The following is a 128,139-nucleotide window of genomic DNA, read 5'->3' as shown; positions in this document are numbered from 1 at the left end:
AGGTGAAGTGTGTTTCTTGTAGGTAACATATAATTGAGTCTTGTTTTTTCATCCATTCACCCACTCTATGTCTTTTGATTGGAGAGTTTAGTCCATTTACATTTAATGTTATTATTGATAAGTAAGAACTTAACTCCTGCCATTTTGTTTTTTGTTTTCCAGTTATTTTGTGCTCTTCTCTTCCTTCTTACCTTTCTTCCTGTCTTCCTTTTAGTGAAGGTGATTTCCTCTGATGGTATCTTTTAATTTTTTGCTTTTTATTTTTTATTTTTTGTATCTGTTGTATGTTTTTTGTTGTTCTTGTTGTGTTTTTTTTGTTGTTGTTGCTGTTGTTGAGATGGAGTCTCACTCTATCACCCAGGCTGGAGTGCAGTGGCACGATCTTGGCTGACTGCAACCTCTGCCTCCCGGGTTCAAGCAAGTCTCTTGCCTCAGCCTCCTGAATAACTGGGATTACAGGTGTGCACCACCTGGCTAATTTTTGTATTTTTAGTAGAGACGGGCTTTCATCATGTTGGTCAGGCTGGTCTCAAACTCCTGACCTTGTGATCCACCTGCCCTGGCCTCCCAAATTGCTGGGATTACAGGCATGAGCCACCACGCCTGGCCTGTTTTGTTTTTGATTTGAGGTTGCCATGAGGCTTGCAAATGATATCTTATAACCCATTATTTTAAACTGATGACAACTTAACAGTGATTGCATAAGCAAACTAACAAACAAGTAAAGATAAAACTAATGAAAACTCCAACTTTAGCTTTATCCCTCTGCTTTTTAACTTTTTGTTGTTTGCATTTATATCTTACTAGACTATACATGTCTTGTAAAGTTGTAGTTGTTATTTTTGATAGGTTTCTCAACCTTTGAGAAAATATTCATCTTCTAAACAGATTTTGTTTGGTAACTGAACTTCTCTGTGAGATATTCTGTTAACTATCTTTGCACAGCCTGGTGGGGAGAGGCCAGCTGCCCTATTTTCAGAGAGGCAGCTGCCCTGTTTCACTGAAAAGTAACCCTTCGCACACAATGAAATAGAGATGCTCCTGATTCCTCTGGGGCATTGTGGACACCCAGGGCAGTTGCCTTTTCGCTACATCCCAAGCTCCTGTACTCACTGCTCATGGCCTGCTGTGTGTGTATGTGGTGGGGGTCAAGTGATTTTCCAATTAATTCTTAAACCATATGCTTTGCAGTTTTCAAGCATTTATCAATTTCTCATCAAGTCAAAGGCCCCTTAATTTTTATTATGCATATATACTTTTAAAATACATGTTTTAATTATTCATATGGTTGTTATGTGGGAGTAGTGTTTACTAGTTCTACCTCCTACCATTTTAAAACCACAGCTTTTTTTTTAAGGAAACATTTATTGAGCCAACTATGTGTCAAACACAGATAGGCATGGGGATTAGAATAGTGCCCCAAAAGGTCCTTTACTTTTTTTCATAAAGCTTTTTTCCTGCATCTGTAGTGCAGAATTCAGCTTGGCAGGCCAAAAAAAGAAACCATTGAGTTTAGAGAACACTCAGTAATCAGTTCAAAAGGCCAGATGAATTATATCAAGCCAAGTAAGGTGTCAAAAAAACAGACAAGAGATATAGGCAAGAAAAATTTCTCTGGTCCTCCAGTGTCTTCATAATCCTCTCTGTATAGAATGACCATATGTCCCTATTTGCCTTAGACAGTTCTGGTTTATGTCTATTGTCTTGGTGTAAGTATTAATGACACCTTTTCACTCTAAAAAGTTATCTAGTTTAAACTGTAAATTATGCGATTACTCTGTTGAGACACTATGTAAAGAAAATTCAATGAATGAATATCTCTGGTCGGTGATAATACTTGGAGCACTTCAGAACATAGAGAACAGAAATAGCAAGTCATCATTTATTTATTTATTCATTCATTCATTCATTCATTCATTCATTCATTCAATAAAGGTTTGCTGAAGCTCTACCATGTGCCAGGCTCTGTGCAAAACTTTGAATGTACAGTGATGAGCAGCCCAGACACACTCATGGACATTTCCCTGAGAAAAGATTAGCAAACTAACAAGTCTATTTCTAATGTAAACCAGAGACAAACTGTATAATCTCTCAACATTTTTTCCTAGTTCAAGGACTTGATAAAACATTGTAAACTCTCTGCCTACTCAATCATACACTGTCAGGTAGGTATTAAGTTAGCATATCAAAACCACACCATCGTTTGAAAGAGATGTTAAATACTTGTCTACCAAACAAGAACAAAGCAGGACGCTGTGCAGGTAATAATGGATTTGAAGTCACTAGATGGCCTGTTTGGATAATTAAGCTAACAAAGCAAAGCACTGAAAAAATTATCAAAGTTGATGATTAGCATGGTTTGGAATTCAAAGGATAACTTCACTACCCTCATCTTCACTTAGGCACTGAGATAATGTATATAATGGATCGGTCACATGCAATTTTCTAGTCATTATGCACAAAACTGCTTCATCAAATTCCCCATTCAGCATGCACATTGCCAAAAAAATCAAAAGCCAAAAGCAAGTTGCAACCTGCAGCCCCTATTATTCTTTTACTTTTTAAAATATGCAATTCTTTCGAAGAGTTTGAATACCAAGTGTTCTTTTTGTTATTTAGACAAAACTTTGCAAGGAATTTTCCTCATTTTCTAGAGCTCAGTATTCCTAGAAAGTTAAATCCCAGGGGAACTTCGAAAATGTCAGGAGCTTCTTAAGTGGTGTGAAACCCACTTACACCTTATTTGTTATAACCTTTGATATGGAAATAGCAGAGTGGATATATAAAGAAAAAAATCCAGTAACAATAGGAATACATCGTTTGTGATATTGTCCATAGTCAATTCCTGGTCAGATGATACTGCTGAAGATTCAAAAGACTGGGGTTCCATCCCACATGGGCAATTTTTTTTCCTCTATGGATAATGACCTTCACCTTGGTCCCAGATTTTGCATAGATATGACTATAAAAAGGGAAGAACAGGTGAATGTAGAAGAATCAAGGCAAATCTGTCTGCATTACTAGAAAAATAATTCAAAATCAATGGTTGCCAAGGACTATCCAAGTAAATGTAAATGTCTTGATAATATCTGTCAAGATATTAAAGCATGTGTTTTCTAGTGTTTGCACACATATTATAAATCTTAAGCTTCTTTCTTTCTGCCTGTAAACTCACTCTGCTTCTCCTATCATCTGTCTTAGTTAATGGCATCCTGAGCTACCTTAAGTCATCTAATCAGAAAACTAGAATCAACAACCACACTTCCTTTGCCTTCCATATCCAGTCATTTTCAAATCTTCCCATTCTAATCCCTACAGGTCCCAAAATCTATCTTTCCCTTTCCTGTTGTCCTGCCACTGCCTTACCTGGCACCTTCATGTCTTTTTCAGGACACTGTGACAGTTTTTCTTAGATCTCCTGGCTTCACTTTCTGCCTCTTCTGCTACAGGGATATTACTAAGACTGTACACTGATTATGCTTCTCTCTTTGCTCAGAAATCTTCAGTGGTAGTCCTAGCATAATAAGCAATAATCCAGACCCAAACTCACACCTAGTCTCTGGGCCTGCCCACACCCAGGGCATGCTGAAGCATTTGTGCCTCGGACACATTAATTTCCTTGAAGTTTCCATGACTTTGTACACTTTTTCAAAAATCCAGAAAACCTTTCTGCCACTTCCCTACCTAGCAAACTTTTATGCATCCTTCATAGCCCTGCTCAGCCAACCCTCTTCTATGAATCCATCACTGAGTTTCTACGACAGAGTTAAAAACTTGTTTTTCTGCACCCGTAACCTTTGTAATTAATTAATTCCATTAGGGCATACATTACACACTGTCATTATTATTTATGTCTTTCAGAAGACTGTGGAAATCATATTATTCTTTACTATGCCAGCTTCTTGCAGTGTTTGGCAAATGATGTGCTCCTTAAATATTCACTGAATCAATTATTTAGCATTTTTTGGCTAAATAATACAATTGATAAAAGTTAATAAAATTCTTGTCTATAAACTTTTGCAGTGATATTTCTCTTCTGTTCATTCCTACATGCTGGAATATATGTATATGTGTGCAGATGATTTGTGTTAAGGTGTCCCACTGCTTCATGGCATTGAATCAAAGAAAAATCGGAACACTCTGAGGACCAGGTTCTCTAGCAACAGCACTAGAGCGCTAGAGCAGAGAAGAGTCCCTCACCAGGGCCTGCCCTGAACCAGTGCAAGGACAGGTTGTGCTAGCAGGGGCAGCACTATTCCCAGTGGCCTGCACATGTTTGATTAACTTATACAGAGGGAATCTCAGCAGTGGCCTGTCTAGTCATGTCTGGAAACGATGCCTCCGGAAAGAGCTGCCCCCTGCTGAAAGAGATGTCAAGAAGCCAGAAATTTCCTGGAGAGGACTATGAATCTCCAAAGGAGATTCCATGACCTACATGTGGTAGGCTACCCTGGCTGTCCCCATCCTACCCACACCCCTGGCCAGCACCACCAGCATCCTTGTGACCCAAGTCCATCCTGTGTAGCCACTGGCTAGAGTCTGGTCTCGTGGACTTTCAAGGGTTCTTTGCCCCACTCCTGAGTTTACACCACTCTTGGCTAATCTGTAAGTCCCAGCAAACAGAGTTGGAGAAACTGCTTTCTCTTGGTTTGACTTTGAATGCTTTCAAAGTAGTTAGAGATATATTTCCCAAACAAATTGCCTCTTGGCAAATAGCATAGTATCATGCCATAGTTCTCAAAGTTCACTGAGCTCCAACTACTTTCTTCAAGTGAAAGTTGAAGCATACATCCAAAATACAAAACAAAAAGGGCAGCAACACCTGTAGTTAAAGTGGGAGTAGGTTCCCAGAGCCCCACTTGCTCAGCCTCCCTCTGTGTGGGTCCCAGGATCCATAAGTAGTCCTCAGAAAACACTGCTGGCCAGGATGTGATTAAATCCCACCCCAACTCTAGAACCACCCCCAGACCCCTCTCCGCCCCACCCCTCATTTGCTCTTGGCCCTGGCAATCTGCACCCTCTCGAGCTGTCTCCTGTATCGTTCTCACCACAATCACAGCCACACTCCAGCACCTCTTGTTCTCTACCTCTCCTTGACTCCAGGTTCCTGCCCCATTTCTCTGTTCCCCTCCATAGAAAACTCTACATACTGCCTTGACTTTCTTACTTCCTGTTGTTTCTCAAATATACTGGACTCTGTCTACTTCCTTCTCTTTCTATTGCTGCCATTAGGATCTAAGTCCATATTGTTTCTTGCTCCCGACAACTGCAGTGACCACTTATTTAGTCCTTCTGTCTCCACTCTTGCTGCCTAATACCCATTCTCCACAGAGCAGCTAGACAAGTATCTTTAAAGAGTAAATTACATCATAACACCGGATGATTAAAATATTTCAGATGCTGGCCGGGCGTGGTGGCTCACGCCTGTAATCCCAGCACTTTTGGAGGCCAAGGCGGGCGGATCACGAGGTCAGGAGATCAAGACCATCCTGGCCAACACAGTGAAACCCCGTCTCTACTAAAAATACAAAAAAATTAGCCAGGCGTGGTGGCATGAGCCTGTAGTCTCACCTACTCGGGAGGCTGAGGCAGGAGAATCGCTTGAACCCGGGAGGTGGAGGTTGCAGTGAGCCAAGGTTTTGCCACTGCACTCCAGCCTGGGCAACAGAACGAGACTCTGTCTCAAAAAAAAAAAAAAAAAAAAAAAAAAATCAGGTGCATCTCAATGCATTTAGGATAGAATCCAAACTCCTTCCCACAATGTGTAAAGCCCAGCAGGATCTGCCTTCTTTCTATTTCTCCAACTTCAATTCAGGTCATTCTGCACCCACCCCTCAGGCCTCAGCTCCAGCCATTCCCTGAGCCTGCTGTACTCTTACCTGGTCTTTTTCTATTTTTTTTTGTTCAATACTTGCCAAAATTGGTCTCTTCAATATTTTTTGTTCTCACTTAAATGTTATTGCCTCAGAGAATCTGTCCCTGGCCCTTGACGTAAGGGTTCACTTTGTCCTTATTCTTCTTTTTCTCATTCATTCTGTTTATTTCTTCTTGGTACCTACCATAGCCTGTAATTATCTTGCTTCTGCACTTCTGAACTTAAATGTCTATCTCTCCCATTGGGATTCAATTGGCACAAGAGTTGGACATATCTCTCCTGTTCACCCACATGGTCCAGCACCTGGCTCAGACCCTGGCACAGCATCTAACACATAGGTTAAATGTTTAGTTTTTATAACTGCAAAAACAAAGTCCATTTAGGATCATGAAAATAGTTTAAAATTCAGATGTGGTAATGGATGCACAGCTCTGCAAATATACTAAAACCATTGAATCGTACCATTTAAATGGGTGAATTGTATGGTGTGTGAATTAGGTTTGGAGTCTTAGTTTCCATATTTGCAAAACTGAATAACAATACCTGAGAGAGAGAAAAGAATTAATTGCAACTTTCATAAGTTTCTGTTCACCTGACGGTAAACACTTGAGACATCCCTCAGCTGTTACAATTCTCATTTAGGAACCCCTGGAAATCACCTTGACCCTCAAATATCAGAACAGATACCACGCTGACTTTGCTCAGTGGTGATAGGTTGCTGCTGCCCTACTGAAATAGAACTTACAAGGAAAAAGAAAGAGAGAGGGAGAGACAGAATGAAAAGAAGGAAAGGAAAAAGAAAAAAGAAAGGTACACACCAGATCACAGAGTTACAGCAAATCACTAGAACCATACCACTGTTTGCAAAGTTGCAAAGATAAATTTATCTACTTCTTTTGGTATTTCTTTCCTTCAAATTTGTGTTTGTTTGCTTCTTGTACTAGGTTGGTGTCTTAGTCAGTTCAGGCTGCTATAATAGAATACCATACACTGGGTGGCTTAGGCAACAAACATTTATTTCTCACAGTTCTGGAGACAGGGAAGTCCAAGATCAAGGTGCTAGCAGATTTGGTGTCTACTGGGGGCCCACTTCCTGGTTTCTAGAGGGCCACCTTCTTGTTTTATTCTCAGAGAGTAGAGAGGGAGTGAGAGAGCTGTCTGGGGCCTATTTTATAAAGGCACTAACCCCATTCATGAGGGCTCATCTCATGACCTAATCACCTCCCAAAGGCCCCATCTCCTAATAGCACCACATTGGGATTAGGATTTCAACATGTGAATTTTGGGGGAACATAAACATCCAGTTCACAACACTTGAATTCTTCCAGAAGTGAAGCCTGAGGCAAGAATTTGAGTGCACAATGTTTATTTGGGAGGTGCTCTCAGAGAGCATGGGCCGGGCAGTGGGCAAGTGAGACTGGGAAGGAAGAGATAGCAGTGGAGCAAGAGGGGACTACTGCGGGGCTGAGGGGCTCAATCCTACAGGGGTAGAACATACCCTAGCAACATCCCAGAGAGACACAGTTGCCCGCCAGCTTCCCTGCTGTCATTGTGTGAGAGCTGCTCCCCCAGGGCTTACTCCCCAGCACCTTCAGCTTGCCCTGCATGGGCCAAGTGGGCTCCTGTGGCTGAGGCTTGGTCCTTGCAGGAAGACCCCATGGAATGGTGGTCAGGCACCAGTGGGGTCTTCTACATGCCAGACGCAGACTTCAGACACACTCCAGCCCCCAGGCACCATTCAGGAGCAGCCCATGGGAGGATAGGTGTGGGTGGGTGGGCCTTGCTGAGTTTCCTCAACTTCAGACCTTCTTACTCCTCTTCACAAATCCCTTCTGAAAGCTGAGGCAAGATAGAATCCCACCGACCTCCTTATCCAGAGGGTGTTCTTAGTAGCCAAGACAAACTCTGGATTCCATGGTGAAAGTTGCCACTCAGTACAGAGCGTGTGTGGAAATCTGAGAACTCTGGCCTAATCAACTACAAGACACATCCTTTTCTCCTTCAGTCTTTGCTACAACCCCAGTTTAATTCTAAGTTTCCTTACTCTATGAAACCCACACCTCTCAGCATCTTTTATTTCTGACCCATGCATGTGACACTAAGCTACAGGTGTCTCAGGAACATTGTAAAAACTGTAATAACTTTTAAAAAACATCAGAAAAGGCAAGTGACTTACTATAGCACATAAACATGTACCTAACTTTCAGAGATTCTCTTTTTGCACTTGCTTCTTTAAAATCTAAAGTTAAAGCTATGTTAGTCACAGCCGTTAAAATGACCCAGTGATATATTATTGCCCTGAAGAGTCCCCTCATAAAATTAATGTTGCAGTCTTGCCTCTCTGCACACTCGGAATTTCACGTTTGCTTTGTTCCATTTTGATCTTTGTAAGTTATTTTAAAGATTACATGTACCTGTCCTTTGCTGTATTAAGTGTCCTTAGAATGATTTTGGTCAAAGGTAATAAAATTCTACTCTGCTGCAGCTTACTTGTCTTACCTCTTTTATCCATCTCAAATTTCCCGTCCCACTCTACAGAAGGTGCCACAGTGGCAATCCATGCCCGATAGCATGATCTTTACTAATATGGGAAGTGCCCTTGAACCTCAGCAGAAGCCCACATGGGAGTGGAAGGGCAGCACTCCAACACCTCTGAACCCACACCTCAGGGTAGGGGGAGCTGGCCCCACCTTCCCTGGCAATGACAGTGACCTCACAGCTGGTCCCCAGCCCAGGTGGGCAGGGTGCCTTCCACTTTTTAGTTTTATATAGTCTTTGTTAATTCGTTAGCCCTGCTTATCTCACCAATGCAAACGTACAGAGTGGGAACTCTTTCATGTCACAAACACATGAGGCCATCACATGACTGTATCCCCAATCCTCCTGCTGGGCCTTTGTTCATGCCTGGTTCTGCCTGGAATGCCCTACTCTGCTTGCTTTACCCAATATTAAGTTTTCTTTATTCATTTAACAAGGGTTAACTGATATTTGTTATAGGGTAGGCATGTTGCTAGGCCCTAAAGACACAGTGGTATGTGAAATGGACATGTGACCTCTACAGAGCTTAAGTCTAGTGAGAGGAGGGAAACAATGAAAGTGTAAGGTATACACAAGTAAATAAATGTGTAATTACAAACTGAGAAGATTCTTATAAATTATTTTAATGGTGTTATTGGGAAGGTATATCTGTGAAGGAGTAACAGGGGAGTGTGGGGATATAGCCCGGAACAGAGTAGCAGGTTACCTAAGCATGCAGGGCCACAGCTAGCATGGGACCGAATTCTGCAGTTACCATTCTACATGTGTGTGTGAGATCTTGAGTAAGTTGCTTGACCTCTCTAATCCTTAATTTTCTCATCTGTAAAGTGAAGATAATACCATCTACCTCTAAAAGTGTTGGGAAGATCAGACTAATTTTTATAAAACACCTGGTACAAAGAATGTGCTCAGTAAATATTAGCTACTAATTATCACTATTATTAAGCTGAGATTTGAAGACCACATAGAGGGCAACCATGCTAAGAGTTTGGGGAAAAAGCATTCCAAGAAGACGGAACAGTATGTTCAAAGGCAATATAGCCCAGTTTGTTGTATTATCTATCCAAAGACCAGTGTTACTGGAATTGCCTGAGTTAGGGAAAGTCTGCTATGGGATGGGGTGGGAGGTAGCTTTATGGTGGCTGTGTAATTTCTCCAACAATGCTTAGCTGCATTAGTGCCAGCCTAGAGAAGGCAAATGTTGGATACATACAGAATTGGATTTTCCTCTAGAGAATGTGAAAGAGGAAGAGAGGAAAGGATGTTGAAAATGTTTGTAACAGAATGCTTCTGATGAAAGACCATAAAATCTGAGCCAGATAGGAGAGAATAAAAGATAACAGTACCTAATTAACAGAGATAAAATAGGAGAATGACTTGACGGTATCAACTAGAAAGGAAAATTGTTTCAAAGGCACACTTGAGTAAAGTGAGCTAGAAACAAGGGAAGTTAAGGTAGGAAAGTAAGGTCTCTAGATTTGTTGTTTAGGATATAGTCTAATATCCGGGCGTGACAAAATCCAGGAAGTGACTCTGGGATCATATGGCTGAAGGGGGGTAGTGGTCAAGGTAATAGGTGTGGAGGTCAAAGAACAAAGGGGTCAGAACATTGAATGAATTATCCATATGCAGCCCTGCTACCAGCCAATATGGAGACTTTATGCAAATTAGAAAATGGCACCCCCTTCCTCAAAATGTTTTATCATCATCTGCCAGAATCTGTCAAAATCTCTATGCAAATCATTGATGGCGACACAGATGGAGCAGCCTCCTGGACATACATGGCTGTAAGCAGCAGCCCTATTTATGTGTGTCTTGAATCCAGCAAGAATCATAGGTGGTCATGGTGAAAAGGAAGATGTTCCAGGAACCCCGTTTGGCAGTGACAGAAGGGGAATAATCAGAGGCTGTTGGCCGTCAGCAACAAGAAGTGGGAGAGGGTAGAAAGTTCAATGGCAAGAACCTCAGGGGAACAGAGCTTTTACAGGATAGAGAAGGAGTAGCGGTGTAGAAACAAGAAGAGGGTGCAAGGAGAGGACAACACCCTCATCTCCTCAAACTCAGGTATTTGAGATTTGTGAAACAAGCAGGCTCTGCACAGAAAGGCTGTGGCAGATGGTAGGGTCCCTCAATTTCCTAAGATTTAGCTCAAATGTTTTCTCCTCTGTGAAATATTTCCTGATTTTCCCAGCTGGAAATAATTTTTTTCTTCCCTGAAATCTCTAGCAACTAATTTGTGCCTCTTTTATCTCCAGATCTTGTTCTATTTTAACTATGTCATTTCAGTAGGTTCTTACCTACTCTAGCAGAAGGTGTGGTCTTTGGGAGTGGGTCTCTGTCTGATGCATCTTTGTTCTACTATAATACTGTTTCTTCATTTATTTAGTCATGGTAGAGGCATAATAAATGTTGAATGAATGAATGAATATTACTATTTCATTTTGCTCCCAAATCTTAGTAGAATTAATTATGTTTTTGAACTAGCTTTATCTATATTGCACCTAGAATCAATGTAAACGGAATTTGCAGTTTTGCAATCTGGGTACAAGGTACCATATGAATTGTGTTTAATGGTAATGTCTGTCTTTTTCTTTCTTTACTACAACAGACTTTTCCCTTTTGTAGTTTTTGAGTAGCAGCAAGAATTTCAAGTATTAATGATAACTATATTTGATATAATTATCTTTTATAGCTTGTATTGTTATTAAACAACAAAAATCCCATTTTGTTATTTAAAATGATGATTATAAACAACAATCAATTGTGAACTGACAGTTTGTCTTCAGTTCATACAATATTTTTGTTTTGTGAATTTAGAGATCTCATGTGTGACTGTTTCTTCAGTGAATTCAGCTATATATTTTATATTCATAATAATATGCTTCTTCCCAGTATAACAATTGAAAAAATGAGATTCCTCACTCTTTTGAAGACCATAGAATACATAAATAAGTATTTTTGGATTCCTGCGATAGAGGTTATTAATTGCTTTATGTCTAATATTGGTAAATGAATTCCTTATTTGATTATGGTAGAGTGTATTTTTATCCTGGAAGAGCAAATGAAAGACAATTTAAAAATTTCTCCTTTGGTTTCTTAAGACATATACTCTCATTTCTAAAAGCTTTTAAAACTCCTCTCGTCTTATCAACAAATGATGCTAGAATAACCGGACATCCACAAGCAATAAATAAATAAATCTAGACTAAGACTTTATACCCTTTACAAAAATTAACTCAAAAGGAATCGTAGACCCTAATGTAAAAGATAAAACTATAATATGAACCTCCTAGAATATAACATGGGAGAAAACCTAGATAATAACCTGAGTTTGAAGATGACATTTTAGATACAACACCAAAGGCATGATGTGTGAAAGAAATCATTGATAAGCTGGACTTCGTTAAAATTAAAAACTTCTGCTCTGTGAAAAACACTGTCAAGAGAATGAGAAGACAAGCTACAGACTGAGAGAAAAAAAAATTGCAAAAGAGAAAGCTGATAAAAGACTGTAATCCAAAATATTCAAAGAACTCTTAAAACTCAACAATAAGAAAATAAACAACCAGATTAAAATGTGGGCAAAAGACTGAATAGACACCTCACTGAAGAAGATATACAGATGACAAATAAGCATATGGAGAGATACTCAACATCATATATCATTAAGGAATTGCTAATTAAAACAACAATGAGATGCCACTACATACCTATTAAAGTGGCCAAAATCCAGAACACTGACAACACCAATTGCCAGTGAGAATGTGGAGCAGCAGGAACTCCCATTCATTGCTGGCAGGAATGAGAAATGGTAGTCTCTTTGAAAGAGAGTTTGGCAGTTTCTTACAAAACTAAGCATACTCTTACCACAGGATCTAGCAATTGTGCTTTTTGATATCACCCAAATGAGTTTAAAACATGTCCACAAAAAATCTGCACATAAATTTTTATAGCAGTTATATTTATAATTGCCAATATTTGGAAGCAACCAATATGTTCTCTTGAGCAAGTGAGTGGATAAACTATGGTACATCCAGTCAATGGAATATTATTCTGCACTGAAGAGAAATGAGCTGTCCAGCTGTGAAAAAGACATGAAGAAAACTTAAATGCATGTTACTAGTAAAAGAAGCCAATCTGTAAAGCCTGCATACTATATGATTCCAATTATCTGACATTCCAGAAAAGGCAGAAACTTTGGAGTCGGTAAAAGAATCAGTGGCTGCCAGGGGTTAGTGAGGAGGGAGATATGACTAGGCAGAGCACAGAGGACTTTTCAGGGCAGTGAAACTATTCTGTGTGATACTATAATGGTGGATCCATCTCATTACAGATTAGTCCAAACCCACACTATGTATAACACCAAGAGCAAACCCTAATGTAAATTACGAACTTTGTGTGATTATAATATGTCAATGTGGGTTCATTGATTGTCACCAATGTACTACTCTGGTACAGGATGTTGATAGTTGGGGAGGCTGCACATATGTAGGCGTAGAGAATAGAAGAAAAATGTCTCTACCTTCAATTTTGTTGTGAACCAGAAACTGTTCTTTAAAAAAAGTAATATTAAAATGACAGTAACAACAAAATGCTCCTAGCCTTCCACATAAAGAGTATTTTCCTAGCATGGTATGCCTGGCCCTTTTGGACCTGACCTTCAGGTATCTCTTATTTTATCTCCCACCACATCCCTCAATAACATCGTTTGTCCATCCATCTATCTATGAAATATTCATTTATATTCTTTATGTGCCAGATATTGCAAGATGCTAAGGCAAAACAGTTAAGAGACAGACACTATTATAATATTAAAAAAAATAAGTTGTAAACATTGATTTTTTTATTTTAAGATTTTGAATTCTTTGAGGATAGAAATTTTATCTTGCTTACCAAAAAGATAAGTACTCAGATAAAGCTTGTGGTTCAATATATAACTATATACATACATAAATAAAATTTTTCTTCATGACATTTTGAAATTTTGAGTTCAGTTTGCATATTTATATTTCCCTTTGAAAATTTTCCTCAAGTGGGCATTTATTGAAGTGTACATGCACCACTAAATTATTATCCTTACTGTTCAGTAGATCTGAGTTATAAGCCAGGAGGAAAGAGCATGCTCTATGTCACAGCAGAGCTGGCTGTTGCAGCCCAGTTCGTCTCCCTTTGGAATAGCGATAAAGTGTGTATTTTCTCTAACTGCTAGAGTTAACAGAGAAGTCTTGGAAGAGGAAATGGAGCTTCAGAAACAGAGCTTAGTTTTGATTTGTTTACCAATTAAAAGAACTAAGATATCTGAGTCAGTTCTATTTGAGATCATAATTGGCCTTTTTAAAAAACTTAAATAAGGATGGGTAAGGAAAGATATTAAAACAATCGTTAAGAAAAATCTTCAAAATATTTGTTAAACATTTAATTATAAAATTTAATTATAAAAATTTGAAACCCTTACTAGAGTTGAGAAAGTAAAATAGTGAATCTTCATGGACAAGCGCCCAGCTCTAATGATCATCAACTCATAGCCAAATTTGTTTCATCTATAGTCTTACCCACATCTCCTCTTTCTGTTAACCACTTAGATTGTTTCGAAGCAAACTCTATCTGTAAATATTTCAGTACAAAACTTTAAAATAACTCTTTTTTGGCCGGGCACGGTGGCTCATGCCTGTAATCCCAGCATTTTGGGAGGCCGAGGTGGGCGGATCACGAAGTCAGGAGTCCAATACCAGCCTGGCCAACATGGTAAAACCCCGTCTCTACTAAAAATACAAAAATTAGCCAGGCATGGTGGGGGGCGCCTGTAATCTCAGCTACTCAGGAGGCTGAGGCAGGAGAATTGCTTCAACCCGGGAGGTGGAGATTGCAGTGAGCCGAGATCGCACCACTGTACTCCAGCCTGGGCAACAGAGCAAGACTCCGTTTTGGGAAAAAATAAAATAAAATAAAATAAAATAAAATAACTCTTTTTAAAAATGTAACTACAACATTATTATTACACCTACCCAAATTAATGATAATTGCTTGCTATCATCAAATATCCTGTTGGTGTTGAAATTTCTCCTTTTACCCATCATTTCTAAATGACTTAAATGTTTGAATCAGTATCAAATCAAGTTCATGTATTGCAATTGGTTGGTGTGTCTCAAATCCCATTTATTTCATAGGGGTATCTCCCTTTGTCTGTTCCCCTTGCAATTCATTTGCTGAAAATACCTTGGTTTGTGGTTTGTTTGTCTTGTAAAGTTTCTAGACTGTGCTGGTTCCATGCCAGTGGAATAGTTTAACATATTCCTCTATCCTATGTATCTCCTATAATTTGGTAGCTGGCTGCAGAGGCTGATTGGATCAGGTTCAATTTTTGGCAGGAAGATTTTATGAACAGTGGTGTGTACTTCCATCAGGAGGCACATAATATATGATTGTCTCTCTTTTTGTGATGCTAGTAGCTCACGGTAATCATTCCCTAGATCCATTATTTCATTCAAGATTCCAAAGTGGTAACATTCTAAGTATATTATTCCTTCTATAACCATTCGTTAAAATTCTGTAAAAAGAAGGTTCCCCTCTTCAAACATTTGGTTATCCTGTGGTACAGTTCATTTTGGAAAACCAGAATGCTTGATTCTGTCCCTTTATTTAACAGTATCAAAATGATGAATTGATTCCCTGGCATCCTCTAAAGTTGACGAATGAGTATTTTTTTTCTAATGAGCTTTTGCCCCCCAACGTCATTATGAACTTAAGAACTTAAGTGTATTCGATATGCTTCAATTTGAGCATCACATATATTTCATAATCCACTGATTTCATCTTTGGGTGGGTGGATGCCTCCCCAAGTTGGCTCCTGAGTTTTTTTGACATGACTTCAATTGGCTTTAATAGCTTCCCAGCTTTCACATATGATATGCAAGGCTCGTCTTGCCCTTGACCTGAAATCGGCCATTTCTCCAACAAGCCCTATTTTGTTCTAGTGGGAAATGGTTGCTTAGAGACCACTATCTGGCTGGTAGAGGAGTTTATTGGTATTGGATTGGTCACTTTCTAGGCTTTTTAAGTAGATAGAGCTAGTATATAAAATACATTTGTTTAAAAAATGTAAACAAATATGATGGTAAATGCCCTTCACCTATTTTTACTTAAAATATTTAATTTATAGGACACAAATACTGTTGGAGTGACATTATTAAAGACTTCTGAACTTCAAACTATAATAGTAGGAGATCACACTTGAGAAGAGTTCCACCTGGGAAATTGTTCTTCTGATATGAAGTCCCTTCTTTAAACAAAATGCTCCATTAAAATTTTACAAATGAATCTGTGAAGTGTAGGACTGTCCACAATATGAAATTATTTCAAAATCATCTTTAATATTAAAACAAGTATAAAATTATATTTTCTTTAAAAAAAGTAAAATATAGAAAATGCATATAGCATAAAATGATTTTGGCTAAGTATAATGCCACAGAAAATAAATATACTTAAAACACTCTTGAATACTTAATTCAATATCCTTTGTAAGAAATATAAAATTCAGGGAGTATGTTAAGGTTTTTGTTCTAAAAGTTTTAACACGTGAAAAAATATATGTATATAAAATTCTAGTATGAATTTTCCTCTTAAAAAATTTGAATACTCATTTTGAAAAACAGTATTTCCAGAAAGGAAAAAGCTTTCTTTGCTATATTATACACCGTATCCTTAGCCTAACTAGTTTTGCTTCTAGAATAATAGGTGAATTAATTTATAATCTTATCAAATGTCCTGGTTATATCAGATTTCTATCAAGGAAAATATTTTTAGATGTTCTTGTTCATGTCTTTAAGATTCCGTTACATCATGTACATTAGGATTTCTGGGTCCATAATTTTTCAGCATTTTCATTTGCACTAAATGGATGAGAGCAGAGAAGAGCAGAAATAGCTTTACCCCAGAGTCAATTTCCCATACATTCTAATTCAGGAATGTGGAGGAGAGGCAAATTATGACGTCCCTATTTTTGTCACAGTCTCTTGCTCCCCACCATTACCTTCTCGCCTCTGAAAGCTTTTTATCATATCATTAAAAAGACTGCCAGCAATGTGTGCCTATATTCTGGCATTAAACTTATAACTACTGAGAACATGCACATACTTCCCCTCCAGCTAGATGATGAATAAATCCTTAAATGACATAAAAGGAGCCCAGTCACCAAGTTCAGTGCCAACCATTTCCATTTCTAAGTGCCTCTGATGCTACCTGCCTCCTGAGAATGCTGCTCAGCACTGCAATGGAACTAACCTTACACAAAGAGCAGCTGCCAGATGCCTGGACTGCAAGCCGCCTGCAAACCCAACCTGACATGGACAGCGAATGCCACACTGATAATGACACCTTGCTCCGGTGTGGTACCCAGGTTTTGTCACTCCACATTAAGTAGCATGGGGACAGACAGAGAAAGGGCCCAAACATATACATAATACGGAAAATGAATCTTGTGAGTAAAGATGAAAGTCATGTGGGTAATACAGTCTGGTAGGAAAAGGCAGGTTTTTGTTGATGCTACATATGGGCTGGGGCCTGAAGGTGGGAGGAACAGGAGGGAAGATATCCTATGAAAAATAGATTGAAAGTCTAGTCCTTTGAGTTCTGCACTTTAATTTCTTCTCAGAAGACTTTCCTTCATTCCACTTAACCCATTAGTTTAACACAGATTCACTTCAATGCACAATTAAATTTCGCTATAGTGTGAAGGAGTTTAGAGATAAATGACATATAGTTGAGGGAGAAAACATTACAACTATAAGCTTAGGTTAATCAATTCTCTTGGCATGTCTAAAACAATAAATTCTTTCAAGTGGCCCCTGTTGACACTTCTCTTTCAGATGACAAGAACTCCATAAATGGGAAGTTTCATTTCTAATTCAGTGACTTTTTGTTAGTTTCTTTGGCGAAGGGAGAAGGGGAAAAGAGGATAGAGTTATTGACCCCTTTGAGAATCTGATGCTTGCTAAAGATCTGATCTTCTCCCCACAGAGGCAGAGACACAGAGACACATGCATTTTTACACACAATTTCAGAGGCGCATGGACCTCTCCTGTTTTACTTCATTTCTGCTTTCCAGTCCAAGGACAATTTCTTGCCTTTGAGCCCCTTTCTGCTCTGAAAGAATAAAGTCCAGATTGAACCCAGCAACAGAATGATTTATTTTGGCTTCCAAAAAAAAAAAATCATAATCTTTTCAGACCTGTCCTCACCCACCCCAACAGTGGCTGTGGCCTCTGAGTCTACCCAGGACTTTCTCTCTAACCTGACCTTCTGTATTAGGCTGTCCTAGCACTGCCAAAAAGAAATACCTGAGGCTGGATAATTTATAAGAAATGAGGTTTCCTTGGCTCACAGTTCTGCAGGCTAAACAGGAAACACATCACTGGCATCTGCTTCTGGGGGCTTAGGAAGCTTAAAATCATGGCAGAAGGTGAAGTGGGAGCAGGCACATCACATGGCAAAGGCAGGAGCAAGAGAGAGAGTGGGGCAGTGGGGAGCCGCACACTTTTAAATGACCAAGTCTTACAAGAACTCACTATCTGGAGGCCAGCACCAAGGAAATGGTGCTAAACCATTCATAAGAAATCCACTCCCTTGATCCAAACACCTCCCACCAGGTCCCACCTGCAACACTGGGAATTGCATTTCAGCATGAGACTTGAGTGGGGACAAATATCCAAACTATTAATATATCACCTTCTAAAACGCTTTCCTGTGCTTGCTTCCTCACTTGCCATCTCTGGAATACCAGGCTCTTCTCTTAACTGCCTCAATGCTACAAGAAGTGTCCCTGGCACTTAGAAGTTCAGTTCAACCCTCCTTCCCCTTTACAATTGCTCCTGTGGGGAGCCACAGTAATGACAGGATAATGACAATTCCACAGTCTTTCCTAGCAAGCTTTAAACCACTCAAGGCCGCTCCATTTACATTTTAACAGGAGAATCATTAGTCCCTTGATGGAGAGAGTTTAGCTCTTCAATTCACTGCAGCTTTTTTTAAGCAGTGGGGAACATTTTATCACAAACTCAGATAAAGAAGATAAAGTGTGACTTAATAGCTCCCTTCATGCATATATTTCATTAGAGACTACTCTGTTTTCATAGCTACCAAGAATCACATTATTTTCATAACTTGAAAATAAGTTCAATCAGCATATTTCTTATCCAACCATTTACTTTTTCCCACAAAAGTGACAGGATGTGAGAGTTAAGATTCTGCATATTAAAGTCCAAAGCACTCTTGGTTTTTTCTTATTTTTATTGATAAATAATATAGAAAGCTGATTAAAATTACATTGCATAAATATACCTTTATACATGACATGCATAGAATACTTAATTACACATTTAACTATAAATATAAAAATCTTATTTTTCCAGAGGAGAAGTAACTTTGAACAATTCTAATTATTGATGATCTCATTTTAGGCTATATGTACCTTATTACCAAGCACATTTTGTGGTTATTTCCCTTTTTTGTGCTACTTTTTTTCTTTGTATGTCCCTTAAAGAATTATTAAGGATAATGATTACTGAAATGTGTGTCATGTTAAAAAAAAATTATTCTCACACTTTTGTTAAGAACAGTAAGGCAGACTTTACTCAGGATTCCTTCAATGGGGTTTTGCAGTAGAGGAGAGAAATTGGGCTTGTTCCAAATACAGCCAGGAAAAGTGGGAATTTACAGCCAATGAGCAGAGTTGGGGGGTTCCACGGATGGAACCTCACTAAAAGGGTAGTTATATTAATCTGTTTTCACACTGCTGTGAAGAACTGCCTGGGACTGGGTAATTTACAAAGCAAAAAGGTTTAATTGGCTCACAGTTCCACATGGAAGCCTCAGAAAACATAATCATGGTGGGGGGGAAAGCAGGCACATCTTATATGGTGGCAAGAGAGAGAGGACATGAAGGAGGAACTGCCAAACGCTTATAAAACCACTGGATCTTGTGAGAACTCACTATCAGGAGAACAGCATGGGGGTACCATCCCCATGATCAAATCACCTCCCTCCAAGCCCCTCCCTCGACACATGGGAATTATGGGGATTACAATCTGAGATGAGATTTGGGTGGGGACACAGGGCCAAACCATATCAGTAGGGTAATTCTTCACTAAACTGACATAACAAGATTCTTCTGAAGGCAGGCCAGGGTGATTAGATGTCACCTGGGACATGGTGGGGGATGGGTACAGGTAATTTGATTAGATATGGAGGGTGGAAGACTCTGTGTAAATCGACTTGACAGGATTCTTGCCCAAACTGGACTCTACCGCAAGGATGGAGACAGAAGCCCAAGGTGGGTCTAGTCAAGCAGAGGGCTCAGAGGAGCCTTATTAAAATTTTGTCAAGGAGAAAATCTTTGTTAGTCAATACAAGATATGCCTTTTAATGTAGAACTATTCAAGAATTCCCTATGCTTTCTTCATTTGAATAAACAAATTTAAAAAGAGATTTTTGACAAGATATTTCCTCAGTAATTTCCTCCAAATTTCTGGGAAACTAAACAGTTAGCTGCACTATTTCTCTTACCATGATAAAGCATAGAAATGAAAGGAAATGAAGAGTGGAGACAGAGATAGTATTGCCAACTGGCTGACAGATCTTTGAGAATATGATTCTGATGGGGCTGAGGATATGCTATCCCCAAATATGGCACCTTGGTGTTTGAGAAAACTGCAGAAGCAGGAACGTCTCTCTCTGACCTTCTCCCACCCTTCTCCCCTGAAGCAGGCTATTAGTTCTAGAAATGGAGTTTCTGACCTTCACCTGAATAGGCCATAAGACCTTCATGTGAGCTCTGAAGACCCAGAGAACAAACAAGCTTTGCTAAGCTCCTCCTGGTTTACCATCATTAGACCATACTTCTTTTACCCAGTCATACTTTTCCACAACTATCCATTTCTTCATCAAACTCAGGAATGAAAATACACAGGTTTCTCTGACTCTTTCGATCTTCATTTCTGAAGGCTACTGTGTCATGCAAGACTTATATTAAATAAGTTTGTATGCTTTTCTCCTATTAATCTATATCTGTCTTTTGTTATAGAAGCCTCAGCTATGAACCTAGCAATGGATAAGAAATCTTTTCTCCTCTATGGTTCTCATTGACAAGGATGATAAAGGCATTAATATTAAGTTTATTAGTGACACTTTGAATATCCCCAAACATAACAGCAAAGTTCTGAGGAGGAAAGGAGATGATCCAGGGGTCAAGTGCAGCACATCAAATCAAAGCTCTTTTCAGCAGACAAGTGGGGAGATAGGATGCATCATAGCAACCACACTTCCCTATGGTGCTTTGAATACAGTTCTCATCAAGGGCTTATTTAATTCTCTAAGTCTCTACCTGCTTCCCTCTGGGACTGCCCAGTCAAAAGCATGGGTCTGAATACATTTTACTTGTTTTTGTGTCCCAGTGCCAGCTCCTTAATGGACGATCAGTATATACTTCCTAAATGTATATATAACATCAGTTCCCTGTGAACATTTTCTTAAGACTTTTAGTTGTTAGGTTATTTTAATTAACTCTCGTATCATGGTTGCTCAATACCTACTGGGTGCCAACCTGATGGTACATGGTACATATTACTGATCCCTCTTCCTGGATTTCTCCTGAGGTGCTGTGCCTGATTAACATCTACTCACCCTTCAGTCTCAACTAAGACCCCACTTCCTTCCAAGCTCTCCCTAATCATGCTGAACCAGGTTCTTCCCTTCCAAGGTATACCTGTAGCACCCTGTGCTTCCACTTTCCTTACCATGTGAAGAGACCAACAGCCCATCAAACTGGTATGGAGATACTTCAAAGTAAAGACATCTGAGCTGCAGAAGATTCAGAAAGAAATCTTTGAATTTCCTTCATCTGACAGTGTTTTATGAGAGTCAGCTGCCCCTGAAGCCCCTTTGGGGAGGTGTCCATTCAAGAAGGTAGTGGCCTTGCACAACAGGACAATCCAAAAAAATGGTGTGAATGAGCCCCATCAGAACCTTTCAACCTTTGAAACTCTAACTTCTGCCCTTCTTATTAGAGACTAATAGACTGTCTTACTAGACTAATAGTCTAAGAGACTCTAACTGTTCTGGGAGCTACTCTCTATATAAGGTACTCCTGCATGCCTAATATATTTTTCTCCTATTAATCTGTTTATTGTCACTTAATTCACAGGCCCCCAACCAGTAGGACCTGAGTTGGGAGAGGAGAAGTTTTTCCTCCCAGCACATGACACTGTTCATTACAAATTAATTTTAACATGAATATAAGCTCAGAGAGCAGAGATTGAGTTTGTCTTACACTCATTGAATCATCTAGAAGTTTCCCTAAGTCCTTGCTTATCCTTGACTATTTTTTTACTTCATTCACACATGAACAACAAATTAATGTACTACAGTATTTTTGAATATGGAATCCGTGTACTATAGTATTTTTTTTTCCAAAGCTAACTGAGTATTTCTCAATTGAACTAGTTATTTGATCCTTGATAAATATACTCCTTATTCAAGTCCTCACCCAGCCCTCCAAATCCATTCAATGTTTCTCTACCTTGCTGTGACCACTAAAAGGCTCACAGCTGTTTTCTGCCTCTGTTGGCCCCCTTGCCTGCTGGCTCCGGGCTGGGTTCAGGCAATGGAAAGTACCAGCAGGTGATCAGAGGGCAGGAGGGGAGAGAGAGGTCAGAACTTACCTTTTCCCCATTTCCCCTAGCCCAGTGCAGAATCTCTTAACAGCAGCTGTGTCCCTTTGTGATTTTAGAACACATACAGGGCCCCTGCTCTGCTAACTTTACTTCCTCTTCTTGTTTCTTTAGCCCAAGAGACATCAACAGGTTGTTGCTAGTCTCTGGGTGCCTCACCTTCCTGTTTGCTCTTTTAATCCTTTCGGTAAGTAGTGCCTTTATTAAAGTCTCTTCATGAAACCATCAGAGGTGGTTGCTGTTTCCTGCAGGAATCCTAACAGACACAGTAGATAACTTGGTGGGTTGTTGTTGGTTTTATTTTGTGTGCGTTGCGGGCCGGGGGCGGGGGCAGGAGTAGGGGGACAGGGTGGTGAAAATGTCTAGGATTTTTACATTCTGTTAATGATTGAGCATTGTCATTGTTTTGTTATGACAAAACAACGTGAATGGGAATGTTATTCACACCTTCAATGTCCAGATGTTTACACTGAGTTTCTCTGGATCTTTTCTTATCTTAACACTTTGATCTTTGTTTCTGGCCCAACAATTCAGTTGTCTCTTTTGGGAATTCTATATTCCTTGATTGAATCTCCGTGATCTTTTCCCCATATTTTTAAATCTCACTCATCACCTCAATCTTTTACCCATTTCTTCTGTGTTCTGGGAGAGTTTTGCAAATTCTTTTGTACTTCACTAACTGATTTTCTTCTATTGGCTGCTTCCATCTCTGTTTTAAATTTGGCAGTCATGATTTTCAAATTCAGGCAATCCTTAATTATTTTAGATGTTTATTCAAGTTACATAAATGCAATTCTCTCTTGAATCTTAACAAGAAGACAAATCAGTTGTTTTTTCAAAACAGTCTACTGAAAATGGCTGTTCTCTGAGTTGGATCATCACCCTCATCCCCCACATTTTTTTGGTTTAAAAATACATTTGTAGGCAACATGATTTTTCTGTTTACCTATTGTCCAAAGAATGCTATATGCTTGCCAGTTTTGCTTATAGTTGAGTAAAACTTGAGATGGTCCCATCAAAAATATTGATATATTTGTACAAATCCTTTCAGAGGGGTATTAGGGGAAAAGCCTTCAGAAGATAGTCAGTTCTTGGGTCCAGCATGGAGGCAATCAGAAATGACCTGGAGCTTGAGTTGCTGCCAGAAACCATGTTTTATTCCTTTTTGTATTTCTAGCACAATATCTGATAATGAAGATTTGATGGATAAACAAATGACTGAGTTCAAAGTTAAAGAGTTTTAAAAGTAGTCAGTGGAATAAATTTTCCATATTAAGAAAAAAAATTAAACTTTTAAATATTCATCATTTTAGCACACTGTCAACAAAATTGTGGGTTTAAAGAAAAGATTAATTTAATGTTTTTAAGGTCCAAAGTGTCATTTTTATTAAAATGCCATTGTTTTCTAAGTTCTGAACCAGTATTCTTCTTCTCTGTACTTAGACAGAACAAATATGCAGATGAGTCATCCAACTTGCAAAGAGGCCATGGGAGGCACGATGAGGTCAAGAAAAGAGCAAACTGACTTAGTGAGAGAGACCAAAGTTCCACTGCCATCTTCCAGCTGTATGACTTGCATATGCCATTTAAATGAAGTCTGGGTTTTTTTTAATCTGAAAAATTTGCCTTATCTACCTCAAAAAAAGGGGATGAAAATGCATCTTAAGCATGAAGTGTTATGCAAATCTTGGTTGTGGTTATTACTATAATTTCATGTATTGATTTTAAACAAAATGTACTTTGAGTTGGAAGGTAAAAAATATGAAAGACTCTAAGAATGGGTAGGCGGGGAACCAAATGATCTGTGGCCACACTGAAGGTAGAAAAAAAGGAAGTGAATTTGAACTAAAGAAGCAGAAGTTGAGAAAGTACCAAAGTCTTTGACTTTCAGAGTGACCGAACACCAGCATAGTTCACCAGAGAAGATCAGGAATGCTGTCTCTTCTGAAAGGGTACCAAAAAGAGAGTAAACAGATCATTCTATATTGATCAAGGAGTGGCAAACTGACATCTGCAGAACAAATCTGATCCCCAGATGAGCTCTATTTGTTCAACAAAGATGTTGTCGTTGTTACTTTTTTTATTGAATTTGAGTGCTTTGGCGCACCTAGTCTTTCTGCCACTGTAGGTCCCACGACTTTCTGTTGCCTTATACTCAGCCCTTTAATTATTCAAGATACCTGCAGAGCCCTAGAGGCCTTTGAGGTTATCACTTCTACTGAAGGCCAGTGCCCAAGGTTGCTGCCCTGCTATCTCTCCTCCTAAGTTTTCCTAAATGTGTTCTAATGGTCACTATGCCTGCAGCCTGTCTTCTCTCCACTCCATCTAGCATATGATAAGATAAGTCCTTAAGTCTAAACTTCTCAGCCCAATATATGATACCCTTTAAGAAAAGTTTTCAAACTTCCACTTTCAGTCTCATCTCCTGACTTATTTCCACACTTTTCTCCTTTAAGTCCTCCAAACTTTCCATTTGCTAGAGACATCATCCTTATTTCTACTCTCAGCCTTACATTTGGTGTTTTCTATGACTTGAATGCTTTTTATTATTCAGAGCCAAGGTCAAATCTCATTCCTATGAGGCCTTTCCTAATTTTCTTTCACTACCCAAACACTCACTTTAGGAAGAATTAGTTACTCTTTTTTCTGTGTTTCCACATGAATCTATCCAATTCAAGGACTTCTTTGCATGTAAATCTCTATATCCATATTTCCCTACCACACTGTAAAATCTTCAAGGCCAAGGACTGCATCATATTTATTTTTGCATCTATCTCAGGTCCTAATACAATGGTTATACTATGATTGTAACTGAGTAAGAGTTATGGTGGATACACAATTTTCAGCAGATGTCCACAAAGGTAGATAAATGAAGAAACATAGGAAGAGTGCCTGTTATTTTCTGTTTCTTTTAGGATCAGTTAGTACTTTTATATAGGCCTTTGATTGGGCAGTGATATTTTGTGGGGTACATTGCCTACCACAGGAATGGAGAACCAGTCTTTTTTTTTTTTTTTTTTTTTTTTTTTGAGATGAAGTCTCGCTCTGTAGCTCAGTCTGGAGTGCAGTGGCATGATCTTGGCTCACCGCAATGTTCGCCTCCCAGGTTCAAGTGATTCTCCTGCCTCAGCCTCCAGAGTAGCTGGGATTACAGGCGCATGCCATTGCACTTGGCTAATTTTTCATATTTTTAGTAGAGACAGAGTTTCACCATGTTGGCCAGGCTGGTCTTAAACTCCCGACCTCAGGTAATCCACCCCCCTCGGCCTCCCAAAGTGCTATGATTACAGGCGTGAACCACCGTGCCCAGCCAGACAACCAGTCTTTCAAACATGTGCCTTTGATGACACAGAGCAGGCTGGGAACAATGCTAAGTCATTGCCCCCTTCTTTTGAAGTAGATAAGGCGGATTTTTCAGATTGCTACTTGCAATCTTCTTCCACACCTAAAACTGCAGAAACTACCAGTTACAGCACAGACTGAAGGAAAATTGCCTGGCACACTCCAGGGCACACCAACTTTCAGCACATATATGCTCAAAGTTTGATGACCTATACCCCCAGAACACTGCAATTCTATCTTAACAATGTCAATAAGCAGGACACTTGATTTTTCACATTGCTTTAAAAGAGAAACAAGAGTGATAGATTTGATTTGCAGACGAAACACTGAAAAGGAAAACAAACAAAACACAGTTTTATCTTTTTTTTTTTTTTTCCATTTTCTGGAGAACGGGGCCTCGCTATATTGCCCAGGCAGGTCTCGAACTCCTGGGCTCAAGCTATCCTCCTGCCTCTTGCCTCCCTGAGAGCTGGGATTACAGGCGTGAGCCACCGCGCCTGGCCACAAAACACAGTTTCAAGAATGAAATGCCCTAAGAGGGATTTCATGATTTCTAGATGATACTCATTATACATAAGTCTGTGCGATATTCCTATGTTACAGCGATCCAGCACAATACTGGTTCTTCATGACACTGGAGTAAATTAGGAGATTAGGGTTCAACAAGGTTGTATAAAAAGGTTTGATTTTTGACGTTTGGAAGCACGGTTGCATGGGGAATTAAGAGGAATATTTGTCACAGCTCTGTAACTTAAAAAAAAAAGGAAAGGATTCTTTACACAATGTCTGAATTTATTAATTCAATCAATATCATTGAGAACAGATCAGGTACTGTTCTACATGCTGGGACTAGAATGATGAACAGAACATGCAGAACCCTACACTCATACAACTTGCATTCTGGATGAGGCTGACATTTTAGTGATGGATTCAGATTTCTTCTTTTTAAAATTTCAGAGTCTTGTAATTCCATAGGAAGTCAATATTTTGGAGAAAGGATTTTCATGTTATGTAAAACAAAGGTCAAAAAACAGTAATAAATCATTTTAGGAGAATAAGAGGGAGACTAAGAAATATCCTGAAATGCAACTAAATAATCTCTTACACTTGCACTCTCTCCTTCCATACCTACAACTGCAAAAAGCACTAGTTAGCATAGGCAGGGAGCGAGTATCTTCTTGTTTTCACTCCTCTCAGGCGTGCTTCATGGTCACTAGGTTGGTCAACTTGCTTTCTCCTAGGAACTGAGAGGAACTCTTCTGCCAACAAGTTGCCTGTTCCTTTGGAGTGCACAAGGCAGAGTGGACCCGTCTTGGTCATGTTCTCTGAGACTGTGGTGTAAGCTTGGAGTAACTCTTAACCTATGGGTTCTGGGGCATGGAGAAGGAGGTGAACACCTCAGGAGCCAGCCAAGCGGAATCAGAGAACCAGAGGCCACATGAGCCAGCAGAGCACATCTGAACCAGGAAATGTGACTGCTCTCTGGAGCAGTGGGTTTCAACCTTGTCAGACGCAGCTTTTTTTTTTTTTTTTTTTTTTGAGATGGAGTTTTGCTCTTGTTGCTGCAGTGCAATGGCATGATCTGAGCTCACTGCAACCTCCAGCCCGCCAGGTTCAAGGGATTCTCCTGTCTCAGCCTCCCGAGTAGCTGGGATTATAGGCTCATGCCAGCACATCTGGCTAATTTTTATATTTTTAGAAGAGAAGGGGTTTCGCCCACTTTGGCCAGACTGGTCTCAAATCCCTGACCTCAGGTGATCCACCCGCCTCAGCCTCCCAAAGTGCTGGGATTACAGGCATGAGCCACTGTGCCCGGCCCGACACAGCTCCTTTTATAACAAATATTTTGTAGTGTACCTTAAGTGAAATAAATACTATAATTTACTCCACACGTTTTTTTAAAAGTCAGTATAATGCTCTAAATATATAAGCTTAGGCATAGAGATTATACATAGAATCCCTGCAAATGCCCTAGTAGTGAATATAGACTGATAAAGATATGTTGGTCTATGGCTTAAATGCCACAGTGAGGCAATTTTCCATAATGTTTTAACTCTCAATTTACATGGTGGTTATATTCCTAAAAACGTCAATGTATATTAAAACCATGAACAACAACAACAGCAAAAACCAACTTTGAATTTATATGTAAAATGTAGTTAGGCTCTGGGCCCAGAATAATAAGCAGGTTCTTCACCAATATGAATGCCCACCAAAATATTTGTAAATTGTGTGGGACACAAGACAATGTTTAATTGTGTGGAACCGCCCTGTGCACTGCATCAAGCCTAATCTCCCAATCCCTTATTTTAACCTCCCAGTCATGGCGACAACAAAATACCTCTCCTCCTACAAATTTCCAAAGCCCTTGGGGTGTGGAGTGCTACTGTCCCCTGGTCTACCATACTTGAGCTAGCCCAATGCTGTCCTAGAGATGTGGCCGGATGGGGTTTTCACTTGCATCCAGCCATGTGCTTAAATGAGTTGATCAAATCCATTTAAAGGGCTTGGTATGCAATTGGCATTTTCTTTCAACATTTGAAATGCACAAAACTTTGATTGGAAAATTCTACTTCTAGGGATTTGTACTTTAACTCATCCAACCAACTGTATATACAAACAATGGCTAAAAGGCTATACATCACACTTAACAGCAAATTTCTCTGGGTAAGGAATTGAGAGACGTGAGTATGGGGTGGAGACTTTCACTTAAACTTTCTATTACCTAGTCTGTCTTTATAATGAGTATGTTTCAGTATTTATTAAAACAGTATTTTTAAATGCTATTTTTACTCAAAAATAATAAAGGGCTAAAAATTAGATGATGAACTTGAGTATGAACCCATGACTTGACTCAGTGACCCACTCATTTGAGTACATTAGTCCCAACATATTACGACCATATCACCTAACGATGTCATCTTGACATCGTAGTATCTTTAAATCATTTTTTTAAATAAAATAAAAATAAATATCCACTCTGTTGCAATGTGCTCTAACTTTCAGAGATATTCTAGACCAGTCTTCTTCTCTGAGGTCTTTTAGAACAGAAATAAATTAGTCACGTGTCTGCCCTGGCAGAATATGTGAGGAATTCTCTAAAGTCAGACTCTTGGGGCTGCCGTGGGAAAGCTGAGCACCATTACCACTTCACAGCAGGCAAAGTGTCAGGGTACAAATGTCACATACCATCTCGAGTTTCTAATTTTTAGTATTTAAGGGACTCTAAGAGATATAAATATTTCTGAAAAATCTTTCTTATTTTCTCTTTTCCTGTAGTTTCTTTATTCCTTCAGTTCATTTTTCCTTTCCTTATCTCCACCCTGCCCCCGACAGTTTCCTTATTAAAACAAAGACAGCTATTAAAGGAAGAAAGAACTGCAGAAGGGGGAAAGAAAGGCTTCCTCTAGAAGGTGACAAAGGAGGGAAGATGTCAGAGGACTGAACGTGGCCTTGACATTAGGATGTTCCTCAAAACAGATCATGATATAAAGCTCAGAACTAAAGATTTTTTTAAAAACATTAACCAATGGTTCATCGTCCCCCTATATGCTCTTTGATAACTTTAACACTAGAGTTGTGCTGAGTTAATACATGAGATCATATCTGAGAAATTATTAATAGCTCCTAAATTAACTTCTCGCATGGGATTTCTGCACTTACAGTTGTTCTTCTGATGCCTGAGAACCACATACAATACAGAGATAAAGTTATAATTATTTTACTCAATGCCTACTATAGGGAGAATATGCAGCCTGAACGTTCAGCAACCCCAGTTTTGAGAAAAAGGATATTTTTAGAGGGTAATAAATTGCATGTTTTATAGATTTTTATGTATAAGGAAGCTATGTTCTCTTAAGTTGAAAAAGTAACCCCCAGTGGGCAACAGTTTGCAGGATGTAGTAGCAATAATCACAGGTAGATCAATGTCTTCATCCACTTGGGCTACTATAGCAAAAACCTGTATAATTACTTGGTAATTTGGAAATAATAGAAATTTATTTCTCACGGTTCTGGAGGCTGGGAGGTTCAAGACCAAGCTGTGATGGAAGAGATGAATGTTGTGTCTTCTCATGGTGAAAGAGGCAAGGTAGCTCCCTTCAACCTGTTTTATAAGGGCACTAATCCCATTCATGAGAGGAGCCCTCATGACCTAATCCCCTCCCAAATCTTCCCACCTCTTAGTACTATCATGTTGGGGGTTAAGTTTCAACATATGAACTTTGGAAGGACGCCAACACTTAGACCACAGCAATCAGTTAATTCGCAGCTTAAAAATCATCGTGCCATGAACTAAAATTGCTTTCAATACTTATAATCATGCTTTACATTCATCTAGTATTCTGGCTTAAGAGTCTTTAACTTGGTTATTAACACATTACATCCTCTTTTATGGGCCTTCAATACAAAAATCAGTGCTGTCGAAGCTCTAAGATTCACAATTTATTTATTGTTCTTTCTTGAAATAAGAAGAATAATTAAAATATTCTATGTAATTTGATACAACTAAGAAATTAGTGGACCATTAAATCAAATAAATTATTGATAATAATTGTTTGAATTTTTCTTGAAGCTCTACCAATATATTTCTACCTTATTAGATACTCACAAACACTGTATAAAGGAAATTAGAGATATTAGTGTTATTCCCATCACACAGAATAGAAAAATGAGGCCTAGAAATGGTGCATGATAGCCTGGGCCATCAGCACCAGAGCTGGGGGTAAAATCTATATCCCCAAATGTTCTCAAATCTCCACTACAGCCTGTCTAAATTAATGGTTCTTTAAACAAAAAAAATTCAAAAACAATCTGATCCTTTCAATTCTTCAATAAGGCCTAAACTGTACCGGTTTCTTTAACAATGTTTTAGATACAACAAGCCAGACAAGACATCCAAAGATAAACCGCACACCCCATTGGCTTTTGCCAATTCTCATTTTTACTGGCAGCTGCATTTCAAGGAAAAGCTGGTGAACTGCAGGGAGTAGATAATGGTGGCTTCTCAAGGTATCAGTACATCTAGACCACTGTGCAAAGCAGATAATCTACAGCATCTGTTTAGAATGGGAGAGACAGCAAAGAAGTCACAGCTGAGCCCCAAGAAACCCTCAAAATGTGAGCACTTTGTTTATGAATCAGCTGCCTGCTCTATGGCTTGAGAATTAAAGAGCCTCAGCCAGGCTGTGGTCCTCTCCATACACTTAACACAGATGCAGCAACAGTGTAGCAGAAGTTGTGGGAGAAATAAAAACAGCAATCACTGATTGAGAGTCTAACTTCCAGGTACCAGCCTGGTTGTTTTATGTATATTGTTTCATTTAATCCTCATAGACCAAGATAGATGGTCATTTCTTTTTCTTTTTCCAAGCTTCTACCTGAAGTTGAAATAAACCATGAAGAACACCAAGAAGAGAGTTTACTCGGAAGGCCAAGTGATTAAGAAGTACATATCTTTTAGTAGTATGTTTCTATTCTTTGCCGTATTTTAGCATTATAATACTGCTGCTTGCCCTATTTTTTAAAAGTGAAATATTTAGACATATAATATTTATAGCCTTTTAATTGGAAAGTTTTGATGACTCGTTTGTAAGAGTTTAATCAAAGGAGAACAAAAGCTTTATTAACCTGCCTCCTCACCCCCCTTCTTTGCACGATGTGCTTGTTTATTATCTGTTGGAACATACTCCTCATATGGTTTGAAATGAAAGGATGATCCATCTCCTCATTACCAATCCTCTGCTTGGTGATGAAAAACAAAACAAAACATATGAACAAAGGAAAATGCCTTCCTGCCATTTCTCAGCCTTCCCTGTGCTGCTCAGCTGGGATGTTAAAGATCTGGATTTAATGAAAGAAGGTGAGAAGGTGAACGACAACAACAAAAAGCCCTAATGAGCGAATATTTAGTTATACAGGAAGATCACTGAGAAGTGGCAGCAATTTTCTTTGTACCTAATACAACGCAGTATCTCCCAAGGTCAAACAAGCCCATGGCCCTTCCTTCCTTACCCATTCATTGCCTACCCTGGCAACCCACTTCTCCACCTAGAGCAGGTCTCACAAAGTTTAATTTCTGACAGTTGAGTGAAAAAGAATCTCTTTTCCAACACCAACTTGTAGTTCTTGAGAAGCACGCAGAAGTGGTGCAGGAGTTTCTTTCAGTTGCTCGCATCGCTGGTGGAGCAACTCACGAGCAGGCATTTCAGACCTTACGCTGTGGATGGCAGAGCCCCAGCCCAGTCTGCAGGCTTACTGACACTTACCCTTTAGACTGGGAGTGAAGAAGCAGATTCCCATCTAGTAATGCAGAGCCACTGAAAAACAAAATGCTTCAAGGGAGAGCCAATAACAGCTGTCGAAACTCTAAAGCAATGCTCCGAATTAGAATGAAATCGTGTAGTCATAATATCATTCCTAAAATGTCCTTAATCAGTGAGCGTTCCAGCCCTGTAGTGTGAGCATCACACTGAAAATACCAAAGAAAACGTGAGGACCAAACTTGGACCGAACCCCCAAAACTCTAAAAGAGAGTGATGTCGCTTTCCAAACCAGGAAATCATGACTCATCATCCCCAACAGACCACCCATTTGGGGAGTGGGAGAGAAGCACGACAAACCATGGCAAGTTAAAAAAAATAAAATAAAACCAAAAACATCTTGAAGTAGAGCTCCTTTTGGATCCACAGCTATCTCACCAAAGCAGACATGTTTCCTTGATGCTCTATGGCCAGTAGAACTCTTAACACTTTGGCAGGCATAAATTGAGATCTTTCTTTGAAGTTGAAATATGCAGCCTTAACTGTGCTCTCATCCTCTACATTTCACTGAGTGAATAACCTAAATTACACAGAACGGCAGTAAATTGGCTCATCATAGCCCTGTTCTAATTTTAAAAGGATAAGGATCTGAAAAACCAGGCAGCCTAGCACTGAAGGGACTACTGAAGCCTGTTCAGGGGCTGCCGGGGCATTTCCTCAGAAGGTCATGGATTCAAATTCAACCTGGGTTTGTGGTGACCAAGAGCCATTCAGCACTTCATGTTAAATTTATGAATGCTCTCAACATAATGTTCCTAATAGGGAGGCTGACAGCTTGCATTTGTCATTCTTGCTGACTGTCTCAGGAGTACAGTGGATGGCCAACCACATGTGGAAACTAAATCATTTCCTCCCACATAAAGGTGATCCTTGCAAAATGTGAACTCCAAGGTACCGAAGAGCATCTTTCCCTCGCACCATCTGCTGTCTGATCTCTGCCCCTCTTCCAGTTGCCCCAATCCAAGGAAAAAGTACAGCAGCTCTCCTGTCTGTCAGTCTAATACCTTGACGAAAATTTAAAGATGCACATGAAGGCCCACAAGAACAGTATTTGCCAAGGAACATAACTCTCTTGTTTTTGACACAGCATTCACTTGTGGTGATAAAATGCCAGGTCATAAGTCAAATTTTGACTCCATTACTGATTATTATCCTTGAGCTCTAAATGGAAAGTCAGTACAATTCAGCTGTCAGGCTCCAGGTTTCCCCCAACCCTGAACAACAGAATAACAAACTAAACAGTTATCTCGGCTGGAGTCACTACTAGATGAGATTCCGAGTGATTGGCTCTGGCCACAGGTCACACTGGCCCATCAACGATCTTAGGTTTCTGCTTGGAATTTCATAGAATTCAGTGAAGAAACCCAACGTCAATCAGAAGATATTTGGGATGACTTAGAGACACAATAATCAGATTGTTCCTCTTTATGAAAAAGCAAAAGCTGGTGTGGCTGAGTTGAGATACAAGATTTCCATGGAATACCTTTCACAGGTTGATGCTGACCACCACGAAGGTATAGATCAACATGTGGGAAAGTGCTCCTTATAGAAGGAGCACCACCAGGGTGTGTCAGTGTTGTTTAGCTGAGTGATGTTGAACAGCTCTGCCACTCCAACAGCTCACGCCCTCCAGCTACAGGGGAGGGTGGTAGCACCCAAGTGAAATCCTGTGGCCTGAAAGCATTCTAGGAGTCCAGCTCCCCCAGGTTTCTTGTGACTGAAGATGTCCTTATCACAGTCAGAGGAAGCGCTGCCTTGATCCTTTCTTTTAATTACTAGCAGTCATTTGAAACTGAGCTGCCAGGTGGAGGAGAGACTTTGAAGTTATTGTCATCTGGCCTCTTGGGAAATCAGAGTCTGCGAGGTCATAAGGAGAGAAAATTTTTGCAAATATTTCCTACTGCCAGGGGTGTGAGGTGAAGGGAAAATCTAACAACCACGACCCCTAAAAGAAAAAAGCAACAGATGTTGAAGCCTCCTCCCTTTGAATCTTGCGCTGGAGCTGTCTCTGCCATGGAGGTGGGCTAAAAATGCCTGTGAGTAGAGCCTTCCCCAAGCAGCAGGGTTAAGGCTCAGCACTAATCCCACATCTACTATCTATCTCCCAGTCATTCTTCCATCTATCGATGGGTCCATCAGAACTTTATTGATAACCTTTTCTAACCACCCACCTAGTAGGACTTAATCATTTCAGCGGTGGACTCTCTCTCTCAATGGAGTCAAATGGTCATTTGCTTGACGGAAATACTTCTAGTCTAAAGCAGTCTAGGGGGATTTTCAAAAACTGCACTAGTGCTCTGCGGGAAGCCTTTGTACGATTTGGCCTGACGTTTCCAAAACGGTTTTACAGCCTTCCCTCCTCCAGGACCTTGAACTCAACAATCTTCCTTCTTTCCCTGAGAGGCTCGCTTTCACAGATTCTCACCACGTAGTTCAAATATAGGGTCCAGATATAGTACGGTTGCTGTTGGGGTCTGATCAGGGGCGGGAAGACCTGGAGGTCGGTAAAACGGAGCGGTGCGGGATGATGTCTGGGAACACCGGCAAGGTGTCATAAAATGAACGCCAAGGCGGCCACAAGAGGACGGCCGGGAACCGAACCCAGCGCCCAGCACGGGGCCCTTGTGGCCGACGTGACGTGGCTCCGTCAGGTGGAAACCGTGCGATCCTCTCCCGATCCAACTCACGAGAGATAAAGATGTCTAAATAACCACGACCGCCGCCGCACACCCTGCAGGGCCCCGGGGGCGGAGGGGAGGGGAGCGCCTCCTCGGCAGAAGCGGCGGCCCAGGCTTGTTTGGAGGTTCGCAATTCACCATGATAAATGTAAAGACCAATTAAGGTTTGATCCGTGCACACAGGAGGCAGACGGCGGCTGATAGTGGAAACAATTAACGAGCATGTCCCCTAATTCCTGCCGCGGCTGCTGAGCACACCGCGGCTCCCCAGGCGCCCGCCGCTGCCGCCCCCGAGTCCCAGAGCCCCCAGTCCGGCCCTGGAGTGGGGCGTCCTCCTCCAGCGAAAAGGTGCGAGGAGCGGGGCCCCGGGTGGCCGGGGAGGGGGCGCGCCGGGCCGGGAGGCGCGGAGCCAGCCGCCTACGGAGCCCAACTGTTTGCATCGGGGACCGGCGGGCGGGGCGCGCCCGAGTGGTCTCGCCGGGAAAGGGCGGCGGGCGCTGGAGAAGGCGCCTGGCGCGAAGCTGGGCGGCGCCCCGAGGGCGGAGGACAGGTGGCCGCGCGACCGCAGCCAGGTAGCGAACGGCTCGGGGGCTGCGCAGCGCGGTCCCAAAGCTCAGCCCGGCCCCGGGCCCAGCTCGCTGCCGCCTGCCACGGGAGCGGCCTTGCGCGGAGGGAGGGGGCGCGAGACCGCACCCCCGGGCCCGGCGCGCCTCGGCCTCTGGGCTCCCGCTCCCCTTCCCCTTCCGGCTCAGCCCGCTGCCCCAGACGTGACCCCCGCGGAAGGTGTTGGCGATGCGCGCTGCCCGGGAGCGTGTGATTAATGGCCCCGAGGTCGTGGGCGGCGCATGCACCAGCCCCTTCTTGGCCTGGTCAGGGTGTGAGGGTATCCGGGAGCACAGCGAGGTCATGGCAGCGGGGGCCTCCGGGAGCGCGGCGGCGGAGGAGGAGGAGGAAGAGGAGAAGTAGGTGACGCGGGCCGAAGAGGCTTGTCCCCTCTGGCCCCAGGGCTGGCGCCGCGGCGGGTCCCCCGCCCCAAGCAAAGTTTGGGGCTACGGGCGCTGCGCTCAGGTCCCTCCCCGCGCAGTTCCCTCGGCGGGGTCTGTGCCGCCGCCGCTGCCAGGGCAGGACAAAGGCTCATTAACACGTGATGGGACCGCGCTTCATAAATGGGACTGGAGCGAGAGGGAGCCAGAGACAGCGCGAGCGGAGGGAGCGGCAGGGACTGCGCGAGCGGGACGAGGCGACGGGCGCCCGGGCTGGCGGAGACGGGCGGCCCCACGCCGGGCCAGGCGGGGCTCGCGGGAGGACCCAGTGAAGAGCCTGGGAAGGGGCGAGGCTCGCCGGCGGTCGGAGCAGCGGGGCGCCAGTCCCGGTCGCTGTCGCGGGCGGGCGCTGGAGACCGGGACGCCGGCGCTCGGACGGACTGACTTGCTGACCGCCCGCCGGAGGCACACCCCACTCCACCCCACCCCGCCTCGCCAGCAGCCCGGCGCCGGCGCCGCCTCCCGCACGCTACTCCCTCTGCCACCCCTTCCTTCTCCACTTCTTTTCCGCCTCCGCCTCTTCTTGTCTCCCGCGGCGCCAGCGCCTTCCCTTGGCCCGGGCGGGGGCCTCGGCTCCCTGCAGAGCTCTCCGTAGTCAGTGGGGGATATTTCGTTCTAGCGGACAACCAGCCCCTGAGCTGGGCGAGAGGTGCCAAGGGAGCTTCTGTCCCGAGGACCAGGGGATGCGAAGGGTAAGACCTGGCAGAGTTGCGTTTGGAAATACTTTTTCCGCCTCCCGCCCCCTCGGGTACGACCAGTGTGGTCCCCAAGTGTCCTTCGTGGAGTTCTTATTCCGTGTGAGCGAATCGTGCGTCGGTGTTTACTTAGCTGTATGGCCCCAGCCTGTTAACTGTGATCTGTTCTACTTCTGGAGATTTCTACCATTTACTATTTATTGAATGTGTGTGCACCTGGCTCTGTATGCACTGATGTCTGTTTGTAGAAAATGGGTAATTGTGCATGTTTGAAAAACGGGCGCTTGAGTTGGTGCTGAATGCCTATAAACCATGTTAGCAGCTAAGTCTTCCCAGGGAAATACATCGATCTCTGCTGCAAGCCTAGAAACTGACTAATGTAAAATAGTAAATGTCATATAAAGAGATGTATGTCAAATAATAAACTTTTGATAAAAAGCTACAGGAACCACTTCTCTTTGAGGAAAAACAAATGTCCATGTAACTAATACCTAAAATTGAATGTTGATGGAACCGTTTAACTCAGAACTAGCTGTTAGATGACTAAAGTTAATGTTGCATTTTTAAAAGACATTTCTTGTTAAGGCTTACAAATCATAAACGGATCACCTCTCAAATAAAAATATGTTTGCTGTAATAGACATGAGAAACTGTCATTTGGTCATTTGGAAGTTTAAAAGCAACATGCATGTTTCTGATTTTAATAGATTGTCTCTCAGATATTTAAAATTGAACAGATAAAAAAACAAAAGAAATGTTTAGTAACGTATTAATCATTTTGCCTCCCATCTTTTTTTATTTTCCTCCAAATAAGTGCTATTCTTGCCTTTGTTGTTGATTTCCTGATATAGTAAGCCTCCTCGGGCATGTAATCCAATAAGAGATTAGAACAGATTTACTGGTTTTAAAGGTGTTGAAAGATATCTCTGTGGGTCCCATAACTTCTCCTCATTTTTATTACCAAGTTAATATCTTTTGAACAATGGGGGAAATGCAATTTCTTAGAGGAAGCTTAGCGGACACTGAGTATTAGTGGGGTCACCACTGACATCAATCTATTTTGCAGAATATTGAGAAGCTCAGAGCAACCAACCTTTAAGGTTCCCATAGGACTTTATGTGATTTAAAGTGTTGCTTTTCTAATCCTACCCTACTGACAGTTTGCAAGGGAAGATACACTAATTGATTTTTCTCTGTCCTTTTTTTCCCTGGTACTCCTCCCCCTCCCCCGCTCTCTAACTCAGTTAAGAGCAATTTTATAAAAATAAAAGGCCATTTATAGTTTCTTAAGTGAGACAAATTACTTTCAGATTATATCCATACATGAGCAGAAGACATGCACCTCCAGAATTTTAAACATTGCATACTACAGGCACTTATTTGTAGGCACAATGGCAGTTACCATAGTGGGGCAAGAGACTTGATGTGGGACATGGTTTTAAAAAACTAATCCATTTTAGCTTATCAGGAGAACTTACTGTAAACCGACTCTTTTTGTTTCAAAGATGTCTCCCACTCCAGGCGAGGAGCGCTCTTGGCTGAGGTATGTATCAAGTGTCTGATGGGGAGAGGTCTCATTGTGTTTCTCAGTGTCCATGGGGGTACAATGATGCCACAAGGTGGAAATACCCAATTCTGGCCTTTCACAAATAAAATTACTGTGCTTGCATACTCGTTGTTAGGAAAGCAAATTAGATATTCATGCCCCTGAATTTTAATAACATTAATATATGTATGTAAAAAGAATGTTATGACTAGAACCTTAAATAAGCCATAAGTGATTATTATTTAGTGTGTAAAGTTTTAAATTCTGATGAACACCAGGTCTCACATTGAAGTAGTGCTTGGCTTTGTTTGTTATCCACTGTTTTCTGTCTTTTTCTGTTACCCATTTCCCAGTGGACCATGTTCCTCTCTGTCTTGCCTGTGAGATTGCTCTTCTCTAATAAGCCTAGCTGCAGGATCAGTGTGTTCTTTTTGGCATTTCAAAATGGTAAAATAGTGAAATTGTTAAATGTTACCAAGATGAAACTGCTGGGAATGAAATTCTCAAAAAGAACCACTGTATTTGTGGCATATTTCAGCCTCTTCCAAAAGAAAACTCTTTGATTCGGTTTACCTATTTTCCCAAGAAGGAAGCAGCCCCATTGATTGTGTTGATAAGTGTTTAGTATGCAGTGTCAGCTTATTAATTACTAAGGCAAAGCCTGAGAAACTGTTTCAAAACAGTCGTATAACACTGTTCTTTGCTTTGACTCAAAATTAACATTAACCACGGGGAAATTTAGACAGGCTTCTTGGTTGTCTTGCATATTAGTGTTTGGAATTAGAAATCAAATACTTTGCTATGTAAGAATAAACTATTATGAGATGGAACTTCTAATAGCAGTTTATAGTTCACCACGCTTACCAAATGTTTCTTACCAGAAAACAGTTGGCCAAATAAGGGATTATTTCCCATAACTAGCTATCCAGGAATGCTGCAAAAACAAGAGTAACAAATTGAATTGGAAAATACCTAATGACACATAACTAGCAAAATGAAAGATTTGGTTATAGCTTCTTGAATTTATAAGAATTCTGGGTGAAAGTTATTGCTTCTTTTATTCCAGGAAATATTTTGGAGAAGTCTGAATTGATCTATGTTATAAAGTTAATCCAGTCTAATCTAAGAATATACAGTGAATTAAATGCTAATTAAAGCAATTAAAGCATGATAACAGGCAGTAACCTAAAGGACAGGCTCCATCTTACTTACCAAATTCCATGTTAGCTCAGTTGCATAAAGAACATAGATGAGAGCTTTCATTCCCTGCTGAAAAGGATGCCATGCCTCCACCAGTGTAAGTCTGTTTCTTCTATTTTTGTATTTATCATTTTCTAATTGAACTGACAAATAGTTAGAGTGAAACCAGGCTTTGGGTTTAAATTATTTATAATTCTGCTGTTGGCTCTAAAACAATGTGGACCCAACATTGTTTGAAACACTGTGCTAGGGCCAGGTTTACATACTGCATATCTGTATTTTGAGAGGCAGCCTGCTTTGCTGATTTTTCTCTTATATACTGAAGACTGGTAGAGAAGTCAAAGAATAAGAGGAAATCAAAATCAGTTTATATACTTTGTGTTGCCAAAATTTTAACTTCATGTTTTCTTCCCTGAATCTCCAGTTCTTTCCTAATCTTATCCTCAGAGAAATGGTAACTTTATATTATGGCTGCATGAATGCTGCTTTTGGGGACTTGGGGGATTCAACTTTTTGCCACTGAATTGCTAGTTAATACTTTGATAAGCATTTAATTCTCTGTATATTCTTAGATTAGATTGGATTGACTTTATAAATTCAGATTTCTCCAAAATGTTTCCTGGATTAAAAGAAACAGTAACTTCACCCAGAATATATGTATAATATCAAAGTATATATTGCGTAATTTTGGACACCTGGACATAGAAACACACTTTTATTTACATGTATAAACATTTTTATAGATGTAAATCATGACTGAAATAAAAATTTAAATATGTTGCCTTTATACATTTGAACATGTAATTCTGATTTTAAATAAATACTACAAATTTGGGGAAATGTCCGCATTCAAAGCAGCTGTGCAGATGGACACTGAAGAGTTAAAGCAGATATCCACCTTGAATGGAAACGAGGCCATTCTTGTTTTCCAGGATAGGTGGAAATCCGTGCCAGTCCCATGCGTTCTAAGAATCTTGCAAGTATGCCAGGGTGAACATCACCACATTTGATTATAATTTTATCATAAACACTGATGGGTTTAAGACAGTTTCTTTTTAGCCAATCCTTTTAGTTGTTTATTATTTTTTGGAAATTAGGGCTGTACAAGTTGGAGGAAAATACAGAAGGTTATTACCATATCTCAGAATGCATATTAAGATAGTTATAGTTTTTATATATAACACATTACAACGTTACCACAAGTGAGTTAAAACTATAGGAAATTTGTTAGGGGGGCAGGTTTGTAAGGTGGGTGATTTTTAGTAGACGCTGTCACCTCTCTTGCTGCTTTTGAAATTGTTTGATGTGAGAGCAAGCAACTTCCATCTCAAACTTGCTCACATGGCATGTTTAATACATATTGCTAATAAGAGGTCAAAGTCATGACATAAAGTAGTGTAGTTATCTTTAGTTCTTATCAAAGTATTTACTAAAAGCTTTCCTGGATTATATTTCTTGATTTAACAAGGCCCCATAATGAAAAAAAGTATATTTTTTATAATAGTTTAGAGGACAGTTAGTTGCATGTATATATTCTTGATCTAGTTTCCATTGATATTTTCCATATATTTGAAGTATTTTCCATATAGATGAATTAATAATGGACAGCCTCTAATTTAAGTTTCACTTGGACAGGTTAAGCTAATAACTTAATCACCATGGAATTCTCGAGGTTCATAGTTTGTATGGGTTTTTGAGGGAAGAATTGTTTACTCCCAAAACCCGAGCAAATGGGCATGGCAGAGTCATTGCAGTTGTTCTGGGAATACTATGAATTGTATTTGAGCCCCAGCTGGAGAAATGTTCACACCTGCACTTTAAGAAAGCTTTCAAAGTTTTGCTTTCTTTGCTTTGTTTTCTTTTGTTTTTGAATATGTAGAGACTGGTTAGATGGAAATCATTATTTTTGAGCAAATTCTTTTTTAACCCATTGTGCTATTGCATAATATTCTATATTTTTGAATGTTTTCAAAAGTACATTTTGCATTTTTTTGAATGCAAGAATTTAGTTTGCCTTTTCTCTCAACACAAAAGGCAAATAAATTTGCCCTAAAATACAATATTTTACTACTTAATGTCTTATTTTTCCACTCTTATTTGGATTCTTAATTAATTAGGAAATTATGTTTTTCAAAATTTATGTTTAAATGAGAGGGTCCCCCTCTTTCCTTCACCATTTCTTTATTCATTCTTTTAGATCATAACTTTAGAGAAGAAAATTGGAATCAATATGAGTCCTGAAAATTGAGTGAAGTTTTAAGGAGTATTACATTCAAGCTAGCGATAAATTCTAATATGCTTTTGAAAAAACAAATTCTAGTCCAGGCGCGGTAGCTCACGCCTGCAATCCCAGCACTTTGGGAGGCCAAGGCAGGTGGATCACTTGAGGTCAGGAGTTCGAGGCCAGCCTGGCCAACGTGGTGAAACCCCTTCTCTACTAAAAACACAAAAATTAGCCGGGCATGGTGGCATGTGCCTGTAATCCCAGCTACTCGGGAGGTTGAAGTGGGAGAATTGCTTGCACCCAGGGGACAGAGGTTGCAGTGAGCCAAGATCACTCCACAGCACTCCAGCCTGGGTGACAGAGTGAGACTCTGCCTCAAAAAAAAAAAAAAAAAGAAAAGAAAAAAAATTTTTTAAGTTTGTTTTAAATAAATTTCTACTTATATGGACGTTTGTACTAGGTAATTCATAACATTGATTTCTTCGGGTCAAAAAGCTAAAAATGATGTTTTTATTTATTTATTTTTAATTAATTTATTTTGAAATAGAGTCTCACTGTTGACCCAGGCTGGAGTGCAATGGCACAATCTCGGCTCACTGCAGCCTCCGCTTCCTGGGTTCAAGCGATTCTCATGCTACCATGCCCGGCTAATTTTTGTATTTTTCGTGCAGACGGGGTTTCACCATGTTGGCCACGCTGGTCTTGAACTCCTGATCTCAAGTGATCCGCCTGCCTCAGCCTCCCAAAGTGCTGGGATTACAGGCGTGTGCTACCGTGCCTGGCCTAAAAATGATGTTTTTAATATAGCAAGTTAACCAATATAATGGTTGATCTTTAAAAAAAAAAAGATCATTTAGGTACTAGACCTTTGTCACTTGTGTTTGCTTTTAACTCAGCTATATTTAAAAATTAATCAAATTTATTTATTCTTTATATGAGGGACTTAATGCCACTATGATCTGAGTATTTTGGTTTATTCCATGGCGTTTGGCTAAATGGATCCAATTTTCAGCTCATTGAAATGCATTGCTACCAGAATTTGCTAAATGTTTTCTTTAGCTTTTGTACAAGTTGTGAGCAGGCAGTATGCATGTGAAAAACGAAAGCTAGACAATTTAACATATAACTGAAACAAGTGCAAGATTGGCCAAAGAATTTTGTGTCTCTGCGTATGTGGGAATTTGACTTTGGAAGATACACAGCTACTTTTGGAAATGAGATCTAATGTCTTATAAACAAAAAAGGAGAAATCTTTGAATTATTTTAGTCCTCAGCTAAAGTAACTAATTGTGAGTAATCTGTGATCCATTTTTATTGACGAAATAATTAAGAGAGAGAACAGTTTGCCCAGAGTCATATATTTAAGTGCCTTGGGATATATTTCTAAATATTTGTAACTTTTAGGTATTTTTGAAATAGGTCCACTATGAAAAGTGTAAATTGCATAATTACCAGAGTAATTCTGTAAAATAATTTGCAGTAGATCCATATTACTTGGGCCTACAGCAAAATTTTCATTTTAGTTCGTTCTTTCCTGGGTTCATCTCTTAAGATGTAGTATTTTATGGTTTGGAGGAAAAGAAGAACAGAAACAAGTATTTCCAGCTTGAAAGAAATAAGCTGACATGTTAATTACTTTTACTTTTTTCTTGTTATGCTCAATAATCATGGGTTCCTTCACAGTAGTGGTGAAGGAAATGTCTTAGCAACCCTATAAAGCTTTGCATAGCCTTTGTAAATAGAATTAGGAGAAAATGGTGTGGAGTTCTTAATATATATCTGTGTATTATATCAGTACACATTACATTTTGAAGCCACTTTCCTTTGCTGGACAAAATCCATAAAAAAGTTTCCTGAAAAAGTCCAGAGAAGCCCTGGATTGTAGACTAAAAAAACTGGAGAGGTTCTCCACTCTTTATTCTTATTTTCTGGCTAAATGACATTATTCTATTCCAAATAGGAATACCTCAGTTATAAAGATCTTCTGTGGGAGGTTATTTTATCTTGAGCTGGCTCCTGTAGCAATCTGTTTCAATGATCTAAAAACCTATACTTACAGAATATTCTTTCTTCTTATCTAACCTTAGTTCTTCTTAAAGGTTAAATCTACTTCCCCTTCTCATTTAGTCCTTTTCATATGTCTCCATAATCTTTCACAGTGGTTCTTAAACGTCAGAATGTGCTAGAGCCTCCTAAAGGCCTTGCTAAGAATGGAGATGCACCCCAACCCTAGAGTTTTTGTTTCCATAGATCTGATCTGGATCCTGAGAATTTGTGTTTTTCGTAAGTTCCCAGATGCTGCTGATGCTTCTGGTTGGGAGACCACCCTTTGAGAGCCAATGACCTATAGACTAACCCTGCATGCACTTACAAACCATTGTGTAACTTCTCAGACTGGTCTTTCAGATGTATATTATAATTTTCAGCCCGTTGGTACCTGTCTTATTTACTAATTCAATATGTTCACATCACTTTTTCTGAACACTTTTCAGTTCCTGGAATCTCTTAATTCTTAATTGTATCACACAAACGCTAAGAAGGGCTCGATCCGGAATGAATACAATAGAACAGCCTCATGGTTTCAATGGCATAAAAATTCTGCACTTGCATCCAATTTGCATACATACTTCTTAATCACAACTACATTTCCAGAGCATATTTTGCATTGCTACTGAAACCTCGTTCTTCCAGTTCTGTTTGTATGTAATTATTTACATCTTGAAAGCATATTTTTCTGTTTATGTCTTGCATTGTTAGCACACACTGAAAATTTCCTAAACATTTCGACTAAAGTAGGTGATACATAAGTACCTAGTTCTTAAAATAATGTCTGAAGGAAACCCCGGATTTACGCAATAATAAAAACTTATTTAAAATTATTTTAGTGAGAGAATGATAGGAAGGAAATTGAATTATTTAGAAAGTCACTGTGTCCTCAATTTGTATGAATATTTGAAGCAAGATTCATTTCTCTTGTTAAATATTCCATTTTAGTCCCTACAATAATAGAGATTAATTTTCTGTTCTTTTTCATCACAGAGTTAGGACCAGTAGTGATTATTGCATATTTGGAAATTGGAAAGCTGAATGTTTTACAAAATAGAATGAGTTGGTTATTAATATTGATTGTGGGTTCCTGAGACCACCCCTCTTACTTTTAACATCTCTTGGTTTAAACATATTTGTTTTAAGTAGAACTCCTTTCCTTTTCTCATTCTTAATTACTTTCTTGAGGCAGAATTCCTGATATTCAAAATTAATTTTTATCAATATATTAAATTTTCTCAATGCCCTTTTGCCTCAGAAAAGTAATTAGAAATTTAGTTTTCATAGGCAGTAGTAATAACCCATTTTAACTCTCCATAACATATTTTCCTATTTGTATTTTAATTAATTCAGTTGTAAAATACATAAAATGTTGTAGCAGGAGGAGAAGTTGCTCAACCAAAGCGAGAACTATGTCCACCAAATAGAATAACAAATTGATTCCTGAGGGCTTATAAAAGCCACTCCATCTAGTGGTTGAATTTTCACGTGACTTCTCTTGAGAAGTTTTGGAAACACGCTCGCAAGTGGAGAAACCCATTTGGGAAACATCAATGCACAATAATGTGCATTTAGGGGAAGAAAAAAAGTCCATTATAATAGTAATTTCATATATTGTCTTTAAAGGTCTATCAACAGCATATAATTAAGATTCATTCAAGGTTGTGCATGTCACAAAAGACTCTTGATACGTCATTGCTAAGTGGCTGAACTTTGCAGTTCATAATATGTACTCAGGCTGAACAAGGATTGGAATAAAAAGTAAATACCTGATCTGTGCCCATAACTTCCACTTGCCATCAATATAATTTCTATGTGATACTGAAATAAGACATCCTGGGGTAAATAATTGATGGATTCAATATAATTTTCCCATTTGGACACTTTTTCAGATGGTTGTTTGTATGAGACCAAGATTCAGGTTTAATGCCCTCATGATCAGCTGGCTTTATGCCAGAAAAAACTGTCCATGGTTAAAAGCTGTTCTGTTACGTTGGATCTTCCATGTTGCTGATGCATACCAACATTTACTTAGTAAACAGGTATTGAATACCTACTCTGTGCCAGGCACTGTGCCAGGCAGAGGACCTATAAGATAGTTCCCAGCTCTCAAGGTGTTCATGGTCTGAAGGGTTTAGACACAATAAAGACAACTACAGGATGGCTCAGCAATGCCCATCACCTCTCCTGGGAGAAAATCTCAAAGCATGTAGAGAAAGAGAATTCACACAGCCCAGTACTATCTGATGATTAAATATATTCCCTTTATATGTTTTTATAACCTATTCTACTCTTTCAACTAGGAAAAGGAAGACAGAAGGGTGGGCTGTATTCGAGGTGGAGGGGTGGAGGGGAGAACCATTTCCCTTGCTTTCTTGACCTGACCCATGTCCCTTACATGGGTGTGAAGCATGGATATATTTTGGGGGTCATCTATCACAGAAAAATGTTACATCTTGGAATATAATGTCCACAATCCTAGGCACAGACTGTATGCCCAATAAAAATGTGTTAAATCAAGCATTTGAAGGCCTGTAACTTTATATCTATTAGCCACATTGCTGTAGTAATGCAGTTTTACATCCATTGGGCACCAGGAGATGGTAACGGTCACTCATTTGTTGGAACAACAAATGGTACAACGTTTATATAATTTGTCTACCTTGATTCCAGCCAGGAACTTAGGAATGGGCCACAGAAAGTCTTCTTCTCCCTGGTCTAAGAAAACCTCATGGCTCATGGTGGGAAGTTGGGTGATTTTGAGTGTTTGAATTTCTCCATGTAGGGAATGGATGTTTGAAGCTTTCATTTACTAATAAACATGTCTCATTCAGACCTAAAGAAGGTGCCCTATTCGTGTCTCACTGGTGTTGTGGAAAGTGTCATTACCATCTATATTCCTGACAATTGACTAATGAAGCAAAAAAACACCTTCCCTTACTTACAAAATAGTGGCAAAAATGACTTAGGTTTTATTTGCCAGTTACTGCCATTAGCACCAGTGACTGCAAACAAGGTACTAATGCAGAGTTAGGATTTATACCTTATAGTTAATTGGCATACTTTGTTGCTGAAGACCGTGGAGCAAGGATGACTTGCAAGTGCTTTGGTCAACAGATCATTCCTTCAGATTTTAGTTGTTTACTGTATAAAATTATCATGTACACATTAGATAACGTGTACCTTCTCCCAAACCAACTCTTCTTCCCTGTAAATGAATGAAAGGGTGTCTTATTAAATGGTTCTTGGAACTCTGTGTTGAGAGCAGGGGCTTTGAATTATGCAGACCTGGATCAAATTTCCAGCTCTGCCCTGTCTAGTTAGAGACCTTGGGTAAAGGATTTTTCTCTCTGAGTGTGTGGAATAGAGATTGTAATAGCACCCACTTCATGTAAATATTAAGGAAAAATAATATATTTTTTCCATGACTGGCATATAATAAAAGTTTAAATGTTTCTTAAATGAAAATATTTGGAAATTAGGATTTTCTCTATTGTGCATTTACCCAAATTCTCTCAGATTTGAATCTGGAGAAATAAGACTTGGCTTTTAGTTGGAGTTAATTTGCATGATTATGGACTCAAAGAGAAAATATGCCTTCACTGATAGATGAAGAGAGAAGAAACTGTGAAAGGTGTGCTGTGCAATTGGATATCATATAGCATACTTTTCACTGTTGCTATGGACTCCTTGATAATGAACTGCAAAAGTAAGAGCCTGTTTACTAGTTTCTACACATTTTGTGGACCAGAATAATATATCACCTTCCACTTTTAATGACCAAATCTCATATGCAAGATAAAGATAATTTTATAGAGTATTTTGAATATGGCCATGGCTTTTACTTAATTGAAAACTTTGTATGTTCTCTGTTAGTGGAAGGCTGCTTTAATAATTGCTTTCTGGGCGGGCACAGTGGCTCAAGCCTGTAATCCCAGCACTTGTGGGAGGCCGAGGTGGGCGGATCACTTGAGGTCAGGTGTTCAAGGCCGGCCCAGCAAATATTGTGAAACACTGTCTCTACTAAAAATATATAAATTAACTAGGCGTGGTGGCATGCACCTGTAATCCAAGCTTCTTCGGAGGCTGAGGCAGGAGAATCACTTGAATTCGGGAGGTGGAGGTTGCAGTGATCTGAGATCACACCACTGCACTCCAGCCTGGGTGACACAGCGAGACTCCATCTCAAAAAATAAAAAAATAAAAAAAATTGCTTTCTTTACCCAGTATGTAGAAAGATCTCTCTCTCAAGAAAAGTGCCAAGGCACTCTTAATTGGAGGAAACAGCTAAACAGAAGAGCAAAATTAAATAGTAAATGGAATTTGTTATACAGATCAACAAATGATTTTATTTGTATCATTAATTCAAGAGGCTTTGTTTCTTAGCATCATCACCACGTAGTTCCTAACCCAATGAAGTTGCAAGACATCATTTTCTTGAGCCCTGAAATTGTTTTAACTAGTCTCTAAATGTGAAATCTTTGGCATATTTCACATTAAATTTGAACAGAAGTACAGTCTACTACACTCGTATAAGTCAATGTCCTAAGTTCATATCAATTGATATATTTTTATGAAAAACATAACACATATAGTGTTAGTAAAGAATAGACTAGAGAAAATGGTGCATTAAATAACTTCTATTTTATGTTACAAAATATATGAAAAACTGAAGGTATGAGAGCCAATTGAGTGTTACCAATATAATGGAATTTTCTTTCATATGTAGGAAAAGGAGCTGACATTAATATAAGGAAAAAAGATTATGTATTTTTGCCTGAATTATCAGGATAATTAAGTCAATCAGTTATTTCACTTTGCTGTAGAAGATGAGGGAAAAGTGACCAAGCTTCTTTAATAATTCCAAAACTCTAATGATTAGGTAAGAGTTAGAAAAGACTCATTGCCCATTCAACTGGAGTGGAAACATCATTCATCAAGTTATGATGTTGGCCTATGGCATCTGCCGTGTATATTGACAGCATGACTTAGACATAATGCAGTTATAAGAGTCGACTAAAATTTTCCCTACTAACTTTAGAGAAATACATTAGCACAGTATTTTCTTGATCAAATTAGTAGAAAACAGACTTGTTCCCAGAAATGAATGGAAAATAACCAACAAATATATCCACTGGAAGCTGCATTCTCTTGAACTCTTCACAAGGTTCTTTTATGAGGCCAGCCAAGTGAACAACAGAACCAACAAAGTAGGAAAAACAACAAGTTAAGCAAGGGACTGGAACTTCTGCATTTGACATCCTGGACTCCTGTCAATGTAGACACTGTGCCAGGCACTGTCTCTTTAAAGCACTTAGAAACTTAGAATATCAGAGAAGGAGTATGATGGGTTAAAGCAGTCTATAATATATCAGGGAGCACCAGTCCTTCCAATACTTCTACAGTGTTTTCAGCCTAGAACACATGGACATTTTAAACCCTTTGTGGTTATACGAATAAAAATAAAGACTCTGGATAAACATTAAAAAAAACAACAACTTTATGCAGCAGCCATACTCACAAAATTCCTTTGATGATACCATAGCTTGCTAGCTGATAGATATGGTTTTCTTGGAAGGAGGTAGTGGAGAGGCAGGTTTGCATACAGAGAAATAGACAAAAAGAATAGATGATAGTCTAAAAATTGGAGTGATTTTTTAAAAATAATGGATTTAATACATTAAGATATTTTTATCTTTACTATGAAGTCATGATTTATATAGCTTACACTGTTAGAATATGTTGGCTATATTTTTTAAAGCAGAATTCTAGGAAAATTCCCTTATATGTCATTCAATCATTCTTTTACTATAACTGTAATAAAAACCAACTGCTTCTTTAATAGGTGCATCTATACATCTTGCTAGAAATTTCCAATTATGATTTTCCTAGTAGCAAACAAAAACAAAATTAATGGCAGCTACATCCCCCAAAGCCTAAGCCGTATTAGTAATGAACTCTCAAAGGAAGTTGTTGATGCAAAAAATAATAAGGTGGAAATTACTGTAATAATCCAAATGTAGAAATAAAGGAAAGAATTATCAAAATGCAGAGAGCAGTTTTCCTGCCATGATCCCATTAACTGTTAAAATAGCCTGTGCACAGTAGTATTTCGACATTACTGAGATCTTTGAACTACATAAAATCCATATATTATTAACTGTATTCTTTAATTCAATTGGCTTATATTGGACAGAAATTACTCTGTTATCATATAACCACACCCATGCCCTAGCTTAGATTTTAACAAGCTAGTTTGTTTTAATGAAAGTGCTTGGTTGCATTAAAATGGGAAGTTGTGATCACACTTGCGGTGATCTTAATCTAAAGTAAGTCACAGAAACATGTTTTTTGCATTACTGGAATAAGATATGTGATCCTTTGTCTTCACTGAAGAAGCTTTATAGCTCTTCCAAGTAGTGACTAAATTTTAATCTTTAGGTCCATGCAAGTAGGTAGACTTACCTAGATGAGCTTTGATAGGAAATAGGGATTTAGTAGCAGGTAGTCTTAATTACTATTGGCAAAATGCCTTAATTTACATTTCTTTTTTTTTTTTTTTTTTTTTTGAGACGGAGTCTCGCTCTGTCGCCCAGGCTGGAGTGCAGTGGCGGGATCTCGGCTCACTGCAAGCTCCGCCTCCCGGGTTCACGCCATTCTCCTGCCTCAGCCTCCCACATTTCTAAGAATCCAGAAGACTTAAATATAAGATGCAAAATGGCTTTAACCTAGTTACTGTTAATTCTGAAATCGTCACATAAAATCTCAAAACAGACTGTGGAGTCTGAGAAACTTCGATTCATCTGCAAATCCATCATATTCTAGGCAATTTACTTAACATCTGATGGCCTCCATTTCCTCATCTGTGAAATGGGGATTATAAATAAGCACCTGATAGGGTTGCCTTGACAATTTAATGATAGAATATATGTAAAGTTTCTCAAATGGCTGGATATAACAGACATTCAATAAAGGTTCCCCATCCCTTACCCATGTCTATATATATCTACTATTTGCTTCATGTTTTAAGTGCTGAGGCAAAAATAAGATTGAATAATTAAGGCAATGAGCATTCTTGAGATATAATTAGTATGTATTATATTATTATAATATATTCTTACAATATAATTAGTATATAGTATATAGCAAAGAGCCATAATACTAAGTAATGATAATAATAATACCCATTGAAGACTTACTTTTGTGTCAGGCACTATGTTTTACATGCATTTAATTTCATCTAATTTCAGATCAGTTCTGCGATTTAGGCATTATTGTCATCATCCTCATCCCCATTTTACAGATGAAATACTGAGGCTTAGAAAGACTGATTGCCCAAGTACCATCTAACACCAATCTTGGTCTGCTAACTCCTAATTCCATTGACTAGGTGCTTTGACTGGTTGGAATCAGTGAAGAAAACAAGGAAGATGGTAATATCCCTGTCTTAGCTTAGAGAGATGGTGTATCAAAAAAAGCTACAAGTAAGGGCCCTAGACCTGCACTGTCCAGTATAGTAGCTACTAACCACATGGAGCTATTAAGGACTTGAAATGTGGCTCTCATCTGGGTGCAGTGCTTGCTCTACTACTTACTAGCTTTGCCTATAGCAACTTACTTACCCTCTGTGCCTTTCTTCTGAAAATGGGGATAATAGCACCTACTTCATAGGGCCATTGTGAAATAAAGGAATTGATATATATGTAATAGGCTCAGTGTCACCAGTCCATAAGAAGCTCTCTCTATATGCTTAAAAGAGGAAAATCAGCAAGACTTAGTGGTCTACCTGATTGTAGAGGTCAAGAAAGAGGAGGTGTCATAGTAAGTCCAAGTTAGGAACTTAGGTGACTAGAAAGACTACTCACAATGCCATAAGAAATGTGAAAAAGTTCTCAGGAGTCAACTCTTGCTCCTTGCAAACTTATGTTTGCTAAACAACTCCATTTACATATGAAAGTTTTCATCCATAATCAAAGGGACACAGAAGACAGTCACAATATATGAGAGAGCTGTTCCTTACATGGTCCTGGCACATCCACAAACCTAGCTTTTGCCTTTCAACTCCCACCCATACTTAAACACCAGGCTTACTGGTCCTGAGTGACTTGCTGAGTGACCTGTGGTTGGATTCAATTTATTGCAGCATCATTTCTAATAGCAAAAGATGATAACCTAAACCTCCATCAGTAGGAGGCTGGTCACATTCATCTAACAGATCCTTAAGGCAGCTGAATGAAGAGAGAGGTTTTATATACGAATATGGAACTGTTCACAATGTGTACTTCTAAGAAGAAAAGAAAGGTATGTATAATAATGTTAATTACTGTTTGCTAAAAAGAAAACAAAGAGGGGGTAAATACATATATTTGTTTGAATATGCATGGAGTATCTCTGGAAGGGGTAACAAGAAACTTACTCCTTGCCTTTGAGAAAAAAAACTAGGTGGCTGGGATATAGGGATGAGAGAGATTGACTTTTCTCTGTATGTCTTTCTGTACCTTTTGAATCTTAAATCTTGTGAATCTAATACATAAAGATAATCAAAATTTCTGATAAACTAGTTTCCAGTTGGAAAGTGTAAAGGGGGAGTTAGTTAATTGAGGGAAGATGGCATAAGGAATGGGAAGATGACTGGAATGGCTCACAGGAGCTACTTGGAGATGGAGGCTCAAACTCTGGTTTTCAGGCTAAATGTCTATTGCATAAATTATTTTTTCTGTCCTCTAATTTTAAGAAAAAGGCAAATGCAAATCACTGTTTTAAGGTACCACCTAATAAAAATTCAACTGCCATTTTATTAGGTTCAGGTGAACATTTCTGTGGGAACTCAGCTGTCTGCTCTCCTGCTATCATGCTATCAGGCTGGTAAACCACTTAAGAAAAAAAGATGCCTCTGTGTTTGGAGATCTCATTCTAGTTATGGAAATAAATATGTGAACTCCTGATTATACGACGTGATGAGGCCTGTAATAGAGGGATGTGCTGGGGAACTAGTTATACCTAGTGGGAGGGGCTGGTCAGGAAGGTCTCAGACATGGAAGTAGCATTGGCACAGACCTGGAAAGATAAGTTTAGTAGGCAGAGAGCTTCTATCCAGATAAAAGAAGGGACAAGGTGAAGGAGGAAGGTGTGCAGGTATGACGGTGTATTCAAAGAGCAGCAAGTCACTCAGGGCCAGTAAGCCTGGTGTTTAAGTATGAGTGGGAGTCGAAAGGCAAAAGTTAGGTTTGTGGATGTGCAAGGACCATGTAAGGAACAGCTCTCACACATTGTGGCTGTCTTCTGTGTCCCTTTGATTATGGATGAAAACTTTCCATATGTAAATGGAGTTGTTAAGCAAACATAAGTTTGCAAGGAGCAAGAGTTGACTCCTGAGAAATAGCCGAATGTGGGACATATAGAGCATGTTCTAGAAGAGGTGAGGATATGAGAAAAGATATGACAGACAGACAGATGAACAGGGAACCTAAGGATACTAAGGATACTCGAGAGTTAACATTGGAGCCAGGCTGAGGGTAGGAACTCAGGAGATATTTTAGATAAAGGAGCCCAGAAGCACTGGGCAACTGGCTTGGCTGTTGGTCTTTGGTCTTTTATTTCTGCATCCTTTATTTCTATAGCCACTAGCCTTTGCCCCTGAGACACTGCCTTGACTTGATTGGCGTTAGCAGACTGTACCAGCACACTGGGTGCCTCTGTGTGGCTTGTACCTTAGAGCTCCTGCCTCTGGTCCAGTAGGTGATGGCTCCCATCTGCTTTATTCTATGACAGTTGCAGGAAAGGTGTGCAGAACTGGTTCAGAAGCCCAGACTAAAAAAAACCCTCAATTTTCTTAGTGATGATAGAAGTTACCCATGGGAGATTCGGGGCCCTCAGTTTGGCAGTGCCTCCTACTGCCATCACAGGCTACAGTGATCTTGTAAAAGGGTTACACAACCATGGAGGAGCTAAGGGAGCCTTCTGGCTTACCTGTCACATTAGTGCTGAGGGCTCTTTCTCTGTTCACCATTTGGTATGGCATTGCCAATATTCTTGTTTGCCTCTCTGTAGCCAAAGTTGCTTATTGCATATAGCTCATTCCATGAGAGTTTAGACTAGATAATTATATAGGCAGCTTCATTTAAAATGCTAATAACCTTACCTAAATAGAGCATATTTCTAGCACAATTGGATTGGGCAGCTCTCCAGGCTAGATCCCTTGATTCAAGTTACATGATCATTTTTTTTTTTTAATCAGCATTGGGAGAATCCTTCCCCTTCTTTGGGTAGAAAAGAGCTTCTTGTTTTTGTTCTATTTTGAAATACGTATATCCAATCAACCAGCTTATTTGGAGCCTTCTTCTGTGTGTTAGGCATTCTACTAAATGCTGAGTAGATACTAAGATAAAGTCCCCAGTAAGATCTTCAGTGAACTTACTGTCTAGTGGGTGGGAGGAAGTAGTGGAACAGATGCAAACACAAAGAAGTATTAGAAAATCTGGTCAGTACCATGATAGAACTCTGTTTGGGTATTCTGGGAGCCCAGAAAGGGTGTTCATCGCCATGGGAAGCAGGGAGCTATGGCAAGAAGTGACATCAAAGTGATGGGGAGGAGTTGACCAGGCGGGAGTGTAAGGGGCAATGGGAGCAACAGCACTGAGGTGAGGAGCAGTCAATTTGCTGTGTTTATGGAACTAAAATTCATCTGGTGTAGCCCAAGTGGCAAGGCCAGGGCTGGCAAGAAGAAGATTGGAGAGGTGGGCGGGAGCTAGATCACAGGAAACTTTTTACTGGACTTCATCCTGCAGGTGGGAGATAGAAAGCCATCCTGTTTAGGGAGACAGGTTGTGGAGAGTATTAAGGACAAGAGCCTGAGGGTCAGAATTGGAAAGGAGCTCAGCTGGATGGAAACATAGAAGGCAGACGAGAGTTGCATACATGTCTGGAGGGCCTGGGCCTGAAAAGGAAACTGCGTGAAAGTTTATATTTGGTTTTTAGGGCAAAGAGATTGAAAGAGGGGAGTCACATAATCAGCATACGTTTATGAAGATTACCCCCACAGCTGTGTGGCAAGTGATCAAAAAGGAACAGGACCAGAGAAGAGCAGGAAAACTGGTCAGAAAGCAGGCGCCCTAACCCTGGTGAGCAGTGATGAGATCCTGGAAGTGGAGGTGGCAGAATGTGGGAAGGTGGGCCACATTTAACACTTTATGCCTGTTCCAAATTACTTTTCTTAAGAATCATGACACTAGGGTATTAAATAAAATTATTTTCATTGACTCTGTGTCCTGTCCCCACCTACAGTGATGCTACCTATTCTTAGCATAAATATCTTTTCCTTGGGGAAACCTCCTTCAGCCCTCTAGACTGGGTGTCCCCAGAGCATCCTGTACGTCCCCAATTGTAGCTCTCCCCATGCTTTCTTTTAATTTCTGAGTCAGCTGTCTGCCTCCTCTGCTAGATCATATCCTTCATGCGGGCAAGGACTCTTTTTTTCACAGAATGTTGCTCTGTTGCCAGACTGGAGTGCAGTGGCATAATCTCGCCTCACTGCAACCTCCGCCTCCCGGGTTCAAGCGATTCTCCTGCCTCAGCCTCCTGAGTAGCAGGGATTACAGGCGTGCCACCATGCCCAGCTAATTTTTTTAAAATTTTTTTAAATTTCTTTTTATTTTTAGTAGAGACGGGGTTTCACCATGTTGGCCAGGATGGTCTCAGTCTCTTGACTTCGTGATATGCCCACCTCAGCCTCCCAAAGTGCTGGGATTACAGGCATGAACTACTGTGCCCGGCCAAGGGCAGGGACTCTTTCTTGATGCTGTCAACACTAGTGTCTAGTACCGTAGCTAGACATAATACAAGTGCATAGTGGATGCTCCATAATTTGTTAATACATGAATAAATGAATTATTAATTCAGATATTAGGGTCTCTGAATTAATAACTCATTTATTGTTAGTTCAACATTTTTAAAATTTGTTCTGAAATAGTGATTGTCTCTCCCCCAACCCCATACAGTGTGATATGTTTCAGGAACAACAAATGCCAATTAACAAGTAATATATTGTTTTAATTCTTATTTTAATTGTTATAGATATCACTCTATACTTCTAATTTTTAAAAATAAACTAAAGAAATGAATAGCCCACATTTTAAACAAAAATTTATAAATAGTAAGATCAGTTCTCTGGCTGTTTATTTTGAAACAAAACCAAATTGCTTAGCTTAGAATCGAAGAACCTTAAAGTTTGGGCCTTTCCTCTTAGCTGTTCACATGGAAATCCTTGGACACTCTCCAGCCTGTCTCCTGTCACCAGGCACACTTGTGTCACCAACCTGCTCATGAAGGGGACTATCAGGAGGCCTCCTCCATATCCCTGCTGTGAAAAAGCTCAGTCTTGGCCGGGCACAGTGGCTCACACCTGTAATCCCAGCACTTTGGGAGGCCGAGGCAGGTGGATCACCTGAGGTCAAGAGTTTGAGACCAGCCCGACCAATATGGTGAAACCCTGTCTCTACTAAAAATACAAAAATTAGCCGGGCATGGTGGTGCGCACCTGTAGTCCCAGCTACTCAAGAGGCTGAGGCAGGAGAATCACTTGAACTGGGGAGGTGGAGGCTGCAGTGAGCCCAGATCGTGCCACTGCACTCCAGCCTGGTGGCAGAGCAAGACTCTGTATCAAAAAGAAAGAAAGAAAGAAAGAAAAAAAAAACTCTGTCTTCCTATACGCCTCATTGCAAGTTTGGTCTTTGTGACATTTTTCTTGGTTGATGTGGACATCCTAGAAGTCATGTCAGCCATGGCTCCGTCCAGACCTCCCCTTCTCTGGGTGAAGAAACTTGTCTTGAGGAGCATCTCTCCCCACATGGCCTCAAGCTTCCTCAGTTCTCACTAGCTCCCTCCTCCCCCGCTACAAGTAACATACAGACCACACAACTCATCACTTGATTCTACACTGTCTTATTCTTTGGTTGTCTTTTACATTTAGTCTCATTTGTCTGACAAGGTGAAGTCTCCAAGAGTAGGGGTCATGTGACACATCAGTGCTCTCGCCGGCCCCAACCAGCACTGGGATACCATGTGTGTGTGACAGGAGAAGCCAGGTGCTAAACACTTCCTAACGTGACTATGAAATGGACATTGTCCCCAAGAAACATTTCATTTAGTTCAGTCTTCTTGGCCCTGGAGGTCCTTCCTGGATTCACACACTGACTTCAATACAGAGGGTTTAAATAATGAAAAGGTGATACATTTCTGGCATGTGCCACGCCATCCCTGAACTTTGGGGAGCTTTTCTCTGAGTGACTTACTCATTTTGTTGACTGAATCTGATGAGAACTTGACCTCCTACTGTTCAGAGACAGGAATGAGTTGCCATGACAGTACATTTGCCACATTTACAGTGTCTCTTTGTTTTTATTCTTCCTGTTTCTCACCATTCGGCTTATTTGTTTTCCCTCCTCTTAGGATTGCCCCCTGTGGGTCACTTTCTCAGTCATTTTGAGCTCAGCCTAATCAAAGACTGAGGTTATGAAGTCGATCCTAGATGGCCTTGCAGATACCACCTTCCGCACCATCACCACTGACCTCCTGTACGTGGGCTCAAATGACATTCAGTACGAAGACATCAAAGGTGACATGGCATCCAAATTAGGGTACTTCCCACAGAAATTCCCTTTAACTTCCTTTAGGGGAAGTCCCTTCCAAGAGAAGATGACTGCGGGAGACAACCCCCAGCTAGTCCCAGCAGACCAGGTGAACATTACAGAATTTTACAACAAGTCTCTCTCGTCCTTCAAGGAGAATGAGGAGAACATCCAGTGTGGGGAGAACTTCATGGACATAGAGTGTTTCATGGTCCTGAACCCCAGCCAGCAGCTGGCCATTGCAGTCCTGTCCCTCACGCTGGGCACCTTCACGGTCCTGGAGAACCTCCTGGTGCTGTGCGTCATCCTCCACTCCCGCAGCCTCCGCTGCAGGCCTTCCTACCACTTCATCGGCAGCCTGGCGGTGGCAGACCTCCTGGGGAGTGTCATTTTTGTCTACAGCTTCATTGACTTCCACGTGTTCCACCGCAAAGATAGCCGCAACGTGTTTCTGTTCAAACTGGGTGGGGTCACGGCCTCCTTCACTGCCTCCGTGGGCAGCCTGTTCCTCACAGCCATCGACAGGTACATATCCATTCACAGGCCCCTGGCCTATAAGAGGATTGTCACCAGGCCCAAGGCCGTGGTGGCGTTTTGCCTGATGTGGACCATAGCCATTGTGATCGCCGTGCTGCCTCTCCTGGGCTGGAACTGCGAGAAACTGCAATCTGTTTGCTCAGACATTTTCCCACACATTGATGAAACCTACCTGATGTTCTGGATCGGGGTCACCAGCGTACTGCTTCTGTTCATCGTGTATGCGTACATGTATATTCTCTGGAAGGCTCACAGCCACGCCGTCCGCATGATTCAGCGTGGCACCCAGAAGAGCATCATCATCCACACGTCTGAGGATGGGAAGGTACAGGTGACCCGGCCAGACCAAGCCCGCATGGACATTAGGTTAGCCAAGACCCTGGTCCTGATCCTGGTGGTGTTGATCATCTGCTGGGGCCCTCTGCTTGCAATCATGGTGTATGATGTCTTTGGGAAGATGAACAAGCTCATTAAGACGGTGTTTGCATTCTGCAGTATGCTCTGCCTGCTGAACTCCACCGTGAACCCCATCATCTATGCTCTGAGGAGTAAGGACCTGCGACACGCTTTCCGGAGCATGTTTCCCTCTTGTGAAGGCACTGCGCAGCCTCTGGATAACAGCATGGGGGACTCGGACTGCCTGCACAAACACGCAAACAATGCAGCCAGTGTTCACAGGGCCGCAGAAAGCTGCATCAAGAGCACGGTCAAGATTGCCAAGGTAACCATGTCTGTGTCCACAGACACGTCTGCCGAGGCTCTGTGAGCCTGATGCCTCCCTGGCAGCACAGGAAAAGAATTTTTTTTTTTAAGCTCAAAATCTAGAAGAGTCTATTGTCTCCTTGGTTATATTTTTTTAACTTTACCATGCTCAATGAAAAGGTGATTGTCACCATGATCACTTATCAGTTTGCTAATGTTTCCATAGTTTAGGTACTCAAACTCCATTCTCCAGGGGTTTACAGTGAAGAAAGCCTGTTGTTTAAGTGACTGAACGATCCTTCAAAGTCTCAATGAAATAGGAGGGAAACCTTTGGCTACACAATTGGAAGTCTAAGAACCCATGGAAAAATGCCATCAAATGAATAATGCCTTTGTAACCACAACTTTCACTATAATGTGAAATGTAACTGTCCGTAGTATCAGAGATGTCCATTTTTACAAGTTATAGTACTAGAGATATTTTGTAAAATGTATTATGTCCTGTGAGATGTGTATCAGTGTTTATGTGCTATTAATATTTGTTTAGTTCAGCAAAACTGAAAGGTAGACTTTTATGAGAACAATGGACAAGCAGTGGATACGTGTCAATGTGTGCACTTTTTTTCTATATTATTGCCCATGATATAACTTTAGAAATAAACCTTAATATTTCTTCAAATATCTCTATTTAATTTTGACACTGAAATAACCGTAAAGGTTTATTTTTCTGTTACCTCAACAAGAAGAATTTGAAGACTTCAAAATATTGAGCAGAATTCATTCATACTTAAAAATTTATTAGCCCTGCATTTTCATAGGAAGACACATTATCTTCTGGACTATAGCTGTTCTAATGGATTATAATCAGAATGGAAGAGAGAAAGCATATTGACTTTTTTTGAGCGACATCTCTGACTTTCTTTAGTCTTTAGCTATTACTGGATCTCTTAAGACAGCATGTGTTAATCTTAATGTATATCGTTATCACTGTGCAGTTGCTGTTTACTTGAATAGTATTGTGTTCCTATATTCCAGGTTTAAGTAGATTTCATGCCTGGGTGGCCAAACAACAGTCTTCATTTTTTTTAATTGAAAAGAAGTAGTGTCTGGATCAGTAAAATTATACTGTGTGTGAGTGTGAATATAAATGTGTGTATGTGTGTTTCTGTCCTGTAACTGTTACAGTAATGTCATAAAGTGAGAAAACTGTGACCAAGTATAAACTTTTACCACTTGCTGCACTCTTGCACATGGATTCAGTTTCTAAAATTGAGTTCTTCCTGTAATCTTGTTGATAAAAATACTGACTCCAACCATTCAAAAATTTCACCCCATCCCTCCTTAAGAGATTGGATCAAGTATTACTAAATTGACCTTTAGGTATTACACAAGACCAGTGCTTAGCAAAAAATAATGACAGGCATCCAAGGAAGGGATGTATTTGTAGTGTTATTGCCAGGAAAGGAGAGTACTTTGGTTTCTGAGCACCGAATATTGAGCAATATGTCAGTCACTAAAAGGAAGACAGTTCTACAGAAAAACAATGGTAACATTTTTCAATAGCGTGTGTAGATAGTATGCACTATATACATCACGTTAAAGTAGGACTATCACACCCAGCCCATGTGGCTAAAAAAGCTGAATCAGACAGTGGATGAGACACACAACGGCAGTGAAGAACCGATACACTTGGCATTGACGTCTAGCTATGCTGTATCTGTGCTTTGCCCACATGCCCTTGGTGACAGCTGAGCACCCAGCTCTGTCTTGGTAGGTTTGGGCTAAGGAACAAATCTCTCCTTTGCTCGTGGTTAGCAAGATACACTCAAGCATGAAGATAAACACAGCTGCTTTCTTCTTACACCCCGGTCTCATGCTCCTTAATGGCGCCATGGGTGCTTGTTGGGCCTTTTTCCAGTAAGGAATGATATTGCTGAAGAATCTACTTAACCCTGACAAATTTTAATTATAATCTCTTCTTATACAGATAAAACATGACTCCTACAAGGCCCCAAGGTTTACATAGTCTGAAGTGAAGTACAGAGCTGGCATCTATCTGGTGATTTCTAGCTCTCGAGATACCCAAGCAGCCTGATGGGGCAGTTCCCCTTCTTACGGTTCACGCTCTAAGGCAGGATGTGGCTTATGAGATACTTTGCATTGTCTGTCTGCACACCTTGAATCTGCCTGCTGGCTCCCTTACTTTACCTCTCTGTCATGTGCAGATGAAGGCTCAGGGTGCTAGAGGATTAGTAAGATCTCTTTCTAAAGACAGGAGAGATTATTTACAAGAAGAACTCACCAGGGTTTAGTTTGCATTTAAGAATTGCCAGTCTTTTGTCCTGCATCATCTTGAACATTAATCCACATGTTTCAGAGCTCACCAGGCAGTACCAATGCTCTTTTCACAGCTATGAAGAGCTAGAGAAATTCTTGTTATGGTAGAAAAATTTCACGATTCATTTTTGAAACTGCATTTGTGCGTATGCAGTGTAGATTTTATAGTGTGTTGTGCTTTCAAGATCTAAATCATATATAATAAATTAAGGGACAATGGGGCTGACAGCACTAAACTTGGTGCTTATTGATATTCTAAGAAATATCTGTGAAATATCATCACGTATGTTATACAACCTTCATTTAAAAAGGTTTAAAACTAGTTAGATTCACTTTGACACTTTTCATATCATTTCTTAACCCAAGTGACGAAAACATTGTCCCCAATGAATATACTCATTAGAATTACCATTTGTTAATATCACTCATTAATTAACCCCATAATTAGATCCATTAATTTAAATGATTTAAATTTAAGTAAGTTTTATAAGGTCTGACATCAGAGGTATCTTACTTTCCTCTGAGGATGATGTACTTGCCCTGACCATGCATTTTACCATCACACATGTTCAGAAAGGGCCAAATTCCCAACCTGCTCATTTTTTTTTTATCAGAGTCATGATGAATCAGTCCTAGAATGTTTCATTTGCACAAGTAGGGCTGCCTCCAAGAGGAACCTCTGATTTATTTTGTATGAAATATATGTGAAAGGATATGAATCTGAGAGATGCTGTAGACATCTGTCCTACACTTGAGATGATTTCCAAGCCTCTCTGGCACTTTGAGTTAAGTCTATCTGGTATTAAATGCCAAGGACCTTTTGCTGCCTAAATCCACTCTGCAGGAAATAGGCCCAACCACCAGATGAGAATTAGGCCCTGGATGAGTAGCGCTATAGTTACTGTCCTGTTGATTAATTTCTGCCATTTCATGTCCATAAAAGAGACCACCCATATCATGCACACAATTAGATTTCTCACACTCTAACTGTATATTTGTATGATATTTTAAAATCTCCTAAATGCTGGGCAATGGCTATTAACAATTAATTGTCTTGCACTGGCCTTCTGATGAAATGTTAACAATGCCTATTGTAATATAGAAAAAAACATTCTATCTACTGATTTGGGCTGAATGTATGTAAATAGGTTTCTAAAAAGTCAGATGTTTGAGCAGTGGCCTACAAATCAGTAATTTTCGGATGGGAGAGTTTCTTTACATTGCCGTGGCATCTTAAAAGCTATCTTCATGTAAATTGACTGTACTAGGCCTACTGGGGATCAGAGTTCCCAAGAAAGGAAACCTTTTCTTGTATCTGGATTCAAATTTATTTCCAATGTTTCAAGCGGGAAACATGACTCTTTATTGTCTGTAAATCTAACATTATTACTTTTCCTCTTAGAAGAATATTGTATTGTTAGATGTTTGTTGAGCTGGTAACATCGTTGCAACCACTGCAATATCTTCGTTAGTAATCTGTATAATACTTTGTATACAAGTACTGGTAAGATTGTTATTAAATGTAGCTTCAGTCATTAAATTACTATAGCAAAGTAGTACTTCTTCTGTAATATTTACAATGTATTAAGCCCACAGTATATTTTATTTCAATGTAATTAAACTGTTAACTTATTCAAAGAGAAAACATCTCATCATGTCTATTGTCCAAAGTTACCTGGAATCAAATAAAAATTCTAGATTACCATGAAGAACATAAAATGCCTTTGAACTCTGCCTTATTTCACAGTCTGATGGCAAAATACTAAGGATTTAATTTCTAAAAGATTGCTGAACTAATTTATTCCTCAAAAAGCACTAATGACTACTTGAAAAGTGGGGACATATTGGATTAATCTATTTATTTTTACCATAGGAAAAACACACAAAAAGCTATTTTTTACACAATAAAGCAGAAAAGGCCACCACACCTTTAAAAAGCATTATTTCATTAAAGATTTTAACTGATTTTGCAGTAAATTAAAACAAACATACCATTCATAATGTGTAAATTGAGACTTAACAGACATAGTACAATATAAATTGAAAGAATTTATGAGCACTGTATATTTTGAACCACAGAAAAGAGATAAGTACTTTTCAACACAGTTTGTAAAAACTCATAATTTCAATTTGAACAATAAGAGAAAATACCTTTAAATTTTATAATGAAGAAAGCATTACAATGAAGTTTAAATATTACTGTCTGAAATAATGTGTGTTTGCAGTCAATTTTGAAAGATTTTAATTTTTCAAGTAATTAACTATTTGAAAATAGATTATGTTGAAATATTGAGAGTAGATTATCTTTGCTTTTTAATGACTATAGTCAAAAATCGATCATTCTGCCTCTTTTAGTAAACTCTGGCTGGGTGCATAAGCTGAATGCTTCTTAACAAAAAGCAAATGATAGATATTCTTAGCTCTTAAATTTCTTTTTTTTTTTTCTTTTTTTTTTTTTTTTTTTTTTTGAGACGGAGTCTCGCTCTGTCGCCCAGGCCGGACTGCGGACTGCAGTGGCGCAATCTCGGCTCACTGCAAGCTCCGCTTCCCGGGTTCACGCCATTCTCCTGCCTCAGCCTCCCGAGTAGCTGGGACTACAGGCGCCCGCCTCCGCGCCCGGCTAATTTTTTGTATTTTTAGTAGAGACGGGGTTTCACCTTGTTAGCCAGGTTGGCCTCGATCTCCTGACCTCATGATCCACCCGCCTCGGCCTCCCAAAGTGCTGGGATTACAGGCGTGAGCCACCGCGCCCGGCCAGCTCTTAAATTTCATACTGAGACTTGATGAGAGAAAGATACTTATTTAGTATCTTCATAGAGTATCTTAAGACTCAAAAACTAATCCACAATCAATATATGTTACTATCTATATTGGAATATACATTTAGGATAATGTAGAAACAAAATCAATTAAGACATGCAGAAACTCCAGTTTGCCTCAAGGATGGTTCCAACTGGAAAATTTCTATACTCATCTCTAGAATATTCTGTAAGTTTTTCCTGGATTGAAGGTGATACATGTAAAGTTCTTGGCTCCATACTGGATTTTAGAAAATGAACAGTACACATCATCATTGTTCCTTTACTCCCTACCCCTGGAATGCTGATAGGAGAAATTTGGAGGGTATATATCTAGTTAGCTTAGGAGGTGAAATATGTAATGGGTTGGTCTCCGAACACCTCAGAAATGCTGGTCATTAAGTACTGTCTTAACCACTTCAAAAGTTTCTGGGTAATATTAAATAACAAATACCTGGGCTTATAGACTACATAGTTCCCTGTGACACATCCAAAAAAAGGGGAAATGAACAAAAGAAATTGACAAATGGGAAGAGTGATTAAAATATTACAGTTGCAATCTTAGCTTAAGAGAAAAATCAGACACTGGGACTCCCAAGTATTAACTGCAGCACCTCCTTCATTACATTGAACATGCTCAAATATTTGTAGAGCAAACAAATAATTGTTCTCTTAACACTAAGAAATAGATGACTAATGCAGCACTTCACGTGTTTATTTTAATAATAATAGAATACAACTTTGGGTAAGCCTGATCTATTTGAAAATGTTCATATGTTCCTTACTGAGTACACAATCTTTTTGGCTAATATCAGAATCATGACAAATGTCAAAGATACCCAGTTTTGACCCAGACAGCCACTGTGTTGGAAAGAACACTGGAGGAGGAATTACCGCTGTGTAGATGCAGACCCGCTTGTAGCGGAAATGTAGAAGTGTGTGCTCACTTTCTAGCTGTTTAGACTCAAACAAGCCACAACCCCTGATTCGATTTTCTCATCTGTAAAAATGCCAGCTCTGAAAATAGCAGTAACATCAGATGGTATAAAGTGTTTTGAAGAGCTTTGAAACCTGCAAAAGGCTACAACAATGTAAAGTATTAGAATTAATCTGTGTTGGAATATTTCATTTTGGCTTATTCAGTTAATAATGTCTATACCAGTTCTTTAGCTAGTGATCAGGACAAAGACACTATATTTTATTGTGCCTACTGAGTGTCAGGCATTGTGCCAGCACTTTATATATATTATTTAACCCTCACAGCATCCTTGTGATGTCTCTCTTATTAACTTCATGTTATAAGCGAAAGGAAAACTCTGTGAGGTAAAGACAAGGTAACTATGGTTAGAACCCAGGACTTCCTGATTCCAAAGCCCAAATTATTTTTATTAAGCAGTGCCTCCTTTTATTCACTTTTCTTTCAGTTAAAGCCATATATTCCACAAGTATTTATTGAAAATTTCCCATGTGCTAACAAGTTTAAAGATGAAAACCACCACCTCTACCTACCAGAATGCCTAGTAAAAATAATGTAAAAATGTCTAATTCTACATATGTAGGCTCAAAGAGGCCAAGTATCTTGCCCAAGTTCACATGGGTAGTTAGTAAGTTGCTCTTGAATGCAAACCCAGGTCTTTTGTCTCTAAACTCTGGATCTTTCCATCACACCACATTGCAAGGGAGCATGGGTATGATGAGGTACATGTTTCTATTTCCTTTCCTTCCCTTTCCAGACAGCAGCAATTCAAAAACTTTGTCAAATTTATTCTGGATGTCAAAATAAATTAAATTTGTGTTCTTTGTTACTTGGCCTCATATGAATCATCACACACCTTGGATAGCTGAAAGAGTGGCTGAGGGGAAGTTAGATTTATTTCATCTCCAGAGCCAGGCACTAAAATAATTCCTAGTCCCACCTACAGTAGCAAGTTTTCCAGCCCTTTGGCCACTTTCTTGTTTTGATTTTAACTCACTTATTTAAAAAAAAAAACAAAACTTCTCTTTTATTTTTAACTTGTACGTAGAATACATCATTGAGGAAATAATACTCTGATAGCCAGTGAAGTGTAAATTGTGAAAACTGTAAAATACAATTTAGCAAGTATTTACTGAGAACCTACCTCGTACTTGGCATTGATAACAATGATTGGTATTTATCTCATTTAGTATGAGATGAATTATCTCATTTAGTATGAGATGAATCATCTCATTTAATCTTCTCAGCCACTCTGTGAGGTATTAATGTTCCAGTTTGACAGACGGTAGCCTGCTGAAGATCACACAACTAGTAAGTGGTATAGCTCAGATTCACTCTTAACTATTAGGTTACTGAGTTGAGACCCATAAGCCAATTTCTATATAAGTGAACTGTGCTGTGCATATATCCACCATGGTGAACCATCAAATTACTGAAGATCTAATGAAAGTAGGTGAGCACTTAAAAAGATAATTGCAACACAGTGCAATCAATGCTAAAATGGAGGAGGCTATGGGAAACTAGAAAGGGCACAAATACCTGATTTAGGAAGAAGAGGTGATGCTTGAATAGAGCACTAAAGACAAAGTAAGAGCTAGCTATGAAAAGAATAAAGGGAAAAATGGGGATAAAGGAAGCTCCAAGGAGATAAATTATGGTGAGTTGGGGGTAAGAGGGGAGAGATGTAAGACAGTGTGATATGTCCAGTGAATGACACATAGTCTCATGTGTATGGGACATGGTACGTGAAGGAGAGTAATGAGGATGAGGGCGGAGGGCCAGATAACCAAGGGTCATAGATGCTAAGGTGATTAATTGTTCTTGATGCACCTGCGTTGTGGTTTACAGAGGTCTGAGAAGATTCATAATATTAGTCAAAAAGGTCAAAGTTTAGATAGCTTTTTTCCTAGTTCTGCTAGTTCGGAGATTTTTTAAAAGCATTGCATGTATCTGTAAAAGTATCACTTCCTGCTTGCCCAGAAGAGAGTCCGGGGTGGGGGTGGGGACTCTATATCTTGTTTCTACATTAGCTGGCTGTGTATTTTCCCACTTGATGACATTACCATCATTGCTAGAAAGTGGATTATTCACTTGGAACAGAGGGACATCAATTAACTCCCCATACATAGCAGAGTCATCAGTCACAAAGTGTTCTTGGTCATTATTCACCTGGGCTGGGGCAAACCCTCTGATCTCAAGATGACAGGGACCATATTGAGCACTAGCCCTTGGGATTTCCAGCCCTCTGCCCTCCTGCCCCCTTTGTAAATAAGATTATTGCTGCTGCTACTGCTTGGTTTGCCTGAAGGGATACAGAAATCCTTCAGGGAACAAACAGATAAGGGCTAAGAGGAGAATCTTTTTAAACTGTCCAAAGCAACCCAACCCTACACCTGACCCAAGTGTACTTATTTCATTCATATTGAGTAACACAGACTGCTTTTCAATTAAGAGTTTGAGTTTATAAAGGAAGGAAAAAACAGAAGACATCTTTGGATTACACTGCAAGGAGGGGAGTAAAGCTTTAAAATATTCTGGCATTAACCCTTTTCCAAATCAATTGCACATTTCACAGCTTTTATAAAGATTTTACCATACACATTTCACAAAATTTTTTTGTGTAAATTTTGTGTCTTTTTAAGGGAGAGTAAGCTTTGCCATGTATTTTTGGACACATTATATTACCAGCACTTACAAGCCTAATAACAATTTTTCTGGTTTGTGCTTCATTAACAATCTCTGATTATTCTACAAAGGGACACAGACCCTTTAACCATTCGATTCAGCCTCTGATTGCTTGTCATGTTAAATCCCAATCTTTCTAACCTGGGTGGCTATGAGCAATTTGTCTTACCCAGTAATCCAGTGTGAATACTTTCAAGTGTTTGTACCCTCCCACTGATTGAAGAAAGCCTTCGAAAACATCCTCCAGTTCTTAAGACAGGGAAAACCCCTATGTATTTCATCATTATTTACCTAAATTAGATAGATCCAAATAGTCCTTGGTATGACCCAGAATAGGCCACACTCACTGCAAAATGCCACTATCTCCCAGGGGGCCTCTCGAGAGATATGAGTGTGATGGACACGTCATCGTTGCAGCAAATATGGTTCAACAAAAATCTTGGTGCAGTTGCCCCTCCCAGAGAGCCCTCCAAGAAGATGGGGCTCCATGTGAATTGATTTCCTCCAGAGCCTCATTTCTCACAGCCATTATGATGTGCAAGTGGAGGGAAAACAACAGAGTTCCTACATGAAGGTAGGACTGTTGGTAGTCTTTTCTTTAGTGATGATTCTGATCAGTCCCAAAGCATGAGAACTCTTTGTTCTAATCATGTTATGTCCAAGTGGAGGAAAATAGGAAAAGAAATACTGATTCTTAGAAACTGATTATGAAAGTAAATTCTTTAACAAGGTGGCCTAAGGAGATGCCTGAAGTAAAGAAGCTTCTTGAGGCTTTGTGTGCATGCTAGTAGACTTCCCTTGGTGCTTAGGAACCAGAAACAAACAATACTATGGTTAAAACGTGGTGTCCACCAATACAGTCAGCTTCCATGACTCTCCATTTCTAATTTTTCCTGCCCTGTCTTGTGGGATAGGTTACTAACTGATCACTTGCCTATAGAATTTTCATTTAGACCAGAAGAATCAGAATACACTCATTTTTGTTTATAAATGAACATATGCCTAAACAACCAAAAGAGCCTCCAGGTCTGCCTCTAAGGATGATTAGGCATGTGTGAGGGAAGTTGTCATTAACCAAAATAGGACTTCTCATCTCAGATGCAAAGATGAGAATGAATACCAAAGCCAAGGAAGAGCCATAAACCAAAAGACTTGGCAACAAGGCTCAATTCCATTGTTCTGGTTACTATCATCTCTGACTTTAAATAGTACAAAGCAATCTTAAAAGCAAATTCTTTCCTTCGTGTCCAGGGCTAGAATATTCCAAGTGTACCTAATGGATCTCAGGCAGTGAGCCAAGAGAAAGTCAAACAGTAGGCAAAAGCAGATTTACTATGTTTTAAACATTTTTTTAAAAAAATCTGGCTTATTTTTATGGCACTATATGCTTGTGCAGGAACTCTGAAGCCGTCTGCACAAATGACAGCAAAGACAGAGCAATCATCTGGAAAATGGGAGCTAAAAACACAAGCTTTTGTTTAGGAGTAGAAGAGAAAAGATGAGGCATAAACAGCAGAAAAAGATGAAATTTATAAATGAAAATGAGCTTATTCTGATTCTTTGGATCTAAATGAAAATTCTGTAGGCAAGTGATTAAAGTATTTGCAAAGATACAAGATTTAGAAACTTAATATACATAAATATTTAGAAACAAATATACATAAATACAATAACAAATAGATTTAACATTAAACAAAGCAAAAACTTCTAAACCTGACTATATGAACTGCTCTCCTTGCTTTTCTCCCATATGCGGAGAGTGAGTGTTCAAGAGGCGTAGAAACCTAATTAGGTGTGGCCCATTGAAAACTTTATGTTCAATTTACAATAAGCATTTCTCAGCTTTGAAAGTGTTTATAATATTTCCCTGGGAGAATGAGTTCCTTCATCTACCAGATATTCAGTGAAAAGCATCTTGGCAGATTTAGCTATACAGGTGTTTTAAGACAACTTGATATATTAAAATTCAAATTCATAAAAAGCTAAATGGGGAGGGAATTATTTCTTCACATAAATACTTTGCACCTGCAAAAGAGCTCATTGCACAGTGAGCCTTGAGTTATCAACTCCTCTGGTCGATTAAAATGTAACTAAATGTTCATAAATCCATTTTACAAGAACTTTTTCTGAAACAGCTCTATTGTTCAAAGTGAGATGTTCCTACACTTTAAAACATTTTCACCTGTCTTGCCCTGTAATCCTACACAAGTGCTTCTTGCATATTTTTGTATTGTGCAACCCAGAATTCTTGGATAGGCATGACAACCTGAACATGCTCAGCACTTCAGGGCATAGGAGCCCCTCTGCAGATTTGAAATTGTGTTAGGGATATAGGCAAAACCTCAGCTATTCACAATAGCAGTGGATGGGAATTAAGTGCTTAACGAAATCCATAAATAATCCCTAGATCCCCGAATCCTTGATAGCCAAGTATGAAACATTCTGTTCTCATCAAAGATTTTGTCACTGATGTTAACAAGTGGGGGAGAAGTTTGATTAAACTCTGATGGCTTCTCTTGCTGACCTCTGTCTACAGACAGAAATAACAGGCAGGCAAGTGGTCAGAGAGCAGCACAAGGCCTGGGAACAGAGACACTCTGCAGACTGTGTAATTAGTTCCTAAATAACAAGAAGATCATAAACAAGGCAAAGAACGCTGAGCAGATTTTACTGCCATTCAGCAGTGTTTTGTCCATGTCTGTTGCATGCCCAGAAGACTAAGCACCTCAGCCTCCTATAGTGTGTTGCATCCTCTCCCAAGGCTCTCCAAAATGGCCATCATCACCAGCTACTTCCTCAGGCAATGGCTCCCTAAAGCTGCAGAGACTCAGTGAAGCTACTGTGCTGAAGCAGAAAGGATGCTAAGCCTGAGTTGAAAGCCTGACTTAGTAGCTCAGTTTGATGTTGGCTGTACTTCTTCCCTTACCCATTTATGAGGCCCCATTAAATCTTTCTCCTGGTTGCTTCAAAGGGAAAATGGCTGGCATTGTGAGCAGACAGGATCACTTCTTTGGCCACACCTTAAGTCTGTAAGGTACGGTATTAATGAAAGTTTGTTTTGAGATGGAATCTTGCTCTGTCACCCAGGCTGGAGTGCAGTGGCACGATCTCGGCTCACTGCAACCTCCGCCTCCCAAGTTCAAGCGATTCTCCTGCCTCAGCCTCTGAGTGGCTGGGATTACAGGCGTGTGCCACCACACTCAGCTAATTTTTATGTTTTTAGTAGAGACAGGGTTTCACCATGTTGGTCAGGCTGGTCTTGAACTCCTGACCTGGTGATCCACCCACCTCGGCCTCCCAAAGTGCTGAGATTACAGGCGTGAGCCACCACGCCTGGCCTAATGAAAGGTTTTAATTGCAGGATTTGGACAATGAGATAGCAGTGGAAGTAACGTTAGATGGGCTGTTTCTTCCCAGGAGCCCCCAGTAGGGCCCAACTCTATTATTGGATTTCACCCCAGTAGTTTGTTTGCATTCCTCCTTACCTTCCTCCAAGAGCACTGACAGCCAGAAGGGTTTGAGAGGAAAAGTGACAAACCTTTGCTATGTAGCTGAATTGCTGGGAGAATTCTTTTAAAAATATGATTCTGTCTTCTATGATCAAATTCAGTGCCACTTTGCTCTCTCCAAAGCCTCCTGGAGACTCAGTAGCAGTCAATCTATGTGCATAGAATTCATACATAATGTCAAACCCTGCAATGTATATTTTTTCCCAAAGGTTACATATATGCAAAGAATTAAAGGCACTGAAAGTTAAAAAAAAAAAAACAATAGTTGATTCCTAGTGGATTTAGAAATATACTTGAAATTTCTCCATGTTACTGATAGGTCTATTTCAGTCCTGATTTGAGATCTAATTTTGGGAATCAGTGCAACATAGATTGAAAAATCTAACTTGTATATTTGACTAATCAAGTTAACAGGATTATACAATAATTCTCAACTGTCAGATATTGTGTTATGATATTTTGGTAAAATTGCTTATTGCTACATTGTCTTTGACAGGCTAAAGCACTGTGCAAAGACCAGATTGCTTTACTCTATTCTTTGATGATATTTGGCATTAATCGACCAGAATTTATTTATTGATTTATACGTATAATTCCTTGATTTTAAATATCCACTATGGTTCTTGCCAACTTTCACTTCTTGCTCCAATGATGATTATTTTTACCAAATCCTATGGGATATGAAATCACTTGTAAGGGTGTTAGGATAGAAAGTGTAGGTGACAGGATGCTTTCTACTATAAAACAACATCGATCTGTGCATTTTCTGCCTTATAGGACTAGTTTGCAAGGCATAAAATGCACAGATTGCAAGGGTTCATCACACAAGTTGTGATTTATCCAATTAGAAATTCATTCAGATTAACAAGATCCTTTATTAGTCAGCTAACACCCTCATGGTACATTGAACATATTAGTCATTTATACTTTAGTGTAAATTCTTTTAAATAATAGCTTCAATTATATGTGTTTTTTGATAAGCACTTTAACTTCACTCACCATGTGCTGGACACTGTTCCAAATGCTTCCTAAATTAGTATGAGCTAATCTTGTAATATTAATCAAAGTGTCTACCTGCTATACTCGGGACAGGTCTTCCAAGTTTAAAGTTCTTCCCTAACTTAAAAAAAAAAAAAAAGCAAAGTCACAGCATGCATAGAATATATTATTTCCATATTACACGAGAGTAAACTGCCAAAGCTGCATATGGCTGGAAACCACTGGCCTCAGGCCCTATGTAGCCACTCTAAGGACTGAGGAAAATAACTCAACCCTCCCAAAGCTGTTTTTTCACACATTGGTTTAGAATGTCTGACTTAGGAAACAGAGCTTTAATTTGGCAATTATATAGAATAGGGAATATTGGAGCATGAATCATGTCTTGAGGGGAGTTGGAAAGCATTGAACAATGTGGAGCAAGAAGCCCATGGATTCTTCTAACCTGTCTGAACGTGAAACAAGACGATTTTTCTTCATCAGTTCTTAGGATGCCATTAGGCAGATTTAAAGTTGATATGGTTCTGGTATTTAGGGAAGAGATACTGTAATCCATGTTGCTATATACATCTTCTGTGTTTAAATAATATCTGCTGTATAGATCCTGATCTATTGTCAACCTTTCCTTCAGATCTGACAGGCTCTTCTGGTAATTCTCCTGTGCACATCTTGATCTCATTTCTGAGAAGGTCTGTGGGCTGCTTTCACCACCTCAATCTAATGTCTTTTAAGTTTCCAGTTCTGTCAATCAATGAAATAAGTGCTTCTTCAGCTTTTTTTTTTTTTCATTTTTCTTTTTTTTTTCAGACAGAGTCTCACTCTGTCACCCAGGCTGGAGTGCTGGCACCATCTTGGCTCACTGCAACCTCCACCTCCCAGGATCAAGAGATTCTCGTGCCTCAGACTCCTGAGTAGTTGGGATTACAGGTGTGCACCACCATACCTGGCTAATTTTTGTATTTTTGTTAAAGATAAGGTTTTACCATGTTGGCCAGGCTGGTCTTGAACTCCCAACTTCAGGTGATCTATCTGCCTCAGCCTTCCAAAGTGCTGAGATTACAGGCGTGAGCCACTGTGCCCAGCTTTTTTTTTTTTTTTTTTTTTTTTTTTGAGATAGGATTTGGCTCTGTCACCCAAGCTGGCATGCAGTGGAGTGATCTCAGTTTACTGCAACCTCCACCCCCTGGATTCAAGTGATCCTCCCACCTCAGCATCCTATGTAGCTGAGACTTAAGGCATGTGCCACCACACAGCTAATTTTTGTATTTTTTTGTAGAGACAGGGTTTTGCCATGTTGCCCAGGCTGGTCTCGAATTCCTGGGCTCAAGTAATCCATCCACCTCAGCCTCTCGAAGTGCTGGGATTATAGACATGAGCAACAAGCCTTGCCAGGAATTTTAGTCTCTAAACAAAATATTATAGTAAGTCATTTTTCCAAACAAAAATGGTTAAAGGTGATTTTGATGGGCTGCAATGGGAGAAGTTCTATATTCTTTTAAAATTAGTAAGAATATTGTTGTTCATATACATGTCATTTTTTTCTACTTGAAAAGTGTTTTCCAATAATTTGTTACTTTCACTCAATTGAGTGTATTTGTTCTCCGATCTCCATGGTTCTTATTGTAGGCATGTTCTTCTATTTCCTAGTAATAACTGGTATTATGTCAGAACCTTTCACTTCTGATTTAATTGATGTAGTTCTTTGACCCAAGAAGCCAAACATCATTTACAAAATAATTGCTTTGTAAAAACCCATCAGGCAATAGCCATTACCTGCTATTTACAGCCTAGATACTGCCATTTACAAATGTAGATACTAGAATCACCTGAGAATTCCTTAGCTTTAAGGTCATATACAAACACATAGCAAATCTGGGAATTAAAACATTTTAGTCACTGTAACATCCTCCAAAGGCAATGCAGTGATGATGGGTTTGGAAAGCAACTGGAGACCAATGGGGAGGGAAATAACAATGGAAAATGCCCAAATTATTAAGTCAATGCATTGAAAATTTCCTCAGTCTCGCTGCATAACATCTGAATTTGCAGAATAAGTGAGGTTAAGTGCAAAGTTTAGAAAACAGAGGTTCTTCCACCTGTGGGAGGTTAGACTACAAAAGGCTGCTGCATTCTTTTGTCCATAAATCCAGAGAGACTAAGAGGCAGTTAAGTTTACAGGGGTTTAGGTGATTAAGAGCATACGCTCTGGAGCATGAGTGCCTGGCTTCAAAACCCAGTTCCACCACTTCGTGACCTTGAGCAAGTTATTGAGCTTCTCTACCTCCAGTTTTCTCTGTTTGTACCTATCTCATAGTATAGTTTTGAGAGTTCATAAGAAATACACACAAATAGCAATGTAAGTCAACCATTTGAAGAATAAAAACTGACCAGGCATGGTGGCTCATGCTTGTAATCCCAGCACTTTGGGAGGCCGAGGTGGGCGGATCACAAGGTCAAGAGATGGAGACCATCCGGGCCAACATGGTGAAACCCCATCTCTACTAAAAATACAACAATTAGCTGGGCATGGTGGCGCATGCCTGTAATCCCAGCTACTTGGGAGGCTGAGGCAGGAGAATCGCTTGAACCCGGGAGGCGGAGGTTGCAGTGAGCCGAGATCACACCACTGCACTCCAGCCTGGTGACAGAGCGAGACTCCATCTCAAAAAAATAAAAAATACAATAAAATAATAACTAATTATTCTCACCTTTTCTTATTATGATGAACATCTGTTCTCCAAATAACCCATTTTCTAGAGTGAAAAATATGTTGAGGTAGGTGCCTTCCACTTTGATAACTTCTACCTGTATCATCAGGTATTACTCAGCTCTGTGGCAACCCATCCCTCCCCTTGTTGCCTGCACACATGGTCTGCCTTGGGCAGATACAAAGGTTGGGGTACTGGACCTATTGAATTTTTCCTCATTATGGCAAAGTTGCATCAGGAGCACTTTCATTGTGGTTTGGTTCTAAAAAAACTCCAGGAATGCTTCTGAATTTACATTATAATATTTGGCATCTCATACTGGTTCCAATATTTTGGCCACACACACAAAATGTTTTCATTTGTCAATCACTTCCTTGTTGTTTAACTAAAGAACTATTAGGAATCTACTTTAGGACCACATTCTAATGCTGCCAAACAGCCCACCCCTGGGCTGTAAAATAACCTGGACTCCAACCCACCCCTCCACCTCCACCCACAAATCAAAATGCCTGCGGTCTCCAGTGCAGAACACTAAGAGGGGCCTTCTTATATCTGCTATCAAGCATTTTCTTTCACTACACACATATAGAAGTATAAAAGAGCACTACACCCTTATTAAAGGAATCCATCTTCCTTTTTCTTTCACCCTTCTCCCAGCACAATCATGTGTCACAAAATGCTGCTTCTGTTAACCCTGCCATTAAGGGAAAGAGGTGTAATCTTTATTATTATTATTATTATTATTATTATTATTATTATTATTATTATACTTTAAGTTTTAGGGTACATGTGCACAACATGCAGGTTAGTTACATATGTATACATGTGCCATGTTGGTGTGCTGCATGTTCTCACTCATAGGTGGGAATTGAACAATGAGAACACATGGACACAGGAAGGGGAACATCACACACCGAGATGTATTCTTTTTTATGTTTGTTTGTTTGTTGTTTTTGAGACGGAGTCTCCCTGCAACACCCAGGCTGGAGTGCAATGGCATGATCTTGGCTCACTGCAACCTCCACTTCCTGGGTTCAGCCTCCCGAGTAGCTGGGACTACAGGCACGTGCCACCACACCCGGCTAATTTTTGTATTTTTAGTAGAGACAGGGTTTCACCATATTGGCCAGGCTGGTCTCGAACTCCTGACCTCAAGTGATCTGCCCGCCTCGGCCTCCCAAAGTACTGGGATTACAGGCACGAGCCACTGTGCCCGGCCAAGAGAAGTATTCTTTGCATCCAAATGCATTCCTCCTTTTCCTTTATAGATACTGATTATGTCTAGTTAAAAGCACTATTAATACTATTCTGCAGGAAGAGTTTGGGTTGATCTGGTTGTCTAAGAACCATGAATAAAAAGATGTCTATAGGAAAACTTCCTCCAAACAATAACTTCCTCCTTACAAACAAGCCTTGGGAATGAAAGTTACCTCTAGACTAGCTTCAGCCTCAAAGATGCTGCCTTTACCTGTAACAGCTATTAAACTTTAGTGAGGTCAGCTGCTTTCCTCTTGTTTGAGATGGGCCGTCTCGGAGAGTGAAGAACACAGCAACAGGCTATCTATCTCTTGACATACTATGACATAGAGCTGTTGTTTGCACTGGCCTGAACTGGACCTGTGGCAGCTCTGGGCAGGTTAATCATTTGGCATCCCTTGGAATGGATTTTCATGAATGATTTTTTCAAGATGCATTTAAGATAAAAGTTGAGTATTACTCTAAAGGAGACTCAAAGAGAAAAACCACCGGTAGTATTGTCAGAGGCATTTAAACCAGAACGACTCCATCTTGAACTGGGGCTGGGTAAAATGAGGCTGAGACCTGTTGGGCTGTATTGCCAGGAGATTAGGCATTCTTAGTCACAGGATGAGATAGGAAGTCAGCACAAGATACAGGTCACAATGACCCTGCTGATAAAACAGGATAAACAAAACCCACAAAAATACAAGATGGCAATGAAAGTGACTTCTGGCCATTCTCATTGTTCATTATACTATAATTATAATGCATTTACATACAAAAAGACAATCCCACCAGCACCATGACACTTTGCAAATGCCATGGCAGCATCCTGAAGTTATCCTACATCCCTACATCGTCTAAAAAGGGGAGGAACCCTCAGTTCCAGGAAATCCCTTTTTTTTTCCTAGAAAACTCATGAATACGCCATCCCTTGTTTAGCACATAATCAAGAAATAACCATACATATACTCAATTGAGCAGCCAATGCCACTGCTCTGACTATGGACTAGCCAGTCTCTTGTTTCTTTACTTCTCTAATAAACTTGCTTTTATTTTACTGTATGGACTCACCCTGTTAAATATAGTGAACTCCATGTTGCTCTTCAAAGAATCAGTTTGTTAGTATGTTCAGCTCTCTTATTCTTTGTTCTCCATTTTAAAGTTTGACTTCCTGGTTCTCTTCACCCCCTTACTTCTTGTTTCAGTAAACAACTTTCCCACCAGTTCTAATCAGTAGTTCACATCTGTTCCCTGGTCACCTGGTCCATCCTGACTCATCCCAGTCATGTGCTCTGACCTGAATCATCATGAGTCACCTGTTCTGTAACCGTCCTTCCTGCCAAAGTACTCACCCCACCACTCCAGCTCGTACCCCTGCTCTCTTTAAAATAACCAATCAGAATTAGCTTAGACTGTGCGGTCCAACCCTAGCCAATAGGGCAATGACAGAGCAGTAGAGGCTACCTGCAACAGGAATAAGAACCCCTTCCCCTCCCTTGTTCAGGTGTGGTCTTGCCATTACTCCATCTGTGAGTCACACCCTTCTGTAGAAGTAAAAATTGCCTTGCTGAGAAAATTAAATTTATGTTTGAGTGCTATTTCTTTTGCAGCACAAAAATTTATTTATAACAGCCCTGAAAGCTTTCTTGTGTAAGATCCAATAACCTTCTCTTGGAATCTGGATGGGGACTCTTTTCTAGTAACAGTATTGTCCCAATTTGTATGCCCCACCACAAAATAAAAGCCCTGCAGTTAACTGGACCTACTTTTTTTTTTTTTTTTTAGACAGAGTCTCACTGTGTTGCCAGGCTGGTGTGCAGTGGCACGATCTCGGCTCACTGCAATTTCCACCTCCGGGTTCAAGCCATTCTCCTGCCTCAGTCTCCCGAGTAGCTTGGATTGCAGGCACACACCACCACACACAGCTAATTTTTGTATTTTGAATAGAGACAGGGTTTCACCATGTTGGCCAGGATGGTCTTGATCTCTTGACCTCGTGATCCACCCACCTTGGCCTCCGAAATTTCTGAGATTACAGGCGTCAGCCACCACACCTGGCCTGGACCTACTTTCTTTAAAAGGTACTCTGTGATCTACCACCAAGCTACAATCCATTGGCTGTATTCTTGGTAATGTTAGCCTGTGTGTACAGCTGACCTTCACTTCCACTCCTGGTTAGAAAGCCTCATCTAGCAGTTGGGTGACTATGGAGCCCCGTGCTAGAGACAGCAGGCCTATATTAAATTTCCACAGGGGGTAATGAAGAAGGGAAACCAAACAGACTATAATTAGCTATTGGTTTCTTTCTTAAGATTTTTATCAAGATTCAGTTTAAGAAACAGTCTTTTTAAACCTAAATTAGTCCTCAGAGAAACGCATGAAAATCTGAAGGCACAATAAGAATACCTGGAGCCTAGTAATTCTCAGCAGTTCCATTCCAGGTTCTGTTAGGGTGTTTTAAACTACAATGAAGAGCTCTTTCCATTAAATTGAACAGTAAAAGCTTCACACAGTGCTTCTTAAGCATTCACTTGCATTGGAATCATCTTGAGTATTTGCTAAAACACAGATTGTGAATCCCCAAACCCAGAGTTTTCAATTCAGTAGCTCTGGAATAGGAACTGATAATTAGCGTTTGTAACAAAGTTTCTAGGTGCTGCTGATCAAGATGATGTATTTCTCTACCATTTTAGGTAACATCCATCACAATTGTAATTAAGTAAGATGATAATTAGCTGTTTAATATTTGTCTTCTCCTTCAGAATGTAAGTTTCTTGAGGGCAGGAATTGAGTCCATCTTGTTCACTACAATAACCCCACTTACTTCTATGGTGTCTCAAATATGTATTTGTTAAATGAATAAATGTTGTAATATTTATTACTTTGCTGTCTGCTTCCATCTTTCTTAAAATCATATTTTTCTTAATAAGAATGGCAGTTATAATAACAAGAACTAATGATCATTAAGCACTTAAAACATACTAGAAATTATGCAAGTTTTGACAGCCATAGTCTCATTTAGTATCATAACAATCTTCTGAAGATTTTGTAGCATTGTTCCCTGTTTCACAGTTGAAGAAACTGAGATCCAGGGAAATGAAGTAACTTGAGACAGGTCCCATTACTGGGAGGTTACAGATCCAAGATTTAACCCAGGCAGTCTGACTCCAGGTTCTTAAGTACTGTATTACCGTGCTTCCTGTATACATCCTAGTAAAAATTACTATATGTTGTCCATGATCTGCCCCTGTTTACTTCTCAACTCTTTCCTTCACGCTTACACCCAGTGGCCCAGCCATACCATGGTGCTGTACCATGCGTTTTTTACTTTTAATGTTTTTTCCCTCATATTTGGTCTAGAAAACATCTACTTATCTTTCAAGACTCAAGCATCTTGTAACTGCCTAACAGGTTCTCCTTGCCCGCTGCCTAGACAGAGCTGATTTCTCAAGACAGGGAAATTGCAATAGAGAAAGAGTTTAATTCACACAGAGCCAGCTGTATGGGAGACTGAAGTTTTATCATTACTCAAGTCAGTCTCCTTGAAAATTCAGGCATTGAGGTCTTTAAGGTTAATTTGGTGGGTAGCAGGTCAGGAAGAGGGGAGTGCTGATTGGTTGGATCAGAGATGAAATCATAGGGAGTTGAAGCTGTCCTTTTGTGCTAAGTCAGTTCCTGGGTGGGGCCACTGGACTAGATGAGCCAGTTTATCTATCTGGGTGGTGCCAGCTGATTCATCAAGTGCAGGGTCTGAAAAATATCTTGAGCATCAATCTTAGGTTTTACAATAACGACATTATCCATAGGAGCAATTGTGGAGGTTCAGAACCTTGTGGTTTCAGGCTGCCTGACTCCTAAACCATAATTTCTAATCTTGTGGATAATTTGTTACTCCTGCAAGGCAGTCTAGTCCCTAGCCAAGAAGGGGGTTTGTTTTGGAAAAGGGCTGTTATCATCTTTGTTTCAAAGTTTAACTATAAACTAAGTTTAACTATAAACAAAGTTAGTTTGGCCTATGCCAAGGAACGAACAAAGACAGGTTGGAGGTTAGAAGCAAGATGGAGTTGGTTATGTCAGATCTCTTTCACAGTCATAATTTTCTCAGTTATAATTTTTGCAAAGGCAGTTTCAACCTTAAACTCTATAAAGCTTTTTCTGACTGCCTTCTGCCTGACCCCATTAGATAGGCTTGATCACTTCCCTGTCTATACCCTCCCTGTGCCCTATTCATCTACAACATTTTATTGCTTTTTATTGCACTAGTGTTGGTCTGTTCTAGACCTTGCTCCACAAAGTCAGGGACTGCATAGGTCTTAATTGATTTTTGTATCTTCAGAACTTAATACAGATCTTCCTAGTGGGCATTAATAAATATTGCATACAATTCCCTTATTCTCATAATATTTATAATCTTTATATAAAATAAAAACATGCCTCTTTCTGATATGTAACCTCTTATCACACTAAAACTTATCCCTTTTAGCGTTTTAAATTTTAATCTCTCTTGTTCTTATGTCTAGAGGTTCTATTTAGTTTTTTCAAAATCTACATAGTCTTAAATTTATTATATTCAGATTTCGGTAGCTAATTTTGGCTTATTTGTATGTCTTGATTCTCCTTCATGGTGATTCATTTCCTTGTGCAGTTTGTAATTTTTTAATTTGTGAACTCATCTTCTGCAGGGCTTATGTATCCCTAGAGATCTTGATTGCTCTGGATGTGGGAGAGGAAAAAAATGCTTTTGAGTCCTTTCAGATTTGTTTCCACTGGGGACGTCAAGTCATTGAATAGTGTAAAACCAGTGGAGGAGACATTCAGACCATAGCAACAGGTGAAAGATCAAATATCTACTAAAGAATTCTATGCCCATAATAGAAATTGAGCATCTTTTCTTTATTGATCTATATTTTTATACTCTAAGTTTTCCATGGGGTAAAACCATGTCCAAATGCAGCATGCTCTGAGATATCTGGGTGCCACGTAACAATAACAAAGCCCATGTATGAAAAGAAGTTATATTGCCCACATGGAATGGGCCCCTCAACATATCCAGTCCAGGGACCATGGGTATCCTAAAAGAGCAAGAGTGAGAATCAAATCCCAAATAAGAGAATTCACATAGCTCACCTTCTTTCCACTGCTTGAAATCTTTTCTCTTATTGAATCCCTTTGGTTCTTGAAATGTTTGGTTTTGTCTATTGGCTTTTTTAAAATTTAGGCTTTTTAAAAAAAATTAATATATTGTCTCCAACTGTTTTGCTTAATTCTGATTATAATCCATTTGGGCACAAGTTCTGGAAATTTTTCATCACCTTGAAACCCTCAAGTGAGAATAAGCAACATTCTGTTAGCTAGACCCCAATGGGCCCCATCCCCAGTCTTCCTTATATGAAGGGAGATCAAACCCTTTAAATCCTTTAACATCAATGAAATACTGACAGAATGGATATTGCAAAGGTATATACAATTTCTACACCAAATATTTTATCTTCACACTAGATACAGGGAAAATCTACTCGCCTCTCCCTGCCCCCGCCGTGCAAAAAAAACAAAAACTAGAAAGTGTGACTAGTTTCAGATTTCATTACAATTGGGGGAAAATGCAAATATTTACAAATGGAAATCAGAAGCGTAAGCACTCCTGAGTATTAGCTTCAAAACATCTTGCTAATTAGGCAGCCTTTGTCATCTCCTTACCTTAAGTCAGTGTATGCAAGACCAATCTATGCAGAAGCACTTGTTTTTACGGGATTTTTTGTTAATAGTAAAAGATGTTTGTGTCAAAATGCAGTATTTAAGGTTATCTTCTCATTAAATATGACACTTGTCACAGCATGATTTCCAGCAACAAGGGAGAGTTAATGCAAATAGTTTAATATTACCATGTCTGTGATGTGTTCCATTAGTGTCACTGTGTGTTGGGTTAAATATACTACTAGCCTGTTATATCTCCATTGTCCCTTTATCCTCATGGGCTACTGCACCCAAAAGAATGAAAGTGTCACCCAGCTGTGATGTGAGTAAATGTAGGGATTGGAAACCATTCTTTTAACCTGTTATGATTTTTTTGACCAGTAAAAAGCACTCAAAAAGCTTAGATTAAACAATTGGCAATTCAACTGTTGACAACGCACCGTGTTCAGGGAGCAGAGGTGGCTTAGAGGATTCTACCATGCTGTCATAATCTTCCTGATGTTCTCACATGGCCCCGTTTGATGGAAGCTGCTAAAAACACCAGTTTGGAACATAAAAGTTGTTTGTCTTTCGTTTTGCCTCCTATCCAGGCTCCTATCCTTCTGATAATTTGGCTTCTTCTTTGGGGGCTCTCCGACTTTGGTCAGTAAGTGCAGTCTGAGAATCTGAAACATGTGTGGGGAGAGAAGTGGAAGGTCAGAGACCATGACAATCTCATCCAGCAGGAGTCCACTTCAGTGCATCTACTGGGGTCAGTGAAGGATGTTGATGAATGTTAGCATGGCTGCTCCTGAAACCAAATGCTTTCATTGGGATATAATATTGCTTTTTTTCCGTGACTCTGCAGGGTTTCTGTGGCATTGGGCTTTGTTTGAAAATTCAAAGAATTCTCCAATGGCAAGCTTGGCTGTTCTAAAAAATAATCAATTAAAAACCCAAGTGCTTTAGACACTATGACAGCAAGTCACAAATGTTCCTAGTTTGCATAAGAAAAAAAAGAAGAGAGCTTGAATGTTTTTTAGTACCAAGGACAGCGACAGCTGTCACCTAATGGGGTGAATTCCTCTCACAAAGAAACTCTAAGCAGTAGAAAATGCCAAGGTCTATCATTGTGTTAGCAGGTTAAACCAAAATATAATATGTTCTAAATATTTTATTGTGTGATTGGTTTGATTTGATTGCTTTGTAGGAGCTGCAGAGATGTGGAGAGAAAGGTGACTGCCTTTCTTTAGGTGCTGTAGTCTTATCAGTTTTGTCACCATTTGATTCTACTGACTTCCGAGAAAGGTTTTCCCAAAGTGTAATATGTTTTGTTTTTATTTATGCATTGGGTATATCACCCTCATCTAGCTGTCTCATTCATCACTGCACCAACTTTATCAACACCTGGAAATAACATTATGCACACTGTACAGCTATATTTCTGTAGTCTTCTCTGGACGTGAATGGTGAGAAACATTCTTTCTGACAAATCTCTTCAGAAAACAAGCATGGAATATATCACCTTTGCCTGGAAGGTGAAAGAGGTTTGGAAGAGGGCCCTGAGCTGTATGTTCTAGTCAAGCTTTGCTCCTGCCATGGGAGGTGAGGATGCTGCAGAACCCTGGGAAAATAATGGCCCTTGCCTTGAGCAGAAAATGTGGCTCTAGCCCCAGAGAGCAGTCCCTCACCACACACTGCACCAGCTCTGCTTTCTCACAAGGCAGACAGGGAAGTCAACAATAATCATAATAGCTGACATTTATTGAGTATTTAGGATGTGCCAGGCACTCTGGTGTTTTGAGCATACTAACCCATTTAATCCTCACAACAACCTTTCTATAGATAGAGCAACTGAGGCATATAGAAGTTCAGACATGCATCCAAGGTTACAGAGCTGGTAATAGCAAAATGGGCATTTGAATCCAAGCAGTCTGCTCCAAGCTGTTACTCTTCAAATCTTACTGCGTCTGCATTGAATGTCATCATCAATGTGGAACATAGAGGTGCTAAAAAGAAAGGTCATGAATTAATCTAGTATTTTGAAAATACACATCAAGTACTAGATACATTAACAAATAATAGCACCTAAGAAAAACAATAAAGACCCTTGACCAACAGAACGAGCCAGCTAAAATAATATTGTCATTGTTGTTGCGTGTGTATATGTATGTTTAAAAGAGAAAGATGTGGTTCAGTTCTTGTCACATTTGTTTTCCAGTATAGTCTCAGCTTTCCTTTACAATGGACCCTTAAGTAAGAGATGACAGCTGACATTCAATCAGTTTTATACTCATTGGAAGACCTTTCCCCTTTCCTTTCACTTCATTTTGCATATTTATTTGCATATATCTTCATAAGCAATGAATAGGTGCCTTTTCCTTAGACCCAGTTATTTTCTTTTTTGTAAGACAGGTATTGCTCTGTTGCCCAGACTGGAGCACATTGACACAATCATGGCTCACTGCAGCCTTGACCTTCAGAGCTCAAGCTATCTTCCCACCTCAGCCTCCTAAGTAGCCGCAAGTACAGGCACACACCACCATGCACAGCTAATTTTTTTTTTTTTTTTTTTTTGTAGAGACAGGGTTTTGCCACATTGCCCAGGCTGGTCTCGAACTCCTGAGCTAAAGAAATCCGCCTGCCATGGCTTCCCAAAGTGCTGGGATTACAATTGTCAACCACTGTGCCCAACCAATGACCCAGTATTATTTTTATCTCTGTTTATTCTCTATCATTGAATCCCTTTCTTTTAAAGGGCTGATTCTTTATTTCTCCCACAGCTCACCTCTTGGTGGTTGCTTCTTCTAGGCATCATTTTAGTCACTGTCAGAAGATTTCTTTTCGGCTGTGTTGAACATTTGAACTCAGGCTTCAGGGCCAAAGGTTTTTGGATATTAATTTTAGTATCTCTACCATTGAATTATTGGGTTGTGCCATCCCCCAATCATCTGAGGATAAATTACTTGAGATAGAAGAGGGAGAGACAAAGTTCAGATTAGGAATGCTGAGAGAAGAAAAACAGAGGTCTAAGACCGGGGAGAAAAATGTGTTGGAGTGGAGGTCACCAAATGACCTAAGAGACTCAAAAGAGATTCAGTGGAGGTGAACAGGATGGTGGAAAGTTTCTGCTGATGAGAGTAGCCTATTGCATCCTCCACCTCGATAATACACACCAAGGAGCCAGTCCAACCCCTTTGACTACATGGGGTTCCAGGACCTACAAATATCAGTACTGTATTTGGTTTGGAAGGAAGAAGCAAACATCACCAGGGAAGCAGGACTGACTGCATAACTTGTGGGTCCTGGTGCAAAATGAAAACGCAGGGATTCCTGTTTAAAAAAGTATTAAGAATTTCAAGATCACAACAACAGAGCATTACATCAAGCTTGGGGCCCTTCTAAGCGCAGGCCCTGTGAGACTGCACAGGTTGCAGGACCATGAAGATGGGCTTGCTGGGAAGTTCCTATGCAAACAGAGCGATCTGTCTTTGCTGAAAAGTCTTTTATTTCACAACTAATAATTGAGTTTTGCCTGTGAGCCCAATAAGGGAGAATACACGTGATGATGATAGAAACTCTGTTGAAAAACTTGAGGTAAAATATTAATTTTACAAGCAACTGTCAGAACACAAAAAAAATCATGTGATAAAGTTGTACAAGCAGTTAATAATCTTCCTAGCAGCAGAAAGCTATCATCTCTGTCTGTGTGTGTGTTTGGAGATAACTCCGAATTGAAAGATATCTCCCTTGAGGACACTGAGTTAAATTCCAGGGTAGAAAGAAAGAAAAAAAGGCAAGCATAATTTTGAGAGATTAAATGAAAAAGAGGAGTTGCTAGAGAAATGGGCAAGAAACGGTGTGTATGTCCTGATATGTGCATGTGAGTTACGTGAGAGAGGGAACAAGAAAAAAGAGAATTATAAAAAATGCAGCTATGTAAGCCAATGTAAAATTAGTATAGGTTAAGGAATCAAAACAAATGTTTAACTGCAAATGAAATTCTTAGGAAGAAAAATGTTTGATCTGTTGAGTGTATAGAAGCAGGGGTTGTGGGAAGGATGGGCTGGAAAGACTCTGATTAATTAGCTTGGAAATCCTCAAATTAGTAACTAATGAAAAACAAATTTGCTTTTTTCTCTCCTCATTAATTTGTATTATGTGAAGGAAATTACTTTGACAATAAACAGTTAAGAACTGAACATTTTGTTAAAACAGAGGATACAACTGTATTATCAAATAAGTACACAGCAGTTCCTCTCAATTAGTTACTGTTTGTAAAATGCAGTGAGACTCCTGGATGCAGAGTGCTCTGTAACTGTATATTATTATAGTTCTGATTGTGGTTAAAATGACCACGAATGAAAATAATACACATGCTACACAGGAATATGTGTATGGGAAAGCCACCGTGTACATTTAAAAAGGTGATAAAGATGATTGTTTCCTGGCTGAAAGTCTCCCCTGAGAGAATGACATATGAACATGCTAGTTCTGCACAATGCATCCCTATGGGCTGTGCTCTGGGGTCAGTTAGGACCGATAGAGGTCAGAGAGAACTGGTTAACAGCTATTCTTCACAGTGTTACCTCCTGCTCAGCACCTGAATGAAACTGACAGGGATTCTGATAAATGCACCAGGAGGACAAGAAATCTGGTTAGCATCACTGGGCTGCTGGTCACCTGGGGAGGCCAGAAAGGTAAACTACTGTAGACCCCTAGAATCTAGGCTTTGAAAAGCCCTGAAAAGAATCTGGAGTCTCCCTGGAAGGGCTCTAAGTATATCTCTAATAATAAAACACCAAGAGGATCAGGATGAGTGGGGTGCAGAAAAAAGATGCAGGCAGATGGGAGAGTCTGCAGGAGCAAGTGGACACAAAGGTAATTTTGCCTTCAAAGAAAGGTATAATTTTGGAATTGTGCTCTCTCACTTTCTCGTGTGCGCTCTCTTTCTCTCTCGGTCTCGGTCTCTCTCTCTCTTGCTCTCTCTCTCTCTGTGTATGTGTGTGTATAGTGTGTGTAGTATGAACTGTAGGTTTTGGCAAGAACTTGCCTTCTTTGGAAACTAGGCCTAAAGACAACATGAGGAGATTTGGCCTATTGGTTTCATGGGGATAAAAGGAAACAAACAAATGAAAGCATAAAGTTGAACATAGGCAGAAGTAAGCTCGAGGCATTTGTAGAGCAAGGAGTTCAGCAGTTGTCAGCAGTCAAGGCAAGGAACCGATAATCAGGACTTTTAAAAGGCCAAACAATTTTATGCCAATAGCTGCAGGATTACAAGGCAACGTAAAATTATTGACTCACATGGTTGTCACCCAAACCCTTTTCCTTTGCATTTGGGTAAAAGGACTCCTTTTGAACTGGCCTGCGCCCATGCTGTTTTGCATTAGGAAACATGGTTGCAATGATCAAGGATGGTTTCATTTTGGATTAACACTGGCAGGGCTCTGAGCACAACAGTTGACACTGATGGGGCTTTTATCCACAACAGGTAGCTAAGTGAGCAGGCTGACTGCTCGCAGGTGGCCATTCCCCAGGGATCTGCACCTCCTTGTGGGCCAGCCTTGGGGTGTTCTCTAGTCAAAACAAGAAACATAAATGTATCCCTGCTGCAATCTAATGCTCAAGATGAAAATGTAAAGGAGGAGGCTATGAAAAATGAAGCTGAGATTGGGAAGTCAGGTAAAAAACTGATGGAAAGAAAACTAAAAGATTGATATGGGCTGTACAACCAGTTGCTCTCTAGATCTCTTCTACTCTGAGGTTTCATCATTCCATAATTTCCTGAGGTATATAGAGAAAAATATGCAAGTGTTTAAAAAGCAAAAAAATATAAGAAAAGTCAGAAATCTCTTTATTGATAACCCCACTGAAACAGGCTGGCTGGCTTCCTGTTGTGATCTGGTCTAGAGGAGAAGAACAAAAGCCCCTTACCGAAGCTCTAGCTTACCTAACTTTCAGCCAATCAGCAACAAAAGACCCTAGGAACTGTAAAACACGAGTTCCTGCTTCAGAAGTGTAGGGACTTTCCTGAAGCCCCACACCCATACTTAGGACTCAAACTCAATCTATAAAGACATTTTCAAGATAGGGAGGATTTGTACATGTAAGAGGAAGAAAATGGAGCTAGGAAGAGAAAGGGTGGTGGGTCACTCAAGCAGAAGGCAGTCAGCCAGAGCATGAAGGAATATACGGCGCTTTGAAAATAAGGGTCTGAATCCTCTGGGTCAACAGAATATGGAAAGAGCATGAGTGGAGAGATAGTGGACTGAATGTTTGTGTACCCCCCAAGTTTATATGTTGAAACTCTAATGTTCAGTGTAATGATATTTAGAGATGGTGCATTTGGGAGGGAGGGAGGTCATGAAGGTGGATCCCTTATGATGGGGTTAGTGCTGTTATAATAAGAGACATTAGAGAACCTGCTTTCTCTCTTTCTCTTTCCGCCATGTGAGCTCACAATGAGAAGATGGCCATCTATATTCCGGAAAGAGGACCTTCACCAGAACCTGACCATTCTGGACCCCTGATCTTAGACTTTCCAGCCTCCAGAACTATGAGAAATAATTTCCTGTTGTTTAAGCCATCCAGTCTTTGGCATTTTTGTTACAGCAGCCTGAGCAAACTAAGACAGATAGGTACTGCAGATCTGGCCTGTTTAGCCAATTATGACTGGACTTACACAAATTACACACTCTGGGAAAAAGAACTTCTACTACAGACATACATACATTAATTCATTAATTCATTCTCACTCTCTCTCACACACACACACATATACACACCCCACCCCCATATACATATATCACACAAAGAGACCTGCTCCCACCAAAACTTTTATTTTTTATTTTGTTCTTTTTTATTTATTTTATTTTATTTTTTTTTGAGATGGAGTCTTGCTCTGTTGCCCAGGCTAGAGTGCAGAGGCGCGATCTCGGCTTACTGCAAGCTCCGCCTCCCGGGTTCATGCCATTCTCCTGCCTCAGCCTCCCAAGTAGCTGGGACTACAGGCACCCACCACCATGCCCAGCTAATTTTTTGGATTGTTAGTAGAGACGGGGTTTCACTGTGTTAGCCAGGACGGTCTCGATCTCCTGACCTCGTGATCCACCCTCCTCAGCCTCCCAAAGTCCTGGGATTACAGACTTGAGCCACCGCGCCCGGCCTAAAACTTTTAAAATAAAAGCTGTGCTTTGTTGGGCCAGGTGTGGTGGCTCACACCTGTAATCCCAGCACTTTGAGAGGCTGAGGCGGGCGGATCACAAGGTCAGGAGATCAAGACCAACATGGTGAAACCCTGTCTCTTCTAAAAATACAAAAATTAGCTGGGTGTGGCAGCACATGCCTGTAGTCCCAGTTCCTTGGGAGGCTGAGGAAGAAGAATTGCTTGAACCTGGGAGGCAGAGGCTACAGTGAGCCAAGATTATGCGACTGCACTCCAGCCTCAAAACAAACAAACAGACTCTCAAAACAAAAAACAAAAAAACAAACAAAAAGTTGTGCTTTGTCAACCTGTAGAAGATAGAAAATTAGATTTCTGGTTCTCTGGGTTTCCTTCATCTAAAGACATTGGTGTCAAAACCTCCCACTGGTATAAATGCCCCCTCACCGCTTCACTCTTGTCCTTCAGCACAATTAAAGTCCTAAGACACTGCCTTAGGAAATAAAGGAAGACTTGTCTTTCTCCTGCACCCCAGGGAGTGCAAAGCTAGTCTTGACCTGACATAAAGGAGAGGATCCAGTTCTTGAGATCTGACTAAGCTAGGTGCCCTCTGTCTAGTAAACACTATCTATGTGGCCACATCAAGATATACTAGAATTTTCACTAGAGGGGAGTTTATTGCTGTTGCAACTGTAGGGCCGTTTAAGTATTTATTCCACTCACAAATATGGCTGAGATAGGCTAGACTCTTTGGCAGATTTGAGTCTAGAGATCTAGAAAAAACAAATGGAGGCAGCCTATGGATATATGAAAAAGGATATTCTGAGAATAAGGTGCCGTTTGGCAGAAAAGGCCAGGCAGGGAATGGAAAGGAGCTGTGAAGCAGATCTAGATTAGAATTCTGCTCTTTCAACTTGGTATTTGTTTGCCTTCAGCCAATAACTTGCTTCCTTTATTCCTCAGTTTCCTCATTGATATAAAAAGATTAATAATGCCTGAAGAGTTGCCTGAGGCTTGGAAGGAAGAACATCTGGCACATAGTAGGTGCTCAATAATTATTGTGGAGAAAATGGAGCAGCCAATAAAAGGTGAAGGAACTGCAGTGAGGGAAAGGTGTCTTCAGTGAAATTCTGCTGGCTGAATCATGAAAACCAGAGGAAAGAAAGATAATGCCCACACAATTTAGGTTGGGTAAACATGAATTTGATGTAGATGATAATAGAAAAAAAGTCAATGAAGTGCTCAGAGGAGTGGAAAAACATGCCCACAGATTGCCATAGCAGCAAGTACTAATGTATGATTGGAGGTTCTGAGAACTCTGGCTACATAGGTTTTAAACAATTTGTACATTGTTAAATTACTTGCAAATGGCTGAGACAACAGAAGGGTTTTGGTGCTTGCATTCATGTGCTTTTGGCAATCTTTCCAAAACTTCCTGAAGAAGGGCAGATGCAGTCAGGGAGGGCTAAAGAGGAAAGGAGCAGTTACCAGATGTGTGGCTCCTAAGACACAAAAAGACAATGTAGCCATGAGCCATGGCAAGACAGGGAATAGAGTCACGTTGACTTGCATTGAAGAATCGATCTTGGCTGTGAGCCTTAAAGACCTCGGGAGACAATTAGTCACCACATACTATTTAATAATGCACAGAAAACTTGGAACAAAATCAATTCAGCCGTGGAAACTGGCCAGTTACCTGGAGAATCATGAAGTGAGGCATGCTTCTTACTCAAAAAGCAGCTGATGTTATTCTCCAAAAGCCAGGCACAGGCAAGGAGAGGCAATTAAATTTTTCTATGCCCTCCGGAGACTTTTGCAAACTCTTTGGCTAACTTATTCCTATAATGTGCTGAAAGCATTGCTAATATATTTCATTTATAACTGACTCTATACATCATAGCTCCAACAGTGGGGGTTGCTTAAAACTCACACAGATACACAGGCACACAAACACATACCAGGTTACATACACACATGTATATCCTAGGTATGCTAGAAATACATTTTGGAAAGATAGAGAAGGGATTTAGAATACACAGAGGAGAAGAAACAGGAAATTTTTTTTTTTCTTACCTCCTATCTCTTCTTTCCCATTTAAGTGGACTTCCCATCCTTCCCCTCATGTAACTTAGTGGAGTGTCTTGGTGAAGTGTGGAGATGTCTAGAGGATCTTCCTCCTTGAATTATTGCCAGGCATAGGGCTTGTGCCTGATTCTGGTGACCAGCCTACTCACACCAATATAGAAATTCTTCCAGCGAGAGAAATTCAGTCAACATCTGCCACCACTGCCAGAAGCCACCACTTCTCAGACCCACCCTGACCACTTTTATGTTATGTTTATTGTTTGTCTCCCTAGCTAGAAGATAAATAAACTCCATTACGGCAGGAATCTTTGCTTTGTTTACTGATGTATTCAAATACCTAGATAGTCCCTGGCACATAGTAGGTGCTTAATAGATATTAGTTGAATAAATGAAAGTGCCTAATTAGTGCCAGGCACAGTTCAAAGAGCATTGTATTTATTTAAGCTTCACTATAACTTGTACTGGTATTATTCTGATTTTACAGACAAAGAAACTGAGGCATAGAGAGCCTAACTAACTAGCCCAAGGTTACTCAACTCCTGAGTAATTGACCCAGAATTCAAACCCATGCAATGTGATTCTACAGCCCACAATGTGCTACCTCTCAGGTGGCCCACCTAGGAGCCCGTGCCTAAAGGGAAAATGTTCTCTTCAAAAGAAGGGAGTATATTTTCTGGCTTGCTCCATAATAAAATGATCTTAGACATTCACAGAGATTCTGTTACTGCAAAGGGATTTTAATAATGCTTTCAGTGTCTTGTAGCTAGGATGAAGATTGAATATGCTAATAACTGTAAATAGCAATTCCATTTACTAAGCATATTAGGCAGTCTCTAAATTCAACAGGTATTAAAATATGCTAATATGGTTACTGAAGAAATTGTTGACCCCAAAGGATTCAATCTGGAGCAGCAAACCAATTATCTCAACCAAAAGTTACCTGCAATTGCCCTGGTTGCTTTTTGATATGTTGATGACTTAAAATGTGAACCATCCATTTATTAATTTCTGCTTGTTAAACTTGAAAAGCCTGTGCCATACTTTTTTATTTACATCAATTAAAATGAGAGGCACTTACATAACACGGATGTCATTGTATGCTTGTAATTAATCAGATACTGAGAAAAAAGGCCACTAAGATATTAACATTATAAAGCACATCAGTAAATAAGTGAATATCATGGATTTTAAGGCTAGTATTGTAAAACAATAAATATATTCACAAACATGATCACCTAACAATTCAGATCATGTTTAAGGGGAAGAAAACCCAAATTAGCTCTTTCTTATTTTTTCCTATTATAGTATAAATTATTTCATTTTTCACTTATTAAATAGTTTATACTCTGGGTTGCATTTTATTGCCTCAGTAATGATACAGCACCAACACCGCAATACAAGGAATCCAAATGTATACTTTTGAGTCTGACTTCTTTTGCTCAACATAATTGCAAGATTCATCTGCATTGTTATGTTGTTGTTTATGTTTATGTTATTATGTTGTTATGTTCATTTTACTCATCCATTTTGAGGTATAGCATTCCATTGTGTGACTATACCACCATCTATTTATCATTTTATGTTTGATGTTCATTTGTGTTGTTTCTACCTTGGAGCATTATGAATATACTCCTATAGATATTTTTGTACACGTTATTTAGCATACACTTGTATAGATTTCCATTGTAAATGTACTCAGGAGAGGAATTTCTGGGTCACAGGTTATTCATATGATTTGCTATAGTTGATGCTGCCTATGCTCAAGAAGCAGTCCCAAGACAAAGATTTGAATGTCAATAGTTTGTTTAGGCAGTGATTCCAGGATGCACTGGAAGTCGAAATGGAGACATAGAAAAATGAAAGAAAGCCCTTAAACAATGTATTATCCAACAAGTTACCACTGTGAGTAACGAGCTGAATAGAACATGTCTCAGTTATTGCAGCTGAGAGGTGAAGAAACTAAGGTATTCCTCTACCAAATCCCTGTCAATCAATGTCTGGGAAATGCACTAGGAGGGTGAGAGGGTGTATTCTTCAGCATTTCTAGCTTGCCTGCAGGATGATGTGCTCCACAGCCAACACAAACCTCTCAGGCAGAAAGCCAGAGGTGAGGGTTATAGGTAGCCTTTAGCAGGTAGAGCTAGTACTGCAAAGTCAGGGGCTGACAGCATCTACTATGGTAGCTGAGCTCAAAAAAAGAAAGGAAAATCCCCTGGGGCAAAAATGAAGAAAGAAATTTAAGACAGAGCCGTAATCAGGAGATGATACCACTGCTCAAATGAGCTTCAGATCAGATGTGGGCTCTGAAGGCCAGGGGCTGGGAACAAAAGACATGAGCTTGGGCTTGTGTGAGGTTGGAAATGAATTCCTTGTGTGAAACCTTGAGCCTGAAGAACTGCCTTGTTCATAAAATGAGGGCTAAAAAACTTTGTCCATCAGAAACAAACAGAAGCTTGCTGTTTGTCCAAGGCTTTAGCTGAGGAGGGAGGCCAGTTGTCCATGACAAATTAAAGCCTCCAGGCCTGCACCATATATGGATATGGGTCCTGAACTAATACCATCTCTATGGCATAGGAATATTAAGCCAAAAATTGGCATGAGAAATTGATGAAACTCCCTGGACCTCTGACAGCAGTGAGTCTGAAATCACTCTATCATTATCAGACAGATTCCTTTTGCAGGCAACTGAGACTCAACCAAACTAGGAAACTCTGGGAGGCAGTACAGAACACACCTCAGTGTTGTCCCAACTGAAGGGTGAGGGGCTAGGATATTTACCTATTAACACCCATCAGTCACTGATTGAGGCCATCTCCTAGGGGATATTAACTCCCCACCTCTTTTGGTCTGCCCCATGTGCCGGACAAGCTAGTACTGGCACCTAAAGGAAGTCCTCACACAAAGTCACTAATATTTTTTCTGTTGGAAACTGCTGGGCTAGAGTGCATGGAAGTGGTGAATGCTGAGAAGATACAGGCAGGGCACCAACAATGTCTCCTATACTACCAAACAGTCTACATTTTCACCAACTAGGTAAAAGTTCCATGGCTTCACAATTTTGTCAAAAATTGACATTGCTCCCTTTAAAACTTTTAAAAAATATTCTCAGCCGGGTGTGGTGGCTCACACCTGTAATCCCAGCACTTTGGGAGGCCAAGGCAGGTGGATCATGAGGTCAGGAGTTCAAGACCAGCCTGGCCAAGATGGTGAAACCCTGTCTCTACTAAAAAAAAGTACAAAAAATTGCCCAGGTGTGGTGGCGGGTGCCTGTAATCCCAGCTACTTGGGAGGCTGAGGCAAGAATTGCTTGAACCCAGGAGGCAGAGGTTGCAGTGAGCCGAGACCATGCCACTACATTCCAGGCTGCAACCAAGTGGGACTCCATCTATATATATATATAACTGTCTATATATATATTTTATACATATATATATATAATATATACGATATATTCTGGTGAGTGGTCGTTGATGTATTATTGAGTCTCTATTTTGTATTTCCCTGATGATGACCAATAGGAGGATGGGCCGTTGGATATCCATGATTGTGAAATTGCAATGGAGTATACTAAGTCATTTTTCTTTGGAGTCATTCCTATGGACTTGACAGAATTTTTTATATTTTCAGGATATGAGTTCCTTTCAGCCATACTAATTGCAAATATCTCTACCTACTTCGTGGTTTATCCTCTCACTCTCTTAATGGTACCTTTGATGAACAGAAGTTCTTAATTTTAATTTATGCAGTAAATCAATTGTTTCCTTTACAGTGCATTCTGTATTCTGTTTAAGAAAGATGTGCTTACATAAAGTCATGAAAATATTTCCCTTTGATATTTAGATCTGTAACCCACCTGCAAGTGATTTTTTTATATACGGTATGCAGGGAGGGGTCAAAATTTACTCTTTTCATTGTAGGTATCCAGTTGGCCCAGCACCACTTATGATGTCATTCTTCTTCCACTGCACTCACCTATAGCTTAAGGAATTCTGATTGGCAGTTATTTTCTTTCAGCACATTACCAATATTTTTTCCATTGTCTCCTGGATTTTCTCTCTCCTATTGGAAAGTCAGTGGTAAGTCTTATAGTTGCACTTTTCAAGGTAATGTGTCTTTTTTTATTGTAGCTGTTTTTAAGATTTTTCTCTGTCCTTGGTTTTCAGTAATCTTATTATGATGTACCTAAATGTAGTTTTCTTTGTATTTACTTTGTATTGATGCTGCAAATCTAAATGATATCTACATCTGAAAAGGATTTTCCTTAGCATCTGGTAGGCAATTAGAGAGGAGACAATCACCTTAATCCAATCAGGGACTGAGCTAATTCATAAGGTCTGGTCTATTTCCAATTTGACCATACTCATAAGTCATACTCCTTCAGGGTCAGTGAAAGTCTGGGCATTTTCTAGGGCTTCTTTACTTAGCTAGCCTTGAATTCTAATTGTTATCTTCTCAGTCCTGTTAAACTGCTGAAAGTTCTACTTGTATTCTCTGGTCCTTAACAGCTTCTTTCTTTCTTTTTTGAGCCAGAGTCTTGCTCTGTTCCCCAGGCTGGAGTGCAGTGACAACATGATCTCAGCTCACTGCAAATTCCTCCTTCCAGTTCAAGCATTTCTGGTACCTCAGCCTCCCGAGTAGCTAGGACTACAGGCATGTGCCACCACACACAGCTAATGTTTGTATTTTTTTGTAGAGATGGGGTTTCACCATATTGGCCAGGCTGGTCTTGAACTCCTGACCTCAAGTGATCCACCCGTCTTGACCTCTCAAAGTGCTGGGATTACAGGCGTGAGCCGCCGCGCCCAGCCTTAACAGCTCCTTTCCACTTGTCTTTTCATTCCCTTCACTAATGCCATTTATGAATCAGCAAATCTCTCAAGGAGAAAAAAATGCAGAACACTGAATTCACTTTGTGCTTCCCTTTTCTTCATAATCTGTAACCCTAAGTCCTGACTACCTTAGTAACTTTCTGGTGGCCTTCAGTGTGTGTGTGTGTGTGTGTGTGTGTGTGTATTTTATCCAGCTTTTCTACTTGTTCTTGGTGGAAGAATTGATCTGCTGCAAGCTAGTTCCTTATGGCCAGAAGCAAAACTCTCACTGGTATTTCATGCAGTAAACTTTGTTAAGAGATGTTTTTAACCAGCACTGCCATGCAATTTCAATATAATAGCTGATGTTCCTGATACCAACCTTATGACATTCTGATCCTAATGTGTCTTCTGAATCATCAAAGGTTAAATTAAAATCAGAATAATTTTAGTGTTTAAAACATGTAATGAGTTTTAATCCATTTCACAGGTAATCTATAAATAGCGTATATGAGAATTTGCCTTCAAAATATCTCTGTCAAAGTCATCTCTCATCTGTCTTACGTGGCACAACCCTGAAGAATCAATTCTGCCATATGAGCATTTCAGTGAGTTTAAAGCTACTTCTTAAAGGATGTCTTGGTCCTTTTCTCTGCACTCCAGAACCTTTATGTACAAGAGGGATATTTTCCATCTGGTTAAGCAAAAACTCATGGCAGGCTATTTAGTTTTTATACAAAAATATCATCTTTGCTAGCAAGATGCTTGGAATCTGAAGTGTATGACTCACCTAGTCATGAATTGTTTGCTTTAGAGCTCTTGTTCAAAACCCAGCTGAGACAACTGATATTCAGGAGGAATTGTCTGGGGACACGCCAATCGTTTATTTCTAGCTGTATGATAGAATTACTTGAAGAATACACACACACACACACACACGTGTATATGTACACACACACGTGTATATGTACATACACACACGTGTATATGTACATACACACACGTGTATATGTACATACACACACGTGTATATGTACATACACACATATCTGGGACCCTCCCCAGACTAACTGAATTAGCACAGCTTGGAATTTTTCAGAAGCATTTGCAGTGATTCTAATGGGAAGTCAGGTATTTTAAAATACTTTTTAGATCTCCCCAGAAAACTGCATATCTAAATTATATTAGTTTTGCTCCTGGGAGAAATATCTTTACACAGCTACGATTTAATGTTCTATTACCATCTGTTATTGAAGGTGAATTTAAGAATATAAATGTGACCAACAGTTTAAATCACCTGTAAAGCACTTTTGGCAATATTATCCACCATGTATTTCAGTATTCCTTGTATGAAGGACAGTTTGGATTCACCCAGAGTCACTCACATGGCTTCAGCTACCACCTATATGTTGATGCCCCTTAAATGCGTATCTTGGCTCAGGCCTCAGTCCTGAGCCTATGGCACACCTCTACATGGTTGTTCTACAGGCACTGCATGCCTGACGTGTACAAATGGAGATCACTGTTAATCAGTGTTAAAGATCCCACTCCCATGAGGATCTGTTGTCCCTTTTGATTAATTCAGTGAATGGCATCTCCAACTACCTGGGAAGCATTAACACTTTCCACACTCTCACCCCCACAACCAATCTTGTGTCTAAGTTTTGCCTCTTTGATGTCTCTCACATCCACCCCTTTCTCTAAACCCTTCTATCTTCTGAGTTTGAGCTCATTATTTCTTACCTAGATCCGTGCAAAAGACTTCTAAATGGATTTTTATGGTCATACTCTTTTTAATCCATTTCCAAAATCAGCTTTCTAAAGCAAAAACCTGATTATGTCATTCTCTTGTGACCTTCCAATGGCTCCTCCCATGTTTTCAGGGTAAAATTTAAGCTTTTCAGGTTACATGAAAAGCTCTTTATAATCTGCTTCCTGCCTACTTCCTCATCCTCATCTCACGTCTTGCTTTTGCCACACTCTAGAAGAAGCCACATGCTTAAATCCAGGCCTTCCCACCTAAGCTTTTCTACTTTGAAAGCTCTTTCCTTCATGCTTTGCCTGGAAAATGTAGTTGGTCATTTATAATTCAACTCAGGAATCACCTGTTCCTGAAACCTTCCCTGATTGCTATAGGATGGCCGATGGCCTCCTCTTCCATGTTCCCAGAACAGCAGTGCTTGCCTGATCACACTATTATATCCATATTGTCTGTTTACAAAGCTATCTTTCGCTTAATCTGTAAGTTCTTGGAAAGCAGGACACTTGATCTTATTATTTATATCCCCACTGCCCCTCAAAATAATAGGCATGGTACATGCTCACACAAAAAGTGTTTGAACAAACGAAATTTTTAGTATGCTTTTTTTTTCAATGAAATAGAGCTACTCTTCAAAAAAAATTATGATTCTTTTTTTTTTTTTTTTTTTTAGACAGAGTTTCACTCTTGTCACCCAGGCTGGAGTGCAGTGGCATGATCTCAGCTCACCGCAACCTCCGCCTCCTGGGTTCAAGCTACTCTCCTGCATCAGCCTCCTGAGTAGCTGGGATTACAGGTGAATGCCACCACGCCCAGCTAATTTTTTGTATTTTTAGTAGAGATGGGGTTTCACCATGTTGGGCAGGCTAGTCTCGAACTCCTGACCTCAGGTGATCTGCCTGCCTTTGCCTCCCAAAGTGCTGGGATTACAGGCGTGAGCCACCATGCCTGGCCATGATCCCTTTTTGACTTCATTGCCAGGAAGTTTAGAATTAAGGTTTGTTTCATTGCAGTACCTAGACTTGGACCATAGTTTTTTGTTGTTTTTGTTTGTTTTTCATTTTTTCTTTTTTTTGAGACAGAGTCTCATTCTGCCGCCCAGGCTGGAGGGCAGTGGTGCAATCTCGGCTCACTGCAACCTGTGTCTCCTGGGTTCAAGAAATTCTTCTGCCTCAGACTCCTAAGTAGTGTGCCACCATGCCCGGCTAATATTTGTATTTTTAGTAGAAGCAGGGTTTTGCCATGTTGACCAGGCTGATCTTGAACTCCTGACCTCAGGTGATATGCCCACTTTGGCCTCCCAAACTGTTAGGATTAGAGGTATGAGCCACTGTGCCCGGCTGAACCACAGTTTTTAACCACATATCCCATTGTACCCCCAACAATTTCATCACTAGCCTCCTGTTCTTCGACCCTGGCAGAACTCACTTGCAGCCTGCTATTTTATGCATTTCTCTGTGGCAATTGGAAGCAGCATAGTATGGGCTTTGCAATCAAACAGACTTTGGATTTGAGTTCTAGCCCTATTCTTCATTAGCTGTGTGATGTTACATAAGTTATTAAACATCTCTCAGCCTCAGTTACCTATTTGAAAAGTGGAGAAAATAATAGCACTTACTTTACGGGGGGAGGTGTCATGATTAAATAATACATAGTGCTCACCTCAATGCCATAATAAAAGTTTAGTAAATATCAATTATAATTATCGTTATCAACGTTACTAACACAAGGGTCAGGATAACATTGTTTTGGAGCAGCTGGGACAAAGCTTATGCAATTGGAGCAGAGGAAGCCCCTGGAGATGTGGGTGGGGAAGCAGGATGGTAGAAATAAAGCAGAGGCACAGAGAGAAATTGAGTCAAAATTCTTTGTGGCCTCAAAGAGAGAGAAGGGAAGAGAGTAACCTAATTTTTATCTTTGGAGCCCCCAGTTGCAATCTCTTGCTTGAATGAGTTTCCAAACTGCAATCTAGTAATTCCGGTATTCCCTCATGAAGGGAAATATTTTAATACAAAAGTGAAAGGGTCAGACATTAAACTTTTTACTTTTTATATTTCTACTGACTGTTATCATTTGTATCTATTAGGCTTAAATCTGTGGACCAATTTTATTTTAACTGACCTCAAATATAGTGACTATGTATCCTTCTACAATACTTTCCAGCACACCTCCAATGGTTGATGTGAGGCTATTTAAGAAAATAATGAATAATAAACAGAAAAATGAGTTAAGCTTATTTTTGCCATAACACAAACATTACTGCAGTACATTTTAACATATTAATCATAAGGCAGGATCTGATTATTTAGTATTTCCCAGAAGCAACCCAAAGCATTTATTATTTCATTTTTCAAACTCTCTTTTTTCATTCTATTGAGATTTTTGTTGATATTTTAAAGAAGTCAGAATTACATACATAAATGTTTTCATAAATGATGCATAATTTTGATTGGGATGTGATTTCCACATATTCTTTTGTTTTGTTTTGTTTTGTTCAAGATGGAGTCTCGCTCTGTCTTCCAGGCTGGATTGCAGTGGCACGGTCTCTGCTCACTGCAACCTCTGCCTCCTGGGCTCAAGTGATTCTCTTGCCTCAGCCTCCCTAGTAGCTGGGATTACTGGCACCCACCAGCACCCCCAGGTAATTTTTGTATTTTTAATAGAGATGGGGTTTCACCATGTTGGCCAGGCTGCTTTTGAACTCCTGACCTCAAATGATCCGCCTGCCTTGGCCTCCCAAAGTGCTGGGATTACAGGCATGAGCCACTGCGCCTAGCCTGATTTCCATGTATTCTTAACCACATATTTTATTTGTATGTCGCCATTTACAATGTTCACAATTATAGAGGAGAAAATGATACATGTATCACAGATACATATTCAAACAGATAATGACCAATCCTTTTGAAAAGAATTCCTAAAAATGATCCATAGGTCAAAAACAAAAGTCATTACGCATTATAAAGAGATAATTAAAGAAAAATACATAAGCCAAATTAATGACAATATTTTCAATGACTCTGTATCAGATATTTGAACATAATTTAGTTTTATTGTGTGCCTTTCATGGCTTCCAATACCATGAATACTACAGAAAGTATATCATCTCTTTCCTCATAGTATTTATTGTATTGTTAGAGAAACAAGGCTAACACATAAGAAATAATTGAGGAAAATGTAGCACTGCATTCTTGTGCTATTAGGTCTAGGAATCTACACAAGACTTGATGGTTTCCAGAGAAAGAGTAAAAGAAAATAAGACATAAAAATAATAATTCTCTCATGGCGTGAACCTGAGAGGTGGAGCTTGCAGTGAGAGGAGATTGCGCCACTGCACTCCAGCCTGGGTGACAGAGTGAGACTCCATCTTAAAAAGTAATAATAATAATAATTATCTCATAAGAAAATTGGCAAACCCTGAGAACTCTTCCAGTATAACTTAAGTCTTGTGTTTCAGACTTGCGTTGTGTCTTAACAACCAGCTGGATTATTGTCTGAGTCCAACGTACATCCCATCTCCATCTCCTCTTCGATATTTGAATAACAAACATAAAATAAAAGAACAACAATAACATTAAAAAAAGAAATTTACTTAAGACATTGCTACTATGGATCTAAGTTTAATTAACAGAGTTGTATCCATTAGTATTAAGTTTATCTACATGAAGCAGGGACTGAAAATGACAGTGGTTTTAACCCACTTCAATTTAAAATTGAAGTTAGTTTCACCCTAAACCAAAAGTCTGGGTATATGAACCTGCTTCATAAGATTTTCAGAGACCCAAGCTGTCTCCAGTTTTGTAGTCCATCACCGCCATGGGGACTCTACCCCCATGGTCCAAGCAGGTATAAGTCTAGCCCAGTTTCAAAGAGTTCGAGAACAAGATCCACCTCTTGCTGAGTAGATTGACAAAGAATTTACAGCCATCTTTACTCTACCGTGAGTGTAAAGAAGACTAAATACAGGAACAAGTGGAGTCTTACAGATATTGTTCATGAAAACCAAAAAGACTTTTTAAAGTTGTTCTTGGACCAAGAAGATGAAGTAAGACATTATTTCACTAATGTGGATTAGTGGCATGAATAACAGAAAGAAAATAAAATGTCTCAACTCCTATTTTGCTTCCATATTCTCTGTAAAGAAGATATGCCAATCCGATGGGAAAGGGCAAAATTAACATTGATACTGAGGCAGGAGAATAGGGGGTCGGGGCAGGGAACCTAAGGACGTCATAGAACTAAATCAAACGGAAACTTTGTAAGACCAAGCTTTCTAAGACCAAGCAAATAATTTTATAACTCTACTTCAGCTATGACAGGAAACATCCTCTTCATTTGGATAGGGTGTACACCAAGTAAATAACTTTGTAATCTCACTTTGTCCTCTTCATTTACATAGGGCATACACCAAGTAACAAATGTGAAACCTTCGGAGGATACTTCCCCAGAATATTCTGTAACCGGACCCTTGAGCCGCTTGCTCTGGCCCGTTCTCACCCTGTGGAGCGTGCTTTCATTTTCAATACATCTCTGCTCTTGTTGCTTCATTCTTTCCTTGCCTTGTTTATGCATTTTATCCAATTCTTTTTTCAAAACACTAAGAACCTAGACACGCTCCACAAGCAACAATATGAAGTTATTGCAGCCCAAAATAAGCAAACAGACACAAAGAAGGGAAGAATGTAAGTGCTGTAAGTGATATTTTCCCGTCACAAATGACTCAACTTTTGGGGTTTGTATACAAACACCTAACATTTATTGAGCACATAATGTATGTCTGGTACATTCATAGATACTATAGATTTATTAAAAAGAGAGCGATAGGGAGCACCATCCCTGACCTCTGCAATATTATGGGTTAATAGATACTAAGAGAACATGCCAATTTGCTGAGCTGTCAGTGTATTTGATGTCTGAGGGCTTACAAATAATAGGAACCAACCTTAGCTAGTGTGCTAGGAGATTGAGTTGGTCTTAACAGAGAAATTATGGAGTCTACTGAAGAGGATGAAATTCAATAGGAATAAATTAACTTCAAAGGCACGAGTATAGGATATAAGAGAAATACTAAAAAACTACATGTGTGAGAAAGGGCAAAAGGTTTTAGCTTATTTTAATTGCCATGTGATTCATGATATGACAAGATAGCTTTAAAAAGGAGTAATGAAATCTTAAATTACATTTATACATAACTAGAATCTGGAATATGGAGGAAGACAATCTTACTCTGCTTGGATATCAGAACAGACCTATAGCATTGAGTTCAATGTCAAGGCTTTACTTTAAGTTTACTGCCAATAACCTGAAGGGATCCCCAGAGGAGTATCTAGAAAAAAATGAGGAGTTTAGGAAAACGGACATAAGGAGAGGATAATCTTTTTTGTTGTTTTTTGTTTTTTGAAACGGAGTCTTGCTCTGTCACCCAGGCTGGGGTGCAGTGACACGATCTTGGCTCACAGCAAGCTCCGCCTCCCGGGTTCAGGCCATTCTCCAGCCTCAGCCTCCCGAATAGCTGGGACTACAGGTGCCCGCCACCACGACCAGCTAATTTTTTTGTATTTTTAGTAGATACAGGGTTTCACCGTGTTAGCCAGGATGCTCCTGATTTCCCGACCTCGTGATCCACCCGCCTCGGCCTCCCAAAGTGCTGGGATTACAGGCATGAGCCACTGCGCCCGGCCAAGGAAAGGATAATCTTTCAGCCTCAGAACAAGAAAGCTGTTGATCGGCTATGATAATTTTCTTCAAACCTTTAAAAGGTTTTCATGTGACTCTGATAATAGGAAGAATTTTGTAATACTTAGAGATAATAGATGAATAAATGTATTTATTTATTTAGAAATTCTATAGGTTTTTTAAGTCTTATGATTTGGATGTTTGGTAGTGTTGATAAAAAATTCAAACTCTGTAAAATATTTGAAGTGATTTATTCTGAGCCAAATATGAGCGACCATGGCCCATGACACAGCCCCAGATATCCTGAGAACATGGGCCCAAGGTGGTCAGGGTGCAGTTTGGTTTTATACGTTTTAGGGAGACATGAGACTTCAATCAAATACAGTTAAGAAATACATTGGTTGGCTCCAGAAAGGCGGAACGACTGGAAGATGTATGGTCTTCCAGGTTATAGGTAGATTTAAAAATGTCCTAGTTGACGGTTGGTTGAGTTTATCTAAAGACCTGGGATCAATAAAAAGAAAATGTCTGGTTTAGGTAAAGGATTGTGGAAACCAAGGTTCTTATTGTGCAGATGAAGCCTTTGGGTAGCAGGCTTCACAGAGACTAGACTGTAAATGTTTCTTATCAGACTTAAGGTCCGTGTTGATGTTAATACCAGAGAGGTATACTGAGGCATGTCTGACCTCCACTTCCCATCATGGTCCCAACCAGTCTTTCAGGTTCAGCTCAAGAGCTCCCTGGCTTAGGAGGAAGTCCATTCAGATGGTTGAGGGGTGCTTAGAATTCTATTTTTGGTTTCCAGTAGGTTTTTACACAAATAATAAATTTGATGGGTGGAGAAATGGAAGATTTTTTAAAAACCCAAATGAAAATTGTAGAGATGAAAAATATAGTCTCAGAAAATACACTTGATAGGATAAATGCTACAGATTAGACACTGCTGAAGACTCGATCAGTGACATATATGCACATATATATGAATATTACATCTATAACAATAGAAATTATCTGACATAAAGCACACAGAAAAAATATAAATTTTTAAAAATATGAAAATATATCAGTGACCCTTATAAGGCAAAATCAAGCGGTAAAATAACAGGCAATTGGAGTTGCAAAAAAGGCAAGAGCCAGATACAGGGGTAGAAAAAATATTTGAAGCAATAATGGTTGAAAAGTTTTCAAACGTCTTGAAAACAGTAAACCATAAGATTGAAAAGCCAATAAATCTCAAAAAGAAGAAATGTATAGAAAACCACACTAAGGTGCATCATAATCAAATCAGTACTAAAGAGAAAGACTTAAACACTGACCCAGAAAAAAGACACACTCTGTACAGAGGAACAAAGTTAAGAAAAACAATATGCCTTATCAGAAGCTACTTAAATTAGAAGAAAATGTAGCAACATCTTTAAAGTATTAAAACAAAAACCCTGTCAACTGACAATTTTATATCCAATGAATATATCTTTCAAAAATGAGAGTAAAATAAAGACTTTTTCAGACAAAATCTGACAGAATTCATTGGAACTAAATATGTATTATAAAAAATGATAAAGGAACTTAGTAAGTCAGAAGGAAAATGACACAAGGTAGAAATTTGAATCTATACAAAGGAATGGTAAATAAATGGGTAAATATGAGACTTTAAAAAAATACATGCAGCTCACAGAGGCCGGGAGTGGTGGCTCACGCCTGTAATCCCAGCACTTTGGGAGGCTGAGGTGGGCAGATCACCTGAAGTCAGGAGTTCGAGACCAGCGTGGCCAACACGGCGAAACCCCGCCTCTACTAAAAATACAAAAATTAGCCAGGTGTGGTGGTGGGCACCTGTAGTCCCAGCTACTTGGGGGGCTGAGGCAGGAGAATCACTTGAACCCTGGAGGCAGAGGTTGCAGTGAGCTGACATCGTGCCATTGCATTCCAGCCTGGGCAACAAGAGTGAAACTCCAACTTAAAAAAAAAAAAAAAGCAACTGTTGATTGTTTAAAATACAAAAGTTAACAATGTGTTGTAAAGTTTATAACATATATATAAGTAAAATATGACCAAAAAAAAAACGCACAAAGGATGGGAGGAGAACTGAAAGTATATGGTTGTAAGGCACTTTATTGTTTGTTTTTTTTTAAGACAGAGTCTCACTCTGTCACCCAGGCTGGAGTGCAATGGCATGGTCTCGGCTCACTGCAGCCTCCACCTCCTGGGTTCAAGCGATTCTCCTGCCTCAGCCTCTCAAGTAGCTGGGACTACAGGTGTGTCCCACCACACCCAGCTAATATTTGTATTTTTAGTAGAGATAGGGTTTCACTATATTGGCCAGGCTGGTCTTGAACTCCTGACCTTGTGATCCGCCCACCTTGGCCTCCCAAAGTGCTGGGATTACAGGCGTGAGCCACTATGTCCGGCCAGTTGTAAGACTCTTTCACTGTATGCTAAATAATACTATATTATTTGAATAAAAATTACATTAAGTTAAATATGTATATTGTAAAGCCTAAGGTGACAATGAAAAACTTGAAACAAGAGTTATGGATAATAGGCAATAAAGGAGAAAACATAAATCATAAGATAGTTCACTTAATCCAAGAAAAGACAGGAAATTTAAAAACCTATGGGGCAAATAAAAAACAAATACTAAGATGATTGATTCAAACTCAATCATAAAATAATTACCTTAGATGTAAATGGTCTAAATATTCTGATTAAAAACCAGAGATTGTAATGTTAGATAAAAAATTAAGACTCTACTATAAGCTATCAGCTTAACTTATAAATAGATAAAATTAATGTAAGAAAATAGAAAAAGATATATTGTGAAAACACTAACCAAAAGAAAGAAGTGACTATATCGACATATAAATTAGATTTCAAAAAAGAAATATGAGTGATTTTTTAAAACTCACAATGATAAAGGTGTCAATTCATCAAGAGAACATAAAAATCCTAACTGTATACACCTAATAACAAGATTTCAAAGTACATGAACCAAAAAACTTGTAGAACGGAAAGGAAAAACAGAAAAATCTACAAATAAAGTTGGATATTTCAATACTTCTGTCTCAGTAATTGATAGAATAGCCAGACAGAAAATTATTTAAAATGTAGAAGACTTTAGCAACATCAACCAACCTGACCTAGTGATTGGCTTTTGAATGTTAAACCTACCTTACATTCCTGGAATAAACCCTACTTTCTTGAGATGTAGTATCCTACTTACATATTGTTGGATTTGATTTGCTAGTATTTTCTTAACGATTTCTACTGTACCCAACAACGGAATGATACACATTCTTTCCAACAGGATATGGAACACACCAGTGTTCTGTTGTGTAACAGAATGATACACATTATGTCCCCTACCCTGTACCCATAAAAACTCCAATAGTACGCCCCCATTCTGTACCCATAAAAGCTCCAATAGACCCAGTATTTTCTTGCCTCCTGTCTATCACTTCTATTTACGCGGGTTTAATTTGTTTTTCTTATTCTAGTTTAAGTTGAAATTTATATAATCAGTTTAGTGTTTCTTATTTTCTAATATAAGCATTTAAAGCTATAAATTTTTTTCTAAGCACTACTTTAGCTACATGCAATACATTTTGTTATGTTGTGTTTTTATGTTCATTCAGTTAAAAAGTATTTCTTAATTTTCCTTGGCATTTCTTTTTTGACCTAAGAATTATTTAGAAGTTTGTTGTTTCATTTCCAAAGATTTGGGGTGTTTTTAAGGTATTTTCTGTTACTGTTTTCTAGTTTAATTCCTTTATGGTGGAATACATACTGCCTTTGTGGAGGAAAAGTTAAATATTAAATATGAACTAAATTGAATGTGGACACAAATGATGGTCACCAGGTACCGGAACAGGTTGCATGAACCCCAAGTGCCGGAACAGGTTGCATGAGCCCCAAGTCCCGGAACAGATTGCATGAGCCCCTTGAGGCATTCATTCAGCACTGTTTTGGAAAAATCTCTGTTTCAATCTATTCCTATACGTTAGCTATTAAAAAACAACAGACAATTGCAAAAACAAGTTGACCTTTTTGTGTTCCTTGAGCCCAGTCACAAGGTGCCCTCATGACTGAGTCTCGTGCCAAACAACTCATTACAAAAAGGGCTAGGGTCCCAGACGGTGCTGAAGCTTCATGAGCTCTCTCCTGTGCACTGACAAGTGGCCGACTCTGGAGCCCAGGCTGTTGCTTCCCAGTCTGGTGATGAATCCTCCATAGTCTGGTGAGTGTAAATATATATATATATCTTTTCCCTTCTCCCCTTCCCATTGCAATTTGCTTATTATATCAATTTGCTTATTATATAATTTGCTTATATTAATTTGCATATTATATAATTTGCTTATTATATCTGCATTGGCATTTATGTGGGGTAAAGGTTGTTTACACTTGAAGGTATTGTGTGTGTCTTTTCTTCTCCCCTTGCACATCTCCCACACAGAACACTAATCTACTATCATTTCAATACTTTTAAATTTATTGAGACTTGCTTTATTCCCTAGAACACACCTTGTACCCTTAAAATGTGGGTACGCCATTTCCACCCCTGGAATCAAAAGATGGATCTTTGGAAAGATCAATAAAATTGCTAACTTCTAATCAGAATTATTAACACATACACACATAAGAAAGAGAGAAAAGGCATGAATTCCAAGGTCAGGAATAAAAGAGGGACCATCACTAAAGTTTATACAGACATTAAAAAATAATAAGAAAATGTTATGAACAACCTTATCCTTGTAAATTCAATATCTTATGTGAAATGAACAAATTATTTGAAAGACACAAACTAGCCAAGCTAATTTAAGAGAAAACAGATAACCTCAATAGCTCTATATCTATTAAATAACTGAATTCACAGTTTAAAACCTCTAGACAAATTAAATTTAACAAAGCTTAATTGAGCAAAAAACAATTTGTGAATCAGGCAGCCCTCAGAACCCGAATAGGTTCAGAGAGACTCCAGGGCTGCCACATGGTCTGATAATATTGATAATATTTATGGACTAAAAAAGGCAAGTGATGTATAGGAAACAAAAGTGAGATACAGAAACAGCTGGGTTGGTTACATCTGGATGTCTGCCTTATTTGAACCTGCTTTGGACAGTTGGCTGCATATGGTTAGTTATGATTCCATTACTCTTGTTACAAGAGTAGGTTATAGCTGAGTGCAGTGGCTCACACCTGCAATCCCAGCACTTTGGGAGGCCGAGGTGGGTGGATTACCTCAGGTCAGGAGTTTGAGACCAGCCTGGCCAACGTGGTGAAACCCCGTTTCTACTAAAAATGCAAAAAATTAGCTGGGTGTGGTGGTGTGTGCCTGTAATCCCAGCTACTCAGGAGGCTGAGGCAGGAGAATCACTTGAACCCGGGAGGCAGAGGTTGCAGTGAGCAGAGATCATGTCATTGCACTCCAGCCTGGGCAACAAGAGCAAAACTCCATCTCAAAAAAAAAAAAAAAGATAGTAGGTTACAATTTGTTTACTCATTATTAGTTTATAGTGCAACATGTATAGAGAAACCTTTAGGCGAAACTAAAAATATGTTCAGAGGCAGCTTTAGGCCAAACTTAATTTAACGCCTTCCTACAAAGAAAACTTCTGGCTCAGGGGGCTTCATAGGTCCATTCTATGGAAACTGTATCAGTGGTTGCTAGGAGCGGAGAGAGATTCTAGGGAACAAACTATAATACAAAGTGAAACAGGAGAATTTCCTGACCCTGCCTCGCAGGATGTGTGACAGGAGTGTGGCTCATTTATATGGCTACCATACATGCTCAAATCCCTTATGGGATGGGGAGCACACAGACAGACAGGTGCAGGAGCCATGGTGAGTGCCCCTGGGCTCCGGCCCCATGGCAACATCCAGAGGTGGGATCCTGCGACTTCTGAAGCCCAAGAGGGCACATGTTACAGTGCACTCTTTTAGCCTTGCTGTCCATAGATGGCTTAAGTGTTAAACAGCCCAGTGCCCTCTTGGTACCCAGGTCCTTGTCCAGCATCCAGGAAGAATCAGGTCACACACAGACTTGAAGGATGAATGCCGGTGTTTTATTGACCGGTGGAGGTGGTTCTCAGTGGGATGGATGGGAAGCTGGAAGAAGGAAGTAGCGGGAAGACGATCTTCCCCTGGAGTTTGGCCATCCAGCAGCTAATCTCCTCTCTGACTTTCCCCAGCTGAACTCCTCTCGGCATACGGACTCTCCTTCTTGTCTCTCTGCCACGCCATTCTGCTGTTCTGCTCTTCTGTTTTTGTCTCCTCGTGGAGCCTGGGGTTTGGGGTTTATATGGGTACAGGACAGGGGGCGTGGTGGGCCAAAAGGCAACTTTTGCCTTTTTTCATTTAGAGACATTTTCACTTAGGGCCCATTTTCATTTAGGGCTGTGGATTTCCAGGCTTGGGGGGAACCTTTGCCAGGGAACTGCCCTCTTCTACCCAATATTTCCCTGTCTCCTGTCTGTATCGTCTGTATCAAAAGGAGCAGAGAGAATTGGGGGAATTATAAAAACATCCTCTGTCACAATTTTTATGGTGGGCATATGACTGCATTTGTTTGTCAAAACTCATCAAATAGTATACTTAAAATTAGCAACGTTTATTATATAAAGATTACACATCAATAAAGTAACTTTAAACACCCGTTGCATATTATGTCGTCCTCCCATGAGAGCCAGAGTTTATTTCAGGCCCCTTTACTCAGTGAAATAGCTTAAAATCCATTAGATGCCATATTTTTGCTAAAATATTTCTAAGCAAAATTATCACATACATATTATTTGGGTTTTGTTTTTATTCTTGATGCAGTTTTTTTAGTTTGGATAATGTAACATATTGACGTTTTTTAAAAAGCCAATACAATATCAACCACAAAAGAATAAAAGATCATTTATCAGGGATGTTATAGAAGAAATTCACACACAAGGGAGAAGATTGAGCTAGATCAGCTCTTCTCCATCCTTACTGTAATTTAGAGTCATCTAGGCAGCTCCTTACAAACACCAAAACCTAGACCCCACCTCCAGAGGCTCCAATAGTTTGATTCTATTGGACTAAACCAGAAAAATTCAAAGGTGACTTCTAATATAAACATTGAAATTTCATTGCCTTTGGTTTTTCTTTTTTAAAGTTTAAATGGAGCTTGATTGTTCCCAACCTCATCCAGCCACCTGGTTGCCTTGCCAAGTGTATTTTCAAAACCATTAAGCAATATGCTGAATAGTTCAGCAATTATAACTTTAAGATGTAAGTTATAGAGGAATAGAAACACTTTAGACTACAGTTGAGACACAGTATCTCAAGAACATATGTGAGATTCCTAGATGTCCTAATCCCCCAAGGAACCATATGTAGACATATACTTATAAAACATCAGAAAGCCCTGAAAATTAATCAGTCTTCACAAAAAGAGACAGAGCGACAGAGAGAGAGAGAGAGAGAGAGAGACTGTGCATGTGTTTGTGTGTATATCAGTGTGTATCTAATGGGTTTTTATTATTCAATATACTTCCTTAAAATCTTATTTTCTATGCCTTAATGATGGTCTGGAGACCAAAATATTTTACAGATTGTCTTAGTAGACTCACCATGTGACTTTGAGGCACTAAATCTTTCTCCTAATATAAGTGGGAAGTTGAGGGACTGTTTTCTCTAAAGTTATATGTCAAAAAGACTGAATTTTAAAGTCAAAGAATATGTAAACAGGAAAGTTAAAAGATACTTCAGTAGGTTGGTTTTTCTTAATTTACCTTTTCTAATGTAAATATCTTCTCTTAGTTCTTGTTTCTCCAGTCCCTCCTCAAATTCTTTTCACTTTCTTCATTAATCACAGAGTTTCAATGATATATAACCTATAGAAAATCCACTCTCTGAGGTCTGACATTGTTGAGCCAGATTTTTGGTATTGCAGCCAGATGAGTCTTTGTGTTTTTCTACTTGATTCATTGTTTGTGTCTTAGCTACTTAAGTATATTTTATGTTTCTTATATTCTCATATCATTTGACGCAATGCAGGGCACTGAATTAATAATATAGGTTTTGGATTCTAAAAAACATATTTTTTTTACATTTTAACATTTCTGAAATAAGAATATACCTTATGCTTCATTTATTCATTTAATGTAATATTCTTAACATTTTCTAAGAAAATGAATTAAATGGAATATCTTAGAATTAAAGAAAGATGGCATTTTTTGACTGTTTATTTGTATCCAATGCAGAATATGTAGACTTTATCCTTGTATCAGGTCAACAACTTTACACCTATGTTCTTTACTAAAAAGACCTAAGTAGAAATAGTACATAGGACTAGTAGTAGTAAGGAATATGTACATTCCCATTATGTTAGGCAACTTCTCTTCTCCCTTCCTACCTGTCCAGCTCTATCTTCCCTTCCATACCCAAAGTCACAAAATGACATAACCAGGTTTTGCCTAATTTTCCTATGGAGCTGAACAACTCTAGATGCTTGCCAGTCCAGTCACCAACTTCACATGATGAAAACATGGACAAACTGAGAAGTTACTTAACAAATCAAAATATTTGAAATCTACCCTAAATAATAAGTAAAAACAGATCTAGAGCCTACATTTCCGATATTCCCGATATTCTTCTGTCTACTACAGTATGCCATGAATATATCCTGCCAGTGACACTAGTGTGGGCTAATAGTATTGCTTCAGAACTAGAAGGATCTTATTCAAAACTGAATATGCAGATGAATCTCATGTTTATAAAGCCAGAGTATTTGCAAAACTGTCATGCACAACACAACAACTTAAGGACAGCAGATTTTCAGCCCATCAAACTGTTTTTCTGTGTGTTTAATTATAGTTTTACATGCTATCACTGTGGAAAACTTTATATGAGAGAGAAGAAAATCATAAGAATGGCTGGGGGAAATGTTGTTTAGTATCGGAAAAGAAATCAGGCTTGTCTAATCATCTGTCTTACTGCCAGAATCATACCGTGCAACTATATACTTAAAAATTAGATATTTATTTCTTTCCCTTCTTCTCGGTTCTTTTTACACTTCAGTTTTAATATCCAAGGTGATCTCCATTGAAATCAGTATGTTAAACCACAGTAGTGTCAACTGAAGAAAGAGGAAGTTCATAAATTTGGAAAGGTGTTTTATTTCCCATAAAAGACTGCAGCCTGCAGGGTGGCTGTTCTGACAGGCTGGGAAGCATAGCTACCAGCCAGAAGCTGGAAACAGACATTTCAAGGGAGGGTCAAAGGGAACAGAAATTTATGCTGCACAGGGTGGCCAAATACACATATTCACTAAGCTATAGGAGAAGTCATGACTATTTATGAAAGGAGAAGCATGTGCATGCACAACTGAGCTTCATGTTCCTTCATGGGTCTCTTGTACAAAAATTGGTGGTGTTAGCATGATCCAAGTGTGGAGTTTTCTGCACTCTGGCATCAAAAGGTAAAGCAGAGGTCATGAAAACCCTCCCTGCACATTCTCCTTAGTCTGGCCAGAACCACTCTGTGGTCAGTGGTCTTCTATGAGGCACAAAAGAAAGGGCAGTGTCAGGCCATTGGTTGGTATCTGTGGTGGAGTCTTTTGGGAGGGCTGCTATCTGTTTAGCTCTGAAAGACAAAACCCTCCTAGCGGTTAGTGGGGGAGGGGGTATTCAAAGTGTGTCTGACCTCCCATCCAGTCCTGGCCAAGACTCAGTTTTCGAGTTTACTCTGGGGTCTACTTGGCCAAGAGAGGGTTCATTCAGTCAGTTAGGGGACTTAGAATTTTATTTGTATTTCTCAGTAGCTCCTCACCATTGCCATGATTTAAAGAGCAAATATGCATTTTGGTTTTTGTTTTTTCCTCTAGTATCTATATGTTGTTTTTCAGACCAAGTCACGGTGACATTTTTGAGCATTACTACATGGATGCCTTTTTGCTGCTATTTGCATTCACATTGGGCAAAAGTCATCAAGATGCAATCCATAAAAAACACCAGAGTAGAGCAAAAGGTTGGCAATATCCAATCTGAAGGTGACCTTCAATCTGCCTTTTATGTCACTAGGACTTGTTACTCCTCCTGTTTCACCTCAAGTTCCTTGCTTTGGCTGAGTTTGATATGGGAAGAGGACAGAGTGTTGTCTTCTGGGTATTCAATTAAATAGATGTCACATTTTCAAGATACTCCTGTTTTCTTTTATTTAACGTAAATATAAAAGCCAATTTAAGGAAATACACATTTGCATACATTTTTAGTTTGGAATTTTTTCAAATTTCAGATGTTACAGATGTCACAGGAAACTGGAATAAAAATAAGCCATGCATCATTATTGAAATAATAAATGCCTTATAGGGGTTTCCTACTTGGGGTGATTTTGAAAACCACTCACTTAAATATTAACAGATATTGAGGAAAGGAAAGACAGAGAGAGAAAAAAAAGAGATTTCTAGGTTCCATCTGGTGTAAATGAAGACGGCTTGCTTGTCCTTTGATGAAAAACCCAGCAGCTGTCTGGGAAAGGGGATCTTCCAGAACACAGGGGGGATTCGGGTGGTGGTAGGGAGAGACTCTGACACACAGGCAGAGGAAAGATGGAAACGGCATCTTTCAGGGAACCATCCTTATCGCTTCCATCAGAAGCTGCAGTGGAAACAATCACCTTTTCCGGCAGCAGCTCTGAAGGAGGCACCCCCCAGAATCAGAAACAGGCAGACTAGGCGTTTGAGAGCATCCTCTGGAGACAAGAACTGGAAAAGGAAAATAGAGGGATGAGGAGGCTGAGAGTTCCTGTCATTGGTGATGATGAGGAATGAAAGTTCCCTGAAAGGAAAGTGACATTCCTGGTGGGGCAGTCCCTAGCTTTAAGGCTACTTCTTTTGACATTGTCTTGGCCAGGAAAATAATTAAGAAAAATAAAACAGTTTTCTCCATTTTTCAGAAAAGTATTTGGCATTTTCAGAAGGTTATTGTGATTAGAAGCATTTGTGCCCAATCTTGTATCATTACTAGAAATGAGGCTTGCCCTTTCCTTCCCTGCCTCTATTTTTCCATAAGGCTGCATGTGACACTGCATACCTGAAAGAAAAAAGATGTCCTGTAGATCTAAGCCACATTTCCTCCCTTCTGCAGGTTCTCCTGGCAAAGATTCGGCTGGCAGTGATGAGGTGGTAGTAGCCAAATCAGGGTGGTGAGAGGGCTGTGGGCAGTTTATCTGGGGCCTTATAAGGACAGTGGGAAACACTTGGACCCTGAGGTCCAACTGCTTTTGGTTTTCTTAAGACTCAGAGTTGAGTTCCTGAGAGAAAACAGTGATGCAGGGACAGACTGAGTGTTATTAGGCTGGACTGCAAGTAGGTACTATTCATTAGAGAACTGGGCTAGGAACACCCTAGCATGGACTCTCTAGGTCTAGCCAGACCCAGTCTTGCTTCCCTTCCCTTTATTTGTCCCAACTTTCCAGAGTAGAGCCCACTGAGCTCTTCATCTCCCCTTTTTGCCCTTCTCCTACAATTCCCATCCGATTCAGCACCTGCTGCTGAATGTAAGACAAGAAGAATTTTGCAGCCTAAGTCTCATTCCCCACAGGCTATGGGTTCATCCAGGGATGCTTCTGTGTAAAGCCACTCTATCAAATCACTTGCTCCCACACAGTTTCCCAAATTAGGTCTCTTCTTCCTTTGGCCTCAAGTCACAGAACTGGATCCAAATTTTGTTCCACTCAACTTGCTTAAGCTCCCACCACCTTCATTTAAATAATCCAATATTTAGCTTTTGCCCAAAAACTGATCGAGAGAATGATTTTGTAAGGAAAATAATGTGAGAGATATCATTTGCTCTATTAACAGGCTAAATTAAGTTAGGTCCTGGGGAGGCCATCCACTTGGACCTAATTCCTATACTCATTTACATAAATATCTTCTCTAAGTATCATTCTAATGTAACACTTTGGTCTTGTCTTTGTTTATGCCCTACCTATTTCTAGAAATTAATTGAGTTCATTCACAAAGATGATTACTGCAAAATATTAACAACATGAAAACAAAAGTAGAGAACCATAGGTTATGAGGAGCAAAACAGCTGTCAAAGCCTCTACCATTACTGAGAAAGAACATAAAGCCTAGTCTTAAATTTCTTGGCAGCGAAAACTAGGAAGGCAATATAATATTTGGAAGAAGGAAGCATACAAATTCTTCATGAGAGATAAGGTTTATTCTCCTATCTAATTCAGGGAGATTTTGTTCACAGTCATTGTCTAGGAGGCAGGGAATGGTTCAATGGATAATGTCCTTAGCCAAAGCTTTACAGAATATGAAAGGCCGGATGCCGTGAATTCAACATTAGCTGGAGTGTAGTTTGCCCAGGTAGAAACAAAAAATAGGGATCTCCCTGAAGTAAAAGCATAAAGTTCTGAATGTCAATCTTGTGTTCAAGGAAGCATCAAAAGTCTGACAGTGTTGGGCAAGGACATAAGGAGCACAAGAAGATAGGGTAGTATAGGACCAGGGTAGACATCTAGGGTTCCCTGCCTTTGGTAAACACGCTCCAAGTTTGCATGAACTATGAACTGTGGCATCTGTGGCTTTTACAGCTCCATAGATTATTCTTTTACTATTCCTAAGCCTTTGCTCAAATCTAAAGTCAGATCCATGGTGCTTCACACACATAGCGGAAGATGTGAGCATCTTTCTGTGTGCAGTCAGTCTAGCTGGCAGGATAGAGGTGCTCTTTGGTTTGTATTCCATAGGCTTTCAGACAAACTTAAAGTTTTCTTATTGGTCTCTACATCAAACGGTTGATGAGAAATGGGGAAGAGGACATCTGTTAGTGAAATTAGGTTCCCCGGGGCCACAGGTAGTCAAAATTTAGTCACTCAGCATAACAGAGATTCCCAGAGACAGCCTGAAGGTGCTGAAGGTGAAATAAATTGTCCCAGGGCAATGAGCCTCTTGAGCTGCAACTAGGAAGTTCGGGAGCCCCTGATTTGAAAGTCAGGCAAGTGTGTTCTGTGTGGATCCTAATTAGGAGACTACCTTCATCAATGACCTCTTGAGACCTACTAACAGGATGGAAACAGCTCTGTGTCAGAACACCTCATGGTAGGAAAGGGCCTACACTTAATGGCAACTCCTGTGTGGTTTTGTTATTGGAGTTGGTTCTGCATATGCCCAGAATTATTAAGCATTTGAAAATCACATCTTAGTAGAAGAGACTGGAAAATATGACAGCAGAGTGAGGCATTAATTCCCAGAAGCAAAGCTGCCTCTCCTCTTGTCCCTAATTTCACAGGAGTGAGAAATGATGCAAGATTTTGGGCTCAGCCACGAAGAAGGCAAATTCAGCACTCCAATGAAAGCATTCTTGGGCTATCCTGAGCTCTAATTCTACATTCCTTTTGTGAGTTTTCATTTTCAGTAGAAAAATCTGGGGCTAGGACTGAAAATTCTGTAACAGCATATAATCATCATCTAAAACGGCTTGGCATTGTGACTTGTGAGTGATGGCTCTAACTACTTCTCCAGGGTGAAATTCCTGCAAATCACTTATTGATGAATCGATGCCCCAAATGCCAGTCACCATTACAAGATGTTACCAAGAGATATGCTAATTCCTCTCCAGAACACTATTGCTTTATGTCCATTGCTAATCGTGGGAGGAAAAGCTGTGCAAGTTTCTAAGATAAAAATAATCCACAAGCTAGATATATAATAATCTTTGCCCTGTAAATTCCATTCTAACAGTCACTTGTGTTCATGACAATAGAGTTTGAAGACCTATTCTAACCTGCCAAAGAGAATTCCAAACCACATGGATAAATATGAACTAAATATTATGAGCTTTTTCCTAAATTTGTCAGTCACCTTTTGAAGCAGAAATAACACTTTTAGATCCCTGATGTTTGAATACAACATTGCAGCCTTAATTTAATGACTAGAACTGGAGTGACCCTAAGAAATGAATATATCCTCCAAATTTATGTAAGAGTAAAGTTCTGCAATAGGAATGTTAAGTTGATAACATCTGTCAATATAAGCAGTAACTCAAACCACTGTTATTTCCATTTGCTAAAAACAAATGCAAATGTCTTAGTCTAGTTTTACTTGGACAGGGAAATGGCTCTCTGCATCATATTACTTGAGGGTTGTTTTCTTCAAATTTTTTTCTTTACTCTCCATCATCACTGAGAATTAAAACATGGTATCCAAGAAGTTCTTACAAATAAAGATATCCTTGAGAGAGTGAACACAGTAAAGCATCAACACGATAGCTTAAATTTGCAGGCAATACAACAGTTACCATTTTCACCTTTGGGTTCCTTTTGGGTTCCTAACTATGCTGTTGTCTTTGTTACCATCTAAATGGTGGTATTTTTGTGTGTCTGTGTCTGCAGAGGCTAGGAGTGCCTCAGGGTCTGGGAATCTCCTTATTCATCCCCATGTCCTCTTGTCCTTTCTTCCCCTCAGCCCCCTAGTATCTGGCAAAGTGGCAGGCAAATAGTGCTCAATAGATAGCTATTGAACAAAAGAATTTATAATTAAATTTAACAATACAGCTAGGTGATTAAAAAATTCAGGGGTGAAACTGCAAGAAAGTTATCTTCTTTTTATTATGGAAAAAATAAACTATTTTAAATTAAATTATTTTATTTAAAGCAAAATTAACTCTCAATAAATGTTAGCTGCAATGGAAGGGAATGAATTGGAAAGACCAAGCTGTAAAGATTCTATTTTAGCCACATGTGGTCCATCCTATCACTCTTCAACCATTTAACAATTCCCAAATATCTCTATCACACACCTTCACTTCCACTGAACATTTTCAGAAGGAAGACAAGCACTACATTCAGTACGATTCAGTACGTTGTTTTGTACTTTATCATGAAGGCCCTGAGTCTGGACATATTATTTTTCTTAGGCAGAATAATCACAGCTATCACTAAAAATCACAGAAGTAGAGCCAATGAGGGCTTTGATCTATGATTATTTTGCTTATAATTGTCACAAGAAAAAAACATAAAAATTTCACTGGGACATTTCAGTGCACATAACCTAGTCCAAGACATTCAAGATAAGCTTGGCACTTGTTACCACTATGGTCACATGAACTGCTTTGACGTATTTCTAAGTGAACTTACTACTGAGGTGGAGCACCAGTAACACAACGCATGCTCAGTGAAAGCAGAACAAGAACCATATTGCTGTATTTTTTTTTAGCTAGGAGGGCTTTAACTCAACATGTTTAAACAATAAGGAAATGTTTTGGCATTGGCTAGATCTGCTGGAAGTCCAGAGGAAGGGCAGCTTGAAGGTTAGCATCACTTTGTGAACACAATTCTTTGCCTTCTGGTTCCTTATCTCTGGTTACACCGTATGTTAGTCTCATCCTTAAGATGAAGTCAAGATGGCCACAATTCTTCTAGACCTCACATCTATATAAGACATTAACAGAGGAAAAAAAAAGCTATTCTTTCCTGTGCTCTCTTGTAAGATGGAGAAAATATTTCTCAGAAGTTTTGCAAAATTTATCTTGTACCTCACATGCTCACTCCTGAACCAAGCTCATACTTAGGGATATGCCAGGCCCAGAAACCGATATTATTCCTCCAATCAGATGACTTCTACACAAAGTGGGGGCATGAAGTGGGAGTCAAGGAGACAACAACCATTCCCAAACACACCATCACTGTACCAGGATTGTACAGTACACTTTTAAAAACAACTCTGATACTTTTAGCTAGAGATGAAACTTCTTTCTTTTGAAACCTGCCCAAAATAACAAAAAGGTTATAATGAAGAAGGGAGTAAGAATCCTAAATCACAATATAGAAAATATCTGTCAAACATTATGAAATTTGGGTCAACATAAAAAAGGGCATTGAAAGATAACATGTGCTTTGTCAGACCTCAGACAAAATATAGATGAGCTAAAATAAATGTCCCTGTCCAAAAAGGCACATGCAAGGATGTTGCGATTAGAAGAGCAATAGTTGGCTGTATGGCAGGCAGCAGGGGTGGCTATAGGAAAAGCAGGTAATGTGATTTGACAGAGGTTGATAGATGTAAGACCAGATCCAATAGGATCTCTGAATAGAATTTCTGAAGAATGGAACAGAAAACATGAAAAAAAGAAAAGTATTCAACAATATAATAAAAGAAAACTCTTCTGGAATAATCAACAGACTTGAACTTACAAGTTGAAAGAACTCAACTTTAACCCAGAAAAAAAATGATACAGAATAATCAACACCAAGCTATGTCCTGAAAAAAATTATAAATCTTCAAGAACAAAGAAAAAAGTGAATCTTAAGTCCACCCACACATAGAAAAATAAGTTTCCTAAAAAGCAGAAATAATCAGGTCTACCTCAGAGACTTCTCTTCCGTAACAATGCCATAAATAGTGGATCAGTGTCTACATATTTCTAAAGGAAAAAGAGTATATTCAAGAATTTGGGGAGGTTTTAAGGAAGTGGGACTTTTCTTTGGATTGAATGCTATTAGGAAGTAGCAATAGTTTTGTGACTGGGTACCCTAGTAATTCCTGTCTAAAAGGTGAGAAGAATGAAGCATAACTAAAGTTGCGATTTGTAGAGAATCAGCAATTACACATATTATACATAATGTGGAGATGTTTGATCATTTTTTGTGGTATGGACAAGGTTGTTTTTGTACCTGAAAATGGTTTTCTATTAAATTATTTATGTTCAACAGGAGGACACCACGGTCTAGCTGCAAATGCCAGGTCTGCTCCTGGCCATCAGGGACTGCCATCCTCTTACTCAATTTTCTGTAGTAGAAAGTTACTGTATTAGTCTGTTTTCATGCTGCTGATAAAGACACACCTGAGACTGGGCAATTTATTAAAAAAAGAGGTTTAATGGACTCACAGTTCCACGTGGCTAGGGAGGCCTCACAATGATGGTGGAAGGTGAAAGGCACATCTTGCATGGCAGCAGACAAGACAGAATGAGAGCCAACTGAAAGGGGAAACCCTGTGTAAAACCATCAGATCTTGTGAGACTTATTCACTACCACAAGAACAGTATGGAGGAAACTGCCCCCATGATTCATTTATCTCCCACCGGGTCCCTCCCACAACACATGGGAATTATGGGAACTACAATTCAAGATGAGATTTGGGTGGGGACACAGCCAAACTATATTTGTATGTCTTGGGAATTTTGGTATTCTTCAGGAAATCTTAAACTTTGCAAACTAAATTGATACTTAAAAGTTGCTATAATGGGCAAATTTAGTTCCAAGCCTTCATTATGTTATGTTTCTGCTGTTCTAATTTTTTGAGTGTGAAGGGCTTGTGCTGCAACAGTTAAAAAACTATTTCAATAGTCATAATAATAAAAATGGCCATTTATCGTGTCTAATATGTACCAGACAGCATTTCAGGTGCTGTATATTTGGATTCTTTATTACCTCTCCCGAAACCCAATGAGGTAGATATGATTACAGAAAATGAAAGAGAAGCCCTAGACTGTACATAATTTCCTCACAGTCACACACAAAATAGGTGGCAGAGACACAGTACATTTTTACATCTCTCTAACCTCAAATCCCACATCATTTCTATTGATAATTGTTAATAAGTTTCAGAAACCTCTTATTTTCTATTATCAAAATAAAATAGGAAATGCTAAAAAGCAGCAGCAGTAGCAACAATAAAATAGAAAGTAAATTTTTATTAAAAAACTTTTGAGATTGCCTCCTTACCCAATGTAAGGGTTTTTTTTTTAACCTTAAATGTAGTGGATTATCTGATACTTGCATAATATTCTTCCTGTCATACTCTTGTTCCTTCAGCTGATCCCAACTAACTGGTTAAAAATAAGCTTCTGCTTGCTGCTTTCTAAAGAAGAGTGGCTTAGAATGGATTCCTTTCTGTGCTTTGGAGAAACTTATTACTGGTGGGTAAAACTTAGGTAACAAATTTCTCCATAGCACAGTAAGGAACCTATCTATGATTATATAAACCACAGATTATCTTAGAGAACAAAGTCCTGACCTGGATAGCATCAGAAAGTCCCCCTCTTAAGGTCCCTTCTGGTACATGGACTGATGAGCTGGGGAGGCCAGTGAAATATAGTGACATTTTTGGCTAACAATTATTTTACATTTTCCATTCTGGAGTTGCCCTTGAACTAGAATATTGCATGAAAGATGCCACCTAGCCAATAAAACTTCCCAAGAATCAGCTCACCAAGAAGGCTTTATCTTTTACAAAGTTTACCACAGGTTCCCAAAAAGGGCCATGACTACTAAAAGAGGTGTTGAGTCTTTAAAGTTATAACACTTTCCCATGCTTCCTTCTCTGAGCTATAAATCTCTGATTACCCTCTAGAATGTTGAAGAAATGGCAGAGGCGACATATTTGATTAGGGGTTGGGGTAAAGAGGTAACCTTGCTTCAGAGGTCTCAACCTTCCAAGTGTCTGTTCAACCAGAGGTGAAGATGCTCCAGGCTACAGATGGCAGTCTGACTCCGGCCAATGCCTGATGAGTCCCTTGGTTTGTACAGAGCAGAATAAGGAAAAGGGATGGGAGAGGAGCTATCTCAAGACTTTGTGTGAACTACTCAGCAGGAGCAAATAATTATTAATATTTATTTACTTGACCACTGGACCTGATATTGATGTGTAAAAATGTGTACAGAGGGGCAAAAGTTTTGGGATTTTTTTTTTGTCAAGTTATTAACACAGTTGTCGCTTACCCCTCTGTGTTTCAATGAACCTAGGAGGACTGCTTGCAAGTTCCACACTCCTGTCTGGCTGTACTCTGTCACCTTCTGGCCCTTTGATGACCCCTGTGCCTCCTCACACTGTTGCTCCCTTCCTCTCACCCTTTTCCCCAAGTGTGGGCACAGATCTGTCTCCCAATTCTCCAAAACACAGCTAAGACCAGACAACTGTATTAAACCAAATCTTACTCTTGGCTTAAGAATTGCAAAAGGGAATTAAAGCATAGAAAACTTATAAAATTGGTAGAAAGCTTAAATGTGCTCAAGGTCCCCATGCCTAGCAGAGTCCCATGTTACTGTCTCCCTCCTTAGGTCATGGCCTTCTTCCCAGGGGCCATTGCCAGCCTGGCCTTGTCTCCACTCCCCAGCCCAAGCCCTCAACTCCTCAAAGGCTTCCTCTCACTCCCAGGCTCAGAGCAGCTTCTGCTGGGATATGATTCCTCTCACAAGGAGACAAACTTGTGACTGAACTGTAGAGCCCATCACCCCTACCACTTAAAAAAATTATTTTTGCTTCATCTTTGCTTAACCAGAGAGCTAAAATAGATGTTTTCCCAATATACAAAAAAAGACAATTTTATCTTAAAGTAGAATTCATATCATATCTCTACCTCTAATAGAAGTTTCAGACCCTTACCCCAATTCTATCAAAAAATATAGGAGGTCTAATCTTGGGCAAAGCACCCTATTGAATGAGACATAGATAATATATTGTTGACATTATCACATGTGTTATCATCTCTATTGACAAAACAAAAACCAGTTGTTCCTGTCTCTCATATTTAACAAAATAATTGTGGCTGTATTTCTTTCAATATCCTCCTTTCTGGAAAGAAAATTTCCATGGAGCTCCCTTGGACCAGAATAATATCAAATTTCTAACATTATTATGGAATTAATTAATAAGGTAATATGCAATTTAATAGCATAAAGGCACCTACTTTTTTTTCCTAGTGAAAACACTGACACACTTTAACCTATCTTTAGTCATGCAGTGAGAGGCTTTGTATACTCCCATTGACACAGTGGGGACCCACTGGTGTTTCCTCAGTGACATGAGAACCACCTAAAGCCATGGTCCTTTAAAATTTCCACCTAAAAAACTTTTGTAACCCAGCCCCATCTGACACCTCCATTTTGCCAGAAGCCTGTAAGTTATTAAGCAATTATCTCTGTAACTCATGTTTCTTCACGAAATGAGCTTCTTTATGTAATGAGCTTCGAGCTGGGTTCTGCCAATTTCATTCAGTGTGGCTGTGTTTAATAGTGATGTAAGTGACTTCTTGGCCATCTGTAGTAAGTTATTTTCTCATGTTCCTTGTTTCCATTTCCCTTGTTGAGAAGGTCATTTCCTTGTATTTACATGACTTCTTTCACAAACTCCCTAGCCTTTCTCTGTAGGGTTTTGCACCCTGATTCAGTCTTTTACACAAGGTCACAGCCCCCTGACTATTCCCATGGATTCTGTTCTTTCTTTTTCTTCCGATATTGTCCCACCTTTACCCCACTCCCCTGGCTACTTCGCACTGCTCATTATAGCTTTTCTGATAGTTGACAGAGTCATCATATTGGTCTGAAATTTATCTATAGCAATATAGCATCTAGAGTTATGACCTTCAGACTTCTGGAGTAACCAAGAGATATTACTCCATTTGCATTAAGATGCTACAGCATGGCTTCTGTTAGGTCTCCCCCAATTTTCAACCTAGGAGTACAGTTGGCTGTATGATTTCATTAAGATCCATAGGTTTGCCTATTAAATTCTGCCTTCCCTTTTTATATCTATCTATGTTCAGAATTTCTGGTTACTTTATTGCCATCTTATGCATATCATGCTCATAAATTGGTAGTATGTGGGAAGGGCACTGGACTTTTAGGTCAGAAAAGCGGGTGTTAACTATCACTCAGCACTCACACAATACTGTGATGGTGAGTTCTTCAACTTCTTCTAAGCCTCAGTTTCCTCATATTTAAAAGGAGGCTAACATTGACCTCATACAGATATAAAGATTCAAGGAGATCATGAGCCAAGCAAAAACTTCTCAGCTCTGTTGATTATAATTATACTCAGGATCATCTCACATGGCATTAGGAAGGTTAGCTGAATGCCATCAAAGCACTTTTAAGTAAAAGGTATAATATGTGTACCACAGCAACAGCATATGCATTTTTTTTTTTGAGACAGAGTCTCGCTGTCAGCCCGGCTGGAGTGCAGTGGCGCTATCTGCTTCCTGGGTTCAAGTGATTCTCGTGCCTCAGCCTCCCGAGTAGCTGGGATTACAGGCATGCACCACCACACCTGACTAATTTTTGTAGTTTTAGTAAAGATGGGGTTTCACCATGGTGGCCAGGCTAGTCTTGAACTCCTGCCCTCAAGTGATCTGCCCACCTTGGCCTGCCAAAGTGCTAGAATTACAGGCGTGAGCCACCACGCCCAACCTATGCACTCTTGAGCCCTGTAGTTGGTAACTGTTTCAACTAACATGTCTTAGTGTACTGTTCAGAGTAGGTTCTTCTCTCCCAGCTTGTGTCACAAATTCCAATTATGTTTGATTCCAAAATGCATCATCATCATTATAGTTTGTAAAATGATAATTTTTTTTTTTTTGAAATGAAGTCTTGTTCTGTTGCCCAGGCTGGAGTGCTGTGGCACAATCTCGGCTCACTGCAAGCTCCGCCTCCCAGGTTCACGCCATTCTCCTGCCTCAGCCTCCTGAGTAGCTGGGACTACAGGTGCCCGCCACCACGCCCGGCTAATTTTGTTTTTGTATTTTTAGTAGAGATGGGGTTTCACCGTGTTAGCCAGGCTGGTCTCCATCTCCTGACCTTGTGATCCACCCACCTCGGCCTCCCAGAGTGCTGTTGGGATAATTTTTACACACCCACTATGTACCAGGTGCTGTGCTAGGTGCTCAAAGATTTTATCATACAGTTGGAGTCCTCAAGGAGCTTATATTTTAGGTAGAGAGGTAATAAAAATGTAAAAGAATAAAGCAAAGGAATGTAAATTTAATGGAAGCAGGTAAGTACAGAAAATTAGAGGAAATAGAGATCCTTGTGGGGTTTTGTAATTGTGGCACAGGGTGCTAGCTAATTCCCTCTCCCCTCTCCTTAGCACTCTCCCTGCCTTCCACACAGAGCATTTCTCCTCCTTCCTTTTAGTAATAAAACTCTGAATTGTAGCTAGGCTCAGACTCCCAGATACAGACTACATTTTCCACCCTCCTTTGCAGCTAGGTGTGGTCATATGACTAAGTACTGCCCCATGAGATGCGAGGGGTAAGTGATGTGTGCAACTTCCGTTATACCCTTCAAAGGAAGCTGCTTTGTTCTCAATTTTCTCTTTTGCCTTACTGCAGGCTGAAATGTGGACCTGTGCCTTTGCCCTTACTGAAGCTGCCAACATGTAAATAAGTAGCTCTACTAGAAGATCTCGGAATAATCTCATAGATAAGAGTGGGCTACCCATCCCCAACTGCCTGCTTACCTATGGTAACTATTTGGATGGGGTAAGGTTTTGAGTGTGGATAACTAGAGAACAGTGATACCACAGAGGAGGTACTATAAAACTACATACAAAGAAAACCAGTTCTATATATGAGGTGATAGCAGTGCATCTATTAGGAAATATCCATCCAGCAGAAATGCAAAATTAAAGCTCTGGGGAGCTTCAGCTTTGAGATATATATATATGTGTGTGCATATATATATGTATGTATGTATGTATGTATATATGAAGCATCTGAAAGAAAAGTTGAAACCCTGGGGAAAAGGATAACAGAGAGGTAAATGGAAAACAGGAAAACAGTGCTATTGAAGGTCAAGGGAAGAGCTTTGACAAAATAGGGTTCACTCAACATGGGAGTAGATGAGAGTAAAGGTAACTATAAAAAGAGATTAAACTTGGTTCCTAAGTTCATGTTCTCTTTATCTGTATGTCCTCATTTCTAGCTTTACTTAAAATATTTTTCCCTAAAATCTGATCTTTTTGATTTCTCTGTGCTGCCAAGACACTCATCACATCCTGCCTTGATTTACACAAACTCCTTCTCACTGGCCTCTTTCTCATCAATTTCCTACTCCAGTCTTTGCCAAATGTTATTGCCAAGTCCATTTTCCTTTCCTGCTGTTCAGACTATGCTTCTCCCACTCTGCTTTGGCTTCTCTTCACCTTCCAGCCTCCCCGTGACTCTGCACCTGCTTACAACTTTTCCTCATCCTTCCTACAGCCCCATCCCACACCCCACCTCCACTCCTTCCTCTGGCCCTTTCATCTCTTCTGGCACCTTTAACCACCAAATTCAGGCACTCATAACTTCAGGCCAACACCCTACATTATCCTCCTCAGCGGATCCTATTCCTGCTGCAAAGAAACCCAGTGTATCCACTTCCTGTATGAAGCTTGCTAGCGCTAACAACGATATGCTGTGTGCTGCATTCACCCAGAGTATACAAAAGAGTATTGCTCGGACTGTACTCTTTCCTGTCCCTATTACCTCTAGGGCCTTGTATTGTTTGTTCTGGAAGAACATGATTTCATTACTGTCAGATAATTTCTGTTTTTTGTAAAGTACTTATTGGCGTTACCTTGGAGTACTACATAAATAATACAAATCTCACAATGCCTCTCTGATGAGAGGGCCTAAACCCAACCAGTTTGTCCAAAGGTACCTAGAGTTTTTTTCTCAGTAGTGCCTGGTAAAAAAGCATATCTGTCAAGAAAAGGGAGAAAATTAATGTACAGAAAGAAAGGTATGATGTTTCTATTGTCCTCAACAAATAACGCTCATGGGAAAAAAAAAACATATTTGAGTGAATCAGAAATTCAATGAGCATTATAGGTAGCTCAGCAAAAACTCCTTTCTAGCTATGGAACATTCCTCAAGGACATATCTTACTGTTATCACAGAAAGCAATGATTTGCCTTGCCACCTCTGAACCTTTGCTCATGCCAGTTTCACTTAGCATATATACTAATGTACTACATTTTAGTGAAAATACTCACTATGAAACCTAAAGAACTAAGATGTATATTTATAAGCACATAGGCAAGTATGGAGAATAAACTTGTATATATGTCTTCTAGGAGCATGATTTAAATAATTGTTGCTTGATGCTAGGTTTTCTTCTCAACAAGAAAAAAACTTGAATACTTATCATTAATTTAAATGCACTTGATATTTTCACAAAATGTAGAAACTGAATAATAAAGAAAGGTTTGGTTTTTTGCATTTATTTTACGTGATGAAAAAAGCCCTTGAAATTCAGCACAGAGGTTTCATTTTCAATAAGAATCAGAAAACTGTCAAAGACAAACTGTTTTCCATCAGACAAATGACTTGATCACAGATAATAAAATTGCACAAACCTCAAAGCCTAAATAACCATGTAAATGGGTTCTATGATTTTTGAGACAGATGGTGAATCACAACAGTGATGGGTTATGAATTCCAAAAAGATTGTCTTTCAGAATATAACAAAAAATGACTGAGGAATCAGATTTAAAATATAGTTAAAGTAAAACCAAAATAGAAGAATCACATCAATTTTTAAAAGATCAAGAAGACAGAAACAGAGAACATATAGATTATATTAGAACCACTCTACAAAGAAAATCCTTTTAAATTGAAACATTATGCTTATGTTAACAGAAGGAAATTGGAATGTATTTCAACAAGATGAGTAATGTTATCTGCTTCATTCCATGTCATGTCCAAGATTGTAGAAATTGCAGCCTACTATGTCTATCAACCTGCTTATCACTTGCTGCTGGCCTAGAGGTATGCCCAGCAACCATGGTCACTGTCGGGAACTCTTAATCTCCTTATCTAGTTCTTAGCTGCATAACATGAGAGTGAATTAGGAGCCATTATGGAAGATAATTAAATTCTCATTAATAAGATCTTGTATTCTCAGCACCACTCAAAGGGACCCAGGTTAGATTAAATCACAGACAACCCTATCTAGGTAAGGATTGATAGTCATAGTTTGTCAATTTTGGCCAACAATAAATGAACCCTAGGAAGGCATAAGCAAATACGGTGGAGAAAAATAATCAAGAGTGCTAACCTCAGCCCTGACTCCTGGATATGTATTCTTGGGCCATTTAGGCATATTATTTTGTATATTTATATTAACTAATAATATATATGATAAAATATATAGCATGTATAATTAAATATCTATAATATCACTTACCTCTGTTCACATTCCTTGACTCATCTCTCAACATTCTTTTCTACTTTCTCTATTCTTTTCTCTTTTCTCTATTCTTTTTTTTTTTTTTTTTTTTGAGACAGAGTCTCGCTCTGTCGCCCAGGCCGGACTGCGGACTGCAGTGGCGCAATCTCGGCTCACTGCAAGCTCCGCTTCCCGGGTTCACGCCATTCTCCTGCCTCAGCCTCCCGAGTAGCTGGGACTACAGGCGCCCGCCACCGCGCCCGGCTAATTTTTTGTATTTTTAGTAGAGACGGGGTTTCACCTTGTTAGCCAGGATGGTCTCAATCTCCTGACCTCATGATCCACCCGCCTCGGCCTCCCAAAGTGCTGGGATTACAGGCGTGAGCCACCGCGCCCGGCCCTCTTTTCTCTATTCTTCAGCTCTGCTGCCATTCTCTCAGGATGCATCATGCTTCTTCTGGACAGCCTTTATACCTGTTCTTCCCTCTGCCTAGGCCTTTCTCCCCTTTAGCCAAGGTAGTTCCTATTTAGGCTTTAAGTCCCCTTTAAATGTCATTTTCCCTACCACTGCTTCACAGAAACTTGTAGGTTTTCTTCAATGTCTTCACCCTAGTTCTGGTTAATTGTAATGTCTGCCTTAAGTAAATGATAAACTCCAAGACAAGAGAGCGTCTACCTTTCCTTTTTTTTTTCCTCCACAAACTGTATTTCCAGTGCTTAGTGA

General features: G+C 39.6%; 1 protein-coding gene across 20 annotated transcripts, besides 7 other annotated features; it reads left to right on the top strand.

Moving 5' to 3' along the window:
- Positions 18,056 to 18,619: an enhancer, noted in NCBI's record as "OCT4-NANOG hESC enhancer chr6:88893112-88893675 (GRCh37/hg19 assembly coordinates)". NCBI's record gives its function as "activates a minimal SCP1, AML or CMV promoter by ChIP-STARR-seq in primed H9 embryonic stem cells {active_cell/tissue: H9 hESC(primed)}" and the evidence as "EXISTENCE:reporter gene assay evidence [ECO:0000049][PMID:30033119]".
- Positions 23,894 to 24,093: an enhancer, noted in NCBI's record as "active region_24814". NCBI's record gives its function as "activates an Ori minimal core promoter by ATAC-STARR-seq in GM12878 lymphoblastoid cells {active_cell/tissue: GM12878}" and the evidence as "EXISTENCE:reporter gene assay evidence [ECO:0000049][PMID:35858748]".
- Positions 34,539 to 34,738: a silencer, noted in NCBI's record as "silent region_17380". NCBI's record gives its function as "represses an Ori minimal core promoter by ATAC-STARR-seq in GM12878 lymphoblastoid cells {active_cell/tissue: GM12878}" and the evidence as "EXISTENCE:reporter gene assay evidence [ECO:0000049][PMID:35858748]".
- CNR1 (cannabinoid receptor 1) lies at positions 34,663 to 62,148 on the top strand. 20 transcript variants are annotated; one of them, XM_047418171.1, is made up of 5 exons: positions 35,665 to 36,209; positions 37,718 to 37,755; positions 51,372 to 51,529; positions 54,206 to 54,348; positions 56,675 to 62,148. In XM_047418171.1, exon 5 carries the CDS (start codon positions 56,738 to 56,740, stop codon positions 58,154 to 58,156), a length of 1,419 nt encoding a protein of 472 aa, XP_047274127.1. In that variant the 5' UTR covers positions 35,665 to 36,209; positions 37,718 to 37,755; positions 51,372 to 51,529; positions 54,206 to 54,348; positions 56,675 to 56,737; the 3' UTR covers positions 58,157 to 62,148. The 20 variants fall into 20 exon arrangements, with proteins under 20 accessions (NP_001411023.1, NP_001357476.1, NP_001357475.1 ...); NM_001365872.2 differs by having other exon boundaries at positions 54,206 to 54,396; NM_001424094.1 differs by lacking the exons at positions 35,665 to 36,209; positions 51,372 to 51,529 and adding an exon at positions 34,663 to 34,822.
- Positions 34,809 to 35,248: a silencer, noted in NCBI's record as "silent region_17379". NCBI's record gives its function as "represses an Ori minimal core promoter by ATAC-STARR-seq in GM12878 lymphoblastoid cells {active_cell/tissue: GM12878}" and the evidence as "EXISTENCE:reporter gene assay evidence [ECO:0000049][PMID:35858748]".
- Positions 35,309 to 35,988: a silencer, noted in NCBI's record as "silent region_17378". NCBI's record gives its function as "represses an Ori minimal core promoter by ATAC-STARR-seq in GM12878 lymphoblastoid cells {active_cell/tissue: GM12878}" and the evidence as "EXISTENCE:reporter gene assay evidence [ECO:0000049][PMID:35858748]".
- Positions 60,185 to 60,344: a silencer, noted in NCBI's record as "silent region_17377". NCBI's record gives its function as "represses an Ori minimal core promoter by ATAC-STARR-seq in GM12878 lymphoblastoid cells {active_cell/tissue: GM12878}" and the evidence as "EXISTENCE:reporter gene assay evidence [ECO:0000049][PMID:35858748]".
- Positions 75,777 to 76,976: an enhancer, noted in NCBI's record as "CDK7 strongly-dependent group 2 enhancer chr6:88834755-88835954 (GRCh37/hg19 assembly coordinates)". NCBI's record gives its function as "activates an origin of replication core promoter dependent on BRD2, BRD4, P300/CBP, MED14 and CDK7 cofactors, with strong dependence on CDK7, by STARR-seq in HCT116 cells {active_cell/tissue: HCT116}" and the evidence as "EXISTENCE:reporter gene assay evidence [ECO:0000049][PMID:35650434]".

This window comes from Homo sapiens, chromosome 6, assembly GCF_000001405.40.
Source record: "Homo sapiens chromosome 6, GRCh38.p14 Primary Assembly".
Taxonomy (NCBI): Eukaryota; Metazoa; Chordata; class Mammalia; order Primates; family Hominidae; genus Homo; species Homo sapiens.
Note: the sequence above shows the minus strand (reverse complement) of the source record. Positions and strands in the feature narration are given on the sequence as shown.

What these genes read in the sequence shown, in the direction of transcription:
- CNR1 (NM_001370546.1), top strand. Translation starts at nt 56,738, where the DNA reads ATGAAGTCGATCCTAGATGGCCTTGCAGATACCACCTTCCGCACCATC.